General features: G+C 33.0%; 14 protein-coding genes and 1 pseudogene across 23 annotated transcripts; 7 read left to right on the top strand and 8 right to left on the bottom strand.

The window, feature by feature from the left end:
* Window positions 1-8,030: 8,030 nt before the first annotated feature.
* On the bottom strand, window positions 8,031-15,130 carry LOC133672326 (uncharacterized). 3 transcript variants are annotated; one of them, XM_062092712.1, is made up of 9 exons: window positions 14,679-15,130; window positions 12,449-12,549; window positions 11,972-12,335; window positions 10,519-11,358; window positions 10,333-10,402; window positions 10,028-10,089; window positions 9,836-9,942; window positions 9,659-9,746; window positions 8,031-8,729 (listed from the first exon to the last, which is right to left on the bottom strand). In XM_062092712.1, the coding sequence occupies exons 1-9, from the start codon at window positions 14,799-14,801 to the stop codon at window positions 8,421-8,423; spliced, it is 2,064 nt and encodes a 687-aa protein (XP_061948696.1). In that variant the 5' UTR covers window positions 14,802-15,130; the 3' UTR covers window positions 8,031-8,420. The 3 variants fall into 3 exon arrangements, with proteins under 3 accessions (XP_061948696.1, XP_061948712.1, XP_061948704.1); XM_062092728.1 differs by having other exon boundaries at window positions 10,345-10,402; XM_062092720.1 differs by having other exon boundaries at window positions 10,519-11,355.
* An 8,491-nt stretch (window positions 15,131-23,621) lies between these two features.
* Window positions 23,622-24,324, top strand: LOC133676730 (zinc finger A20 and AN1 domain-containing stress-associated protein 4-like; annotated as a pseudogene).
* Window positions 24,325-31,777: 7,453 nt separating this feature from the next.
* Window positions 31,778-32,796, top strand: LOC133681014 (zinc finger A20 and AN1 domain-containing stress-associated protein 5-like). Its single transcript, XM_062104097.1, has one exon. The coding sequence runs from the start codon at window positions 31,971-31,973 to the stop codon at window positions 32,523-32,525; it is 555 nt and encodes a 184-aa protein (XP_061960081.1). The 5' UTR covers window positions 31,778-31,970; the 3' UTR covers window positions 32,526-32,796.
* A 9,869-nt stretch (window positions 32,797-42,665) lies between these two features.
* On the bottom strand, window positions 42,666-45,139 carry LOC133668696 (sm-like protein LSM7). Of its 2 annotated transcripts, none has more exons than XM_062088654.1 (6): window positions 45,028-45,139; window positions 44,862-44,913; window positions 44,700-44,781; window positions 43,846-43,917; window positions 43,252-43,304; window positions 42,666-43,054 (listed from the first exon to the last, which is right to left on the bottom strand). In XM_062088654.1, the coding sequence occupies exons 2-6, from the start codon at window positions 44,862-44,864 to the stop codon at window positions 42,965-42,967; spliced, it is 300 nt and encodes a 99-aa protein (XP_061944638.1). In that variant the 5' UTR covers window positions 44,865-44,913; window positions 45,028-45,139; the 3' UTR covers window positions 42,666-42,964. The 2 variants fall into 2 exon arrangements, with proteins under 2 accessions (XP_061944638.1, XP_061944633.1); XM_062088649.1 differs by having other exon boundaries at window positions 44,862-44,918; window positions 45,028-45,135.
* Window positions 45,140-45,336: 197 nt separating this feature from the next.
* Window positions 45,337-46,927, top strand: LOC133668689 (large ribosomal subunit protein eL31-like). Its single transcript, XM_062088642.1, has 2 exons — window positions 45,337-45,536; window positions 46,461-46,927. The coding sequence occupies exons 1-2, from the start codon at window positions 45,451-45,453 to the stop codon at window positions 46,741-46,743; spliced, it is 369 nt and encodes a 122-aa protein (XP_061944626.1). The 5' UTR covers window positions 45,337-45,450; the 3' UTR covers window positions 46,744-46,927.
* A 4,935-nt stretch (window positions 46,928-51,862) lies between these two features.
* Window positions 51,863-54,730, top strand: LOC133694990 (protein gamma response 1-like). 3 transcript variants are annotated; one of them, XM_062116731.1, is made up of 3 exons: window positions 51,863-52,013; window positions 52,284-53,473; window positions 53,795-54,730. In XM_062116731.1, exons 2-3 carry the CDS (start codon window positions 52,288-52,290, stop codon window positions 54,496-54,498), a joined length of 1,890 nt encoding a protein of 629 aa, XP_061972715.1. In that variant the 5' UTR covers window positions 51,863-52,013; window positions 52,284-52,287; the 3' UTR covers window positions 54,499-54,730. The 3 variants fall into 3 exon arrangements, with proteins under 3 accessions (XP_061972715.1, XP_061972698.1, XP_061972706.1); XM_062116714.1 differs by having other exon boundaries at window positions 52,263-53,473; XM_062116722.1 differs by having other exon boundaries at window positions 52,245-53,473.
* A 2,354-nt stretch (window positions 54,731-57,084) lies between these two features.
* On the bottom strand, window positions 57,085-58,505 carry LOC133698511 (DNA damage-repair/toleration protein DRT100-like). Its single transcript, XM_062121460.1, has one exon. The coding sequence runs from the start codon at window positions 58,320-58,322 to the stop codon at window positions 57,225-57,227; it is 1,098 nt and encodes a 365-aa protein (XP_061977444.1). The 5' UTR covers window positions 58,323-58,505; the 3' UTR covers window positions 57,085-57,224.
* Window positions 58,506-61,655: 3,150 nt separating this feature from the next.
* LOC133703768 (SURP and G-patch domain-containing protein 1-like protein) lies at window positions 61,656-67,335 on the top strand. 5 transcript variants are annotated; one of them, XM_062128456.1, is made up of 9 exons: window positions 61,656-61,860; window positions 62,556-63,019; window positions 63,811-63,937; window positions 64,074-64,180; window positions 64,523-64,669; window positions 65,319-65,453; window positions 65,543-65,722; window positions 66,746-66,924; window positions 67,078-67,335. In XM_062128456.1, exons 2-9 carry the CDS (start codon window positions 62,599-62,601, stop codon window positions 67,102-67,104), a joined length of 1,323 nt encoding a protein of 440 aa, XP_061984440.1. In that variant the 5' UTR covers window positions 61,656-61,860; window positions 62,556-62,598; the 3' UTR covers window positions 67,105-67,335. The 5 variants fall into 5 exon arrangements, with proteins under 5 accessions (XP_061984440.1, XP_061984431.1, XP_061984421.1 ...); XM_062128447.1 differs by having other exon boundaries at window positions 62,540-63,019; XM_062128437.1 differs by having other exon boundaries at window positions 62,487-63,019.
* A 4,642-nt stretch (window positions 67,336-71,977) lies between these two features.
* LOC133683823 (transcription factor bHLH130-like) lies at window positions 71,978-75,291 on the top strand. The gene is made up of 8 exons (XM_062106799.1): window positions 71,978-72,131; window positions 72,508-72,601; window positions 72,698-73,301; window positions 73,954-74,246; window positions 74,343-74,516; window positions 74,627-74,692; window positions 74,787-74,855; window positions 74,954-75,291. The coding sequence occupies exons 3-8, from the start codon at window positions 72,716-72,718 to the stop codon at window positions 75,002-75,004; spliced, it is 1,239 nt and encodes a 412-aa protein (XP_061962783.1). The 5' UTR covers window positions 71,978-72,131; window positions 72,508-72,601; window positions 72,698-72,715; the 3' UTR covers window positions 75,005-75,291.
* Window positions 75,292-77,154: 1,863 nt separating this feature from the next.
* Window positions 77,155-80,050, top strand: LOC133690363 (ras-related protein RABA4d-like). The gene is made up of 3 exons (XM_062110641.1): window positions 77,155-77,689; window positions 79,245-79,745; window positions 79,823-80,050. The coding sequence occupies exons 1-2, from the start codon at window positions 77,460-77,462 to the stop codon at window positions 79,690-79,692; spliced, it is 678 nt and encodes a 225-aa protein (XP_061966625.1). The 5' UTR covers window positions 77,155-77,459; the 3' UTR covers window positions 79,693-79,745; window positions 79,823-80,050.
* A 2,058-nt stretch (window positions 80,051-82,108) lies between these two features.
* On the bottom strand, window positions 82,109-84,831 carry LOC133685877 (cucurbitadienol 11-hydroxylase-like). Its single transcript, XM_062106937.1, has 9 exons — window positions 84,568-84,831; window positions 84,106-84,436; window positions 83,859-84,008; window positions 83,514-83,762; window positions 83,317-83,406; window positions 82,995-83,073; window positions 82,799-82,905; window positions 82,552-82,679; window positions 82,109-82,425 (listed from the first exon to the last, which is right to left on the bottom strand). Exons 1-9 carry the CDS (start codon window positions 84,765-84,767, stop codon window positions 82,335-82,337), a joined length of 1,425 nt encoding a protein of 474 aa, XP_061962921.1. The 5' UTR covers window positions 84,768-84,831; the 3' UTR covers window positions 82,109-82,334.
* A 13,620-nt stretch (window positions 84,832-98,451) lies between these two features.
* LOC133679332 (beta-amyrin 16-alpha-hydroxylase CYP87D16-like) lies at window positions 98,452-101,097 on the bottom strand. The gene is made up of 9 exons (XM_062101890.1): window positions 100,796-101,097; window positions 100,344-100,671; window positions 100,097-100,246; window positions 99,752-100,000; window positions 99,553-99,642; window positions 99,353-99,431; window positions 99,157-99,263; window positions 98,909-99,036; window positions 98,452-98,786 (listed from the first exon to the last, which is right to left on the bottom strand). Exons 1-9 carry the CDS (start codon window positions 100,993-100,995, stop codon window positions 98,696-98,698), a joined length of 1,422 nt encoding a protein of 473 aa, XP_061957874.1. The 5' UTR covers window positions 100,996-101,097; the 3' UTR covers window positions 98,452-98,695.
* Window positions 101,098-105,106: 4,009 nt separating this feature from the next.
* Window positions 105,107-107,828, bottom strand: LOC133698000 (cucurbitadienol 11-hydroxylase-like). The gene is made up of 9 exons (XM_062120858.1): window positions 107,528-107,828; window positions 107,073-107,403; window positions 106,826-106,975; window positions 106,481-106,729; window positions 106,284-106,373; window positions 106,069-106,147; window positions 105,876-105,982; window positions 105,608-105,735; window positions 105,107-105,488 (listed from the first exon to the last, which is right to left on the bottom strand). Exons 1-9 carry the CDS (start codon window positions 107,725-107,727, stop codon window positions 105,398-105,400), a joined length of 1,425 nt encoding a protein of 474 aa, XP_061976842.1. The 5' UTR covers window positions 107,728-107,828; the 3' UTR covers window positions 105,107-105,397.
* A 5,056-nt stretch (window positions 107,829-112,884) lies between these two features.
* On the bottom strand, window positions 112,885-115,526 carry LOC133696310 (cucurbitadienol 11-hydroxylase-like). Its single transcript, XM_062118474.1, has 9 exons — window positions 115,227-115,526; window positions 114,772-115,102; window positions 114,525-114,674; window positions 114,180-114,428; window positions 113,983-114,072; window positions 113,768-113,846; window positions 113,575-113,681; window positions 113,307-113,434; window positions 112,885-113,187 (listed from the first exon to the last, which is right to left on the bottom strand). Exons 1-9 carry the CDS (start codon window positions 115,424-115,426, stop codon window positions 113,097-113,099), a joined length of 1,425 nt encoding a protein of 474 aa, XP_061974458.1. The 5' UTR covers window positions 115,427-115,526; the 3' UTR covers window positions 112,885-113,096.
* Window positions 115,527-131,771: 16,245 nt separating this feature from the next.
* LOC133691905 (cucurbitadienol 11-hydroxylase-like) lies at window positions 131,772-134,479 on the bottom strand. Its single transcript, XM_062112531.1, has 9 exons — window positions 134,196-134,479; window positions 133,733-134,063; window positions 133,486-133,635; window positions 133,141-133,389; window positions 132,942-133,031; window positions 132,727-132,805; window positions 132,534-132,640; window positions 132,271-132,398; window positions 131,772-132,151 (listed from the first exon to the last, which is right to left on the bottom strand). Exons 1-9 carry the CDS (start codon window positions 134,393-134,395, stop codon window positions 132,061-132,063), a joined length of 1,425 nt encoding a protein of 474 aa, XP_061968515.1. The 5' UTR covers window positions 134,396-134,479; the 3' UTR covers window positions 131,772-132,060.
* Between the last annotated feature and the right edge of the window lie 7,369 nt (window positions 134,480-141,848).

Here is a 141,848-nt window from a genome sequence, read left to right as displayed (position 1 = left end):
AAATAAGATGGATGCCAGCATAATAAAAAATGAAAAGTAGGAGAATGATAATAAAGGTGAAGACAATCGACTAGCACAAAAAAAAATATGAAAAGAAGAAAATAAATGGTAAAAAAGTAAAGGATGACCAAATGCTGCAAATGAATGTCTATTTGACAAAAGCTGCCAATAAAAATTGTGCATGTGATAGCTTTTAGAGTGTAACAGGTCATACAAGCAAAAATTCCAAAATGTAGAGACAAAGAATCTTAAATAATATAGACAAAAATATAAGGATGAAGAATCTTAAATAATAAAGACACGACAATAATTTGCTAGAAACCACATGAAAGTAACAAGATGTCTGATACAAAAGAACATCCATATTTAAATTTTACAGCTCATACATGTCAGAACTTGTGCAGACAATTATATTAAAAGCAAAACATGTACAAAAGATATGTAGATATGTTTATTTCAGCAATGTCGACAAACAAATTGAAATTGTTTATGCAAGGCATCATTTACTTTTTTTTCTATATAAGAAGGGATACTTCTATCATGTATTCCAATAACATAACTATCTTCAGAACAAAAATCTCAACTGCATTTGTTACAAGCAAGTGAAACGTCTTCTTAGGCGTAATAGGTTTGTGATAAAGTTATTATTTCCAAGTCTTTGATTTTTTTTATTATTGAATGATATTAAATTGGATTTATAGTATTTTATTAATAACCAATCATTTTTTTTAATTTACATGAAATTAAAAATATGAATGATCCACGGTTGAATGCCATATTAATAAAAAAAATTGATGACGATTATGATAATGTAATGAACCGCATTGTAGACCATATTAATTATCTTAGTTGTGAAGGTAGTGGTGCCTCAGTTTCTGATACTGGAGATGACAATGATGGAAACGACAACAACAACAATGACGATGATAGTAATGATGATGACGATGACAGTGATGATGATGGTGATTTTTTTTAAGGAGACAGTTTGATATGAAAAAATTAATTATATGCACGACTAGAGCTATAAACATGTATTTTATTAATTATATGCATAAAGAACCATGTATGGTTTCATACAGTACAAGGATGCGTTTGTTGAATGAAGTTTTAAGAGGTTATTGGAAACGATGTGTTAACATGTTTAGGATGAACACAACAACTTTGTTGAGTTTGTGTAATGACTTAGAAATACATAATGACTTAAAACCTTCAAGAAGAATGAGTGTTATTGAAAAGGTGGCAATGTTTCTATTTATAATAGCAATAGAGGCATCAAATAAGGAAATGCAGAAGAGATTTCAACATTCAAGTGAAACTATTAGTAGATGTATAAAAGAAGTTCTTACATCATTATGTTTGTTTGTTGTAGAAGTCATAAAACCAGTAGATCCACAATTTACCAACACCCCAAGAGAAATTGCAATGAATCCAAGATATATGTCGTATTTCAAGGTAAGACAAAAAAAATTATGTTGTTTAAATGAATATCAATTATTTTATTAATGTTTCTAATTACTTACATTATTATTTTTCCTGTAGAATTGTATCGGTGCAATTGACAGCACACATGTTCGTATCTGCATATCATCTGATAATTAAATTCTATTTATTGGAAGAAAAGGTGTACCGATACAAAATGTCATGGTTGCTTGTAGTTTCAACATGCAGTTCATGTTTGTGTATGCAAGATTGGAAGACAGTGCACACGATACTCGTATTTTTCTTGAGGCTATTGACAGTAGTAGTATAAAATTTTCAAAACCACCGGAAGGTTGTGATTTGATATTAAATCGAAAAGCTGATAATTGAAGTTAGATAATATTCTTTTTTAGTTATTGAAAAAAATTAGCATGTTGTTCTTATTTGCAGGAAAATACTATTTGGTTGATGTCGGATATCTCAATGAGTTTAAGTGTTTAGGTCCCTATAAAAACGAGAGGTATCACTTACAAGATTTTAGGCGTCGTGGACAACCAAGTGGTTGGGATTAAGTGTTTAATCGTGCATATTCATCCCTACATAACGTGATAGAGCGTTCTTTTGGGATATGGAAATAGAGGTGGAGAATTTTACAAAGCATGTCTGCTTATCCATATAAAACGCAAGTTGATATTGTAGTTGCATCAAGGGCACTACATAACTATATTAGAAAGAAATTGCAAGATGATGAGGTTTTTGTTGAATATGATCGCAATCTCAATTTTATTCTAGATAACTTTTTACCTGATATTGTAGCTCGCTCAAATAGTCAATGATCACAAAAGCCTTCACATATGGATTTTATACGCGATAGAATTGCAAATAGTGTGATGAGACAATAAAAGAAAAACATAATGTACAAGGATTATTCATTTCGTTATCTAATCAAAATTATTAATCTACAATATTTTGCAATTATATACATATATATACACACATTAATTATATATGGATGTATATTCTTTTAAGTAATTTCACAATCAAACCTTAATATAAAAGACATATTAATCAAACACATACAACTGTTTTTTGTTCAACCTCAATTTTAATCATAATTTTAACCAAACACTAAAATTTTTTAAACAAACCACAACAAAAGTGATTTTTATAAAACTGCTTTTTTGAAATCACAGTCATAGAAACAACCACATTAACGAACACATATTTTTACTGATATGTTCATTCCATTGTAGGATACAACCAAACAACCATGTACAAATGTTTATTCCTATCAACCAAATTGTCGTCTGCATTGCTAATGTCAGTAAACAAAACATTTTATGGCACCAATAATGTTGTTCCCTATCAAGTGGCATTCCCTAAAAACTTTGGAGTTCCTGCCCTTCCAAACATACCATATGCTACTCCAAAAAGAACTGACCAAGGCGTTCCTTTATTAGTGCATTCGCTGGAAACAAGATTATTTATTAGTCACGATATTAATTCTGCACCAAAAAAATTCCTCCTATCACTTGGCTTAACAAGGACTCGCCAAACATTTGTAGCTAGGGGATAGTTCTGTACAGCATGAAGAACAGATTCTAGTTCTAATGGGCAACTATGATGGTAAGGAGCTTCTGTAAGGTGCCTACTAGCCCGATTTGCATCAGTCATCAAACAGTCATGGGCAACTACTTGGAGAAAAGCTTTGATTCTCTCCGGGCCTGTCCATTGCCATATCAATTTCCATAGGGGCTCCAAGTAACAATGACTCCTCGTCGTAGATGCCTGCAGATCATAAGCAGACTGGACTGTAAACAGACCACGAGGGCAGCTATGCCAATACAATAAATCAGTATCCATCGCACTGGAAGGGGGAGGATAGTTGGCCAGAACCATAACTACCTGCTGCATAAGGAGTAAATGGGCAAATGAGTTCCATTTCCGCTGATTATCATGTACCATGTCTGCCACAATAGCATTCATTAAAGTCTCAATAATATCTTGCACTGCATGGTAGATAATTTCAGAGGTATTAGAGGCTTATATAGTCGTTAACTTCAGGATCTATAAGATTAGTCGAGGTACGTATAAGCTGGCCCGGACAACCACATTAATTTAAAAAAAATAATATCTTGCACTGCATGTTCTAATAACAACCCAAAACCTTCTAACTAGCTATCCCTCCAAAATCTAACACCCACTCTGCTCCCTATAGACCAACCAGTACTCTAAAAAATCTGAGGCCACACCTTGCATATAGCCTTCCATAACGGGGGAATCTTTTCCTTTAGCCTGCACTGAAAGAATCTAATCCTGAGACTTGACATGTTTATCCCGAAGAACCTTTGCCCAAAGACTAGTAGTATCATGAATAATACTCCATCCCAACTTCATAATAAAGCCTTGTTCATTGAGTGCATACTTCTAAGGCCTAAACCTCCTTCTAGCTTAGGTTGACATAGAGTTTTCCAATTAAAGAGATGAAGTTTACCTCTGTCATCAACACTTTCCCATATAGAACTACGACACCTTTTTTCAATCTCATAGCATAGAGGTTTTGGAAGTATTGAAGATTGCATAGGAGATAAAGGTATTGTTGCAAGCACTAATTTGCATAGCGTAATTCTCCCCGCTAATGACAGATTAGTAGATTTCCAACTGGCCAACTTTTTACTCATATTCTCATATATGTGTGCTTGGCAATTCTCTGGTGTAAGAGCGGACCTCCCAAATAATTACCCGGGTCATTGGTAATAGAAAAACCACTAGCACGACTAATAGATTTTGCTAGGGTGGGAGAAACATTCTTAGAGAAAAAAAATTCTAGTTTTGCAAACACTCATTTTCTGCCTCGAAACATCACAAAATAAGTTCAAACAGTGTAATACTCGGTTCATCTAAACTTCAATAGCTTCTATAAATAGTAACATGTCATCCCCGATGCAAAGATGGGAGATATTAGGGCCTCTCCTACTGACCTTAAAGGGTTTCCAAGAACCACATTCAACCTCTTTACTGATAAGCTGAGGTAGTCTCTCTAAACACAACACAAAAATGTATGGGGAGAGAGGATCTCCTTGTCTAATCCCTCTCGATAGAGTGAGATTCAGATATGGGTTTAATTCGTTCCATAGAACTCTTAAGAAAGCTGATTCAATACACTTCATCACAAGATCAACTAACTGAGAAAGAAAACCAGCATCCATCAAAGTATCTCTGATGAAATCTAATCTAAAACGATCATAAGCCTTTTCTAGGTCCATTTTAATTGCCATATAACCTTTTCTCCCTTTAAAATTTCTCATAGAATGGATTACTTCCTGAGCCACCACTATATTATCAAGTAATATGTCTTCCAGGCAAAAAACTACTCCAATTAATAGAGATCAGTTTTGGCATCAGGAATTTAAGGTGATTAACCAGAGGTTTCTTCAGTATTTTGAAATTGACATTGCATAGGCCTATAGGCCGAAACTGGTACAGATACTCTGGTTTCAGCACCTTTGGAATTAAAACCAGGGATGTCTGGTTAATCTTAGATACATCAGTTTTTCCTTCAATAACATTTTTGATAAACTTGCAAACAGCAGCCCACTATATTCCATTGAGTCTGATAAAAATAAGGTTGACAATTGTTTGGACCTGGAGCTTTAAAAGGTTTCATATCAAACAATGCCTCCTTTCTGTGACTGAATCTAGCAGATGATCTCTACTCACCTGGTCAATAACTGGAAAGATTCCTTGAACAGGAAAACTTTGATTTGTCCCCTCTTCTCTAGAAAAAGTTTTTGATAAAACTCTACAGCCATATTTTTTAGATTGTCTTCATCTCATACCCATTAATTGTTAGTATCCTTCAGACATCTAATTATGTTCTTCTGACCCCTAATTACTATCTTCGTATGGAAATACTACGAGTTTTTATCGCTGAAAGAAATCCATTGGCATCTAGATTTCTGATACCAAAAGATTTCCTCCAGAGTTAAAATCTGAGTGTATTCCTTTGTCAAGTCTAATTCTAACCTATGCAAGAATTGATTCCTTCCACCATTTAAGGCCTTCTGAAAACCCCTCAAGTATTGCAAGCACTTTTTTTTCCGTTAAAAAATATTGCCAAAAACCTTAGGGTTCCACTTCTTTAACTTGATTGTGAAGTCATTGAGTGAGGTCACTAAATCCAAGTTTCCCTACCCACTGTCATGCACAAAGGTAGAACAGGTTGCATGTGATGTCCAGGCTGCTACGAATAGGAAAGGACAACATGTTTAGAAATCCATGTCTTTGGTGTAGAGCTTTGCAAGGATTGGATGATGATCTGATTTAACTCTTGGCAGCACCTTAATACACATGTCTGAAAATTTCAACTTCAGTGGTTGATTCACAAGTCCTCTATCAAGCCTCTCAAAGTCTCTAATATACCATCTACTTTCTTATCCTCTCCATGTAAACTTTGGACCACCACTTTCTAAATCCATCAAACCACAATCCTGAACCCAATTGCAGAAATGAAAGCACCTTCTCATATTAACAGGAGCCCCTTCAATCTTCTCAGTAGCTGTTAAGATTTCATTAAAATCTCCTACAACCTCCTCGAAGCATTCTCGCTTAAGATGGTCTTTCAGGTTGACATAAATCACAGAACATAACCAAGGTGAACTTCCTCCTTCATCTACCAGGATGTGAATCAAATGTCTAGATGATTTTGGCACTTTTATATCAACTTTGATTTTACTCCACAGTAACCAAATACCCCCAGATTTACTTTTCGCTTTTACTCGAAAACTAACATCAAATTTTAGTTTCTCAACTATTTTCTCTGCAGCCCGACCACTAATTCTTGATTCAGCTATTGCTATAATATCAACCCTATATGTTTTCTTAAAATCATGAATAATAAAGCAGACGAACCTGTTACTTCCTACCCCTCTACAATTATAGTAAACACACTCATTAAAATAACATTTAGAGAAGAAAAAAAACCTTGTGCATCCTCTTCATGGAGAAGAAGTTAACTCGCAGAATGTCCCTCTTGTTCTTCCATGATGGTATCCTCTTGTGAGAAACCTTCCTCATTATCCTCCTCATTGATTAGAATTCTATTAACTTCTTTTACCGCCGTAGGATCAGTGTCTGGTGGTCGAGGAGCATGACAAATATTGAACTCTTGTGTCTGCCCACCTTGCATATGTCCTTCTCCATCACAACGTTAGTGTTGGCTGCAACATCTACTTTAGCCATACCTAGACCGACAGTGCTTGTGGTATTTGTTACCACTTGTTCACGGGCTTGGACCTTTTTCTTAGCCGTCTACACCAGAGAAAGAAGTTCATCTATGCTGTGGTCCGCATATTTTCCCTTCAAGGCCTCTCTTCCACTACTTTGGGCATGGGATCCAGTTATAACATCTTTTTTAATAGATTACTTATTGTCTAGATTCTTTCTCATGCCAAGTACCTTGGTGCATCTGACATACCAGCAATAGATTTCCCTTTGCTATTAATATTTATTTCCTTAGTTGACCCATCACCACAGATAACTCAGCCAAATTGCATGTTGGAAGAACGCTGTATATCCATTCTAAATTGTTCTATACAACAACGCCCAAGAAGAAGAAACTTCCTTTGCCGAGTAGTAGTTTTGCCAAGCAAGAAAACCTTGGAGAGAAGAACAGAAACTGAAAAGCTGTCATCTATGGGGAATTCTCGCTTCTGAGAAAGTGTTAGCAAACGTAGTATAGAATCTAGTCTCTTGACTTTGCAGATCTCTCCTAACTTGGTCATTGAAATCTGTGGAATATGGATCACAGACATACAACGGATCAATGATAAATCAACTGCACTATCACGTATGATCCTTGGGAGATATTTGGAGAAAGGAAATGGATGGCTATATCGGAACAAAACACCAAAAGCAAATCCTCTGATGCGACGAATTTTTCCCCTGCTCAAAGAATACCACCAGAGAGTGTTCTGCAGGGGAAAACATCATCATACCCGAACAGCCTTGCATGAAAAGTAAATACTAAGGCAAGAATTCAGCAGGGAACCTATCTAGGAACAACTGCTATTGTAGATACAATCAGTAGATGTGGATCTAGGAACTTCGAAAGTTCTTGCAAAGGATTATTATACTAGGGGTTTTGTAACTGGTAGATTTCCCCACATTGGAGTATTTGCAACATGCTTCATGCAGATGGCTTCCAAGACCAAATTTGATTTAATGGGTAAGTTCAAATTGCTGTTCAGAAAGTAAAAAAAAAATCTCTTGGAAATTGTGGGCTCCTAGTACTCGCCAAACTGTTAATGGCATCTTGTGCAAAGAGATACAACCATGCCAAAATTTAAAATTTTGGAAACATGCCAACGAGCAAACCTAAAAGATCTTCAGCTATCACACAAACGCAAAGCAATGAAAAATCCTTTTCTTATTTCTTTTCCTTTTTTTTTTCGGGGTGATGGACATTTGCTGAAGAGAGATGATGAACAGGCTATAGTAATGACATAGAACCAATGTTTACCTGTGCATATGCTGGGTAACTTCCTCAATTCTTTTTTCTCATTCTATTCTCCTTTTTCGAAATAAAAAATAAAAAACTGAACAAAATAAAATCCCACAAAATAAAGGCATCATCTATCCATCCATCCTGTTCACAAATTTCAATATGATGGTATATATAACTCGGGGTGGAACAACTTTGCGGGAGTCCCTGGTATTTTCCCATTCAGATCCAGCAAACTCCAAAAAAAAAAACCCTCCAAAACAACCCCAAAATATTTGCTAAAAGAAACCCTCCCTAGTCACTACACTTTAGATATCCGCCTATTGTAGTAAATGCCACCCAAGCACAGAAACATCATAATCTGAGGACAAGAGAATCTGTGGATCCATCTCTTTCCAAGAACCAAAAATTTTGCCGCAGTCATGATTCAGGCATTTCAATGTAATTTGTTTTGATCATAATCTGGATGTTTGGGAAAAGAAAGCATGAGTTATCAAACTTAAGTGGTACCCGAATTCCCATCTGGTTTTGGTTCTGTTCGGACGTAGGTGAGACTGCGGGCAGAGGGGGAGACAACACTGCTGCCAGAGAATGCAGCACTACTCTCAGCCGGACTGCCCTGAGCATCTCGCTTCCACTGCAAACTTCTTGCACCAGGTTTCACATAGAGTCGAGGCCTAAATATAGGAGTGCCTCTTGGAAAAGGTGTTCTAGCAAACCTACCAGCAGCATATGAGGAGCCACGGGCAATGCGAGGCCATGTCATAACAGGACTAGCTTCTTGGTTGGAAGAGCTTCTCTTCATGACCTGCAGCACAAAAAATAATGTTAAGATGCCTATCAAATCTTGGAGTGGACCCCTAAGACAGTAATAAAATGTGCATCAGTTCCAACAAATTTCACATCAAAGCTAAATCCTAACTGCCATTTTTTCAAGTTTAAATTAACACATGCTTTAAGTTCTTATTGCTCTGTATAGAAAATAAGTAGCTCCCTTGTTCTCAATAAGAATAAAAAACGGAGAATTGAAAATACCAGTTTAGATTCTTCATCTACAAAATGGCACGCATGACTCTACCTACTCAGACCATGTGATTTCTGTGAAACAACTCCACACCACACAATAACCATTTACCAGGGGAAAAAAAAACTGTTAAAATCATCTAGAAATCCCAGAATATCAGGAGAGCTCAAACTTGATAGCTCGGTATGTGCTTGCAAAAGAACTGAGGCCTTTCAAAAATTTATGTAACTGAACAAATCTCAACAGTTTCCCTCAACTTTCCATCATGGAGTCATTCCATATACTTTTGCAATACTTTTCATTTACGAATGCATGCATGCATGCACACAGGCAAGTGCAAGCACTCACGCACACAAGAAAGAGCATGCAAGAGTATAAAAGTAGCAAACCACTGTGCCTCCATGAAAACTTGCAAAACAGCTACTAAGCCACAGCCAATGAGGAGCAAATGCACATGACCATGGTTTGCTTTTTAGTTCCAAACATTTAACATGATAAAACTATCTTGCAGCTGATACAGCCATTGATTTAACTTTTGTCAAACTTTGGCAACCTTGCTATCTACCAAACCAATAAATGAAGTTGAAAAAAATAAAATGCACAAAACATCCTCCTCAACTGACAGACATGCATCCAACAAAAGAACAGAGACACCAGAACAGAAAAGGACCCCAACTAATAGCAAATTAAGATGCAGTCTCTATTTTCATTACCTTGACAATCCGTGACATGAAAGAGGTGCCATCAAGAGATAACGCATTGTCAGCTGCCTCTTTCCGCATAAATTCCACATAAGCTGACCTGCATAATCATATTGCTCAGCCCCCTCGAAAAACAATTTCCAGAATTTGCTAAGGAAACAGATCAGAAGAATGTTAAACAACTCTCACCCTGTTGGTTGCCCTGTTGCTGCATCAGTGACTATAACCACTTTAAGCACTTCACCAAACTTATTAAAATGCCGTGACAGACTGTCCTTTGTCGCAGCAAAATGAACCTGTGAAGACAGTAATGAAAATATGATCAGGATACAGCAATAAATACTCCTTCCAAGCGACAGCTTGATGCACATGAGTACTTACATTGCTAACAAAAATGGTTCGAGAATCAGCATCCTCTAAGGGACGACCTGCAGTATATGAACCTGCAGAATCATCAAAAACAACCTCATCTAAATACTTGGAAATAATGGCCATAAGAAACAAAAAATGACAGATATCAGAATGGCAACCATCTTGCAGTAGAGAAGCTTAAGATGGTGTCAATCATGAGAAACACCCAAAAGGGTAGAGCTCCAAAAGTTGCAACATCACTAACATAAACTGATTTTGTTTCCCATTTAAAAAAAAAAAAAAAAACCAGATTCAATGACACTTAGAAAACACACATGAGAACTGACCAGATGCAGATGATGGAGGCTTCTGAGGTTCTTGCTGAATATCACCAGCAGGTTTTACCTGTTCATAACCACAGGAAACATCGTCAGCAGTCAATGCAAAGAAAGAATAATAAGTAATTTCATATGAAAAACAGCAAGAAGAATAATGAACCCAGACAAACAAGACTGTCTTACATTTCCATTACTAACTGAGACAGGGTTGCTAATTTCCTTCATTAGCTGAGCACCAAAGCTCCCAGCATCTGCCTCGTTATCCTGAACTGATTTCAGATTATCCATTACAGTATCCCTCGATTCTTGATAATGAGGTGGTCTCCAGGTATTTACATTCACAGAAATGTTCACTATCTTACGAGAAGTGTTTGCAGCTGAAACGGATTGATCCTGATCCTTAGCTACATTGTAGTTTGACATGAGTGAATCCTTACCCTTACTTCCCAAATATGTGCCAGTTTGAGAAACATCCATAACCCTATGACCCACAGGGCTGGAATCATCATAACCTTCATAATCAGACATCAAACCAGTAGTCAATCTAGCTTCATGCCCTGTCATATTCGTAGTCCCTGCATGTCCGCAGTACTTGCTTCTTTGAGGATAGTTTGAGTGGGTTTGTTCCTGAATTTCATTAAAATCTTCATATTCATCATCTTCAACAGCATGATCTCTAAATTCTGCAACTTGTTCAGTGATCAATGATGCATCCATGTCACGACCAAGCCGGTCAAACACACTTCCTGAAGATTTAACTTTTACTACATCTTCAGCAGCTTCTCGCACAGCTTTTAGTACAGTAGCCATGGGATTTGGAACTCTTGCGATTGACTGAAGCCTCCTAGGACGATCAACCAATGATGTGTCTTCAGTGGATGCAGACACCACTGAGCGAAGACGCTTCCGTGAGGGCTCTTTTACCCTGCCAGATGGTCTCAAAGTTCTGACAGCATCTCTCACTGCAAACTGAAGCAGTCGTCGAGGAGCACCACTGGTTGCTTGAGAAACTGCATCCCTCTGCTGAAACATTAGTGCATGCAAAATTTGATGATCAAAAAACATGGCACTTATTTTCATTAAAAAAAAAAGATGAATTTTGAGTTCTGAAATTATATTAAAAATTTGCAGCATAATGGTATCCGGTATTCACAACCAGATGAGCAGGAATGTCTATTGGTAACCCTAACACCAGCAATCACACATCATACATCCTCATATTTTAGGTAAGAAACATAATTCACCAGGTCTAAACCATAGGAAATTAGTTGATTTACTTTGTGTGTTCACTTTAAAAATTGAAGTTATTTTATGAAGCAGAACCCTCTGCAGTATAGTGTGCAATAGAAGCAGTTCTACTATAGTTTTATAGGTTGAGTGAGGGAAGAAAATCATGGCCTCAAGATTGTAACCAAAGCAGCATCATAAATCTCCTAATTTCCTAATGTCCTACAAAACATGAATATGTGTGGAGTTTTATATGATTTTAAAGAGCTTTAGTTTATATCATAAATCTCCTAATTTCTATTCTTGACTTCCCAAACACCTTGTTAATAACCATAAAGATAAAATAGAATCACTTAACTTTTAAGCCTTACTACCCAATCAAATGTGAAAGAAAAATTTGAAACCAAACCTTCACATGTTGTTGCTCATCATGCCGACTCCTTTTCTGCTCTTGTGGGGGTTGGGGAGATGGAGATCTTCTTGCACGACTGGCTTTTCCATGAGTTTTTTCCTCTAGGTGAATGTTATCGACCACAGAGCTTCGAAGAGGAGGCGGCTGGTTCACGTCTCTCACTACACCTTTCCATTCTCTTTTATGCCTGCCTCTACTTGAATTATCAGGCTTCACATTTTCGGGTTCTGAATCCAATTGATGAGATTCGTTACCCCCAGTCTGCTCTATCAGTGTGGGATTTGTTCTGGCCACTTCATCTGTGCGAGTCTCCGGAGGTTGTACATACATATCCAGATTTGTAGTCAGGTGATCCCATAGCCTGTTCAAAATCAATAACTAGTGAAACAAATGGGAATAACTTAAAACAGAGTTGTCAACAAATATTTTTTTTACAATATCAAATGTATCAAAAACAGGAATGGATCAAATTACCAAGATACAAAAGAATCACTGTCATCCCCCAAAAAAACATTCAATTCATTTCTTGCTTCTTCCTTATCCCTGCCATTTCTCAGCAAGACAATCACATATTCCTGCGAATGCAAAACTCTTATGAAACATTGTAGTGCTGAATCATTTAGAAACTCAAAATATTTATGGTTTAGGCATGGAAGAGCATCTTGTCAAATCCTCTGCTGAACCATGGAATCTCAAAATAATAGAGGTGTTTAAACATATTATAAAAAAGCTTTAAAGACCTAGCTAATAACTAACAGGACTTTCACATGCTAAACACAGTAGATGTAACAAAAGAACATCAAACTAGAACCAAACACCTAAACTGACATTGGGCAGAACTTTCTGGACTAAACCTTTACAAACAATATAGGAAGAGAGATACAGGTATTTGCAGGCTACTCAAATTTATTGACAAAATTGCCCAAAATAATTCAGGAGCAGTCCGGTCTTAAAAATTATTTTTATTTTCTGAAATTATTATTAATTAATTTATTAAGAGTATTCACATGTGACTTTTAAAATATTTCCTTGGTGGTTAATTTTGTTGCATTGCAACCAAGACTAGTGAATCCTTTTCCTACAAAGATCTAGGGCTTTAACTGGCATAAATAGGTTGCGCGGATTATTTTCTATAGACTTTTTGTTCTGTTTATTTTTCAATCTATTCAGATTTTAGAGGTTTCTTGGTGAACCAAAAACCTTATTATCTGGATCCCAACTTCAATTTTATTATATTTTAGCCATCATCCAGCTGTAAATGTAGTTTTCTACTGTTTTCCTCTTCTCAGCCAACATCACAGAATTTATCAAAGCATGACCTGTACATACATCAATATCTCCAAAATACATAAGCATATTGGCTTCCCACTTAAAACCCCAGTCCAAGTCAAACTGTACATAATTCTGACCTAATAGCCAAGACTAAACCAAATACAGATAATTACTCCCATAATCACACAACAAAAATAAAAGCAAAAGTAGCCTTGTATTTAAAAATAAAATAAAAAATCTACTTCGAACTCCATGTCCAATTTGAATTCAAATCCCACCGTGTACCTGAGCACCAATGAGCACAACACGATACCACAAAGTCACAAACAAATTTATAACACTCCATTTTCCAGCTAAATTCCATCTCACTTGATAGAGCCCACTCAAAAAACTGAACAATCCATATGAATAAGGGCAAGAAGCTCAAACAATCTCAAGTACAAATTCAAAATCCCGCAACGTTTTGTACTCTTGCCTTGCCTTTATTCACATTCATAAACTACTGTCAGTTCTAGATTCTCTATGTAATAAAGAATTATAATAGCTCTGTAGCATGTTCAACAATAATGAGGCAAAATGCTATGAGCAAAGTCATTCATTTGAATCTTATCTTTCAGCAAAACACCAAATCCTTAGAAGTTTCCACAACCTAGACCTAACTACAAAAGATTTATTGTTTGGTGTTTAAATTCATTAACAAAAGCCCACGTGAGGAATTCAAACATGTCATAGCAAATAAAATATAAAAGCTCTCTATCCGCAGAGTTCCTTGCAGTGATCAGATATCAACCATCTACGAGACACCTAGCATCGTAATAGCTTCAGATGTTTGAACTGAAACATTCCTATAAACACCTAGAGGGTTAGATATCATTCAAAAAACTATGCCCGCATAAAATGAGGTCAATTTTTATAACTACTAGGCGCATATCCCTCGCACAATTTTGCAAATTGTCCAGTACAACAGCAAACAGCTCTCGACTACAATTGCACCATTTATCTTCTCACCAACACGCATCACCAATAATCTCACGATGTATGTCCATATAACCAGGGACATAAACAACTAAGAGAGAGCTCTACCGATTCTAAATCCTGCCATTTTCACCTCTCTTAATGTAGGTCCAGCAGCAGCATTCTCCACTTCAGGCAAAGCCGCATGGTGAAATTCCACAGATACTTCGCCAAAACATTCCATTCAATAAACAGCATAAACTCAATTCAGCTTCAACTAAGCCTCAATCCCAAACTAGTCAGGATAAAATGAACCCAGCCATTTAATAAAAGGAAATGAACAATAGCACGATATCCAGACTCCAAAATTAGCCAGTCAAATTAAACCCTAAAGAAGAGAAAAAATTCACTAAAATACGAAATTCAAAAATTCAAATACACAAAAACAACGAAGATTGTTATCCATGAATATGCGTACCACAAGAACATCGTCAGTGTAATCGCCCATGAACTCCTTAAGCTTCTCGCTAACTCTATCTCTCAACAAAGCGGCCCCATCTTCACTAAAATTTACCCTAAATTTTTTATCCACGCTTCCCATCTCTTTCAATCAATCAAAAAATCAAAAACCCTAATTAAATTCTCCGGCAATAAAATCGCCTCCAAAAAAAAACAATGATCGAAAATCTACGATTCTCAAAACACAAACCCTAAGTTCGAGGATTTAAGAGGCAATTGAAATTCTTTGAGATAAAAGAGATGATGATAAATGAGGTGAATGCGGAAGGGTTAAGATTTTCTCGGGAAAGTGAGGGAAAATTCTAGGATTTTGAGGTTTCATGGAAATAAACCCCCGAATTTTAATTTTCCGGGGTTAAGGTAGGGGTTGTGGATTTTACAGAGAAATAAATTTTGTAAATGCGATACTGCGTTTGTCTATATATACCCACCGTCTCGCCAAGGATAAATAAAATTAAAAATAAAGGTGTTATTATTATTATATATATATAATAAATAAATAACACTAAATGCGCTTAGTTTTCACAATAGCAGGTAAATTACTCTATAAACATGCTATGGTTTAATTATTATTTTTATTTTTTTACTAATTTTTTTAATATTGTAATTTACAGCATGAGTCGAATAGATTTTGAAAATCAACGAAATAATAATAATATCTATGTATATATATTAAAACATAAAAAATAATTATTATCACAAAACTTATTTTTTTATTTTTTTATTAATTTTTTTAACATTATAATTTGCAGCATGAGTCAAATAAATTTTGAAAATCAATGAAATAATAATAATACCTCTATATATATTAAAGCATAAAAAGTAATTATTATTACAAAACTTATTTTTTTACTATTTTTTTAATATTATAATTTGCATCATGAGACAAATAGATTTTGAAAATCAAATAAATAATAAAACAACCTCTATATATATTAAAGTATAAAAAGTAAACTATCTAGGTGGTGGCCTAGTGGTAAGAGCTTGGGACTAAAGGGTTTGCTCCCTCTTAGGTCTCAAGTTCAAACCCTGTGGCTGCTCATATAATGGCCACTGGAGGGTTACATGGTCGTTAACTTCAGGGCCCGTGGGATTAGTCGAGGTGCGCGCAAGCTGGCCCGGACACCCACGATAATCAAAAAAAAAAGTATAAAAAGTAATTATTATCACAAAACTCATTTTTTTTATTTGTTTACTAATTTTTTTTAATATTGTAATTTGCAGCATGAGTGGAATAGATTTTGAAAATCAACGAAATAATAATAATACATTTATATATATTAAAGTATAAAAAATAATTATTATCATAAAACTCTTTATTTTTTTATTCATGTTAACCTTTTCCAAACCCACAACTCAACAATAGTCGTTCTCTCACCACGAGTCCCCACTAAATATTTCGCAAGAAATCACATAAAAAACCAACTTTTCTTTTCTCTCACCCGGAAGCAAACACTTAAAGCTTGTTTGGCAGTATGGTTACGGGTGTTTTTTAAATAATTTTTCGTGTTAAAATATATATATCAATGATATTTTTTTATTTTTTAAAAATTATTTTTAACATCAGCACATTAAAACAATCCAAAACATATAAAACATATTAAATTTTAACAAAAAAAAATTTAATTTTCTAGATACACGGGTTGAACCGCGTTTCCAAACACTACCTTAATCAGAGCAAGGTCAATTCAAAGCTCCCATGTGCCATTGATATAGAGATTGTTGATGGTGAAATTGGATTTATTAGTGTAGATCTGCTAGGTTTTTTATGGTGGAGCTAGATTTGCTAGCGGGGGGACGGGGTCACATTGTTATGTGGGGAGACTGGTTTTGGAGAAGGATTAATGGTGGAGCTGGATTTGGTACAATCAATCGGCTTTTGAATTATCTTAAATGTTAAAGTTTAAGAATTAAATTAATTTAAATAAATTAATGATATTGGAAGAATAAATGACATATTTGGCGCTATGATCCAAGCAATTTCAAATTGTGATCATGTCATGTGGTAAGAGCAAGAAGTGATTATCAGGAAGGATATTTTAAAGACACCATTGAAAGACCTAAATTATATGGTAATGTGGGGAGACTAGTGCAAAACTTTGAAGAATGATTGGTGGTGGAGCTGGATTTGGTGCCACATATAGGAGAGAAGGCCTCCCTTTTTTCGTTTCCTTTTGCTTTCTCTTTGTCTATTTGTTTTTCAAGTCTCTTAGTGATATTTTTGTTATTTTTTAGATTCTAGAGGCTCTTCAAATTATTATTTCAAATATAATCATAGTTTTGTAAAAAAATATTTATTTTTTGTTGACTTTTTCTAGCGCTAACTTCTGAAGATATGAAGTATTACGTATCTTTAAAATTCAAGTTAAAAGGTATAACATTCAGAAATTTGATTGCGGAGTGAGAAAATTAATCAAAATATAAGATGCTCACAATAATTTACCCAATTGAAGCATATGAGAGAAAACATTATTCAAATCAATTTTTCATTATAACAAGTGAGAGAAAACATTATTCATACTAAATGTGCTTAGTGTTTTACCGTAGAGAGAATGTTATCTAAATAGTATTTTCTTTTCTTCTTCTTTTTTTGTCCATTGGATTCTTTACACTTTGGTCCTTTAATATTTGTTTTTTTATTATTTGGTCCTTTAACATTGTTTTGATTTTTAATTGGTCTTGGTTATTTACTTTTCATGCTTGAGTATTGGGATCTTGGAATGTCGAGGAAATGTTTTGTCGCTCAGTTAATGCCTAGTTTGGTAAAATTAAATTAAATTTCATTTATTTTATATAATTAGAACTTCAAAGACTAAATTTGAAGTTTAAAGAAATGTCCCTATATACGAGATCGAGATAACCTTGTATAAAAAAAAAGAAAAAAAAATTCAATCCCTAACAAACCCAACATTGAATGATAAAATTGAAAAAAAAATCAATTGTAAAAAAGAACCTAAAAAATCAAAGTCAATTCGAGTTGACCTTATAAATTTGTGACTCGAGTTCTAAGATCAGGATTACCCTATAAAAGGTAAAGCTGAAAAAATCATGAAGTCAAATTCTCATTCTCGATAAAGAAAATGTTAAGAGATGAAATTAAAAAGGAAATTTTCAATAGAAAATTATTCAAAACAAAACAAAACAATTAGAAATAAAAAAAAATAATGAACAAATTTAACATAAAAATAAAATCAAATCAAATATTGAGGGATGAAGTTGAAAAAATAAGAACATGATTCAAGATAAAATAAATAGTAATTAAAAGAATGAGAATCAAATCTGATAGGAAAAAACACTAAATGAAGGTGAAATCATAAAAAAAAACTATCTCAAATAAAATAAATAACAATAAAAAGAACGGGGACCAAATCTTAAAGGTGAAAAAAAATTAAAGAATGATGAAATTGAAAAAAAAAATCTAATTTTATAAATTATTTTAAACAAAACAAATAAAAAAAACATGAACCAAATACGAAGGAAAAACATTATGTATTCAAAAAAACTTGTCCATTTTTAATATTTGAATTATATGACCCGACCCAACTAGTTAAAGTCGAATAAAGTGGATATTATAAATGATAGTGGGTCAAAGAACCTAAAAAACAAATATCAAAGGTCAGGTGGCCGGTCAAGATTTTTAAAACTTGACCCAACCTGTATACTATACACTTCTTTTATCTTTATATTTGATAGTTTATAAATTGAGTATTTATTTTATTTTATTTTATTTAAAAATGTTTTGGCTCCAAAGCTCTTATTAGTGAGTTTCCAATTATATATAGTTAACGTAACAAAAGGAGTTTGTCTCTTTGTTGAAAGGAAGGAGGAGATGACTAGAATTTAATAGTGGTGCAAAGTATAAGAATTAAACTAAATATTAGGGGTTCCATGACACCTCCAATCCATGTTGTAGGTTCACCTTTAAATGTGGACTTATAAAAATTAATAATATAAACTCAACTCATGGATTTTTGTAATATCCACACAAATACTTAGTCTAACCCGTTATATACAACCCGCATGAGTCAATAAAAATTAAATAGGTTTCGTTGGATACAATTATAGGCTCATACTTAAGCCAACTATATCCATGAACACCCATAGAAAATACATTAAAAGGCAACTTTGAAAATTTGAAGAGTCAGATGTGAAAATCAAGGATAAAAGAGAAAAGAATGGGGAAAAAAGATCATCGACGCTTATAAGGTCCCAAAAATCAAAGTAGTCTAGGAACAGGGCTCCCAGGTTGAATAATTGGTTAATCAATTGGTCCTAGCAATCTCTTTCATTCTTCCTAACCAATATGGTTGATAGCTTATTAGGTCAATGTGGCTTTATGGCTAATACCTGCAAAATATCCTCTTTAGTGGATGTGGGGACTCTTGGGTGCTCAAGTAAATATTTTTTTAAAGAGATAAAGTACAATAATATTATAAAAAGAAATGCTTTAAAATCTAAATATGATATTTTCAAAACAGATTTTACTATCAAAACTGAAGAAAAAGATATTCTGCTTACAAAACCTTTTGAAACCATCCAACTCCTCTCTCAAAAATCCTTTCAAAAACATTTAGCCCAAAATTATAAATATATTTACGTTTGCCTAGTCCAAGTCGGGATAAAATCCCTTACAAAAGAAGGTTTAAACACCTCCATTCTAGTTGTCCTCTGAGATGCTAGATTTCATATATATATATATGACCCTCTATATTGAAGGATTCATAATATATTTATAACTCATGAGTTTTATCATTTTATAGTGAGGAAGGGATAGAATGTAACTTTACTTTTATAATATTTTGAGTTTTATTACGAGTTGTATTCCACCTATTTTATTCAATTAAAAGACAGACATAAAAGGTCATGATACACTTTAATACACCTAATGGTGTTGGTGGAGTATAAACTTGTTTAATTAAGCCTATTTGTTAAGAAATAATTAAACACAAAGGCTCTGTTTTTTGGATTTGGAGTCACCAGAGGTAACAGCTTTTGAGAAATTATCTTCATTGTGGAAAGGTAAAGAGTTCTTGAATTTTTGTCACACACTCTTAAAACTAGTAATGAAGTCTTTGGATTTCCGACATTTATAGTTGAATTTTGTGAAAAACAACTTTAATTTATGTGACTTCATTTGTTGATATTATGTAAATTCTGTTAAATTTAAGTTGTTGTGTTGGTTGATATGAGTTCTAACTTCTAACTCATCTCTCTCTCTCTCTCTCTCTCTCTCTCTCTCTCTCTCTCTGTGGTTAATGTGGTCATATCAGAGTTTAGGCATTGGTTAGCTTTCCATGGCAGTTCTTGAACTGTTTTCGACAATTGCATTCATAGGATAGATTGTCAGTGTGCTTGTCACCTATAGTTTTAGACTACTTACACCGGCCTAAAGAAATGACGGTTCTTTATAAAAGTTATTTAGGTTTGTGGATTGTGCATTGTTGGTGATGACCATAAAACTAATTTTTATAAGACTCGTCGCTGGTTGGTGTACCTTTATTTAATGCATTTACTTTCTTTTTATGTGATGAGTGGCGAGTAGAAGATATTTGAATTCGAGGTAATCTTGGTTTTCCTTAATGATATATATGTAATGGAAATAATAAAAAAAATTATTTGAGAGTTTCTAGAATTTTATCAGACAAATTTAGAGTTGTTTACTGATTTATTATATGAAAATATGATCTTTTTCAACTTTGAATAATTTTTTAAAGGCTGAGTTATTGAAAACCACAAGTCGTTCAATTATTATCCACATGAACCACCAATGAGGAGTATCATAAATCTTTATTTAAGAGAGAGGGATTGATTAATTTATATTTGAAGATCAAGTGCGTCATCTAATAACATGTCATAATCATTTAAATATTAAAAAAATCATTAGTGGTTTGACTTAACCTTTCAATGACCGGTTTCTCAGTATAATTAATATCCTTTCATCAATAATGTTCTTATTTAACATTAAAGCATAGAGTATGTCTGTTATATTAAATCATGTGTGTTCTCTACATAATAGTCATTGATTGTTTGAATAAGATTTGAAACGCTTTTCAAATCTCATTCTACCTTAGCCAAGAATTTCTCAGTCAATACTATTTGAGAACAGATGAAATATTTTTTATATTCACCTAAGGTCTTTTCAAATCTCATTCTACCTTAGCCAAGAATTTCTCAGTCAATACTATTTGAGAACAGATGAAATATTTTTTATATTCACCTAAGGTGATGAATCCTCTTTTGATCACTCAAGTACCTTCATATAGTTCATGTTATACTCAATGTCTGCTTTTTTGTTACCTCGATTAAGATAACATGTAATAGGATCAAAGCATAGCATTCTCTATATAAGTTCTCTTAGTGATATCAAGTCTAGGGATCACTTACATAACCGTCATGTGAGTCTTTCCATAGACATAGGTAATCTCTCCAAATAAAATTCTCATGCGAGTCAGTTCAGTATGCATATCTTATGCCAAGCACCTATATATTAGTTCTAGTTATCTCTTATACCTCAGCTTATAAAAACAGTTGCTTCCTTTCATAAATGAAAAAACATGATATATATTAGTCTCTACAGCTATAATGAATGTCCAATATTTAAAAAAGTATCGACCAAAAATATTTTAGAAACAATGCTTTGATGTAATAAAGATCTTATAATTATAACAACTTTATGATTTCATTTGCAAAGCATTTTTGTCTCATAAATTTTATCTTTACTCTAAATTCATAAATCAAATATTAGATTTATTAATCTAACATTACATAAATATTAAAAATAAATTAAGTTTTTATTAATAATAAATATATATTTATACGAATATAGTATTGTCACATGTAACCAACTGAGTGGTTGCAAGACATATTAAACTAATAGGTAATGCATCTAGGGGGTGAACGAACAATTGGCTCCAAAATGTGCCAGTCTGGTACAAGCTTTAGTGTTTAGTATTGTGGTAGCTTTTGTGGTTGTGATTTGAAAAAAATAAGTTTAGAAAAATCACTTTTAGTTGTGAATGATTTGATTAAAATATGTGTTTGATTAAAACTATGATTGAAATTATTATCTAGCAAAAAGCAAGTTCAATGTATTTAGTTAAAATTGTGGCAAAAATTGATGTTGATAATAAAATGACAAAAAAAAACATATAATTAATTTTTTATTTTGCAATTACATTTATGTGCATTTGATTATTAATGCATTGTAAAAATAGCCATACGAATTACAACTAAATTGATGCTGATAATAAAATGACAAGAAAAACATATAATTAATTTCTTATTTTGCAATTATATTTATATGCAGTTAATTATTAATGCATTGTAAAAATAGTCATACGAATTACATCGCTGATTTTATTGTCTCATTACATTTGCTACAATTTCTTCACGAATATAATTCATTCACAAAGGATTATGTATTTTACTATGATGTATTTTTGGCTTATTACTAAACTATAAAAAACAAGAGCAATTAAATTCATCCTTTTGTTTCATTTTACTTTATTATTAAATAAATTAATATTAATATGAAAATGATCAATTAATTTTTTTTAAAAGATACTGATTATCAGATAGCAAACACATGCCTTTCTTGTTCACGAATCATGAACCTCGGGCCAAAGAAAACAAAACCCATAAATTTTTTTCAGCTACAAAATGAGTTAGAAACTAAAAAAAAAATGGTTTCACATGATTGTAATCTAAGCTTTGTGGTCTCCATCTCATTAAGAAATTCATTCAATCTCACCAAAAAAAAATTAATTTTTTGTTGCTGGTGTGAAGCACTCTTGATGCAGATTTATGCAAACACAAACTTTTAAAGACAGTTTGTTTGTAACTCTTTTATTCTTACAGTTGTTTATTAAACTAAGAAAAATTTAGAAAGTTGTTTTTATCTATGTGTTTTTTCAACAGGTAAAAAAAGGCAGGATAAGTGGCTTAATAAAAGCAAGTAAAAATTGTTTCACCTCAAACCTCATTTATTGGCAGGTTCCATGAAGTAATAACCAAAGGTTGGACAAAAAAGCAACAGTTGCTGTGATAACAAATAGTCTCTTAGCCTTCGAGGAATCAAAGTTGGCTTTCAACTTCGGGGTGTTGCCAAATTGGGCCATATGGACCCCTGGGTCCAGTTTAGAGACGAGGTGTGTGGAGATGTGGGTCAACAAGGCTTCTAGTAGGCGAAGCTGATCATCCTGGATCTAGTGAAGTAGTGGGTCACATGCTATGCCCATGCTTGAGAAGATTCAATTTAAATTTGTTCCCTGGTGAGCTTAATGTCCCATTAGGACTCTGGGATGGTGTTTCTTTTGGGGCTTGCCTGAAAAACCTGTGACGTGGGCTCAATCAGCATCATGTATTCTACAGTAGAACCTAAAGCAAGGCATGTCTTATTTAGCGCGTGATATTAAACATGTAAACATGATTCATGATGCTTTGGTTAAGCATGAAACAACCACACTCCATGTATCGTTCTTGTTCACTCTTATGCCAAAAACCAATGATGAAGGCACTTAGCAGCTTACTCAACTAATGAAATTCTGAATTAGCTCCCTCCATGTTTCTTTCCCTCTCCTTCCCCCCTCGACTTCTTAAATTTATCCATGTTGAAGAAACTTGAGTATCTGGAAAGTATGCATATGTGCATTCTACTGTACTTCAACTGCGCCTACTGAAAAAGAAGTTCTTTAGCAATTATCGAATAGTTAAAGCCTTAGAAGTCCACATAATTAGCTGTTGTGATGTTATTTTTAGATTGAAAGCATGCTCGAAACTCTCTCTTTCCTTCTTGTTACATATGGCAATTTCCTTTTCAAACAAAAAATTGTGTTAGTTTTTTTTAGTTTTTGCCATCTGCTTTCTTTGATCATAATTTTAGGCTATCATTGGTCATCTCTCGATGAGAGTCTCTGTGTATGTTTGGGGGGAGGGAGGGTCAGAGGCTCATGTGCATATTTCGGTGGTCTCAAACGTGCTTGTGGATTTGTGATGGGGAGGATATTTGCCTTTGGATGTCTGCTCATTTTCTTTTTGTGTTATTGAAAGTAAAGGCGATTCTGATGCAGGAAAATGGAGCAGAACAAGACCTGAACCCCAAGGTCCTTCACAGGCTCCCAAGCTTTGCGCCAATAGCTGTGGGTTCTTTGGAACAACAACAATGAACTTATGTTCCAACTTCCAAGTGCCATGATGACTTCATTTTAAAGCAAGAACATGCTAAAATGGCTTTATCAATATGCTGCGTGTGTTATGAACGTTTTCTCTCTGTTGACACCACGAGCAATGCTGTCATCGCTGTTGCTGTAGATCCACCAGCTACTTCAGCAGTGCCATTGATTAGCTCAACACCGGCATTGTCTGCAGCTGCTTCCAGTACCGATCACACAAATGTGTGTGTGAGAGAGTCCTAATAGGTGCAACACTCGCAAGAAATGCATTGGTTTAACTAGATTCAGTACTTGTCATTGCGGGAATCTTTTCTGGGCGCAATTCATCACTACCCAGACAAATATAATTGCTCCAGTGACTATCGATCTGCCGGTCAAGATGCCATTGCCAAGGCAAATCCCATTGTTAAGGCTGAGAAGCTTGATAAAATCTGAGAGTCCGCCATTGAACGAAATACACTCATATGCTGATTACTATGTACAGGGCTTATATTGGGTTATCTCCTTATGTTAGATGTCCCTGTGGCTCAAAATGTTAAAAGTTGCAGATAGTCAGACATGTCCCCTGTGGGTTATCTTCTTATGATTTTAAAGCATAAAAGGTATATTTTGAAGAATATTTCAAAATCAGTGGCTAGATATCATTGTGAGGTAGTGTTTGATGATGTATAATTGTGTTAGTAGTTGTTTTTAAAAATTATTTTTATTGAAAAATATATTAAAAATATTTTTTTTATTTTTTAAAATTTATTTTTATTATTAACATATTAAAATGATTTAAAAATATTAAAAAATTAATTTAAAGAAAAAATAATAATTTTAAAAAAATCACTGTTATTACTATTTTAAAAATTAAAAAAAAAGATATTATTTTATTTATTTTCAAATAAAAATACCTTCAAAAGATAGCCAATAGTCTACTCTCAAACGCTATCTTAACGAAAAGTGTGTTTGGTATTGCGGTAGCTGTTGTAGTTGTGGTTTGAAAAAAGTTGTTTTATAAAAAGTACTTTTAATTGAGGTTGGTTTGAAAAAATAGGTGTTTGGTTAAAACTGTGGTTGAAATTGAGGTTGAATAAAAAGTAGTTTAATGTGTTTGGTTAATAATGCTTTTAAAATTAAAGTTATAAAATAATTTTAATGTATATATATATATATATATATATATATATATATATATATATATATATATTAAAATTGATGGTTTTTAATTTAAATGTTGTAGATTTAACTATTGTTATTACTTCATGAAATAAATAATACTTTATATAAAATATTTTTTATTATGCTATTAAACCATCTACAATTCCATTACATATAAAATTCATTCGACAAGAATTACAGTTTTTATTATTTTTTGAGCGTGCAATAAAATTAGATAAAATATTATCAGGAATAAAATTGATTTGATATTACAGTGCGAGTGAATTTAATTCACTCTACACTAGTTTTTCGGGAAAAAAAATATTATTTACATGACAATACGAGTAAATTTAATTCATTCTAAACTAGTTTTTTTTTTAAATACAAAAACTAAACACACTAAAAAAAGAAACAGTGCAAGTGAATTGTACTATGCACGTCAACATAGAATTTTACAAAACAGCCATGAGCTGCTTTGCAAAATTCACGTCTAAAACGTGAAATTATATAGGATCCACTAAAATTAAAGTATGTTTTTAGTGGAACCAAACATTATATTTGCTGTGGTTGCTTCAAACGCAGAAGCAACCACGCAAACAAACAGCCGCAGTCGCGGTACTAAAAATATTTCAAGCATGAGAACCTCTTTGAACAAAATAGATAGTTCAGAGACTTCTGATCTCGTCAACCCAATTGTGATCTTATCCCAACGTGTGACCGTTCGTACATCCCCCGGGTCCCACTCTGTAGTATATATGGAAAGGAAACCAGCCTAGAGCCAGGTTCATGTGTGGCCACCCATATTGCCTCACTTTCTATCCTTCCATGTGGATCCGCCACGTTTTCAGAGTGCGTGCAATCTGAACAAGGACCGTCCATAGCTCTTCTCGTTTGACTAACCAGAACAAGTCACATCAGCTGACCGTGTCATGTGGTTGACGCACGTCACGCACCACTAACCGTCCAAGCTTTTCAGGCGTTGATTAGCCGCGTAGGTATGCTTCTAGCTGTCAGACCATGTCAAGAACTCGTGGAACTTGGAGAGTTCGATCTTCAGAATGGTTTCCAGCTTGAAAATAAATTAAAGCACAGGGCTTAAGAGTAAGGTTTTGTTTGGCAGTGTGGTTGCAGTTGCTTTTCAAATAATTTTTCGTGTCAAAATACATACTAATGATGTTTTTTTATTTTTTAAAAATCATTTTTGACATCAGCACATCAAAATGATTTGAAAACACTAAAAACATATTAATTTGAAGTTAATAAAAAAATAAAAAATTTTCAAATTTTGTCAAAAGCGCTTTTAAAACACAGAAACAAACAGGCCCTAATACCGAGCAGGACCTGAGCCTCCCGTTCCTCGGTTAAAATGAAGAAGATCGAGATCTACGGTCATGGAAGGATATTGCCTTTCCTTTTCCTCTCTGGGCACGAGAAGGTGTCGTCTCCGGTACTGGAAAGTAGGATCGGAGTGCATGAAGATGGAGGGATTGTGTGTATCTACAGATCTCTGAGAGGTAAAAAACAAGGAATCACGTTAATAGTTGATGAAAGAATTACGGGATTCAATGTTATTAATGTCATTACAATACGCTGGTGCCTAATACATTGAGTTTTTTTCTTGGTTTTGTTAAAAGCTCCATTGAGCCTTGGGCACGTGGGGGGGGGGGGGGTAATCACCCACGCCCTCTCCTGGTCTTTACTGGTCTTGGATGTCAGGGGAATTGTCATTTTATTACTAATTTTAATAAATATAAATAAATAAATGTCAATGGGGTTTAATTTCATATTGGTTGCAGGAAAGTTGTGAAAACTTCACTAATTATAGTTGGCTATGGGTTGAATCTATTTTTTCTAGCGTAAGAAATAATGTTTAAGAATTGTAGGTGTGTTTTCTAATAAAAAATAACTATAAATTTAAAATATAATGTATATTAGATGATATTTTTTAAATAATATTAATATGATGATAAATTATATTGATCCGAGTTAATCTATCAAATTTATAACTCAGATCATGAGATTATGATAATCTCATATAAAATAAATCAAGATAAATTATGGAAGTCAATTCCTAATAAACTCAATATTAAATGATAAAATTAAAAAATATATGAAATTAAAAAATAACAAAAAAACTACCAAGGCAAATCTGTATTAACCTACTATACTCGCACCTCGGATCATGAGACTAGGATAACTCCATGAAAAATATAAAAAAAATCATGAATTTTGATTTCCAACCAACCCAACATTGAAAGATAAAATTAAAAAATTTAATTAAAAAATAAAAAAAAAATCTTAAGTTAACATAAGCTAACTTGTTAAACTTGCAAATTGGATGATGAGATTAAGATAAATTTATATAAAAAAAAAATTGTGAAGCTCTCTTTCAACAAATCTAATGATAAAGATTGAAATCAAGAACAAAAAAAATTCACAAGATTAAAATCTTCAATCACCCCAACATTAAATGATGAAATAAATAAAAATCAATCAGAGAAGCGGTAAAAAAACAATAGAGTCAACTTTATTCAACTTGTTTAATCAACGACCTAAATCATGTGATCAAGATAAATTATGAGAAAGAAAATAGAAAAAAACATAAAGCCTTACTTCTAACAAATCTAATATTAGATGTTGAAATTGAAATTGAAAAACAAATTTATGAAACTTATATATAACCAACACCAAAAAAAATTACAAATCACTATTCTTAAAACAACCTAGTATTAAAGATAAAATTAAAAAGAAAAACTGAAAAAAATAAAATTAGGTTAATGAAGGATTAAATTAAAATAAGATATATTTTAATGAATAATTTTTTATAGATGTGATTTGTTAATACCCCATTAATATATATTTTTTTTAAAAAATAAATATATGAAACTTAAATATAACCCAACACAAAAAAAAATTATAAATCATTATACTTAAAAGAACCTAGTATTAAAGATGAAATTAAAAAGAAAAATAATAAGATTATATTATTGAAGGGTTAAATTAAATTAAAATATTATTTTAATGAATAGTATTTAATAGATTTTATTTAACGGGTGTTTTGTTAATGTTAATACCCCCATTAATATATTTAAAAAGAAAATATGGCACCAACATTTGAAGTAATCATACACGCACTCCATCTAGAATAATGTAATGACAAACAAATCAAGTAGGACCACGAGATTTTCCAGATATTATACCATCCATGTTAATTTCACGTTTTGCACATTGGGAACTATAACACGCGCGTACAGAGAGAGTCGTAGGCGTCTGCAACAGGCACGGACGCGTGTCTCGCACACGTGTACGCCATGTCAGGTTCGACAGGGACTAGTAGAAAAAAGAAGGGTGGGGGCGGTCAGTCAGATTGGGCGGCTCAAAGCCCCCTGTCGCCGTTAACACCCAATAATATCGTCCGCGGTTCCAGATTTGCCCCCATCAAGCTGCCTGTGACGCATGAAATACTGTGTTTTTACCCCGGCTGGTGTAAAACCAGTAGCATAGAGTTAGGTTTGTTTGATAGTGTGGTTATAATTATTTTTTAAATAATTTTTTATGTTAAAATATATATTAATAATATTTTTTTATTTTTTAAAAATTATTTTTGACATCAACATATTAAAATAATTTAAAAATACTAAAAACATATTAATTTAAAGTTAATAAAAAAATAAAAAAAATTTAAATTTTATCAAAAATATTTTTAAAACACAAAAACAAACAAGTTCTCAGAATCCAAGGACCCAATGGTTGATGATGGCAGCAAAAGATCAGGCAACGAGTCCGCAACTTGCTTGTTCAAGTAATTCCAAGCTTTCTCTGTAATTGGCTTCTAAAAGTCATTATATTCGCATCTAGTTGAAATCTGATAGGAGGAAAAAGTTAAAAATAAAATATTTGAGATGATAAGGGTTTTTAGCTATTGCTTTTCAAGATATTTTTAATTTAAAAATATATTAAAATAATATATTTTTTTATTTTTCAAAAACAATTTTTAATATAAGTATATTAAAATAATAAAAAAAATCAAAAAAATTAATTTTTCATAAAAAAAATATAAATTAAACCACAACCTCGTACGAACACTTCATCTCGTCGGACAAGATTGCTTGAATGTTAAGCTATCTATGTTTTCACCTTTAAGCTGCTTCAAGTTCATCAACCAACTTGCATGGGTATGTGTGGAGTGATTGTGCTTCCCTACTGCATCTTCTTTTGATGCAGAAAAGATGGAAGGAAAACAACACATTGATGACTGGACATGCTGCCCACCGGAATCTTAAACATAAACTACATGCATGGATTGATTTTAAGGCAAGAAGAGACTCAGTCACAAATGTGAGTTGGAATTGAATCATATATGTTGTCCAAAAAGCATCCACAGGGACTCAGCAAAAACCCAATTTATCATTCTCTGCAACGCCCCCCTTTTCTTTTTCAATCTTTATATGCCTATTACTGCACTCCCTTTTTATTTTATTTTGGCACTGTCTCAAGAAAAAATAATTGAAACACGATACCTCGCACAAATTCTACAAAGAAATCGGCGAGAATACCAAGTCTCGCCGGTCGTGGTCGAGAACGGGAAGATTATCACCGGCCAGAATGATAATCCGGTACACCTGTACTCGTCATTTATTAATATTCCATATAAAAATCTACCATGTAAGAAAACCAGGACCACCAGTTATAGTTAATGAAAACTCTCCACGATCATACCGTTCACTTTGGCCATTGCTTTTGTCTTGGTGCACACGATAGAACCTCATTACAGGCGAAAATAAATAACAGCTTACAAATAATATTTAGACCCGGTTTGGTATCACGGCTATGGCACAATTCTTTAAAAAAATTATTTTAAAAAAAAGTTTTTGAAATATTTTAATCTTTGAATTTGTTCCTAGATATTATCAGTTGAGTATCACAAATATTAAAATCATTAAAAATTTACATGATTTTGTTATTAATGCCGGTTTGGTATGACAGGCATGACCTAACTTTTAAAAAACTTTATTTTTAAAAAATTGAATTATTTTAATTTTTGAATTTGTTCTCTAAATATTACCAGTTTGAATATCATAAATTTTAGAGTTATTAAAAATTTATATGGTTATTAATTTAGGCTCTTGAAGAATTAGTTAAAACACTTGTAAATTAATGTGAAATTAAAAATAAAAGTAAATAAATAATAATAATAATAATAATAATAATAATAAAAAAGCAGCATTGAAGAGATGATTGTCAAGAATACCTGTGGGCTGAAGGGACGTGGCTCGCCCCACCTCACAAAGGAAAACAAAGGGCGGAGTGATGCAGTATTACAGTTTCGCAAAATTCTGTCAGTCAATTTTTTATTGGGTACAGTTTTCACAGTATTGTGTGGTGTAAAGGTGATCGATCTCCTAGACTTTCTTTTAATCGAAGATCCTTCGGCGCAGTTTGTAAACGTGGTTTAAATAGCATTTCATAATTTTATTTATTTTTTATTAAAATTAATTTTTTAATCATTTCTACGTGTTAAATTCAAAAATCATTTTTTAAAAAATAAAAATATTATTTTAATATATTTTTAAATAAAAAATAATTAAAATATCAAAATATCAAACATCATCCTATTAAAATAATTGTGGCGCTACCTTCTAAAAATTTCATAACTGCGAATAATATTAGAGACGAGGTCGACTAAAATCATACAGATTCCTCCGTCCCATAAAACAAGTCATGCTTAATCTCTTACACGTACTAATTAAAAAAACATTAAATACTATATGGGTTGTTATTTCACATTAAATATGAAAGATGAAAAGTTGGTGAATTTAATTTTTAACGAAGAGCAAAGTAGTAAAGTGATATATATATATATATATAACAAGAGACGTATTGTGAGACAATTAAATAAGAAAATAAAAACTTTTTTTATGAGATGGAAGGATTATTTTTATTTATAAAGTAGTACTTTTTTTATATCTCCTTCGAAGATATATTATGTTAAGTTATATGTCTATGTGCGTGCGATATAAAAAGCTTACTTGAAAATTTGGTTGTAGTTTTTTTAAAAGTATTTTTTATTTAGAAATGTATTAAAATAATATTTTTATTTTTAAAATCAACACATCAAAATAATTTAAAAATATTAAAAAATTATTAATTTAAAATAAACAAATTAAAAGTATTAAATATTTTTAAAACACAACAATAAATACAGTTAAAACTAGAATCGAGCCGTGCCGTGATGAAATGGTGAAAATTGGGTGTAAAGAGAGGAGACGATATTCCTATTCAAATTTCCAGAAAATTTTATGTTTTTTTTTAATAATCAGTAATATTGTATTAATTATTTCAGTATTGTTTGGTCACCATGCATGGTTTCTCATTCATAAAGAGGAGAAGATTTTAGTAATTGCACCCACCATTTAATTATGAAAAAGAAAGGGTGCCATTGCAATTAATTATTTTACAGAAAAACTCAGCACCAAATACTGTAGCCAGGGAGCCAGGGAGCCAGCCAGGGGCATCGAGAATCAAGGAACAAACAGGGAATCCAAGTGGTTAAATTACAGGTCCCACTATTTTGCATAAAACAAGCAAGCCACATAATACACTTTCTCGATAATGACGATTAACACGTCAGAATCCAATTTAAGAATTAAGTAAATCTCTCGAGTAGTAATTCCACCAAAATCACGAGGTCATTTTTGTCACAAACGAAAACAAAGTCCAAAGAGAAATGTCTGATACGCGTCTCTATGAGGCCCATATTCCTTCTCGCCATTACCGATCTCTCAATCCCTTCAAATCCCCCACATCTCTCTTCGCTTTAGCACCAAACCCCAACCCTTCTCTCTTCTCTCTCTCAGAACCAAACAAGAAACTGCAACTATTAAGAACCAAGAATTCATCAATTCTGATTTCTTGTAGAAAAAAATAATAATCAAGAAATGGCTCAAAGAACAGAGAAAGAAGAGACCGAGTGCAAGGTACCGGAAAACTTGACCTTATGTATCAATAATTGTGGAGTTACAGGTAATCCAGCAACAAACAACATGTGTCAGAAATGTTTCAACGCTAGCACCAGCACGTCTAATCCCTCCTCCTCGTCCACCACCACCACCACCACCACCACCACCATAACGTTTGCAGCAACAACCAACGGTGTGTCTACCAACGAGATCTTAAAATTCACCAGCGAGAAATCGTTGAGATCCAGCATATCTCGCTCGCCGGCGAAGGATCATCAAAGGCAACCAAAAACTGCGTCGGATAAAGAAAGATCTGACAGTTCTTCCGTGGCGAAGAAAGAGGTGAACAGGTGCTCAGGGTGCCGACGAAGGGTAGGGTTGACCGGATTCCGATGTCGTTGTGGGGAGCTTTTTTGCTGGGAGCACCGGTACTCAGATCGACATGATTGTAGCTACGATTACAAAACTGTAGGTCGCGAAGCTATCGCGAGAGAGAATCCTGTTGTGAAAGCTGCAAAGATTGTTAGAGTTTGAAACAAGAAAAGGAACGTGTTGTTCGTGCTTGCAAAACATCTGGTTGATCGATTCTCTCGATCTAAACCCAGTAGATCTCGATCGAGTGCGTGCTAGCAAGGCATGCTGTTGAATCACCATGGATTTCAAGTTATCAAGATGTTTAAAGACCGAGATCAAGATTGAAATTATTCGTGTTGGATCAATCTATAATTTTATTTTTTTTTGCATTTCTTCAGAAATGAAAGATTATTATTAATATTATTATTATCATGGCAATTATTGTGCTTTACCGGAGCTATGTTTGATCTTTTTGTTTTTGTTTTTTTTTTAAGAATTTGGACATGGTGGCTGTTGGAAAACTTGATGATGGTAATGGCATGTGAGTGTAAATCGGACGGGAACAGCGTGGGCTCTTATGTCTATTTTGATTACATGTGGAACTGGAAATTTCATTTGTAAGCTTTAGAAAGCTCCGGACTCGTATGTTGACATGCGATGTTATGTTCGCTTAATATATCGTGAGATTTAAATAAGTTAGCAGGGGTCGTGGCTAAATATCGTGTTAAAATATCTTTTATCAACAGGATTGGCAACAAGTACAGACCCACTTAGATAGTGCCACGTATGGGAAGTATAAAGTCTCTGGCTTATAAAAAGTAAAAGGCAGCGCAGTTGAGTCGGGTCTGACGGGAACATTTGCGTAAGGCAATTGGTTGCGTCTATATGTGAGATAAAAATGGAGCTGGGCAGATCTCGAGAAGTAATGATCAGACGGCTCTGATTGATTGTCGTGCAAATGACTTCATAGTGGCGCGGGTACAGGGTGGATTTGAGCAGGTATTTGGGACCATCTTTGCTTTTGGGAGAGGTTGGTGTCCTTTCAATGCCCTGTATAGCTGTTAAAAGATGTAGCGGTGTAGCGGTGTTCGGGGAGCAATAAATGTATTAAAATAATATTTTTATAAAATAAAAATTATTTTTAATATTAATATATTAAAAATATTAAAATAAATAGTTTTTAAAAAAATTCATTTTTTTTTAAAATACACCCGTGAACCAATAACGTGTTGCCTTTGCCATTGGCTTTTTTGGAGATGAGTAATGGGTTTTATTTATTTATTTATTTTTGGGCGAATTTTAAAACGACGTAACGTGATTGTAAAGCCTTTACAATCACGTTAGTCTCGGATTGTGACGTTTTAAAAGGATAATTTAGTAACTTACTAGTGTGAACTGTGGATTTTTTTTTAAAACTCGAAAAAAATATTCAAGTCTCAAATAATTATTTAATATTAGTATTAAGCTTGAAAACATAATTATTTTGTATTGTTTTTATTGAGATCAAATTTTTTTATTAAAAATGCTTTTTTTATCTTGACGAACACAAAGTTTTTAACTCAAATTATTGAGGTTTTTTTAAAAAATCATTAAAGTAAGTTAATAAAAAATATAAAAATACTATGTCCATATTTCATGTATGAATAAAAGTTAAAAAAAATTATAAACGTGATAAAATAATCATGTTTAAATCTTATTTAAAGATTTTAAAAATAAAAAACAATTTAAATTAAGTTTTCATGAACAATTTATTATTAATATTATTATTTCCATATCAAATACATAATAGTTGAAGATAAATTATTAAAATTTGAATAAAAAATTATAATAACATTTAAGAACCATATCAAAATTAAAAACTAAGTAAATTTGATACTTTTTTCCTAAAGAGCAAAAAAATCAACAAAGATAAAACAATAAATAAATAAATAAAACAAAGAGCTAGGCCAAGTGCCTCGCCCACCAGAAGCAAGTCGGGCTGCATGTTTGACTCAATAATTTATTATTGTTTATGACATGATTTTTTTAAAAAAAATAAAAATATAAATAAATAACAAGCCATCTATATTTCTTGGAAGGAAAATATCAACCCTTGTTTAAAATCATGATCCTAGACTTGTCTTGCATGCTAACCACCCGAGTTGATACACGGATTTGATTTAAAGCAACGAAAAAAATTTAACTTGATTTATTATTTAAGTAAATTGTAAAATTAATTTTCAGTTTTTTTAGTTATTGGTATAACTAATCGGTTTTATTGAGTTAAAAGTATTTTAACATTAATAAATAAATGTACAGTGAAAGGAGCAATAATGCTTTTACTATCTAGACGACAAAGTTCTCGCGTCATGAAATCTGATATAAGGTTGGCTCGATCACTTTAAATCAAGACTTTACATTAAATCATATCGTTGTTTCAAAGATATGAAACTTATGAAGAACAATTTATAGTTTATAGGATGGTTATAAGCAAATTCCTTTCGTGCATGGTTCATCAACCAGCATGATATTTTAAGAATGCAAACTTGAGACATCGAGGCTTGTGGTCTAGCAGTTTTAGTAGGATTTTTCTATTTTTATATCCTGAGTTCAAGTCTTAGCGTGTATGTCTGTTATCTTTGAGATGTTTTATTTGTTTATTAAGCTTACAGAGTGTTTAGTGAATCTAAAAATTAGTCGTGATGCGCGTAAACTGACCTAAACATCCCGAGTTATAAAAAAAAATAAAAAAAATACGAACTTGAGCGATATAAACTATGATTATTATGCCGACAAACAAGCATGAATGGCTAGGGTTTTGTTCTAGGAATATATTCGATAACTCGATATATAACAATCCTTAATTCACCGGGGTTATCGATCCATCGAGGCTACACCTTACTTAGCTCTTTCTGATGACCGCTAGCAAAAACCAGCACTTTCATACAGGACCTCCCGCCAACTACATGCCAAGGGTTCATTGTCCCCTCGCTGTCAAACTACGAGTGCAGCCCCTACCTTACCACAGAGGAACACCATCACAGTTAAGGTAGTGTTTGAAAACGTGGATTCTTTTTAAAAAAGATTTTGTTTAAAGTAATTTATTTTATTTTTTAAAATAGTTTTGATGTGTTTACATTAAAAATAGTTTTTAAAAAATAAAAAAATTATTTTAATAAATTTTTAAATAAAAAATAATTTTAACAAAAAAAAATACTTTAAACCAATAAGGTGGCTAACCACCTCTTAACCTAATTTCTTCCAGAAAAGCACTCTAAATCCAAGATATTTTCAGAGACAAGTTCACTGTACTCAAAGTACTCAAAGACATGACTACCGTGAACGTCATAAGCCAATCAAACCTATGTGAATATAAGCGTTTTTACGTTTTAAAAATTATATATATATATATTTTATACGTTACCAAATACCCTTATATATAAAATTGACAATTCCTCTTCACCAGCCCAGGTTAAATATCAAACCAAGTTTTATCCTTCAAAGGTCAATGGTTGGCCTTCCACTTCCGGTTAAAACACAACTACCCAATCAATTAGGATTTCACTGGAATTTCTTCGGTCAAGAACCCCCATAACGAAGAACCCTAATTTTATTTTTTTATCCTTTTGATTTGACTGTGCTTTCTTCACCAGAAAAACAAAGGGGGTTTGGCGTGTACAAATAAAAGAAAATTATAATTATATTCATCTAAGCTTCACAGCTTTTTAAACTCTTGAAACCTGATGCTGTTCGTCCATTCCAGCAGTCTAATTCTGGTCTTGTTACAATGTACAGCCGTTTCATTAATCTGAAGGCTCAAAGAATTAAGTCACTTAATAACGTGTAGTTATTAATCTTGCTAGAATCATCGAATCAATCCAATTAAACTTTGACATACAATTAACTCATTCTAGAAAATTATCCATCTAAAATATAGCTTGTTTTAGGTTGGTTTTATTTTAAAAAAAAAAATTGACTTAACATCGACTCGATCAAATTTAGATAATTCAATAAATCAATCTATAACTAAAACAATATGATTAATTTTAAGATTGATTTCATGACTTATTGACCTTCAACTCTTGGACAATTCCAAGAACCATGTTCAAGAGAACACCTGTTTTTTGTTAATACGATTCTGGGATTACTCAGAGTCAGGTGGGGTTTTATATATTCTCACCACTACTTGGATTGTGTGTGTGTTTATGGTAATGGCATTTCCATTTCGTTGTTGCTAATGGCACTTCCCTAATTTTTAATTTGAAAGTTGATAAAGTTACAGCTTCTGTCGTCTGAAATGTTAGTTTTGATTTTTAAAAATAATTCAATGTTTGATGTCAATTGTTGGAGTTGAAACTTTACATTTTTTAAAAGAATAACATAAAGCACTCTGCCACTAGATCACATCATGCATTGAATTTATTTATTTAGTCAATGCAGTTTATATCATATTTTTTAAAATTTTATTTAAAAAAGAATGTTATTTTATATTTTAAAATTGTTTTGATATTCTGATATTGAAAATTTTATTTCAAAATACCTCATCCAACATCCATGGATCACAAGACATTCATTGAACTCAATGCTCTATATATATATATATATATATATATATATATATATATATATATATAAGAGATACCAGAGTGTATAACTTGCTTCATATTTAACAAAATAAGCATAACAAAATATAACAATCTTTAAACAATAATCTTGGTTTATCAATTAAGAAAATATTTAATAACATTATTAATATAGTAGCCACTTTCATTTTTTTCAATTAGGGTATGGAAATATAGCATTATTATATCATGAGTGCAAAAGAAATTATGTCAATTTTTTAATTTTTGTTGGCTGATGATACTCACGACTTAACAACTTGTCAACAGAAATATGTATGAGGTTAAAGTTCATGTTTTTATTTATGATCATACCCGGTCCTAATAATCAATGTTAAAATATAGATGTTTGTCTTTGACTTTGATGAGTTGAAACAGCTGTAATCATCCAGGGCTTTAATCTATGATGTATAAAGAAAATATAATTTTTTTAATGATGACAACTTTGATGTAAACTATCAATGATTTTTCTGCTTATAAAATATTTTCTAGTTAGAGTAGGTATGAAAAACTATCATGTTCATACTGTACGGAAAATAACAAGTCATTCACGTTAACAAAAGACGGTAAAAAATCTTTTTTTTACTACCACTAGTTGGTTTTACTAACAGATCACAAGTACAGAAAGAATAAGAACTTCTTTGTTGGCTAAGTTGAAAGAAATATTGCATTGACACTTTTTTTTGTTGAGGAATTGTATAACGTGTTAGAGTATAATGATATTATGTCAGAAGTTTTTTATTTTGGTTTGATTCATAACTGGGATAAGTAAAGTATTTTCTAAAACTTTTTTATTGGAAGATCAATCTTTTTCACTATAACCTTGATGTAATGTATATAGAAAAGAATATGTTTGAGAACATTCTCAACACCAAACTTAAGATAAATAGTTTAGTTTTATCAATGCTCAATTTATAAAGTAAGTATTTGAGAGAAATTGTTTTTTAATTGTTATTTGCACTTTTTATTGTGTGTGTATGTATATATTTCACTTTATTTTGAGACTGTATATTTGGTAGAATAAATTAATGGAACATTGAGTATAACAAATGACCTGTGGTGTAATAATTAAGTGCTCCGTGTTGCTGCTTTTAGATATTAAGGATTGGAACCCAATAATTGATGTCAAATATAAAGAGGAGCACCTTTGTCGGCTTCTAAATTTTATATATATATATATATATATATATATATAATGGAAATGCCATTAGCAATGATAAGGTGACGACTATGGGAACCAACATTAATGAGAGTGCCGACAAAGTTTAATTAATATTTTAATAGGTAATGCAAGTATATTTAATATTTAAAAAAAATTATTTTTTTTCTGACCATTAAAAAATATCAATTTTATATTTTTTCTATTAAAAATCTCTCGCTGCATTATAGCATTTTAATTTCCTTTAAATTACTTATGATATTTTTAATACATATAGAGTATATTTGAAAATATAATAATAATTATTTTTTAAAATATTTTTTACTATTAAAATAATGTATATTTTTTTATTTTTTAAAAATTATTTTTTACTATCAACACATTAAAACGATATGAAAATATAAAAAAATATTAATTTAAATAAAGAAAAAAATTAAAAAAACTTAAAAAACTTTTAAAACACAAAAATAACATAATTAATATATGTAACTAGATGGACGGGGTCAAGTTGATGGTAAGGATATGGATAACAAATTGTGAAAAATCCACCCATGTTATTTATTTAAAGTATATTAGTGATTATTTTTTAAAATATTTTAAATTTAAAATATACTAAAATAATATATTTTTTTTAAAATAATAATTTTTAAATAAACACATTAAAATAATTCAAAATACTAAAATAAATTCAAGGAACTCTTTATAAATAAATAAAAAATATCAGCTTGATTATTTTCAGCTTTCGCTGTAACTAGGTAGATATTGAATAGACTGTAAAACTCTCGGCGTCTGGGCATGAAACTACTCGTCTGATTGAGATGTTTTCAAACATTCGCATTTGCCGAAAAAACGCAAAGAGGATTCGGCAGTGATATTTATTTTGGTTAAAAGATGCCGTGCTTAAAGTTTCTCGGCAGCTCCAAAACCGGCAGGGACAGATGGGACTTGGAGATATTCCACCTGCTCCACCAAGATTAGATCCTAATAAGATAATCTTCAGGGAACTATTGTGTTGATAAAAACAACGTCCCTTTCCTTCGATCATGGACTTTGAAAGCCATTTCTTGGCCTCACCGATTTCCTTGTTTCAAGTCATAAAAACAGAAGCTAGAAGTTCATGTTTTGCATCAAACAAAGAGAGCAATTCCATCTTAGTTTGTGGTATTAAATGTTCATAGGTGGTCCTAATGGAAAGATGATGATGATGATGCTACATATTAGAGAACCTCTAGCTATAGCTATCCTTGGGTTTCAAAAAAAAATTAAAAAAAAAAGCCGATAAGAAGACAAGAAAAGAAACAAAATATTGTATGAAAGGGTTTTAAAACTCCAAAATTTCTTAGTTTTTTAGGTCTTGTTGTAGTCATAAGAGAACTTGTTTGGTGCATGATTGGATGATGACAAGAATGGGATTAATTCTATCTGTCTGTTTTCTTTATATTTTCCTGTAGCCGACTAGTTTTCTAGAAATTTCTGTTGGAAAGATTTGTTAAAATATGGGTAGTTTTCGTATTTGATGTGAAATTAGAAGTGAGATCTAATTTATCTTTTTAGGTTGAAATTTTGTTGGAATTTAATATATAATATAAGTTTTTTAATATGAAATATTAACATGGTTTAAATAAATTATGGGTAAATAAAAAATTGATCTAAAAAAACTCTTGATAAACATGTTTTAATGAAATCTAAAATTCTAAAAGTTTTTATCCCATATAAAAAAAATTATTATTCTTGTTGTTTATAAAGTGAAAAGTTAAAAAATTAAAATTGAATTTGAAAAGTATTTAAGCTTTTAGAGCCCGTGTGATAATGTGATAACATATGCTTTTATCCTGGAAATATATTAAAATAATATTTTTTTTATTTTTTAAAATCTATTATTGGTATTAGCACATCAAAATAATCTAAAAATACATAAAAAACTCAATTTAAAGAAAAAAAAAGTTTAGATTCTTTCAAAAACAATTTCCCACCGCAAAAACAAACAGGTTATTTGAGAGAGAAAAGTCTTAAACAAAGTAAGCTTTGAGTTTAAATTCACATGTGCTTATGTATGCCTGTGCTTTGAGCCTAAATTTATTATAAAATAATATTTTAGGTTGTAAAAGATTATTTTTTGTCCAATCTGGTCCACAAAGAATTATTTTTTCGGTTCATTGTTTTCTCTTATTCAACCCATGTATGTAATGGTCTCTTCCAAAAGTATGTTCTGAATATCATCAAAATTAATTCTTTTAACATTTTACCTTTTAAAATCTACAATAAAAAGGATGTGAAAAAAGAGTTTAATACAATGTTTTTTTCTTCATATTTTTATATATTTTTCCTTACCTTATTTTTAGTGTTTTCCTTCTATTTTTGAGTTTTGATTTTCCTCTTAAATCTAGAACCGAGATTTATCTTATTAAGTGATATTTGGGTTGCATAATTTTTTGTTCAAATATCTTATTTAAAGTATATATAAAGTAAGATTGTAGTTTTAGAATCTTGGAAGATTTGCTGTAAAGAGATGAACAATCAAAATCTTAAGAATAAATGATCCATCCTTAACAACAAGAAAGTTTCATTAATTTTAAAGTATCTCAACAAGTGGGTATCTTTCTTTTATTTTGTTTAATTTTTATTCTTGACTATGCATGCATGCTAGGATTGCTTTTCGATTTTTTATGCTTCTTTGAATGTATGCTTGATATAACATTTATGTATTTTAATCTTTGATAGCATGGTTGTCATTAATTTATATATATATATATATATAAAAGCTTATTGCTTCAACATGTATGAACTTTAGATTTACATCTTTATGTTTAGCATGCTTTTTTTATATATAAAAAAGCTAAACAATTGCTTAAATTTTAGACTTGCAGTTTTAGTATGCTGGATAATTTATCCTTAATAAAATTCCGAAAGAAAAGGGATGGGGTAGGATGGGTGGGAATTTGCTTTCTAACATCCTCTACGATGCAAAAAAAGATTAAAAACAAAAACGCATGTCCTCTTCACCTTGTTCTAGGGTCCAAAAGCATGTTAAAAAAAACAAGTAAGTGTTACGAGTCAGATAAGAAAGAAATAGCACAGGACAAGAACACAAGCACTCGTCTTTCTTGAAGCCTCGTTAACTCAAGCGTTCCTGCCTTTTGGCAGACTTCCCAACCAGAAAGTCAGGCATGGAGGTGGTTCGATGAAACACGCATGACATTGAAGCAGGATAGAGACATTTTGCTGCCTCCCCCGTCAACCGGTCCGTGTGGACATTTAACATTTATTCATCTGTTTCTGCAGCTGGTAATATATGCTCTGTTCACAACAATTTAAACTATGTTTATTAAGCGTCCAAGTATGATATATTTTAAGAAAACAATTTATTGATAATAATTTTGGCTCTTGCCAAGTATAGATGATCGTCCAGATCAGACATGATATACGGTCAGCATGGAATAGAAGCCCCCAATAATTTGTTTTTCGCTTTGCTTGGAAGCCCAACGGCGCTATAACTATAGAAAGAGAGAGATTTAGCTTTTCCCGTTCCTGAATTTGTACCCCTATTCTATAATTTAAACATGAAAAGTTGAGATTAATTCTAAGCAATGCCTGATTTTAAGCGTCGGAAAGTCGTTGAATAAAAATATTGGCACTGGGGCTGAGAGGGATTTTCCTTTAATTGGGCTGAGAAAACTGCCGACGACGTTACCATCAACTGATTGACTAAGAAGATTTTTTCAAATTTGGCAACTAGATGAGATCCTCTCGTAAATTTCAGCACATAAGAAGCTTGGACATTTCTGAGATAATTATTCATCATTCATGACCAAGATATATTCACGGTGTTCAGACTCAACCAACCCAAAGAAAAAACAATTAAATAAATCAGGATTTTTTGGGAGGTTTAGAATTCACAGTGAAAATCTCTAGTCATTGAGAAGCTGAACCTCGCAAGTTGTCAAGTTAACCAACTGGGACGAAGCTACATAGCAAAGAACACCTCGCCGCGGTGCACAGGAATTGTGGCCAGCTGAACAAAAATCATCAGGTTAATTACACATTGAAAGAGAAACGAAGAGAAAATCAAGCGGAAATGGCCGCAGCACATCTATGCAATAATTTTCAAATGCAGAAATATAGCTGTCAAATGACCGAAAGTGCATGGTGGTGGGCTACCCCCACCATAAGCCCACATGTGAACCTTTTACGGTTTTCATGAATAAAAGCATCATGAAATCATAAGTAACCAACTTAAAATCAACTCCCTCTTGAGTCCTTAAACGCACAAGGCACTAACTTGGTTTTATCGTGCATAGTCAGCGCAACTGTTCATTAGTAGAAAATCAATAGGGAGGCACGCCTTGATTTTTCTGCTCGGATCTTTTAGCCAATAAACCCCACAATTTTTTATTGCGTGGATGATGTCGGAATGATTTTTTTATTAACGAGTGTACCAAATAAACGCCAAAAGGAGACAAGGAATAATTGCAAGAACCAAGTAATGAAAATCAAATTACCTGGCACCATGCACAACAATTCAACAGCTTTTCTGTTTGAACTAGATTAAAATAACATCAAGGATTTCAATAACACTTAATTCATATATTTTGAAGGAGGATAACTTAGCAAGCACAACTATATTGCGTGCAATATATGGTATCTTAGACAACTCTGGCAACTAGGTAATAGGGTGAGATAACAATCTTACCATTTGAGTTCACTGAAGATAAAAATTCATGAGCACATGAGTAGACTAAATAGTAGCTCATCACCAGCTACCTCCTTAGTAACGAGGCAATTCTCAAAAAATAAAATGAGAGACAGGCCAAAAGCGCATACAGTTTCAAAGTTAGCGGCTTTGAATATAAACAAAGATATAACTAGGCTCCATCTGGCTGGACAAAAGGGTTGGCAATCTCATCTGTACCATCAGTTGGAGACACCAGCATCACAGCAGTTCCCCTGCAAACCTGTAGCAAAAATGAAACATTCTCCTCTTTATCTCCATACTTCCTATGTCATCTAGGGTCAAACGATTCATTTGCAATCCTACAACACCTCTGATCACAATAAATTTCAAAACATATTCGCCAGTCCAGGATCATATGAAATTATACCCATCCTGTGAATGTTTAAATAGAATAACCAAGATCAAAAGAAAACATACAATTAGGCCAAGGCGCCTTGTCTGATCAGTGGTCTTTAGCGGATCATCAGCATCTGCAACCCAATGAAAAGAAATAAAAATCAATGCTGTGAATAGCACATCCATAATGGTATAGATAAAGCTTCAGCATTTAGTGAGGGTGAAAGTGACTTCAGTTGCACAGATCAATAAAAATGTTGCTAAAGTTAGAGCATATTGGTGCTCAACATTTTTTATATTAGACTATTGTCCATTTCAAGATGATCTCAGTGACATAGAAGTAACTGGTGAGTTGCATGGCATGGCAGGCCACTCTACAAATCCCCAGTGCCATGGTGCAATTCTGGAGTTAACACTATTATAACATAATACAGCGCCCAAATGAAATGATAGTAGAAAGGTGTTGGCTGTTGTTAATATGAATTAAATTGAATGGAATGGCAACTTTCCATGATTCAGGTGACAGGATAACAGAGCCACCTGGAGGGATGCTTGAAAACAAGTCCAGGCAAGTGTTCTTTTAGTCCAAATCAAACTAAATACGGTTGGACACATGCATTAAATCACTGATACAAACTACCATAATACATTACCATAACAACGTAAAACTGTTACCTCTTAGAAATTCTACTGCCTCATCCAGGACAAGGTTTAGTAATTGGTCATATCCCTTCAAAGTCCCTGTCACTGAACCCAAAAGAGCAACAGTTTAGTCTTGCACACCACAGATAGAAAGTGTTAATGTTTTATTTATGAAAGATCTGGAAGCTCTCTCTAAATTTAGTGGCAGAATAAAAAAATTTCAAAGATCTGCCAAGATATTTGCTGGTGACAGAAGAATTACACAAAGTTATTCTTTCTTAGTTATACCCAAACTCAGTTATTAACTCAACAACCACGCTCTTATTCTCAAAAATCTGTCCCACACCCATCTACACCATACAATTTGAAGCATGGCTTGTGCTCCAACTTGTTATGTTCTTATGACCAACTATGAATCCGCATCCTAAATCTTCGAATTCAAAACCTAAAATCATAAAATCTACAGACAGAAAATAAAGGCTAGCAGATCTCTAATTGCAAAAAAAGAGATCATCTGTAAAGATCAAATATTACCCCCCGAAAAATGTAAAGTGATTTCCACTGTTGAATTTTGAAAAGGTCCTTCCATAGTCCATTCTAGTTATCCGCTTTCATACTAACAAAAAGAAACAAACCTGGTGTCTAAAACTCAAACAATAGGGATCTTGTCTGGCCATTTACACCCATATTGTGAAAAGTTGAAGATTACAGTATTGCACATCACACTAGGTTTAAGTAAATACACTACACGTCCTCTCATTTTTCCTTTATTTAACCTAATCACCCCCAAACAATACCAAACAATGCAAAAACAAATCATAATCCAGAAATCCATATCCATAAAATCTACATTAAAAAAGAAGAAGAAAAGTAAAAAAAGTAGTGACCTTGTCTACCACCAGTGAGCTTGACTTGAACACCCTTGTCCACGAACTTAGCCAAATCCAATACTGTTTCTTTCCTCCCTGACTGAAACCACAATTAGTTACACACATTAAACCCTAATCACAAAATCAACAATATAACACACAATCTCAATCCATACTTACCATCTTATCTGATTAACTATACAGCTCCTCTTTACACAACAATCCAATAACCCTAGACTGATACAAAAAGAAGAAGAGCATAAATGCATAGACAGCAACGAAAAATATATCCACAGAAGAAAAGTTATTAAATAAATAAACAAAAAAATCTATGCAAAAAACTTGCTTTTTCTCGGGGAAGTGAAGCGTGCCCTAGATTTTCTCTCTTTCCCTGTCCTGCTGTGCTTTTCCCGCTTTGCTTGCACACCGAAGAAAAACCACAACGCAATTCGTGCTAGTCGGGGTAGAAAAGTGAGGTTTCGACTCCCGGCTTCTTTTACGTCGGCCCAATAACGAAAGCCCATATGTACGGTTTCCTTTGGGCCCAGATAGGAGCAGACCCAGGAAACAAAAGTCTAGGGCTTTTTTCGTAACACAGAAATCCAAATGACAAAACTAGCCTCGGACATGAGGGTATATAAGCAGCAGTTTTGTGGAAAAACGAGGCTTTATTTAGTTACTCTAGGGTGGGCTGCGGCGGTAATAGGGTTTTGTTGTAGCAGCCGATAGGAGGAGGAAGACTGTTTCTGGGAATAGCGGAGCTGCGAAGATGCCGGAGAAATCAGGGAAAGGAAGAAAGGAAGAGGTTATCACCAGAGAATACACCATCAACCTTCACAAACGCTTGCATGGATGGTATCTCACTCATTCACTCTCTCATCATTTATTAAAAATGGTCTAGATCTGATTTAAGAACAGTTTAATTTCATCTTTAATTATTGTTAATTTTCATTGATTGATTGGTTCTATTTGCCATGTTTCTTTTCTTAGTTATTGATATGTTCGCTGGACCGTGTAAACCAACTAATCTTGGTTAGATTGGAAAGCTGAGGGTATTGATTTTATTAATCAGCAACGAAAGAGTACAATACTTAATGGCAATGCCCTGTGATTGCAAATCGAATACCTTAGTGAATATGTTAAGATAATTAGAAGCAACAAAAGTTGGGGGGTTGCATATAATACGAGATCTGTTTTTGCTCTCGTTTGCTATTTTCTCTTCATCTATTTTTTTCTAGATGGGGATGTTGCGTGTGACTGACTTGCAGCTTTGGTTGTTATCGTTGTTTTTTAGCTTTTTGCTTGTGATATAAATATGAAAATGTTTTCTTTATACTTGTTTGTGTTTAGATGTTGGCTGGATTGTTGTTATTCTTCACAGCTTAATATCATAAAATGATTTTATTTCCTTTCCAATTTGCTATCTCTCTTATTTAGATTTTTGTTGTATGCTTTGTTTTCCCTTCTGCGTTATTTTCTTAGCATGTGATGTGTACGCGTTTTCAGAGTACTTGCAGGCAGGGTATTTTGTTGAAACTAATGGTGTACTTTGTGCTTTTGAATGCGACACCCAGGGCTGTTCAAGCTGTAAAGTAACGAAGTTTAAACCTGCTAGATTAATAATTGATGCAATTGAATAAGTTTTCTGAAGTTGTGTTCAAAGCCTTTTTTTAAAAAACAAAGTTGAGATTTCTCATTGCTAATCTAGATTTATAGATTTACTGATGTGATATGTTTCAATAATCTTTGAACTAAATTTTGTTTGATTTCTATTTGAAGCACCTTCAAGAAGAAGGCTCCAAAGGCCATCAAGGAGATAAGGAAGTTTGCACAGAAGGCCATGAAGACAACTGATGTCAGAGTTGATGTTAAGCTAAACAAGCATGTGTGGAGCCGAGGTATTAGGAGTGTGCCACGGAGAGTTCGTGTTCGTGTTGCACGGAAGAGGAATGATGAGGAAGATGCCAAGGAAGAATTTTATTCCCTTGTCACTGTTTCAGAGCTTCCTCCAGAGGGATTTAAGGGTTTGGGCACCAAGGTCATTGATGACGAAGAAGAATGAAGTAACCTGCCTCCTTAGTGTTATATGTTAAGTTGCAGTTTTGGCTATATTGTTGATTCATCCAGTGAATTTCATTTTGTTTTGGATTCTCTTGGAGACATCTTTAGCAAAGATAGTATCCTTGACGTTTTATTTATGCATTCAGAGTTTTGGTTGATGTTTAATTGAGTATTAAGTTTCTTAATCGGCCCTTGCCTCTACAAGTGAACGCGATTTTGTGTGTATCTGCGAATGACATCCTAACTAGGTTGGCTTCATAATTCATAATTTCGTATTTAAGAAAATGAATGGCTGTTATAAGATAAATTGCTCCGTGCTGTTCATGTGCGGTTCCAATCGGCCCTTGTCTAGTTTTCACGTACTTTGGCAAGAACTCTACTATGCAATCTTTTCGTGCGAGCAGAAGTTTGTCTTGTGAAAGTTCAATTCTGAACTTTGTTTCCTTTAGTGGGTATTGCAAGAGATCTGCCACCGCTAAAGCCTACTTGTAGTCTCTCGCGTGCTATTGAAATGGAAATGGATTTTAGCACGCACAAATTATTAAGTCTCCTGTCTAGGATTAGGATTGCTGTTCAGAATGGGTGTTTTAGAAACTTAATACTCAACCTTCAACATTTTTTAAGTGCTGTTGTTTCTTTCAGTTTTCTGGAAGTTTATTTTTTATGATTTTTTTAATCTCAACTTTTAATATCCGTCTAATTAAAAATTGATTTTATAATTTTTTTTATTTATTTTTTATAAGGTTATTTTGGTTATATGATCCAGAACGTGGGGTTTAATAAATTAACTCGAGTTGTTTTTATAGGTTTTTTTAATTGATTTTTTTTTAATTTTATTCTCTGAGTTGATTGAGAACAAGGTTTCATAATTTGTTTTGATTTGCTTTCAATAAAGTTATCATAGTCTTCCAATCCGAACCACAAATTTGACATGTTAATTCGAGTTGACCTAAGTAAACCCAATATGTTGTTATTTTAATGTTAAAAAAAGATATCATCTTGAAAATATTTTTTAGTCAAACTACATTTTTACATGTTATCCGGGTTGTTTTTTAACCCGTAAAATTAATTGGGTCATATCAGATCAATTTTCATATGGTTTTTTTTTCAACAAAAAAAAATTAACAATATCTAAACGTTTTTTTATATATATTTTAAAAAAATTTAACTTGAATCATAGCGTAGCGTGATGCAGGTGAATGATCTAGTATATCATAAGAAAATAAGGAGTTATCCACAGGAAAATTATGGATTAGGCTTCTTTAGGCACCGGTTTTATATATATTTTAAAAAAATTTAACTTGAATCATAGCGTAGCGTGATGCAGGTGAATGATCTAGTATATCATAAGAAAATAAGGAGTTATCCACAGGAAAATTATGGATTAGGCTCCTTTAGGCATCCGGTGCCTTTTGTGTGAGTGTTGTTAACAGCCTCACAAATCAATCTTTATACATTAAAGAGAAAAGCTAAAACATGTGGGATAATTATTGTATATATACCTTTGTTTACTGTGGATTGTGATAGTAAAATAATGAATTTATCATTGAAAAAATATCTCATATTGTTGTCTTTTTAGGTGTAAAATGATATTTTTTTTAAGTTCATTTGTAACTTGAGAATTGTGTAGAGGTGTTTTGTCTTTTTATTATGTGTTTTGCATCGTAAAATTACTTTACTACCCTTGAAAGCAAAAAAAATCATTTTACTTTGGTCAATGGCCTTTTCAACATTTTACCTTTTTAATATACAATTAAATTACAGGTTTGATCTTGGAGTTAAAAAAAAAAAACAAGCCATTAACACAGGGGTATTGATGTCTTTTTATATTAGTTATTTTGTAATTACTAGTTTGGTCAGGATAATAACGTAATTTACTATTTTTTAAATTGAAAGGGTTGCTGACGTGTGCATGCGTTGGTGTATAGAAGGTGTCGTGTATTTTGAACGATGCGCGTGACACCTTCCGGTGGTTGAAAATATGTTTTCATCATCTCATTTATTTCTTTGTCCTGTCATTTTCCTCGATGGGTGACATATGTCATTTATAAGTGATTGGTTTATCGCGGATGACCCTCTTTTTTTTTCTTTTCTCTCTCTCTCTCTCTCTCGTTCCTAAAAAACTAAATTTGACCCTCATTGTTGTTGTTGTTATTTTTGAATCCATCATTTTGGTTTTGATTTTAGTCTTTTTTTTTGTTGAAATTTTATTTTTTTTCAATTTAATTCTTCAATTATGGTTTGTATATATAATTATTTTGATTTTGTCCTTCTGCTTTTGATTTCTTATTTTTTTCTTTGATATTTTTTGTCAAAATTAGTTTTCAATTTTATCCTTCAAGTTAGGTTTATGATTTTTTTCAATAGCAATAATAATACTAATTTCAGTTTGATCCTTTTTCTTTTGATATCTTATTTGTTTTATTTGTTTTCCTGGCAAATGACAAGTTTTTATGGTTTTTAGTTTTATCCTTCAAATCAAGTTTGTGTTTTTTGTTATTTCAATAATAGTAATGGCAATAACAACAACAATAATAATAGTGATAATAATAATAATATTAATTATGGTAATTATAGTAGTTGCAATCATAGTTATCAAACCCGACCCGGTGGTTGACTCGACCAAGGAGTTGAGTTGCGAGTTATATGGGTCAACCTGGGAAAATTAAAAAAAAAATTAGAAGTTTTAATTTTTCATATGAAAAAATTAAGGAACAATTCATATGAATATAGGCTATACATGCTGTAAAAAATAAAGTTTAAAAGAATATTTCAAAAAAACTTTTATCCCACATTGAAAAGATATTATGTTATCCCATATTAAAAAAACATAATTTTTTTCATCCCACATTAAAAAAACATAATTTTTTTCTTGTGAAGATAGAGTGTATTTGCTAAAGGGCTTTAAATTCTACATTGAAAAAATTACTTGTGAATATAGATTATATATATTAAAGGGTTTCAAATCCTTCAAATCTCACATTTGAAAATATATTATATTATCCTTTTAAGTTAAAGTATTTAAACCAAAAACGTTTTTTATCCCACATTGAAAAAGTAATTTTTTTTTTGGAATATAAAGTATATATACTAAAAAGTTTCAAATTCCACATTGAAAAAATAAAACATTCCTTTACTATTTATATAGTGAACTTTGAAAAGAGTTAATAACCAACTAAAAAATATATAAAAAAAGGGGTTTTGTCTGGGTTTGTCCGGGTTGCTTGGGTTTGATCGAATTTTTTCATTGACCGGTCTTTTACCTTACCCGGACCGGTCCAACCACCTAGTCGATCGGGTCCCGGATCGACCCACATGGCCGATTCGAGTTTAATAACTATGGTTGCAATAGTAGTAACAGTGGTAGTAGTAATGATAACAACAATATTACCAGCACTACTAGTACTACTACTAACAACAACAACAACAACAATAACAATAATACTAATGGTGGTGGTGGTGGTGATAATAAAAACAAAAATAATAATAGCATCAATAATAATAATAATAATAATAATAAAAAAAAAAAAACTGGTAACAATAATAACAATACAACTTAGTTCATTATAATAATTGTATCAATAATAATAGTTTTTTTTATGATAATAACACAACAATTATAATAATAATTGGGATAATAATACTAATAACAGTAATAATTGTGATAATAATGAAAATAATACTACTAATAGTAACATTAGTGGTAATAATAATAGTAACAAATAATAATATTAGTATGATAGTAGTAATAACAATGATAATAATAATATTAATAATACTAACAATGATAATAATAGTGATAATAGTAGTGTATTAAGATAGTAGCAATGATGATAATAATAATAATAGTAAAGATATTAATAGCAATAATAGTTTATTGTGATGATAATAGTGATGATAATAGTGATTATGATATTAATAATTGTGATGATAATAGTGATAATAATAGTAGTAGTGGTGGTGGTGGTGGTGATATCAATGCTACTAATATTAACAGTAATAGGAATAATAGCGATAGCAATAGTAATAATAATTATAATAATGATGATGATGATGATGATAATGATATTATTTATTATTAACAGTAGTGATAGTAATAGCTGCAATGATAATAATAATAGTAACAATGATAGCAATAAAAATGATAATAATATTAGCAATAATTCATCATTCAATGTTAGATTTTTTAAGGATTGAGTTTCATAGTTTTTTTATATATGATATTTTCAATTTAATAACTCGGGTTACAAGTTTGAAAAGTTGACATGTCCCAACATTATCTTTTTATTTTTTGCCTTATTGTTTTTTTTTTAAGTTTCATCGTTCAACATTAATTTTTTAAAATAAAAATCGGTTATCCGAGTTTCCTTTGAACCTAATGAACAAACCAATTCACATGGTGTTAGTTTTTATATAGTTTGACCGGAAACTCGTGCCAAGTATCAAGTCTAAGGAATTTCAAAATTTATTTTCTTACCCGTGTTTAATAGCACTACAAAAAAATTTCCATGTTCTTAGTGTTCTTTTCTATATTTTTTTTAAAAATAGTTCGACCCGCGTTAGAATACGGGTCAATGGACTAGTACATCTTATACTAGCGAGTAAATATAATAAAATATTTAAATTGTATCTAATAATTTTAAGTTATTTAATTTTAATTATAATATTTAGAGTTTCAAATTGTAACATTATTTTTATTATAATTAACATCTCAATATAATAAACAATAATAAGATAGCCATTAATAATTTAATATAAAATTATTATAACTTGAAAATTACTCTCATAGTAAAAAAAATATTATGTTTATAAAATTTAGAATGTCTTATCAACTCAACAATTCATCAACTTAGAATTTAACTTAAATAAAAATCAATGAGAAAATTCTATTTTTTTCTTCTAAAACAAAATTATTTCAAGAATTTATTTCTATATTTTTTTGGATTGACTACCTGATCAACGACTCAAGTTCCAAGTTGAATTGATCCCTTTTACTAGCATGAAAATACTATAAAAGCACTATGATCTAGAAAATGCCTCTATCTGGACAACAAAGAATAATTCCATATTAAGTTGAAATTCGGTGAACTGGTCCATTATCAATTCACTAAAGGGCCCAATCAGTCCATTGCCGCGAGGGAAAGCAAATCGTGCCCGCGAAGCTTTTGCTCTGTGGCCATTTTAATGGACAATTAAACCCGCCACCGCCTGCTCAAAATTTCACAACGTCAGATCTAACCACACCGAATCCATTCTATTCAATTACATAAGGTAATCCCTAATTTTTTCTCTCTCTCTTATCAATGCTGTACCCCTTCCATTTCCTTATCTTCATTCCCCGTTTGTTTCCCGAGCAAACGAGGTAAAAAAAATAAAAACCCTCCATTTGCGGAATTTAAAACCTTTTTTTAGGTTATGTTGCTTAGTTTCTCATAATCAATCCTTTTATTTTAACTGCATTTCACGCCATTGTGTAATCAAGTTGGTTTTTTGTGCTTTGAGGATCTTCAAAATTTGCAGGATTTCTATCCATCTTGTTAGAAAAATGAAGGGCGACCTGGAGTGTTGTCCGAAACTAGAAAATGGCGATGTCAAGTATGTCTCTGGACTCAGTACTATACTGGTAGCAACAATCCAGGAGGCGAAAGATAGGATCTCTCAGATAGAATACATATTTTGCAACCAGCTTTACCCGAATTTCCAAGCGAAATCCAAGAGTTTGCAGAAGATTTATGCGGATGCGGAAGGGGCGTGGAAAGAGAAGGAAAAAGATCTCTTGGAGCAAATTGAGAAACTTCGAGTTGAGAAGCAGGAAGTTGTTGAAGGAAACAAGGTTGAGAAGGAAAAGCCGAACGAGAAGGCAAATGCGCTGCTTGCTGCTACGCTAAGAAATCGAGAATCTAGAATTGATGAGCTGGAACAGGAGGTTGTGAAGAAGTCTAAGGAAATTGACGAGGGGATGGAATTACAGAATAAGTTACTCCAATTGGTTCAAACGAAGGCGGCTATGATAGTGGATAAAGGAAGGGAATTGAAAAGGAACGAAGGGAAGAGCAATGAGCTGCTTGCTAAAGTGAAGAGCTTAGAGAAAAATGTTGAAGAACTGCAAGATGAGGTCAGGAAGAAGTCGGAGAAAGTAGCAGAGAAAACAGAGTTGGCAAACAATTTGAGCAAGAGAGTTTTGTCTCTGTTGTCAATGATTGAGGATAATGAGAAGTTGAAGACTGAGAATGAACAACACATGCACAAAGTAGAATGTCTGGAGAAGAATCTTAGTGGACTTAAAAACAAGCTCAGGGAGAAAACGGAAGAAACTGAAGGGGGAAGAGTACTGCAAGCAGAATTGCTTCAACAAATTGATATGAACGCTGTAGAAATCTTGAAGCAAAAAGAACAGCTAGACATGTCCGAGAATGATAAAAGGGAGCTCTTGGAAAAAGTGAATGGGTTAGAGGAGAAGGTCAATGAGCTACAGGAAAATCTAAGTAGCAGTGGTAAAGAGGCTGAAGGAAAGGTTTCGTACGATAAACTTCTTCACAACATTCAATTGAAGGACTCTGAGTTATTGGCCGAGAAGAGGAAGACGAGGGATTTGCATGGTCTTTACATGAAGTTGAGGTCTCAATACAACTACCTCTGCACAAAGTCTGGTCTTACTATGAAGAATACGCTCAAAGACAAACTAGAAGACGAAAGTGGTTCCTTCAAGCATCAGCCGACAACTTCATCTGGTAAGGTTTTATTGATTTTTTACTTCATTTTTCTATAAAGCGGAGAGGAACTAGACGATTGAATTTAGTGGTGATTTGCTAGTAGTTGTAGCTTGGAAGAGAAGTATAAATTGGTGAATTTTTCTGGTAGTTGCTTCAAGATTGACATGTATGTTTATTCTGTTTTTCTCTGAATTTGTGGTGCTTGTGCTTTATAAAATCCTGCAATGAAAAAAGAAGAAGAAAAGAACACAATCTTCAGGGCATGCTTTGTTGTTTACAATAAATTGCATGTACTTCTCTTCCTGATACTAACCAATCTTCCGTTGCTTGGTATTTTAGACGGTGGAAACAAAAGTGTAGATGCATCTGCAGCATTTTGTGAGACGAAAGAAGTCAAAACTGAAAATGAATCCAGCGATCGCTTGGTGGACAATAACGTTGTGAAATCAATTCCAATCGCAAACTTCAAATCTCCTACTTCTATTTTTGTCGCACCAAAATGTCCTCCCACTGTAAAATCCGCTCAAATAATTGGCACAAAGAGACCTGCATCTAGTTGGATAGATACTAGATCTCATCAAGGAAAAGATGGTCCTGACCCTCATGATGATTTCCTTGATACCCCATTGGAGAAACTCAGGGCAGACTTGGACAAAACCATGGAGGAAGAAGTTCAGGATCTCCACATTGTACTTCAAAATGATAAAAACATGGACCCTAGCAGTTCAGATGATGAAACGCAGGATATAAATCTTGATCGTAACCTACGAGAGCAGCAGATGCCAGTAACAATAGGTGGCAAAAGAGGTTTCAAGTATGTTGAACCAGTTCGAAAGAAAGCTGAGCGGCAAAATTTGAAAGGAGTTGAATGCAAGCAGTGCAAAAAATTCTATGACGCAGTTCTCCCCAATAATGGAGGTGATGGTAATAAGCAGAATGTCCGCTGTGAGCATCATGATGGTGTTTCTAGGCATCGATACAAGTATGTTCCTCCCATGACTCCTGAGGGATTTTGGAATATTGGATTTGAATCTGAAATGTGATCTTGAGCTTGAAATGTCTTAACTGTTTATTCCATTAATTTTAGTTTTAAACCAATCTGGTAAATAACTGATAAATGGAAGCCCGTATCTTTGAGCATCTGCAAGATCAATCCTCTTCCCCTGTTACCTGATGTGTATCAAAAGTAAAACTTAACATTAGGTTCCTTTTCTTGTTTACCATTGAGAGACCATATCAATATGGAAATTTACTGTTCCTGAGCAGTTTTACAAAGATCTAGGTGATGTTCCTTAGGCTTCTTTTTATGCTGAGAATAGTCCTTTTACTGTCAGCTGGGATAGGAAATTCTTGCATGTTTTTAAACGACCTACAGTTGCTCAGGGATACAATTATGGTATTCTGCTTTATGACTTGTTTATTTTTCTGATTCCAACTTCCTTTGCAGTTTTTTATTTTTTCCTTTGGACCGCTTTATAGGTTCAAAATCCAAGCTTGATGTGTTGTTTCGAATCTTTCGATCTGCTAAGATTAGAAATGCTGTACCATGTGTAACCTATTTCATCTTCAGTCGTGGCTGTGGCTTTTAGCTTTTCGACAATACTTTAAAAGCTAATATTCCATATGTTATTTTTAGAAGCTAGAATTTGGAGCTTTTCAAAAGTCACAGTTTTCCTAAACGGATACTAATATATGAACCTGGTCTAATAAATGAGGACGGAGCTCTAAGCAAGAGGTAGAGGTACAACTTCCATTTTCTACTTGACAAGGTATAACAACTAAACTAATATAAAAAGAAGTCAAGAAGAAGGGGAAAGGAGGTGTTGTTTTTCCTATCCTTGCTCTGGGTCCAAGATGAAGAATTACTGAAATTTAATTTCTTCAGATTTCGGTGAGAGAACATAATTACTGAAACTGAGATACCACAACACAGAACTTTGATGGAAATAAGATCAATGCCTTTGGAATTATAAAAAAAATATTATATCAACATATTATAAAAAGTGTTCCAGAAAACTGTCTACCTGTTTTGGTATTGGGATTTCAAGATCAACGCAATTGGAATTATATCAACAGCATGGATGGTCACCAGAGAAGTGTTGTGTTTTGCACTTTGATGGGTATCTATGAAAGAAGGAAAGATACCAGGGGAATCTCAGCGTCACTAGTGGATGGTACGCATTTCTGGATTTGGAAGGACGTTCAAGAAGTTACTTAGAATTGGCAGGTTTCATCATGTGCTGTTGGAAGATGTTTCTTTTACCATCTTAATGAAGGGTCATCAAAGAGGATGCCATTTTCGGAGGTAAAACATGTTACCTTTTCTGTTCTGGTCTGTGAGGATGGAGGCTACTAGTCTGGTTCTCGTCAAAGCAGTAGAGACATCTGGTGCACACTAGCAAATCAAAGCCTCTATTGCTAATTGGCTCCATCGGTGAGAAGGGTAGCATTGCTAAATGGGAATCAATTAGGAAGGTAGCATTTATTACTTAGGAACATGCATTGCTGTACGAGAGTCTGATCTCTGCTTCTGTCGTTACTCCTATTCCCAACAGCCATGGCAGAAATGCTGTGTGGGAAATATAAGTGCTATCTTTAATAAATGCATGCGCAAAAGTATGGATATGTTCTATCTTTATGCAAACAATAATTGGTATGTGCTACTGCTTGGTAGGAGCTTGCTCAAATCCAATGTATTGGACTGATTTATCTGAAGTATGCATGGATTTCATTTATGAGATGAGTTGGTTCATAAGATCTTCTGTAGGCCAACTAGATCATCATGCTATTATCGTCAAACCTATTCGCAATATCAAACAATGGAAGAAATTGATTGATTTGTCCTTGCTCTTCTGTACAGCACCGAGAAAATCTGCAGGTTTCAGAAAGTGGAGCAGTAGCTAAAGAAACCCAGGAACCTTATTACTCGTGGATAATTATTTTCAAGTTCAGAAAGATACATGCTTCGATTCTGTTTCAAGTGCCCAAGGCCTTGAAGAACAACAGCAAAACTAAGAAAATAATTTATAAGCGAATCTTTACATACGAATGATGTCGAATATCTTTATGATCCTACCGTTGTTGATCACGTGGATGCTGTTTTTGCCATGCTTGTTCTTTCGGATCCAAAGACTAAAGAAAAAAAACAAAGAGAAAGTGCTTGATATGTTCTTAATTACCTTACCCCAGAGTGATCAAATGATACAAGGACTGCGTCCCGGTCCCGTTGCCATTTTAAGGTAGTATTTGAAAATGCGTTTTAAATAATATTAAATAAATATTTATTTTTTTTATTTAAAATTAATTATTTTTTTATATTTTAAAATCATTTTAATATATTGATGTTAAAAATAAAATTTTAAAAATAAAAAAATATTAATTTAATATATTTTTAAGCAAAAATTACTTTTTTAAAAAACTATTATTTACAATTATTTCAACAATGCAATGGCCATTCATTATACAAATAATTATAATGGTGCTTAGTAGTTAATTAATATTAAACGATCTTAATCTAACTTTCCCAAGAATCTCTGTCCATCTACCTCATGCTGCTTATCACGTGCATGCAAGTTTGCAACTGCCCTACGTTTTGTCCATTTCAACTTAGGATCAACAACAATAAAATCTAGAAATAACTCAAGCTTTAGTACGATGATGATACTTTTACAATAACGACACTTTGACACATCTATGAAACAACATTCACCCGGTACCCCGGGAGAAAAACGAAACCCCCAATTTGACGCTTTATCGGCCGATCAATACACTAACAAGCCCTCAATGGGTTCCCGCAAAGACAATCATTAAAACTATATGAGGATGCTTCAAGGTGATCAAATGGTGACCCAACAGGAATTGGTCCGCAGAGATAGTTATGGCTTAAATCCAAATGCCCCACATATGCCGCCGACGAAAGTGAGCTGGGTATCGGTCCCTTCAAATTGTTGTACGACAAATCAAGAGCCATAAAGTAAGTTTTTGGCCCGAAAGCATCCGGTATGTTACCTTCAATAGCATTCTTGCTCAAGTTCAACATCCCCAAACCGGTACTACTCAACAAAGACTGTGGCAATGGACCGGAAATCATGTTACTATCCAAGTTAAGCGTAGAAAGAACCGGCATGCTGGCTATCCAGTCTGGTAGCCAACCCGAAATCTGATTAACAGACAAATCCAAGTCTGCAAGCCGATACATAACCGATATAGAGCTTGGTATGGCTCCACTAAGCTGGTTTTTACTCAACAATGCACGGCTAAGCATTTTCAAGTTACCAAAATCAGAAGGTAACTGACCAGTCAGCATATTGTTGCTAAGATCCAAATGCTTCATGTTTGCCAACTTTGTAAGTGACGAAGGAATCTCTCCAGTGAGTCCGTTATCGGCAAGATTTAAAACCGTGAGTCTCTGTAGATTCCCGATATTACCAGGAATCTTGCCAGAGATCTTGTTACCTATGAGATCCAAGATTCGGAGATTACTTAAAGAAACAACACATTCAGGGATTTCACCTGAAACCCCTTTCCAGTCTGCTAGAATGAGAGTAGACAGTCTGTCAAGTTTGCATATTGAAGGGTTGATGGAACCTGTCATGTAACCTGACCTGCCAGCTTTTTCGAAGATGGGGTCTTCGGATTCACCACGCAGGTTGATGTCTGCGACTCTGCCCGTGGTGGGGTCACAGCTGATGCCGTACCAGTTGGAGCAGCAGTTGGTGCCTGCCCAGGTATTGAAGATGCCTAAGTATGGTTCATCGAGGGTAGACTTGAAGGCTTGTAACGCTGCTAGGTCTGATGTAGTGCAGCTGGAAGTGACGGAGATGAGGGTGAAGAGGAGAGTTAGTGTTGTGAGTAGTAATACACTCATCCCTGATGATTTTGAGTTTTGCTATAGTAAAATGCCGGAGGAGGTGTTTTGCTAATTGCTAGAATATGGTAGTTTTGTGTTTTTAAGAGGAGGATGGCGGTAATGAAAACAGAGTGCGTTGAGAGAGAGAGAGAGAGAGAGAGAGAGAGATGATCAGAAGGGGAGAGGAGGTTTTGGAGGTTGGGAGACGAGGTTGCTTATATATATTTGTTCTGGATCAGTATGCCCTTGATATGTTGTCTAATTTACAGTTCAAGATCATACTGTGATCATTACATTTTTTTTGATAAATAAATACTGTGATTAGTTGCTTGCACATGCACAAGCAGCTAGCACATTACATGATTTAGCTGCATTTGTTTCTTAATTCCGATTCCACGTTAGTTTTTTTTTTTTATATATAATATAACACAATCTATACTTATCTACAGCTTGATCTTAACCCGAGAGCGGTTAATTGACATCTTAGAAAGAATAATTCTTGGAATCAACCATTAACTTTTTCTGCAACAAACCTTCCAGCTCTCTCTCCTGGTGATATTATGATGATACACTACATTGCGATCAAATCCCGAAGGCAGGCACGAAATATAGGTGAGGTAGGCCCATGAGGGACCCTAGCACATGCTTCCTCAGTCACCAGACAGGAAAGGTGAATCCAAAACACAAATGCCCCTTCTCCAGCTTAGCAGTTTCTAAGCAAAAGGCTGCGTTTATAGCATTATCTACTGGAAAATGCAAAAACCCGAAGACTTTCAGTTGAGAATGGACAATGGCTATATCATCTACCACAATGGTACTAAGACCCTACCATGATTTCACTATTATAACCCCCCATCCTAATGATTAAGACGTTTTCTTGTATTCAGTTTTTACTTTTTTCAAAAGTAGATCTTGCCATGTAAAACAAGTTTACTATAGCAAAATAATCAGTGCTATTCTTTAGTACTGGACGAGAATTCTTCTACCAAATTATGGGTTCACGAATTGATTAGGGATGCTGACACAATTCATCCCTTTGTAGCTGTGGAGCTGAGGACATCTGTCTTCTTTTCCCCTTCAGAAAGAATCTCCGTATAAATTCCGGACCATTGTTCTTTCCAGGTCCATCAATGAAATACGAACTAACGACATGAGAGAACCAGCATTAATGTATATAAGCATTCCTGTTAAATGTCAGTCTTACCTAATCTTCAGGGGGCCTTTCTTTCAGTCCATGTCCCTCCATTAAATCACACCAGGCTCTCCTTTTCTGACAGGTCTTCCATTTCATAAAATCAAGGATGAAATCAGGCAGTGACTTGTATAGGACTGAGTTTGAGTTTGATATACTGTACTATAATTATGCTGTCTGGGTGCCATAGCACATGTATTATGTACACGCACACATGGGGGGTGCTCTGTAGTTTTTCCCTACTTTATAAACTTTGGATTTAGAACGAAACATTACCATTGTCAGTAGTGCCTTTAAATCGTTTCTTTTGTTGCTAAAGATCTTACGAACCACGTAAAATATAGGATAAATTTGAAATATTTTCTCCACTATATTCAGCAATGCTTCTCTGCTGTAAAATTATTACATTGACTTCATAGTCTCCAAAAAGTCTCGTTTCTTTTTGGTAAACGATTAAGAAAAAAAAGTTTCATCCTGGCTTCTGATTTTTAATGTAAACGGTCAATGAAATCCAATGATGAGCTCACCTTTTAAATTTTTTTAGAAGGAAATATGTGAGAACAGTATCAAAAAGATGAAAGAAAAAATATATAAAAAAGAGGACAATATTTGAGCGTATAAATGGCCTAAATGAAGGATACATGGGAAATGATCACCCATGAAAGAACATGGAGTTGTCTTGATTAGAAAATCATGGAAAGTTTTGAAACTTGTCATGTGAGAATGGCCAACCTCCAACATACACCTCTCCTCGTCAAAAAGGCGACAACGCCATGAGATTTTAAATTGCGAAATCACCACAGAATAATATAATCCAACTGTTTCATGTCGGTGGAGAGACAAGAGTCGCGGTAGCTATTTTGCACAATCACCTGTTTCATTTTTATTGAGTTTGCTCTGTTGTTGACCTGGCTACACCTATACTAGCTTGTTTTATTCTTGGTGGTCCTAACAAACCCGATGAAAATATATATGTTTTGGGATATTCAGATTCAAGCACTTGTTTATCCATTCATGGACAAAGCACGTGTCTTGTTATGATTTCTTACAATTTCTGTATTGCACTGCAACTTTGTAATGGTTAATTATAAAGAACGAAGCTCGAATGGAGTTTTTCTTGAACTTGAGGGCCTAGCTGCAGCCTTCATTCCAGAAGTTTGCAATTCATCTGGGAATGTTAGTCGATTTGCTTACAGTTGTGTTTCATGAAGAGCAAAGAAGCATTTAACAGAACCACAAGAGTGGGAGACCCACACTGACTGCATTATGAAGAGTTCCTTGGCAACACACACTTCACCTATCGTCTCTCCTACAAATAACTGCTAACAAAATGATTATCAAATAATTGATTGGTTTTCTCACTGGTTTGCCAAAATCAAGCAAGATATCCTCAGTGCCATGCGCGCAAGTTTCCGAGGGGAATTGAAGCTGCTCATAGCTCAACTGTCTAGAAGCTTCTTCTAACTCCCTCACCTACTTCATTCGGCAAAGAGTTCCCTCTTTCTGCCATACCCACAAATAGTAAACAAGAAACATCCCTCAAAAAATAAATAAAGCATCTTATACGTATTGAAACAGGAAGTTAAAGAGAGTATTTACATACAGAGCAAGGAGGAGAGAAGCGTTCAGGTAATGAAAGAGAGTAGTTGAGATGCTTCTTGAGTTGTGGTAAGTAGAGCAGAAGCTCTTGAGTAGAAAGAAGCTGAAAGGTAAAGGGGCTATTGCATTTAAGATTTCTATGCTCCTACTTGTCTCCATGGAAATGGAATTTCCTCCAGGTTCTCTTGCATTTTCGGCTTCTTGCTTTGATGGAGCTGTACAAATAACTCCTTCAAGAATAAGAAAGAACAGTCTCTCATCTTCTTTTAAGCATCAATTTGATCCTCGAGATTGTTGGACAGGTGGCCTTAGCTCCTTACCTGCTACTGTTTTCTCACAAATAAAGTCAGAAATAGGATTTGACGAAAACAACACGGGGTAATTCTCTTCAAATATCATATATTATAATAAAAAAAATCAATTTTATAAATGTCTATTTTATAATTCTTTTTTTTAAAAAGAAATAAAGAAAATGAGAAGGGAAATAGTGTTTAGAGTACCGTAGCACATATTTTCTCAAAACCAAGGACAATAGTGTTACTTTTACTCTGTACATAAACGAAAGCAACACCTTACCCTCCCTCTATTTCCCCAATTTAGACGGTCCCTTCGAATAAAAAAAAAATAAAAAAAGGGGCTTAGCAGCCTTAGCTCATTCTCGGATCCTCCATTCTCTATGAAGCCCCCAAAAGAAACAGAAAATCATCACGATCGATCTTAGTAAAATTCACAAATTGACATCAACGCTCGAAATAAACCATTCAGGTACTATTTATTCACTTGTTTCAGATTTCATCTCTTTTTTTGCCAGATTTGATTTCTAGGGTTTCCGATTCTTTGTTTGAATTGTTTAATTTTTTCCGTTTGAATTATTTTTCTCTCATATCTCCCGTACCTGAATTGAATTCATGTCAGTTTATTGGAGTTAGTGATTGATTATACCCGTCAAAGGATTGGGAAAATTCGTTTTTGCATCGATTATAGAATTTCTCAAGTATTTGGGTTTTTTCTATGATTGGGAGTCGGATTATTTTCTTGCAATGAGTGAAAGTTTTTAATAAAAAAAAGCTAAGAATACTTTTTTTTTTAAAGGATCATAAAGATGCTAAAACAAATATGAGAGTTGAAAAAAATGGGATTTGGGCTTGCAAGTGGTTGAAGTCGAGGGGTTTTAGAAGCGACAGAGTGGTTGGGCAGGTTCGGTCTAGTTTCTGTGGATTGTTAATTTATCGCTAGCAGCTTTGTAGGATTAGTAATTTTTAGTCCCATTGGAGTCGCAGAAGATATAGTTTTTGTGAATTAAGGATATGGGTGGATTATCAGTAACATAGTTGTTTATTTTTCCTTTTTGTTTACTATTATTGTGATATTAAGAAACGCAAGATTTACAGTCGCAAAGAGATCAGGCCTAAAGGTCGCCATGTATGTCTAAATTGCTTGAAAGCTTACTTGTCAGACAGTAACTTCCTGTAAACGACCTGAGGATATTTGGCTCTTTAGCAAATGGACAAAGGAGCACCGTCCAGTCTGTTTGTTAATGATGGTTCATTCATGGAGAAGTTTAAACAACTTCAGCAAGGGAATGGGAAGGAACAGGAAAAGGATAAGGGGGCTGCAGAAAAGGATTCTAAACCCAAAACAATTGTTTCAGGGTCTGTGACGCCTAAACCTTCTCTTGGTAAAGTAACTATGCAGTTGAAGGCTAACGATGGACGAAAGACCCCACCGACTACTTCGGGTGGCAAACTTGCTTTCAGCTTGAAACAGAAGTCAAAGCTTATGGCACCTGCGGTTAAGTTGGGTGAAGATGAGGAGGATGAAGATGAAGTTGATGCTGTAAATGCTTCAGGTGATGTATCGGCAAAGAGGCAGAAGTTGGGTCAATTGGATACCTCTGAACAATCATCGAGACGATTGGATGTTGGTAATTACTACTAATATATATAATCTCTCATCTGGTTGAGTTGAAGTGAAAGCTTATTGTGAATTCTTTGCTGTTTCGACTTCTTGATTGATAGATGACACATGAGATATTTATCATTTATGAATGTGGCTTTACATTCTGACAAGATGTCTGTTGCAGTGTCAGATATGATCTTAGTTACCACTCATGCACACACGGCTGTTAGAGTGCTTATGCTTATACCTATTTCTTTCTAAAGATTCGTATTCTATTCTCTTTTTTGCTCGTAGTTTTTTATGTGTTTGAATTTGTATTGAGGATTTGCATGTATGTCACGAGTATATGTTCCTTTGATCTTCTCATCTGCAAAACAGATGACTAGAGCAAAATTTTTTTGTAAAATGATTTCCTTTCTCACCCCTTCCCCTTGACACATTTGAAGTGTTTAGTAGCTATCAATCTTCATTAATTCCTAAGGTCTTCATGTTGTTAAAGCTTTTATTTGTATGCATCTCTTCCAACAAGGAGCCTTTAGCTGTGGAATAAAGTTTGTCCCTGTTGTTAAGTAGAGTGCGATTGAAACCATCATCTGGGTATGGCTACTCTGATCTTGACTGGCAAATGAAGAGGACAAATCGTTCTTGAATGTTTCTTGTCTCATGAATGCAGCTTATATCTTAAGTACCAACGAACATTGGTGGAAAGAGATGTTCAATGAAAGATTTGGCATTTGTGGCACGCATGCTACAAGAGTTATTTGCATTCCCTTGTTCATGCTCCTGGTATTAATCAGTTTTATAAGTGATGTGCAGCACCACCTCCCCCAAGTGATCCTACTGTGAAGAATGTTGCAGACAAACTAGCAAGTTTTGTTGCTAAACATGGAAGGCAATTTGAGAATGTTACACGCCAAAAGAATCCTGGAGATACACCATTCAAGTTAGTCATGAGTAACATTAGCTTCATTACACAATGATTTTCCTTTTAGTTCTGATAATATTCTTTTACTTTGCTTCATGTTGCATGTTGGGGTCTTCAATGCTTTATTTATAAGTGGTGTTTGTGTTATTTGCAGATTTTTATTTGATGAGAATTGTGCAGACTTCAAGTACTATGAGTATAGGCTCGCTGAAGAAGAAAAGGCTCTTTCACAGAGCAGGGATTCTCAAATCTCTTCTAGTGGTTAGTACTTTGATTACGATCCTTGTAGCAGTTGTATTCTTTTTGGCTGGGAGCGAAGGCTGTTTGAAGCTTCCATGGCTGCATTTTCGCTGCCCATAAGTCCAGGAACAAAGTTCACATGTTGATGTTGACACAAAGTCACTTCTTAAGATTTAAATTTTCTTCATTTATGACTAATAAAAAATGCTCGACATATTAAATTAGTATTGTAACGTTGCTCTAGGAGAAGGACGTTATTTGTTTGCTGTCTTGTTGAGGTTCTTCGCTTGTGTTGCTGTGTTTAATTTTCCTTGTTCAAATTTTGTCCATCATAGAATGAAATTTTCATGTCTGTCTGCATAGGTGGTACAAGTACTTCGGCATCTAAATCCACAGGTAGTTATCAGAGCTTGCAGCAGCAGCATTCAAATTACCAAATTCCTGCTTCAGCTCTATACGATGATGCTGAAGAGCCAAAGGGTTTGATGTCAACATCTTCAGGAAGAACTGGTAATAGCACATATCAGTATGCAATGGATATATTTGAAAATTTTGTTTCTATTGATAACCCAAGAGAAAAAAATCTGTTCTTTAAGTTCTTTTAACAATAGAAGCTGTTTGAGCACACTGGAGATGTTCGCACTTGGTGAAGGTCAACTGATTGGAGTCTGTAGATTGTATGAAATTAGATAATCCTAATGTTAGTTTATCCAATTCTGTACCCCTGCTCAAACCTTTCAGGCTTGGGTCCCTCCAAATCCATCAATCTCTCTCTACAATAGAATGCTTACCAAACAGACTTTGTTTCACACTTCTTTTACTGAATTGGCTTCATTATGTTTAAAGCCAATTAATGTTGGATAGTTGGTTTGTGTTCCAACGTTATGTGTCAGATGTTTAAAGAATATATGTATTGGTTGTGTATTACAACGAGTGTCTAGAAATTGCTTTGGACTCGCATGATTTTTAGCAGTTGCATTTTTTTATCATGATATTATCATGTAGAGAGGTACAGGTGGCAAGTCGGTACATCACTCCTCTCTTGTGTGCAAATGGATGAACTTCCATGTTATGTTGGGAAGCCATCAATCATGTGATGTGTTATGCATAATTGTATCCATATGTTGAATTTTGGATTTACTTCTCTTTCATGTTGCAGGTGAATCTAGTGCACCAGCAGGTACAGATCCTATAGCAATGATGGAGTTCTACATGAAGAAGGCTGCTCATGAAGAGAGGAGGAGACAACCTAAACATTCTAAGGATGAGATGCCTCCTCCTGCTTCCCTTCAAGGTTATTATATGCTTTGTGTGCAGAGAAATTGTGGTCTCCAAATGATTTCTTCATATAATGGTCTTATTTTGAAATTTGTGGCACTGCAGGTCTTTCCAAAAAAGGTCATCACATGGGCGACTACATCCCACCAGAAGAGCTTGAGAAGTTCTTGTCTACTTGTAACGATGCAGCTGCACGAAAGGCTGCTACGGAGGCTGCAGAAAGGGCAAAGATCCAGGCTGATAATGTTGGGCATAAACTCTTGTCCAAAATGGGCTGGAAAGAAGGTCCCCCCCCTCCCCTTCTTCTTTTTTTCTCTCTCTCACGCACACATGTGGGTGCACATGAAAAACTAGTTTTCTGTGAAGTCATAAATCATGAATCAAATAATCCTTTCATGATGGGATATTCACGGTGGTTTCTTTGCATGGCAGGATTGAAATTATCTTCTCTTCAACAAAATAAATAAACTATTCATAGCATGTTTCCTCTAGTTCATTTGGCCTGTGTTAGCTCTTTTTTTACCAGTTCCTGATTTGTACCATGTGTTTTAAAGTGTACTTTAACAGCTACATTTTGCATGATGGGTCTGCTGGGAATTTTGAACCAAGTGTGCTCGTGAGTCTTTATTTTGCCAGTGCCTAATTTGTACCATGTGAATTATCAATAGCATTTTGCATTATGTTTTTTGAAAATCGAGATGGAGTTTGATTATGCGCATGTTTGGCTGTTGAGGCCTTGAGGGAACAATTGTACAGGGAGTTTGGGAAACCTGAGATCTGATGTGAACAATCAGTCAAAGGAATGAAATTAGAGCCTTTATTACTATATTGATAAAGTGTACTTATTCTAATGGCTTACCTTTTTGCATGTTGGTTCAGTAAGGAAATGGGAACAAGGTGTTCTCATGAATACCACTTCTTTTTAACGTGAAAGATTGGAACTAAATTTTTTTTGATGATTATTTATTGAGGGCCACAAAGCAAGATTATAACTGATCTGCTTAAACCTCCTTGAAATGTCCACAAGTTGCTTGAATTTTGTAAAAGATGGATTATGTAGATTCAGATGCATGGTATACAGATGACTCATGTTCATTTCTCCTTCTCAATCAACATATGTGGTTTGAGTTGGAATCATTAGTGGTTTTGTTGAATTCCTCGTTCGCAGCATGACTTGGGATGTATTATTATACTTGAGTGGACTGTAATGATTTCTGAAAACTTAGTTGGACATCTCTATTTATTTAAAACTATTTGTTTTTGCTCTGTAATGTGAAGTGGAAGCCTGAAATAGTGTGTGGCATTCAGGTGAGGGTCTAGGGAGCTCCAGAAATGGTATTTCAAATCCGATCATGGCTGGTGATGTAAAGAAGGATCACTTGGGTGTTGGTGCTCACAATCCTGGGGAGGTGACTGCTGATGATGATATATACGAGCAGTACAAGAAGCGGATGATGCTTGGTTACCGTCACCGGCCGAACCCCCTGGTATTATCCCTTGTTTCTCTTGTTCTCCTTTTTCATGTATCTGATGTTTGCTATTAGTTTAATAAATCAGTCCATTATATCCTCCTTGGAATTGCAAGTTCAACTACTACAAGGCTAACCTTGTTCTGATGATCTCCCGTTTCCCATTGGCAGAACAACCCTCGAAAAGCGTACTACTGAGCAATATTTCACTCAAGCTGTTTGTTTGTAGACTGTCTTCAAGAAATAATCAGGTGTCGAATTGCTTATTATGCTATTGGATTGTACCCTGTGACAGAATGGGAGTTGTCTAGAGGTTGCTATGTTGTGTGGAATCAGTGCTCAAGGATAAATTCCGTCATATTCTTTTTCTGCTTTCATTTTATTAGTGGTGCAGTATCGGCAAGGAAACGATCTTCTGCTTTCATTTTAGTTTGCAGTCCTCCTAATATTTCGATCCATGTGCACAAATTAAATTTAATTATTGAAGAATCTAGCTGGCATCGACTATGGCCTGAGGGACAGAATGGTAGATCGATTGCCGTCAACCCATCAAGAAGTGAAATAAAGCACTGCCCTCTGGCTTGCCCAATCTTTGTTTTTATTTTTCCCTGGTAGGCAGGCAAGTTGAGCCCTCTGCTCTCCTGGGTTGGTGGGCCTCTTAACTGTGTACATGTTTGGGAGTAAGGTAATTTTTATTTTTGCATGTTTTTAAAAAATGTGTATTTAAAAAAAATTAAATTGATGTTTTTTTTCTAATGTTTTTCTAATGTCTGATATTAAATCTAAAAAAATTTTTTTATGAAATTTTTTTTTAAAAATATCATGATGCACGACATCTTTCACGTGAATAGTGTCTGGTAGCGGTGGCAACCTCCAATTGGAGGCTGGGTGGCTTGGAGCGAAGCATGCTCCTGCGGAAGGGAGGTCCCCTGCATTATAACAGTGTGCATCCATCCATAACTCGAACTAAAGATTACGGCAACCAAAAGTGAGGGCAAAGAGCAGTTTCCTCTTCTTCTTCCTTTTGTTTCGAGGCAGAGGGCACTGTTTTCTGGTGGCTTAAGCCAAACGACTTCTCTTTTGTTAAATGGCCAATTCACTCTCAATAAATAACACCAAAATAACACGTGCAATACGGATTGAAGCAGCCGCCACTTAAGGGAGATTGGGTTAACATGTCTCGATTTTGTCCCGAAGAAAAATACTCGGAAACCTTTTGTTTGGGGTAAATTAACACAATAAAGTAGGCAATCTTAGTGTGCAATCTCCTGTCATATTGAACTTCCGCCTGCGATATTTTCATCAAAAGGAGGCACTAAAAAAGCTTCTTTGAAGTACATGCGGCCCAATTTCCTGTTTCTACTTTGTAGAGTACAGCTAATAATCATAAACAAAGGCTCTCAAGATTTATCATCACTTTTATTGAAGGAGTTGCCCTTTATCACCTCATCCTTTGGTGGGCCTCAGAGATAAAAGGCTTATCTTGGTACCTAAAGGGGGGGGGGGGGGGGGGAAGACAAAAGGCTCTTCCAAAATAGAAGAATAATAAAATAATTTCTCGTTTTCTAAATTATTCTTTACTCCCATCAAGATGGTAGACTCGTCACCAGTGCATTGAGTTTGAGAACAAAGTATTTGTTTGATTCTTTTTATTTTTATTTATTTATTTATTTATTTTTATCTCGGAGAGAAATCCCAATTAACAAGATCCTACCTTTATATATATATATATATATATATATATATATATATATATATATATATATATATATATATATATCAAGAACAGCCACGCCATTTAATAAGGGGGAAGTGCATTTCTTAGGTGCCCCATTCACTTACCCACAAGATGCCACTTTTTAGGTCAGAGTTGGAGAGAACCACACAATTCGTAACGCCTAATAAGGCTCATTTATATCATTTGTGGGAGTATGATTTAAGATATTTGCTTAACAAGAAAAAAGGAGAGAATATATATACAAAATTAGCCAAGTTGGGTCACCTGTTAGCTGGGCATTCCGCCCTAAATTTCACAGAAATAAAAAAAAATAACACGAATTCTTTAATAATGGGTATTTCATGAAATTAGTTGTGTGTTCCTAGGAAGACGGTTGGATGGTCCCTTGCTAATTAAGTGGGTTTGTCTCCTATTATTATACAAGATTTTGGATTCAAAGGAAGAGAGGGGGAAAGAAGTTCCTCAAAATACATCAATTTCGTTCAAATGCACATGTACACAATCTATTTAAGATTGATTAGGAAGACATTTAGTTTTAGTGAATGAAAAATTATACTAGAATATCTTAATCATTAAAAATAAATAATTGATACCGACCCATTAACAGAAAATTAAGACATTAGTAGGCAAGTTTTTACTTGAGATAACGTTTGGGAATGCGGTGCAAACCGCGTTTCTAAAAAATTTAGATTTTTTTTATAAAAAATTAATTTTTCTTTGTATATTTTGGATTTTTTTGATACACTAATCTTAAAAATAATTTTAAAAAATAAAAAAATTATTTTAATATATTTTGATACAAAAAACCAAAACTATATTTTCAAACATGTTTGAGCAGCACTACAGTAAACTGTGTGGGAGACGGTTGCAAAATCATAATCTTGTCAAAAAAAAAAAAACATTTTAACATAACTTTGTGAAGTTTTTATCAAATAAAAGGATGAAGATGCTGTACGGATATAATGTTCATTGTCGAAGAGTATTAAAATAAATATTTAGCGCATGGCTGCTTCAATTATCAGGATGCTATTTTCAAAATGACCATATATATATTTGATTGGTATTTTCAAGTATATAAACTCTGTGGAGTAATATTTATAGACACATAAATACATAGACGGTGGTTATCTTGTTTTAATTTCCTTTTCTGCTTTTAAAAGTTATGGATTTCCAATTTCAACTCAGGAATTAATTTCTAATTTACGTAGCATGCTGAAACTCATTTTCAACAGCAGTGGCCATTTATGGCACTCGACACAATCTACACGGTCCGAAGGTCTATCCAACCCAAAAGGTTCTGACTTTCCCCGCGGAGAGAGGGTGGACATTTTGCAAGTCAACTAGCTCTATAATCTCAACTGAAAAATTTATTTATATATATATATATATATATATATATATATATTATCATTATTCATAATAAGCTAGCTAAGCAACACGAGATCAGCACGGAAAATTGATTAAAATCTCCTTAAATTCATGTAAAAATGCTTCCAAAGTTAGCAACCACCCTGGAACCACTTGTGGGCGTGAAGTACAGGACATGAACAGCATGGTTTAGGTCAACATTGTCACTCGTTGAAAGGCAACTTTATATTATAATCGGGCTCAAACAAAGAGGGTATTAATGGTTCCTTGACAAAGATGAAAGAAACCTCGTTATTGTCTTCTTCTCCTTCCTTCCTTGAATCTTTGAATGATGCGGCCTACCCTGTACTTACCGAAAGAGGGTTTTCTATTTAAAACCTGACTTGGTTTTGTTAGTTCACCGATTGGAAGGGTCAATATTCATGTGCAATATGTTCACATGGAAGGAAAATGACATCTAATGCCTTTAAAATACTTCAAAACCACCTCGTCCCACAACAAAACCATGTCTGCGGAGAAATTTGCAAAAACTACTGCTCTAATGGTTCCCGAAAACCCCCCAGAAAACCATGTGTGTAGGCGGTTTTACATAAAACCACTGGTTTAATGGTTTCATATGGAGGGATTCTACCCTCAAATCCAGGGTATCCAAATTCAAAGTCCCAGCTCGCACCCCAAATTACCTTCACCGGTCGCCATCGTTTAATTCTATTATGGCACGTGAATGTTAGACCAAGTTTACTCTTACCCCAACTTTTCACAATTACATCAACATTTGGAGTTTTTTCCCAGTGAAAAACTTATTTTCTAAATTAGCATAATTGAAGAAATAATTCTCACACATATAGTGGTTGCATGTGTAGTATTAGCACAAATCATAGATTGTGCAAAAACTTAATACTAGTTCAACTTATATGTGCAAAAACTTGGCGAGACTGCTTATATAAGCCGAACTAGTCTCGATAAAACTTGTGAACATGAAAGATGTTTAAACCTCTCTCCAATCAAAAGTTATGTATTTAGTATATACATCATCAATTGGTTGTGTTAATGCTATATGCGCCACTTATAGGTGATGTATTTATGACATCCACAATCATTATTTGTGTGCTCAGTGAATGTTATTTTCCCAACTATCCTGTTGTGCCGTGGAAAAATACTTTCAACATTAGAAAAAAAATAAATTATTTTGTCCTTTTTAATTCGGAGAAGTATATATCTATCCCCCAACAATTTCCCAATCCTCAATTAGGTTATAAGTAAAACAAATCGTCAATTGGATCCCCTGTATATTGGATGTTACTCAATTAAAAACCCTATTCCTAAGCGTACGTGATTATGAAACATCATCGGCCAACATTTATTAACCCTTTTATCTATCAAATTTTTAGCAGCTAAAGTGTTTAATGAACGAAAACAAATAAATATTTCATGGAAGAAACGAAATTATTTTAACTTTGCACGTCCTTTTTTAGATAAATTAATCAAGAGACTCTGATCTGGTAGTTTAGTTTAATCATCACCTTGCCTGGATAATTAAATTGAACTACCGTCCTCAAACAGAGAGGGGCTCATCTAACCTTGTAGCTTATCCACTTCCCTCTTCCAATCTTCTCTTGACCCAAGAGGCAAAGCGGCAAGCCACACCATCTGATACTCCATGCACGTTTCGTATCTTCACAGGCACAGCAGCCCACATACGATGACTTGTCTCTCCATGTCCTACCAGAGCCGCTTGACCCTTGAGTGAAACATCCCACAACTTCTGAAGCCCTATTGGATAAGATGTCAAAAACCCTAAAATAAACAATAAAGAAGAAGAAAAAAAACATCACATTAAAACTTGTTGGTAAACCCACAAACAGACAATAATACTTATCCATGACAGGGAATCTATAGTGGCATTCATGAAATTGTATCAAAAGATGAGTGTAATTACGTAGCAAAAAGGTTAATAAATACACCTTGTAGAGAGACGGGAACGCAAATTCAAGAGTACACGATTGCTCGACTCCTGCAACTCTCTCTCTCTGAGTCTGTCTTTTGTCTGTTCTTTATTTCTGTGTTTCTGCAGAGGTAAAAAGGTTGTGACTTTGGCTAAGACCCAGGAAAAACTGAGGTACTTTCTGGATAGTACTCAAAAGTATTGTTGATTTGAGCTAAGACTGTACTATGTATACTACCTGCCTTCCCCCCCCTCTTAGTGGGTTCTTTTGCCTTGATTCCACTTTCAATGCCTATGAACCTAAATGAAGAAAGATCCTGAGCTGAAGCCAAGCTGGTTTTCTCTTATTGTCATATTTACATGATACAACATTTAAAAAGCTGCTTCTTTTGGTTCCTTAATTGTATGCTAAGCCACAGTCGACTAGTTATAGCTGTGTAAATACAAGCTGTTGGTTATTTTTTTTATTGTGAATTTTGTTGCTTTTTTGGTGGGATTTACTTTGAAGGAAAAGCTGATCTTACTTGGTTTTATATTCTATATTTTGAAGGACAAGCAACTTTGAAGCTTAAGCCAAGTTAGAGGTCCAAGTACTGCAGCAAGCAAAGCAATTGACAATTTATAAGTGTTTAAATCTTGTTCAGGTATTTTCTTTTATCAACAATTTAATTAAGCTTAGCCAAAAAGAAATCAATTGGCGATTAAATTGATGAAGGGTTTGTGGCACTGGTGGTATTCAGGGATCCTCAGAAGAAGACATGAGTCTTTTGTATAGCCCTAGTTTCAATTATTCAGATGGAGAATTGAGAAAGAGTCAAGAATTCATGGATTTAAATCCTTATTATTACCATCAACAACAACAACAAATCCAACAAAACTCAGGTCTGAAGAGTTATCGCTCTGCTCCAAGCTCATTCCTTGAGAGCCTTGTGAATTGTACAAGTGGCCATAGTGGAGGTAATGGTGGGGCTGGAAGCGAAGATTATCGCTATCTTCGATCTTCAAGTCCTGAAATGGACACCATGTTGAAGAGGCCTATGTCATCATGTAATGGCTCTGGTGATTTCGGTTCCCAAAATTTGCAAGAATTTGAGGAGAGGCCAGCAATAAGGCAAGAACAGGAAGATTCAGAAATGGTTTATCGAAGTTTACCAGGGCATAATTTGGTTAAAGGCAATTCAGTGAGTGTTGGGAATTCTCTGGATAGCGCATACAGTGTTATGAATTCCATGAATGTAGAGAATTCTAAGCAAGCAACGAAGATGATTACTAGAAATGGATCTAATCTTGCTAGGCAAAACAGCTCTCCAGCTGGAATTTTGTCCAACCATGGCGTTGATAATGGTATGGCTACTTTCTTCTCACTCTCGGTTGAACTTCTGAACTCGTAGTTTGTATTTTATTTTATTTTTAAAAATCTCTTTATTATATATGGGAGAAGCAGTAAGAATATAATGTTTTTATGTTGATTTATTCTCATCAATTTCTGGAAAAGTTTTTTGCCTAAAAAGCATGGCAGTCTGTTAAATAGCGTTTTGTTTTCTCAAGTTGAAATAATGTAAAAGATTAAATTTTTGAAAAAGGAAAATACACTGCCTTTTTCTTCTCATTCTCAGTAATCAAACGTGATGTGGTCTTCCTGGACTGGTTGCACTTTCTTTGGCCGGAAAGCTGAATGAATCTCAAAAGTTTTACTCTATGCAAGGCTGACTTTAGAAATGTTTTCCCATACCTTTTCTTCTCATTGAATTCCTCTCGTTGTCGGAGAAAGAAATGGAAGACAGCGCAGAATTCTGGAACGAAAGTGGTCAATGCAATTGAATGTGTAATTAGCCCTAAATCTTAATTTAATGACAAAATAAGTAGGTCTGCTTTTGATTTGGATATTGACTACGTTTCTTTTTAATCTTTAGTTCAATACCTATGACTAGTTAATTTTCTTATGTTCATCTCTTCAATATTGATTCATTGCTGAGTAACTCTCAATGGTTATCAGGCTTTGCTGTAATGAGAAATGCGGGTAGCTTCAGAGCTGGCAATGGCACGAATGGAGAAGCTACTCCATCAACTAGTAGGTTAAGAAGTCACGTGAATTTCTCGTCAGGGCAGAGGACTTTGCCTCAGATTACTGAAATTGGAGAAGAATGTATTGGTGGGAGCAGTCCAGAAGGCGATTTTAGCAAGAGAAAGTACATGTATAACTTCAATAGTGATACTTGGGGTGATGCTTCGAGATTGAAGGATAATGATGGGAACATGTTTTCTGGCCTCAACACACGGGACAGTCAGGTATCAATTGCAGCCTGCAGATCAATTAATCTGTAGCTTTTCCTTAGTCTGCTTATGCTCTGTGAAGATGCTAATGGTATTACAATTCTCCATCAGGTTGGGAATTCTGGAAACCGCATGACTGGTTTGACTCATCACTTGAGCTTGCCCAAGACTGTTGCAGAAATGGCTACGGCCGAGAAGTTTTTGGATTTCCAAGGCAATTTTGTTCCGTGTAAGATTCGAGCCAAGAGAGGTTTCGCTACTCACCCACGAAGCATAGCAGAGAGGGTATGTCCCTGATCACAATTACTTGATTGTCATGAAACACTGGCCTTTCCTTGTTGTCTAGGAAACCCAGGAAGCAACTATTCATACCTTCTGTCTGGTGTTTATTTCAGGTAAGAAGAACTCGGATTAGTGAAAGAATGAGAAAATTGCAAGAACTTTTCCCAGACATGGATAAGGTAGTTCTGACTCTAGATATGTAATTCTCACACAGTAATTCAGGTTGGCAATCGAGATTAGATGCTAAACGATTTCCATTTTCTTCTTGGACAGCAAACAAGCACCGCAGATAAGCTAGATTTGTCAATTGAGCTCATCAAAGACCTCCAGAAACAAGTTAAGGTAACATACAAAAGATACTAATCATCATTCAAGCTCTCCTGACCTTCAACTAGCTACCGCTATCTTCCTTTACCAAAAATCTCTCTCTTTTTGTGCAGAGTCTCACGGATACTAAAGCTAAGTGCACGTGTTCAAGTAAACAGAAATAATATTCAAGTACCTCAGCTTGATTTTGTTTCGTACAAATAGCACTAGGAAAATGAAAAAAAGAAAGAAGCATAGCTCCTTAGTTATCTTCTGTAAAATAATAGGGTATCGGAGATTGTGAACTCGCAAGGACAAGTAGATACACTTTTCACTGCAATATTCTGTACCACTGCTGATCTCATTTCACGGTACCGGAAGCAGTGCCCTTTCATAGCTCATCTTCGGATTGTATTTTCCTGTTTGTAGCTTTTGATGTGTTAAGCAAGGTTGTTATTGCATTGCCAGTCAATTTCTTCCTTCAATGGACCTAAGATGGAATAGTACAACCTCGTTTGGGCCGGAATCTCTTAAAACAAAACGCTAGCAATTTGGGATAATTTATAGATTTTTTTTTCTTGCAATTTTTTTTTTATTTTCATGTTTAGTTCTCATTTCTTTTATTATTTTCTTTTAAATCTATTATTCAAAATTAAATTAATTGGAGATTAAGTTTTTTACTTTAGCTCAAGTTTAGGGTTTTAAGGGTTATGATTTTTAAAAATTAATTTTAGTTTTAGAAATTTTTTCAAGTTTACTTAGTTTTCCATGTTATTAAATTAGAATTGTTTTTTATATATGTTATTAGTTTAACTAAACTTATTAAATTCAATTGACTAAATGACTCGAATTGTTTTTTCTTATTTGAAAATCCTAGCATTGCCTTGGCTTTTTTCTTTTTAAGGTTGAAAAATTTATCTCATCACAAGGTATTGTGCCAACCACTGGTATATATTTACTCAAATTATTTTTTTAATTTTTTTTAATTTTTTATCTTTAATATTTGGTTTGTTGTAAGCCGGCTTTCTATTTTGTTTTATTGCGAGTTGCATGGTTTTATCACTATTTCATATTCATGTTACGGGTTTTGCGAGGTAATCATGAAATTCAAGTTTATTCAATATATCACCGTCTTAATATATATTTTTTTAAAAAATATACAGTACTATATGTCACTATTTAAGTATTTGAGAAGTATTTCTGTTAGTAAGAATTAATTTTTTAATTCGACTAATAACATAGCATGGGCTAAAAAAACTAGCAGTGAACTAAATAGACATAGGAACATTGTTTAGCTTTGATCCACTTACTAAATCCAGACCATTAAATTCAAGATTTTAAGATTAGACAGAACAGATTTAATACTGGCAGGTGCTTTGAATTTTAACCCTATGGTCACCCTTGTAACATTTTAATTTTTGGTAATTTGATCAAATAATAAGAGATATTTTCAAGACAGCTTGCTTCTCAATCGAAATTAAGTTCTTTTGATAATCTTACACTGTAATAAAGTATTTTAAAAATTATTAAGAAACGTGATTTCAATTGAGTTTTCGAACACTGTTATATGGGCTAATGTTTAATAATGGGCTGGAAATTAGTTCCTGGGCTATTTATTTGGGCCTAGGCTCCATCTTTTACCCAAAACAAAAAGAAAGACATTGGACATATCTTGGGCTAATGTTTTTAAATGGACATATCTTGGGCTAATTGCCCCCCCTTTCCTTTCTTTCGTTTCGCTAGCAAGTTGACCTTCGGCCTTGTCATGACGCTCGAATCCATTTCATTCAATTATACCATTTTAAAAAAAAAAATAAAAAAAATATCGTCTTTTATCAATCTAAGGTGGAAAAGTATTAAGAAAAAAATTTATCAATTAACTGTGTTCAGAATAAAGAAAACATAACTAGATTGTCTGGAAGACTTTTTTTTATTGTATTTCAATTTAATTAATAAATAAGTTAAATTTACATGTTTAAAATAGAAATTTAAATTATTTTGTTTTTTATGTTATCTATCTTCGTTTTATTTTTTATTTTTTTTAAAATCTAAATGGATGTTTTATGAAAATTATTTTTAAAATTAAATTTATTCTCCTTGAAATAGTAAATTAGATAAGTTAACTTCTAATTTATTTTTGTAATATTTTAAAAAAGTAAAATTCATTTGAAATTTTATTCTTAATACAGTTTCCGATCATGAAATTTTATTAAAACCCTTAGTTGAATTATTCCAAACATGCCGAACGTGAGATTGTCATCCTTCTTTTAGACATCAAATATATATATATATATATATATATATATAAACAAAGAACTTCTTACGTGCTCAAAATAAAACAAGACCGTTTTGAGTGGGGTCCGACACGCACAAAGTCGTTGGTCCCCTCTCTCTGGGTGTGCGACGACCAGGGAAAAAAAAAAACAGCGCACTTTCTTCCTCCCTTGTAAAAGAATTGTTGTTTATCAATCAAACAAACCCTAACTTTCGTTTGATCTTTCAAATCTCACATCTAAAAACAAGAACGACATTCTATGATTGTTGTTTCCGAATAGGTCGAAAACAACATAAGAGTTTCTCCTGTCGGCTACGCTCTCTCGAATATCCGATCAAAGTGAAATAGTAGGAATCAAGGACCAGATGTCGTCGAGTATGCAAGCGACTTACAACCAAAAGATAGATTACGTATTTAAAATAGTGTTAATAGGGGACTCGGCGGTTGGTAAATCGCAGCTATTGGCTCGGTTCGCTAGAAATGAATTCAGTTTGGATTCCAAAGCAACGATCGGTGTTGAGTTCCAAACCAAAACCCTTGTTATTGATCACAAAACTGTCAAAGCTCAGATTTGGGACACTGCTGGTCAAGAAAGGTACTCCTAATTCTCCTTTTTTCGTCTTATTATCACCTTTCTTTCTTCTTGGGGTTTTGATGGTTGTGATCTTCAGTTTGTCATTGATAATAACTGTGATTTGATCGGAATTTTATCTCTGCTATTCCAATTTAACTGTGATTTGTTTTTGGGTATTTATTATTTATTGACTTTTGTATAGTTTGTTTTTTGAGCTGCGAGTCTATTAATGAGGTTGGGGATTGTTATGGCTTTTCAAGGCAATTGGATATTGAGTTGTACATAATAAATAAGTGATTCAGGTAGTGAGAAAAAATGTTTGGTGTTTTCGTAATAGATGCAATCACTTGAATAAGTGTTGTATGTATGTTGTTTCTTCTGTGCTGAGCGTGTGCAAATAATCTAGTCTGGGACTAATCATCGAGTGCTGCTTGTGTTGAATTAATCAGTGTTGTCTGGACTTATGTGATAGGAAGTATGGTAACCTGTGCCAGGCAAAGTATATGGGATGAGAAAAGAAAATAAATATGCCCTTAAGCAAGGAGTTTTTTGTACTCAGATTGCATATAAATGATCGACTCAGTTCCTTAGTGCAGGTACTTCTTTAGATGAAGAGATGGTGAGCATTGAGCAATGAATTGGGCCAAAACTAAAAAATTTTCTTTTAAGTTATCTTGGAATTTAAGGAGTTTGGAATGATGCGGGACAAGAGGAGTTGTGAAATAAAAAAATCTAGAAAATAAGTTGTGACTGAGGACAGGGAAGCCCTCGGTGATTTTCTTTTCCTATTTCCCTTTTGTTTGTGTATTTTCTGTGTGGTAAGCTGCTTAGACCTTTAGTTGTTGCATGATTATATTGTCAATTTCTGGTGAAGCAACTTCATGGTCCTGGAAAACATATTACCCGAGGAAGAATTAACTTCTTCCAATGATAGGTTTAATAATCCGACCATGTAGTTGTGGATAATGGGAAGAGTTTGGAGGGCTATAGATGCCAAATAATTGAACCTTCAGAATTCTGCTACCTGAAATGACTGTTTTATGGTTATAGAAGTTTTGTAGTGATGCCTTTGCATCTTAAGGCTGTTTTAAAGCACATGAAGGAGAAAAAAGAAGAAGAAGAAGAAGGAGAATCGGATGTTTTCAGCAATAGGGTCCAATACTTGATGCCATGGTCAAATGCTGGGGCCTGCTATCAGAAGATTGCATGTTAGAGTTTTGATAGTAGCCTCTTAATGCAAAATGTCAAAGAGTATAGCTCTCTCCAAATTTTATCCAGAATGATCAAGCGTCTTTCTATTAGTAATATGATAATTAATGACACTGGGACTAGTTGTACGCAGTTTTGACTCGTCTAAACTAAATGCAGAAACATGATTTATATTGCTTGCTAAAAATTATTGGAAGAGCACAGATGTGCTAGGATACCTTACCAATTATTTGTGTGAGTTCTATATGTACATGCATTGGCACATTGTTTTTTTGTACTATTGAGCAGGTTTCTATGTCACTCCCACTTCTTTACTGTGAAAGTCCTGACTTAGGATCTTGTTTTGTGCATCTTGATGACAATTTAGGTATCGGGCTGTGACCAGTGCATATTATAGAGGTGCAGTGGGGGCAATGTTGGTGTATGACATAACCAAACGTCAATCGTTTGATCATGTGGCCAAGTGGTTGGAGGAATTGCGGGATCATGCAGATAATAATATTGTTATCATGCTTATAGGCAACAAATCAGACCTGGGAACACTTCGAGCTGTACCTACTGAGGATGCCAAAGAATTTGCTCAGAAGGAAAACCTCTTTTTTATGGAGACATCAGCTCTAGAGGCCACTAATGTGGAATCAGCTTTCCTATCAGTGCTGACCGAGATTTATCGAGTCATCAGCAAGAAGGCCCTCATAGCGAATGAACAAGAATCTGGGGGCAGCTCATCACTTCTGAAGGGAACCAACATTGTCGTTCCTGAACAAGAGCCAGTATCTGGAGGAAGGAGTTTCAGTTGTTGCGGGACATCATAGGATAATTCCCTTTTGTGTTATACCATACAGCTTTTCCCTATTTATAGTTTCAGGTAATTTTCTGTTTATAGGTTCATGTAAGGTTCGTATTTTTACTTGTTTAAAATGACTAACGTTTCTCATTTGGCAGCAAATCATTGTGCTGCGCCTTCGGAATTTTGTATATCAAGTAATTCACACACGGAGATTTCCAGTTTGTGTAGCTCAAACTTGAAAAATGCTGTGACATGCATGGAACTACATCGTTGTAACCCATTATGATTACTTGTCTTGTTACTATTAACACTTCAGCTGATACTGGCAGCTAAAACAAAAAAGGTTTTTCATTACACAAAAAAAAAACATTCCCAATCGAAAACCCAATATGTTCTTGTGCTATTTTTGTTGATAGCACGTTATCATTTCGATTCTTGAATGGTTTTTTTTTTTTTTAATATTTAGCGTTTGCGGTGGTTGGATGGTGGCGGTCTTGTGAGTTGCGTATCAAAGAAAATATTCTCCCCCTTCATTAGATTAAAATATTATCTATCGACTTCATACTATTCAGAAGTTAAATGAAAAAAATATTTTTTAGTGATTTATCTTTCAGTATTTATATTACACTTTAAAACAAGAGAATTTTTTTTTTTAAAATTTCATACAAAACAAATATACCCTTAATTACAAGGATAGTTTGCGTGGAGGGGATTTTGCGCCCGTGAGAAACACAGGCTAAATCACTTTATAAATACAAGACAAAAGCAGTTCATTTCATTCAGCTCAAAAACACAACATCAAAGCTCCATGTCACGGGTGCTCTGCAGATCACTTCTCCTTTGAAATGATGGATTATTTTTAATTGCATGGACTGTATGCATTTGTTTTTTTCTCTGCCACCAATTGAGAGACTGTTACTTGAGCAGGGAATGTACTGCATGTGCTATTATTTTATTTATTTAATAATATGGATATTTATACAACTTGTATGCACCTTAATTGATATCACAAAGTCTGAAATTAATAAATATATAAATCCTTCATAACCTTAAAAAAAAACTTAAAATTATAATTATTAAAAAATAAACTTAAAACCTCATAAGTTGAGTAATCCTCACGTGACATTCCTTTTGGACTGCTCCGGTGGTTTCCTACAAAAGGAATGATATTTCTGTATTTTTGCCATTGCCAAGTCACCATACAGTATCCCTGTACATTACATTATTAGTTCTGGAGGCGTAAAACAAACCCGATGCCAGGCCTCCAACGGCATAGATGGCCCGCAGATTGATTGAAAACCGACAGGTAGGACCTTGGGCTAAAAGATTGATTGAAGATGATTTTGCAGTGGTTGATACTATGTAATTTTGTCCGTGGGTTCAACTTTTTTTTAATGTTAAAAAATATACATTGCCAATTTTTTTTCCCAGCAGAAACATTTTTTTTTCCAAATGCATATATCAGTTTATTTTGAGAGGTCAAAAAATAACTAAATAATTAGTAAAAATATAATTTAATTCAAAATAAATATTTAAAATGAAATTGTTTTTATAAATATTGAGATAATAATATATTGGATTGATTCGGGTCAATTCGGGTTAATCTGTTAATATGCATGCCAAGTTATAAAACTATAATAACCCTATAAAAATAAAATCAAAACAAATTATAAAATCTAATTTTCAATAATCATGATAACCTTGTATATATTTGCATGTTGAGCATATAAATTTCTTTATTCGTGGACAATTCTAAAAAAATATACTTTTAAAAGCATAAAATTGTGTCTTTGACCACAATTGATATTGTAATATCTTTAATCACAATTAAAAATAGTTTTGTTGGGAATTTAGTTTTTACTTTTTTTCTTTTGCTTATTTAGGGGCTGCCTCCAATCACAAGTTAGTCGATTTAAATTAGGTTTATTTATGTTATTATTGTTTGAATTTTTTTTTTCATGTTCGCTTCTAGCGTGAGCAAAAAAATATAAAAAAAATCTAGTATCCACTATTTATAGGCATAAGAATTACCACCGTGTGATTAATGCAGGAACTGCTATATATATATATATATATAGCTAAGAGTGTGAACGTTAAAACGTTATTCATGTAAAATTAAAACGAGAACTTAAAAAAATCCAAGAACAGGAGAACTAATGCACGCAGTTAAGTGAAATTATACAGAACTTGAATAAAAATGATTGCAACTTTAAGAAATATAAATGAAATCTTAATGATTGTAACATTTAGCTTGCCATTTGTGGCGTCCATGCATGTAATGGTAGATTTATTTATTTATTGGATGAATTCAAAACCCATATCTGTCTTCTACAACAACAACAAATAAAATAAAATAAACCAATCCATTCATTTTTCTCATCAAGGAAATATCTTCAGAAGATTTTGTTTTTTTTAACGGATCGGGAGGGAAATAGATTTTTTATTGCATTGCTTGAACACTTAGCTTATACAAGAAAGCTTATATATCATACAATATTGTACAAGAGAGAAGGATTCAACGGCGTGCTCTTCACGGTGCGACGTTTGAGACTGCTTCGTTGACTAGAGAGGATCATTATTTATATAAAAAAACAGTTGCTAATAAACAAGCACGTAAAAAAAAAGTAATTAAGCACATGCACTTCCAAGGTAAGGGAAAATAATTCTTCAATTTCTGGCTGTGAACTTAATATGGATGCCATCGCCAAATGAAATGATAGGTGTCCGAGATACTTCTCCTCCCTTGACTTTGGTAAAACTGGCATTTAGAAAGAACAAAAAAACCCAGAGAGTTAACAAAAAAATCTGTCATAAATTTAACTTCCATGTTGTCACTGTTCAAGTATGAGTAGGAGTACGAGAGTAAGAGAAAAATCAACTCTACCTGTAACTAGTGACCAGGATATGCAGAAAAGCGGACAAGACCAGTTTGCTGTACTCTGCCCCAGCACATTGTCTCGTGCCGCCACCAAATGGCATGAAATTCTTGGAAATAGTAACTTGATCAAGGTCCTATTTAGCATTGCAGAAACAATAAAAAGAAAAATTCAGCAGTTATAAAAGCATGATTCTATTAACGTTATGGTAAATTGAATCTATATTAAGGTTTGACTTGGGAAATGGAGCAGTACCTTCCAGCGCCATGGGTTGAATGTAACTGGGTCCTTGTATGTATCAGGATTTAACTGAATAGCAGGGGTAACGATCATAACTGTCCACCCAGCTGGAACGGTGTATCCTGGAGATTTCTCAAAGAATCAATTGAAATGAACATTTTGGAAAAAGAAAGCGAAGAGATTTCTGAGTTAAGAACTGGCAGCTGCATACCTTTGACCTGGAAATCTTTCAATGCCTTGCGGAATAAACCAGGTGGGATGTTGGAGATTCTAAGTGTTTCATTGACAACCTGTGTATCATAATTAACATCGTGTGATTAAGAACAAAAGTCATCTACAAAAAAATAATGAAAAACACGGTTCTTATTCCAAGACAAGAGGACCATATTAATTTTTAGGAAGCAGTGAATGATTGGTCATATTTCATAAGAAGATAACATTGTCTTATTACCGCAAAAAGAAAAAAAAGGAAAAGAGATGTTAATGGAAAGTTGTTATACAAAAGGACAATTTTTTAGAATGTGGAGACTAACCATTTGTGTGAAAGTCATTGATCGGTACTCCTCCCATGTGAGGCGGGAGTTTGGGTTTTCCCTTTTCTTCACAATTGCCTCATGCTCAGCCTGATCGATTAAATTACACAATTAGCGGGGGACATGGTGTGAATAGAGTGGTGGCATCTTCAAATTGAAAGCTTAAAATTCGATGCTATGAGGGTATGTATACGTACTCTCAATTCCTCAACTACTCGAGGGTTCTCTGTAAGAAACTTGAATGTAAGAGTTAGGGTGGTTGACATGGATTCAAAGCTGGCAAACAAGATCCCGAACATGAGTTGGGGGATGAAATCCACCGTCAAGAACTTCTTAGTCTTCATATCATCAATGGCTTGATCAAGAAAATCTCCCCGACGCTTTGATGGGTCGTTGAGCCTCTCCATCAGTGTATCCTTGAGCAATTTCAACATCTTCTCTCGTTCCTGAATCAATAGAAAGGTATGTTATTGAATGGTCATTCCTGAGCAGTGATTACCAAATATGAGCAAATCTCAAGGTTCAGGGACTCCTCTGTTTACCTGCATGCACTTGTGGAACGAAGTGCCAGGAATATTCAAAGGCAAGGAGATGAAACTGTTCAAGATCTTCGTGTAATTCTGACTGAGCGTCTCTTTTGAGTTCTCGGCATCATAACCAAATATTTTGTTTGCAGTAAAATTGAAAACCATCTACAGCAAGAAAAGGCAGGTTAGGGTTAAGAAGACACGTGAGAAAATGTTCATCAATACCAGTGTATCAAGTACTGAAAATAAATAGTGCACTCACGACAGAGATAACTTGTTTGACGTCAACAGGTCCCTGAGAAGCCCACTTTGCCAAGGTGGTGTGAAGCATGTCTTCGATTTTAGGAAGCAGTGATTCTTTAAGGCTCTCAACACCAAAGTGATTCACAGTTATGCTTCTCAAGTATTTGTGAACTGCACCGATTGCGTTCACCCTCGTTTCACCCTCAAGATTGAAAAATTTGGCAAAGGAATCCAAATACCATAGCTCAACCAAGGTTCCTTCGTGTTGCAAGATGTACTTGTTCATTTCATAGTCAGTGGACACAATGATAGGCCTTCCAACCAAGCTGGTTTTAAAGATCGGTCCATACCTGAAACAGGGAGATTAATATGAATTTGTTTGTAGGGAATAAAGCAGGCAAGTATATATGATTTAATTATGAAATAAGATGCTCTGTTTTTCTTTTTTTTTCCTCGCAAACTATGGTAGCCAGCATATTACTTTTGCATCCTTTTCTTGACGAATGGATGAAGGTCCAGAGATTTTCCAGGAATGATGAACTGGAGAGTTTCTCCAATGAGGGGCCAGCCCATGGAACCTGGAGGGAGAACTCCTTCAATTTTTGGGCTTCTCCATTTGAAAATCATATGAGTATAGTATATCACCACCAATGCCACAACAACCAATCCAATTGCCCACATCTTTTTGCTTGATCTTTCGCTCCCTCTTGAGCTAATGGATGTAAGCAAGAGAATGAAAGATAAGAGAGAAAGTTAATGAAGAGGTGGATGAAGAATGGTGCGACTACAAAGCATTATATACAACTCCAGCATCTCCAAGTCAAATACTATTTAGAAAAGCCAAGTTGGAATATAGTTTTTAATAGAATAGATATAGTTTTTTTTTGTTTGTTTATGTATATTCCAATGAGAATAAGATATTTGTAAAAACTTATTATATTTTAATCTATTTAATACACAATTATTTTAATAATTTAATATGACTTTGTTGGCTTGGGGAATCTAAAAATAATCTGAATGATTTTTAATTAATCCAATATTAAAGTATGAAATTAAAAAAATCAATTAAAAAAATTGTTGTTATCTATTTTTGGGTCCCCACACAAAAATAAAAAAATACAAATAAATATAAAAAAATATTCAAAAAAAATCCAAAAAATAATAGCGGTGAGAAAATGATGCTGGAATGCCTATAAAATGACTAGAAATTGGTCGAGTAGGTTCAAAGATACAAAAATTAAAATTTAACAATATATTTTTGACTGATGAGAGCTATGTTGATAAAGAAAATTCAATTTGAGAAAGAAAAGTCTAAAATAAGATGTTTATGGACTCAATTAAATTTTATTGAAGGTTTAATTGAATTTTTGGAGGGTTTGATCGCAAGAAAAATTGTTTTTAATTCAATTTAGTTTTTATTTGAAAGCAATTAAAGTTTAGGGGTCAAATTATAATTTAGCCAAGGACTTGACTACAAAATTTCAGAACTTGAGTGACCAAACTAAAAATGGCCATTTCGCATCCCAAAACGGTGCCATTTCAAAGGACACTGTCCATCATCTTTTTCATTGCACCAGGGAACCGTTTCAGCAGGAAGAAGAAGAAACAATTAGCCCCAGCTGCCCACGATGCAATACGTTACTAAAATGTATGGCATTTGTTCGGCTATAAAGCCAGAGAAAAAAACGCTGCGCCACGCCTGCTAAACGTCTACGAAAGAGTCGTCGGCCGTTATCCTGCATTAAAGTCCATGCATGGCCGTCTCATTATCTGGAGGCGACCGCATGACATTCTCTGGCTATAAAAACCAGAGGAAGGCCATGACAAGGGAGAAAGGTGGGGGGGGTACAAAAAAGAGGAGAACAGGGGAGAAGAACTGAAAAAAACTAGGGGGGAGACTGAAAAAAAAATAGAGGGGAAGAGGAAAACCAAAAATAAACCAGTAGAGAGAGAAGCAAACAAACAGAATCAGGGACAAAAAAAAACACACAGAAGAATACTAGGAGGGAGGAGAAGACAGAGACGAAAGGGAAGGAACAATGCCGCAAGAAGAACAGAAAATAGAAACAGAGAGAACAGGAGACCAGAAACCAGAGAAGAAGCAAATAGAAAACAGAAAGAAAGAGAGGAGAATCGTTCAGCCATCGTCTTCGGCTTTGCCTCCCAGCACCAGGTAAGTTCTTTTTCATTTTGTCTTTTGTAGTTACGTAACACTGTGCGAAGGTAATTTTAATTTCCTTCGCACTGTGCATAGCATGCGTGATTATTTCATGCATGTGAGCCTTTGTCAGTCGGGTCACTGTCGCAAAAACAAGAGAAAAAAAAAAGAGATTTGTAGTTTTTTGGTGTATTTATTTTGAGGTTTTATTTTTATATTATAAAAATACAAATCTAATATTAAAATATCTAGTTTTCTATGAAATGTTGTAAATATATATATAATTGAAAAAACAAAAAACAAAAAAATGCTTTATTTTCATGCATACGATCAAAGATAAAAACATAAAATCATATTGTAGTTTCTTACAACATAGAAAATTTCAAAAACAAATGTCTTAGCATGCATTTTCAGCTGTAATAACAAGTTTATTAAAGTCACGAGAACTAAACCAATATTTCAAAAAAAAAAATTGTTTTCATTTGGTATCTAGAATTACAATCTTATACGTAAGACGTGCTCTTGATATTAAATAGAAAAGTTTGTTTTGTTTTTATTGATGTTACATCAATTAGGTTTTCTTTACTCGATAAGATAAGGATCTCTTTATCAAGGAGAATTTTTTTTCTTTTTTTAATAAGTCATTGACAAGAAAACTTTCAAAATCTTTAAATCACATCAAACCACGAAGCAGTTTACATTAGGTAGGGTGCGCTAGGGGTGCGAATACCTTTCCTAGCTACAACCAGTCCCTTACCCGTGAATCTCTGACAAAGACCAGTACACTCGGGTTTCCTAATAACCCTGAACTAAATACTAGGTAGCGACTCCCAAGAATCAACGAACAAAAATCGCCATCGACGCTGCGTGGGGCACGTGAGACAAAAATAACAGAAAAATAACTTGAGTCAACTCGGGTGAACTTGTTAAATCTATAACATAGGTCATGAGACCAAGATAGTCTCATAAAAAAAACAAGAACAACATAAATTTAAAAAAAAATTAAAGGAAAAAAAACACTACTCAAAAGAATAATATTTTAATATATATGCCCACACGTTGTGGCGGGCTTATGAAGCAAATGTGCTTGATGGTGTTAAAATTGCGAACCAACGCTAGATAAGTAATAGAAACTAAAGGTGTGATGGAGCCAATATTTCATGAGAAAACGGTTACACAAATTAATTACCTTAGCTTAAAACACAACACACAAGATAGTATAAAGCAAGCATGGGGTTGATCACATGAGGAAGGTTCAAGTTAGATTTTTATGCTAGATAATATGCAATTTAGGAGGGGGGTTTGATGTTATCTAGGCTGAAGTAAAAGAAAATAAAAAACTATCAAGCAAAATTAAATAAAATCAGAAAATTATCAAGAGAACAAACCTTGGTTGCAAGTAAACATCCACCTACAAAAATCAGAACTCATCATGGAACGAAAAATCAATTTATATTCTGAATATTTATCTCTTCTTAACATTGGTTAGTTAACGGATCCACCATATAACTAACCCTAACCATCAAACAACCATAGTGTCCGCACCAATAATTTAATTCAATGACAACCTTAAGAACTAGATAAGTTGATTAATAGAGAAGACATAATTGTCTGCATTCTATGTTTGATTTGATTGAATGTTCTCTCTAAGATTAAGAACGTAGATCTTCCATAATTATTAAACTCAGTTGCTTCACAAGTTCATATACCACAACTCCGGTTTTGATATCAAACTTAGTAATAGATTGTTTACAATAATAACTTAAAGTCCACTATAGCAATTAAAATAAAAAATCATAGGAAAAATAAGAATAGGAGAACAAACATATTCATCATATAAACTGAAAAGAAAAGGTAAAATAGATCTCACAGTTTTTGAAATTTGAAGGTTTCTGTGTCCTTGGAACCAAGAAAAAGAGTTTAGCCTTGCATGTTTGTTGAACAACTAATAAAAAAAAAAGAAGAAAACATGATTTCGAGTTTGTAGAGGAGAAGGGGCTTTTTTCTCTTTTGGTTGGCTCTTCTCCTTCTCTTCTTTCATTCTTTTTAATTTTTATATCATAGAAAACCCTAATCTCTATTTTACAAAATAGTCCTTCCTTAAGTAGACAGTTTACATTTAAGTACTTTAATAACTATTTTTCAAAAAAGAAGAAATATCCTTGCATGAAATCTTCAAGCTTTGACTTAGAGGAGCTAAATTGCTAAAATAAAAACTTGGATGTTGGTTTGGATGCTTCGAGATGTAATTTGGACTTGTTTTTTCATAAAATCTGTTTGTTGGTAGAATTTATTTTTCATCTTAGAAAAATCATATCTCAGTCATATAAGATTGTTTTTGGCCGAACTTTGGTAAGTGGATAGGTATTTGAGTCAGGAATCCAAAACAATTTAGTTTGTATCAAATGGACTTTGGTAGCTCAAGATATTCAAGTTGAAATGACCAAAGGTCAACACTGGCATATTGCAAGATTTAATTTTGAAGGCTGCGATTTCCATGTTGTTCCTTATTTTATTTTCTTGCCTTAGATATCTAGGAAGGTATGGATGATAGTTTTTTAATGCTACTATAATCAATTCATTTTGACCTCTAATGCTTACACTCTGCACAAAACATCGACTGAAGGTCAAATCTGCCAATTACCTCCAATTTATTTCTTTTTGCATCTTTCATCCAAAAGTGCATACAAAACATAAAACAAAGAATTCCAATTTACTCTTTTTTGCATCTTTCATCCGAAAGTGCATTCAAAACATAAAACAAAGGATATCAAGGCATTATATATATAAAACATAGGCAAAACACTAGCTAAATGTGGGTGAAACTATCGAATAATATATTTGCATCAAATACCCTCACACTTAGCTCTTGCTCGTCCTCAAGAAAGGATAGATAAAATTAAATTAAAAATAACTACTCTTAATGTCCAAGAATATATGCATTATAAACCATAGTTATTAAACCCGGACCGGCCCGGCAGGTCGACCCGATAGCTGGACCGGCCTGGGTTTGTCAAAAGACCGGCCAGTGTAATGACCTAGCCAAACCCTGTCGACCCATGACCTGGATGAACTCGAACAAGACCCGGTGTTTTTGTTTTTTCAAAATGTGGTTTTTCTCCTATACCCTTCTTTTTTTCATATTTTTTTGTGTTGCTTATTAACACTTTTTAAAGTTCACTATATAAATATTAGAAAAATATTTTATTTTTTCAATGTGGGGTTTGAAACCCTTTAGTATATATACTCTATGTTTCCAAGAAAAAAGTTATTTTTTCAATGTGGGATTTGAAACCCTTCCGTATATATACTATATGTTCACAAGAAAAAAAGTTATGTTTGTTCAATGTGGAATTTGAAACCTTTTAGTATATATATTCTGTGTTCCCAAGAAAAAAAGTTATTTTTTCAATGTGGGATTTGAAGCTCTTTCATATATATATTCTATGTTCACAAGAAAAAAGTTATGTTTTTTCAATGTGGGATAAAAAACTTTTTAGTTTAAATACTTCAACTTAAAAGGATAACATAATATCTTTTCAATGTGGGATTTGAAACCCTTAAGTATATATACTTTATGTTCACAAGAAAAAAGTTATGTTTTTTCAATGTGAGATTTGAAACCCATTAGTATATATACTCCTATGTTCCCAAGAAAAAAATTATTTTTTCAATGTAGGATTACAAGCTATTTTGTATATATACTCTATGTTCACAAGAAAAAAGTTATGTTTTTTCAATGTGGGATAAAAAAACTTTTTTGGTTTAAATACTTCAACTCAAAAGGATAATATAATATCTTTTCAATATGGGATTTGAAGCCCTTTAATACATATACTTTATGTTTACAAGAAAAAAATTATGTTTTTTCAATGTGGGATCAAAAACTTTTTAAAATATTCTTTTAAACTTCATTATTTACAACATATATAGCCTATATTTACATGGATTTTTTTTTAATTTTTTCATATGAAATATTAAAGCTTTAAATATATATTTTTTAAATTTTTTAGGTTGATCCGAGTTGACTCATGAAACCCGGGACCCAGCCCCTTGACCGGGTCAACCCTCGGGCCGAGTTTAATAACTATATTATAAACAAGTATACAATAAAGAAGGATAATGGGTATAGATTTTCATGAATTCATTTACATGCAAACTTCAAAACTCAATTAATCGTTGAAATTTAAATGAAATCTATGTCATGCCAAAGTAATAGTTCCTCTCATTGATATATACTCCAACACTCACATGTTTAGGGCTTATGTATTTAAATTTCTCAAATTCAATCAATGAATATGTTCTACCATAAACTTGCTCTTCAATCTCATCTCCATTGCTAACATATTATATGCAATGCAAGAATCAAAAGGTCTTATTTTCCGGTTGTAATGGGGCTAAGGTTAAGGTTAGGTAAAAGAGAGTAAAAGAAAAGGTTCAAACCAAAAAAAATAGAGCATTCTGAAAAATAATATTTCAAACAAGATATTCCATCAAAGCACATAAATTTTCCATCTTTAAGCACCAATGCTTAACTTCTTTTGATTTCAAGCTCCATCAATATAGAATCTTAAGAACACAAAGGAAGACTTTTCTTTTCTATTCCTTTATTTTTGTTTTTTTTTCTTTCAGCTTTGACATCTTTGCCTATCTTTTCATCAAGCATCATTTCTTCTTTCTTTTCACATAATTTCCAACCATAATTTCATGAGATATCACAAGTATATGCTCTACTAATCCTTAACAGGGAAAAAGAGGAAAACATATAAAAAGTTAAGGTTTATACATGAATAAAGCAAAGAAAAGATAAACAAGCTCAAAAGGGGCTCACTATGGATAATATGCTTTAGGTTGACTTTTTAGTTAAAGTGATTAAAATTCCTAATGTCTTTATCATCTTCATGTATATATGTAATGTGAATGTAATCTCAACATGATATGAAGCAAGTTATAAAGATACATATCATTGAAAAAATATACAATTAAAGAATATAATGTTGAAGGCTCAAAAGCTTGCATTTATATAACACTATAAAGTCAACATGACATAGTTTCAAAGTCAATCATAAACCAATTAAACGTTAAAACTTGCATGCACACTCATTCATTCGATTTATATCTTCATCTATCTCAATTAATTCTCATTCATAATACTCATATTCTCATTCATAATACTCATATTCTCATAAACCAATGGGAGTTCAAAAAGAGCAAATATAGATTTTTTTTTTGAAAAATAGCAAAGAAAACCAAAATTCTCTTAATACCCCTACACTTTAAACACAACATTGTCCTCAATGTTGAAATAAAAGAAAATGAATATAAGAGAATGAAAAAATAAAATAAAATACAAAAAATAAAAGATAAGGGAAAAAGAAAGCAAATCTGATTTTTTTTCTTTTTGTGCTGGGTTGCTTCCCAAAAAGTGCTTTTGTTTTATGTTATTGGCTCAATATGTGGCATGCTTATTCTTCATAGATTGGTTCAGCTAACTCCACAAAAGAGGTGAGTTCTGTCGTCCAACCTTCATAGAAAGGTTTCAAGCGATGCCTATTAACCTTGAGCACTTTGTTTGTTTCTAAACTTGTAATTTCAACTACACCATAAGGAAAAATATTAGAAACAACAAAGGGTCCAATCTAACAAGAGCGCAACTTTTCAGAAAAAAGTTTCAAATGGGAATGATAAAGAAGGACTTTGTCTCCAAGATGAAACTCTTTTCTCATAATCATTCGGTCATGAAGACTCTTAGTCTTTTCTTTGTAAATCATTGCTTTCTCATAAGCACCATTTTGTATCTTTTCTAAAGTGGTTCTAGTATTTTTGAGTATCGAAAGGATAGGCGCTGCCCATTTATTGTCTGTGATGGGATAAATGACTCTTGCATCATGGAGGACAGTTTGCAAAGCCAATGCTGATCGGCGTACATTTTGGGGAATACATATATGTCTCTCTATCTCTTCTATCTCCGTAAAATCATAGCCATAACTCAAAGCCACACTTAATCCGTTCTAACAGTCAAAATCAAAAACTTGTTGCGCACTCTTATCAACTTGATCATAACGTGTGATAGAATAAACATTGCTATAAGAATATTTCATTGCATTATGAAAATTAAATTCAATTTTTTCATCTCATACCTCCATAAACAAAATATCCTTACCACAATCAATCTTTGTATTGACAGTTTTCAAGAATGGTCTCCCAAACAATATAGGAGTGTTGTTTGAAGAATCACAAGAATTATGTTTCATATCAAGAATATAAAAGTCGCATGGAATAACCAAATTATCAATCTTGACTAGGACATCTTCTATCACACCAACTGGATAAACAAAGCTACGATCTACAAGTTATATTACAATACTAGTTCTATCCAAAGGCTCCAGACTAAGAGAATCATAAACATGTTTAGGCATAACACTAATGGATGTACCTAAATCACATAAAGCCCTTTTAAAACTAGTATTACCAATAACACGTGATAATAAATGCACATGAGTCTTTTTGCTTCAAAGGCGTATTATTTTGAATAACAACAGATATAACTTCACCCATACTTACCATTTCATGACCTTTCATCTTGAAAGCTCTCTTGGTAGTACACAACTCCTTCAAGAACTTGATAGCATCAAGCAAAGGAATATTGAGTTTCACTTTCTTGAAGACCTCTAAAATTTCTTTTTCTTTATCATCTTTCTTTGACTTAGAAGAATTCATAGGAAATGGTGGAATTATTTTTAACATGGAATTCAATGAGTAGGATTTACCTTTGGAGTGTTGGTCATTGTTTTAGTTTGGAAGGAGGAGGATGCTTCTTCTTTGTACTCAATTCTGTTTCTATCTCTTCTTCTTCATCCATCTCAATTTGTTTTGACCTTTGCTCTTCAAGTTCTTTTCCATTTCGCAACATGATCGTACTAACATTCTCTTTTGAATTCAATGCTTGGGAGGGCAATTTTCCATTCATTTGTGCTTTAAATTTCCTTACACTTAAAGCTACTTACCCCACTTGCTTCTCTAAGTTGTGAATGCTTGACCTTGTTTCCTGTTGAAAAGACATGATATTTTGTTGCAAGGTCACCGTGTTAGAAGCCAAGGTTTTCATCATCTCATGAAGATCATCACTTGATGACCCAATAACATTGAAATTTATGACTATAGGGGGCTATCTTGCTTGATAATTTTATTGGGACTGAAATTTATGGAACTATCGGCCTCGATTGCCTTGTTGAGGCGGGTTTGCATAATGTAAGTTGGGATGATCTCTCAATCCAGGATTGTATGTGTTGAAAAAGGGACGTACTTACGTCGAGAGTGTCCATTGAATGCTCCATCAATTGCATTAGCTTGTTCAATGTATCTTCTTGCATTGTTGGGCATATATCCGAAGCATGTCCTTGTAAGGAGCATATGCTACAAAATTTCACCTGCTATACATTTCCATAAGCCAAAGAACACACAAGAGAAGTGAGATCATTAACTTTATTCTCAAGGTTAGAAATACTTACCTCATTTACTCGTTTGTTTGAGAAGTCTCCACGAGTGCCAAATTGTTTTGAGTTGGCTGCCATATTTGAGATCAATTGGCGTGCAGCCTCGAGTGTCTTATCTACCAATGCCCCTTCACTTGTTGCATCAATGATACTGTGGTCAGTATGCATTAGTCCTTCATAGAAATATTGAATGAGCAACTGTATCTGATGATGAAGGCATTGAATACACAGTTGCTCAAATCTTTCCCAATACTCGGAGAGTGTCTCCCTATGAGATTGTCGAATCCCACATATTTCTTTTCTTATGTTGGAAACTCGAGATGCTGAGAAATATTTTTTAAGGAAAATCTTCTTTATAGCATTCCATGTTCCAATGGAACCTGGGAGAATAGAGAAAAACCATGCCTTTGCTGCCCCTTTTAAAGAGAAGGGGAAAGTTTTCAACTTAACCTGTTCTTCGTCAACTCCATTTGATTTCATGCCAACACAAAACATGTGGAACTGCTTGAGATGAGTATGAGGATCTTCTCTGGTAAGTCCATTGAATATTGGCAGTAAATGTATAAAACCAGACTTGAGCTCGAAGTTGACATTATTGTCAATGTTTACATTTAAGTACTTTAATAACTATTTTCCAAAAAAGGAGAAATAACCTTGCATGCAATCTTCAAGATTTGACTTGGAGGAGCTAAATTTCTAAAATAAAAACTTAGATGTTGGTTTGGATGCTTCGGGACGTAATTTGGACTTATTTCTTCACAAAACCTGTTTGCTGACATAATTCATTTGTCACCTTAGAAAAATCATATCTCACTCATATGAGATTTTTTTGCTGAACTTTGGTAAGTGGATAGGTATTTAAGTCAGGAATTCAATAAAATTTAGTTTGAATCAAATGGACTTCTGTAGCTTAAGATATTCAAGTCGGAATGACCAAAGGTCAACATTGACAGATTGCGAGATTTGACTTTGAAGACTGCGATTTTGATGCTCTTTTTTTATTTTATTTTCTTGCCTTGGATGTCCGGAAAGGTATGGATGATAGCTTTTTAATTCCACTAGAATCACTTCATTTCGACCTCTAGAGCCTACGCTCTGCACAAAACATCAACTGAAGGTCAAATCTGCCAATTACCTCTAATTTACCCATTTGTGCATCTTTCATCCAAAAGTGCCTTCAAAACATAAAACAAAGAATATCAAGACATTTTATATGTAAAACATAGGCAAAACACTAGTTAAATATGGGTGAAACTATCAAATAATATAGTTGCATCAAATATAGAGACTGAATAGAATGAGTTGTTTTGTGAGGAAAGCTACAGAGCTTTCCCCACATGATATAGTTTTTTGCTATATGATTTAGGTTTTCTGTTAATAAAAAGAAAAAAAAATAAAAAGCTAAATTCTTAATTGGCTCAATATTAAAAACAAATCAACAAATATAATATTGAAAAAAATTAAACAGAAAAAACAAAAGAAAAAAACCATATAAAAAAACACTGTAGCAATTCATAAATATCAAAAAAATAAAATTGACAAACAATTTTGAAAAAAAAACCATGTAGGGAAACACTGCAGCAATCCACAATACTTTAAAGAAAAAAAAACCTACAAAGCTAAATTCTTGAACAATTCAATATTAAAAAAATAAAATCAATAAAGACAATTTTGAAAAAAATCATAAAAAAAACAAAATCATAAAAAAATAAAAACTAAAAAAACTAAACTATATAAAGAAACATTGTAGCAATCCACAGTGTTTTATGAGGAAAGTTATAGTTGTAATTCTCAATCAGCTCAACATTAACAAAAATTGACAAAAATAATTTTTGAAAAAATCATTAAAAAAAACAAAAACCATAATGGGAAACACTATAGGAATCCACAATGTTTTAAAGAAAAAAACATCAAAGCTAAATTCTCAACTAGTTCAATATTAAAAAAATAAAATCAATAAAGATAATTTTGAAAAACATAATAAAAAAAACTAAAATCATGTGGGAAAATACTGTAGCAATCCACATAATTTTAAAGAAAAAAACTACAAAGTTAAATTCTAAACCAGCTCAATATTAAAAAAAAATAAAATTGACAAAGATAATTATGGAAAAAATCATTTAAAAAATAAAAACCATGTGGGGAAACACTGTAAAAATCCACAGTGTTTTAAAGAAAAAAAACAAAGCTAAATTCTCAACCAGTTTAATATAAAAAAATAAAATAAAAAAAAGATAATTTTAGAAAAAATCATTAAAAAAAATCATGTGGGGAAATACTGTAGCAATCCACAGTGTTTTAAAGAAAAAAACTATAAAGCTAAATTCTCAATCGACTCATTATTAAAAAAATAAAATCGACAAAGATAATTTTAGAAAAAATCATTAAAAATAACAAAAAAAACAATAAAAAAACAAGTGGGAAACACTATAGCAATCGATAATGTTTTATGAGAAAAGTTACACTGCTTTCCCCACACGTTAACAAAAAAAAAAACAAAAAAAAATCCAAAAACAAACCCAGTAGGGAAATACTGTAGCAATCCACAGTGTTTTGTGAGGAAAGCTATAGTTGTAATTCTCAACTAACACATTATTAAAAAAAAATCGACAAAGACAATTTTGAAAAAAAATCATAAAAAAAAACTATGTGGGGAAACACTATAGCAATCCAAAGTGTTTTAAAGAAAAAAATCACAAAGCTAAATTCTCAACCAGCTCAATATTAAAAAAAAAAAATCGACAAAGAGAATTTTGGAAAAAATCTTTGAAAAAAAAACAATTCGTAAAACAAAAAAAAAACCAACTAAAAAAATATCATAAAAAAATCATGTAGGTAAATACTGTAGCAATCTATAGTGTTTTGTGAGGAAAATTACAATTATAATTTTCAACCAGCTCATTATTAAAAAAGTAAAATCGACAACGATAATTTAAAAAAAAACCATAAAAAAAAAACCATGTGGGGAAATATTGTAGCAATCTAGAGTGTTTTAAAGGAAAAAACTACAAAACTAAATTCTCAACCAGCTCATTATTAGAAAAATAAAATCAACAAAGATAATTTTGGAAAAAATCATTAAAAAAGTTATATAAAAAAAACAAGTGGGAAACACTGTAACAATTTATAATGTTTTGTGAGGAAAACTATAGTGCTTTCCCCATATGTTAACAAATAAAATAAAATAAAAAAACAAACCATGTAGGAAAATACTGTAGCAATGCATAGTGTTTTATTAGGAAAGCTACAGTTGTAATTCTCAATCAACACATTATTAAAAAAAATAAATTGACAAAGATAATTTTAGAAAAAAAATCATTAAAAAAAAACCATGTGGGGAAACATTGTAGCAATCCAAAGTGTTTTTTTTAAAAAAACCACAAAGCTAAATTGTCAACCAACTCAATATTAAAAAAAAAAAATCGACAAAGATAATTTTGGAAAAAATCATTAAAAAAACAAAAAAAAATCATAAATTAAAATCGACAAATACAATTTTAAAAAAATCATTAAAAAATTCCAAGTAAAAAAACACTGTACCAATCCACATTGTTTTAAAGAAAAAAAAGCTACGAAGCTAAATTCTCAACCAGCTCAATATTAAAAAAAAAAGATAATTTTGGAAAAATTCATTAAAAAAAGCAAAGAAAAACAAAAAAAAATCATAAAATAAAAAAAAAAGGAAAGGAAAGGAAAGCAATCCACAGTGTTTTTTAAGAAAAACTGCATTTGAAATTTTGAACCAGCTCATTATTAAAAAAATAAAATCGACAAAGATAATTTTAGAAAAAATAATTAAAAAAACGATGCAAGAAAACATTGTAACGATCCACAGTGTTTTGAAAAAAAAAACTACAAAGCTAAATTCTCAACAAGCTCATTATTAAAAAAAATAAAATCGACAAAGACAATCTTAAAAAAAATCATTAAAAAAAACCCATATGGAGAAACATTATAGCAATCCAAAGTGTTATAAAGAAAAAAAACTACAAAGCTAAATTTTCAACTAACTTAATATTAAATAAATAAAATTGACAAAGATAATTTTGGAAAAAATCATTAAAAACAAAAAACAAAAATATCATAAAACAAAAAAATGAAATAAAAAATATTATTAAAAAAATATAAAAAACTATGTAGAGAAACAATATAGCAATTTACAGTGTTTTGTGAGGAAAGTTACAGTTATAATTCTGAACCACCTCAAAGAAAGTAAAATTAACAAATACAGTGTTAAATAGTTAAAACTAATGCACGCAGTTAAGTGAATTTATACAGAACTTGAATAAAAATGATCGCAACTTTAAGACATATAAATGAAATCTTAATGATTGTAACATTTAGCTTGCATTGTGTGGCGTCCATCTAATGGTGGATTTATTTATTGAATGAATTCAAAACCCATATCTGTCTTCTACAACAACAACAAATAAAATAAAATAAAATTAACCAATCCATTCATTTTTTTCATCAAAGAAATATCTTTAAAAGATTTGTTTTTGTTTTAAGAATGATATATGTAAACATCAAGGACATAACTTTAAACCCTCTCGGCTTGGAAGAACTTGAATATGGAGAAGACTTGCGGGCATAGCCATAGTCCTTTGCCAATTTTTAATTAATGGTATCAAATATCAGTGAAGTAAAAGAGACGCCAGAGAATATTGCATGCTCTGGTTAACATAGCTTGCATTTCTGAAAAAGCTGGATCGGGAGGGAAATAGATTTTTTATTGCATTGCTTGAACACTTAGCTTATACAGGAAAGCTCATATATCATACAATATTTTACAAGAGAGAAGGATTCAACGCCGTGCTCTTCACGGTGTGACTTTTGAGACTCCTTCGTTGACTGGAGAGGATCATTATTTTTATTTAAATAAAAGTTGCTAATAAACAAGCACATAAGAGAAGGTAATTAAGAGCATGCACTTCCAGGTAAGGGAAAAGAATTCTTCAATTTCTGGCAGTGAACTTAATATGGATGCCATCCCCAAATGAAATGATAGGGGTCCGAGATACTTCTCCTCCCTTGACTTTGGTAAAACTGGCATTAAGAAAAAAAAAACCCGGAGAGTTAACAAAAAGATCTGTCATAAATTTAACTTCCATGTTGTCACTGTTCAAGTATGAGTGGGAGTACGAGAGTAAGAGAAAAATCAACTCTACCTGTAATTAGTGACCAGGACATGCAGAAAAGTGGACAAGACCAGTTTGCTGTATTCTGCTCCAGCACATTGTCTCGTGCCGCCACCAAATGGCATGAAATTCTTGGAAATAGTAACTTGATCAAGGTCCTATTTAGCATTGCAGAAACAATAAAAAGAAAAAATTCAGCAGTTATAAAAGCATGATTCTATTAACGTTATGGTAAATTGAATCTATATTAAGGTTTGACTGGGGAAATGGAGCAGTACATTCCAGCGCCATGGGTTGAATGTAACTGGGTCCTTGAATGTATCAGGATTTAACTGAATAGCAGGGGTAACAAGCATAACTGTCCAACCAGCAGGGACGGTGTATCCTGGAGATTTCTCAATGAATCAATTGAAATGAAAATTTTGGAAAAAGAAAGCGAAGAGATTTCTGAGTTAAGAACTGGCAGCTGCATACCTTTGACCTGGAAATCTTTCAATGCCTTGCGGAATAAACCAGGTGGGATGTTGGAGATTCTAAGTGTTTCATTGACAACCTGTGTATCATAATTAACATCGTGTGATTAAGAATACAAGTCATCTACCAAAAAATAATGAAAAACACGGTTGCTATTAAAGACAAGAGGACCATATTAATTTAAGAATATGGAGACTAACCATTTGTGTGAAAGTCATTGATCGGTACTCATCCCATGTGAGGCCGGAGTTTGGATTTTCCCTTTTCTTCACAATTGCCTCATGCTCAGCCTGATCGATTAAATTACACAATTAGCGCGGGACATGGTGTGAATAGAGATTGGTGGCATCTTCAAATTGAAAGCTTAAAATTTGATGCTATGAGGGTATGTATACGTACTCTCAATTCCTCAACTACTCGAGGGTTCTCTGTAAGAAACTTGAATGTAAGAGTTAGGGTGGTTGACATGGATTCAAAGCTGGCAAACAAGATCCCGAACATTTGTTGGGGGATGAAATCCACTGTCAAGAACTTCTCAGTCTTCATATCATCAATAGCTTGATCAAGAAAATCTCCCCGACGCTTTGATGGGTCGTTGAGCCTCTCCATCAGTGTATCCTTGAGCAATTTCAACATCTTCTCCCGGTCCTGAATCAATAGAAAGGTATGTTATTGAATGGTCATTCCTGAGCAGTGATTACCAAATATGACCAAATCTCAAGGTTAAGGGACTCCTCTGTTTACCTGCATGCACTTGTGGAACGAAGTGCCAGGAATATTCAAAGGCAAGGAGATGAAACTGTTCAAGATCTTCGTGTAATTCTCACTGAGCTTCTCTTTTGAGTTCTCGGCATCATAACCAAATATTTTGTTTGCAGTAAAATTGAAAACCATCTACAGCAAGAAAAGGCAGGTTAAGGTTGAGAAGACACGTGAGAAAATGTTCATCAATACCAGTGTATCAAGCACTGAAAATAAATAGTGCACTCACGACAGAGATAACTTGTTTGACGTCAACAGGTCCCTGAGAAGCCCACTTTGCCAAGTTGGTGTGAAGCATGTCTTCGATTTTAGGAAGCATTGATTTAAGGCTCTCAACACCAAAGTGGTTCAAAGTTATGCTTCTCAAGTATTTGTGAACTGTACCGATAGCGTTCACCCTGGTTTCACCCTCCAGAGCGAAGAATTTGGCAAAGGAATCCAAATACCATAGCTCAACCAAGGTTCCTTCGTGTTGCAAGATGTACTTGTTCATTTCATAGTCAGTGGACACAATGATTGGCCTTCCAACCAAGCTGGTTTTAAAGATCGGTCCATACCTGAAACAGGGAGATCAACATGAATCTGTTAGTAGGGAATAAAGCAGGCAAGTATATATGATTTAATTATGAAATAAGATGCTCTGTTTTTTTCTCTCGCAAACTATGGTAGCCAGCATCTTACTTTTGCATCCTTTTCTTGACGAAAGGATGAAGGTCTAGAGATTTTCCAGGAATGATGAACTGGAGAGTTTCTCCAACGAGGGGCCAGCCCATGGAACCTGGAGGGAGAACTCCTTCAATTTTTGGGCTTCTCCATTTGAAAATCATATGAGTATAGTATATCACCACCAATGCCACAACAACCAATCCAATTGCCCACATCTTTTTGCTTGATCTTTCGCTCCCTCTTGAGCTAATGGATGTAAGCAAGAGAATGAAAGATAAGAGAGAATGTTAATGAAGCGGTGGATGAAGAATGGTGCGACTACAAAGCATTATATACAACTCCAGCATCTCCAGGTCAAATACTATTTAGAAAAGCCAATTTGGAATAAAGTTTTTAATAGAATAGATATAGTTTTTTTTTGTTTATGCATATTCCAATGAGAAAAAGACATTTATAAAAACCAATTATATTTTAATATATTTAATGCACAATTATTTTAATAATTGACTTGGTTGGCTTGACGGGTCTAAAAATAATCTGGACGATTCTTAATCAAACCAATATTAAAATAAAAAATTAAAAAAAATAAAAAAATAATTTAAGTTGATTCGGGTGAACTTGCTAAATCTATGAATAATATTTAATAATACTTTTACAAAATACACACACATAGTAGATGGCATGCCCGCGTGCTATGGCGGGCTTATAAAGCAAATATGCTTGATGATGTTAAAATTATGAATCAGTGCTTAGTAAGTAATATAAATTGAAGATGTGATGAATTCAATATTCCACGAGGAAAAAAATATTGTGTTGATGATCAAAAACTTAAACACTCAATATAATAAGTAGTAACAATCCACGGTGTTTTGTGAAAAAAGCTACAGTATTTTCCCCACGTAATTTAGCTTTATGCCATATGATTTAACTTTTCTGTTAATAAAAAGGAAAAAAATATATAAAGTTAAATTCTCAACCAACTCAATATTAAAAAAATAAAATCGACAAATATAATTTTGAAAAAAATCAAAAGGAAAAAAATCATGTAGGGAAACACTGTAGCAATCCATAGATATCAAAAAAATAAAATTGACAAATAATTTTGAGAAAATAATTAAAAAAATCCATGTGAGGAAATACTGTAGCAATCCAAAGTGTTTTAAAGGAAAAAACTACAAAGCTTTCTCAAGCAGCTCAATATTAAAAAAATAAAATTGATAAAGATAATTTTTGAAAAAATAATTAAAAAAACAAAAGAACAAAAAAAAATCATAAATAAAAAAAACCATATAGAAAAACATTGTAGCAATCCACAGTGTTTGGTGAAGAAAACTACAGTTGTAATTCTCAACCAGCTCAATATTAAAAAAATAAAATTGACAAAAATAATTGTAAAAAAGATCATTAAATAAAAACCATGTGAAGAAACACTATAGTAATTCACAGTGTTTTAAAGAAAAAAAACTACAAAGCTAAATTCTCTACAAGCTTAGTACTAAAAAATTAAAAACGACAAAAATAATTTTGATAAAAATCATTACAAAAAACAAAAAAAAAATCATAAAACAAAAAAAGAAGCAAAATAAAAACACATATCATAAAAAAAAACAAAAAAAACTATGTAGAGAAACACTATAGCAATCTACAGTGTTTTGTAAGGAAATTTACCGTTGTAATTCTCAACCAGCTCATAATTAAAGTCGATAAAGATAATTTTTGAAAAAATCATTAAAAAAAACATATGGGAAAACATTGTAGTAATTCACGGTGTTTTAAAGAAAAAAAAAACTACAAACCTAAATTCTCAACCAACTCAATATTAAAAAAATCTACAAATTGTTTTTGGAAAAAATCATTAAAAAAACAAAACAAATCATAAAAAACAAAACAAACAAAATAAAATAAAAAAAACATGTAGGGAAACACTGTAGCAATCCACTATGTTTTGTGAGGAAAGCTACAGTTGTAATTTTCAACCAACTCATTATTAAAAAATAAAATCGACAAAGACAAGTTTGAAAAAAATTATTTAAAAAAAAATAATGTGGGAAACACTGTAGCAATCCAAAGTTTTAAAGAAAAAAAACTATGAACCTAAATTCTCAACTTGCTCAATATTAAAAAAATAAAATCAATAAAGTTAATTTAAAAAAAAAAACATTAAAAAAAATCATAAAACAAAGAAAAAAAATATCATAAAAAACAAAAAAAATCATGTTGGGAAACACCGTTGCAATCCACAAAGTTTTGTGAGGAAAGCTACATTTATAATTCTCAACCAGCTCATTATTAAAATATTAAAATCAATAAAGATAATTTTGGAAAAAATCATTAAAAATAAGTCATATGAAAAAACACTGTAATAATCCACAATGTTTTTTTTTTTAAACTACAAAATTAAATTCTCAACCAACTCAATATTAAAAAAATAAAATCGACAAAATATTAAAATCAACAATTTTGGAAAAAATCATTAAAAAAACAAAAAAAAACAAAAAAAGAATCAACAAAATAAAAAACAAACAAAAACCATGTAGGAAAACACTGTAGCAATCTACATTATTTTGTGAGGAAAGCTACAATTGTAATTCTCAACTAGCTCATTATTAAAATATTAAAATCGACAAAAATAATTTTAAAAAAAATCATTAAAAAAACCCTTGTGGAAAAAAAAAGGTTGTAATCCACAATGTTTTTTTTTTAAAAAAACTACATAGTTAAATTGTCAACCAACTCAATATTAAAAAAATAAATCATAAAACAAAATAAACAAAATAAAAAACAAACAAAAACCATGTAAGGAAATACTGTAGTATAGTATTTCCCAGTGTTTTGTGAGGAAAACTACAGTTGTAATTCTCAACCAACTTATTATTAAAATATTGGAATCGAAAAAAGATAATTTTGAAAAAAATCATTAAAAAAAACCCATGGAGAAAAATACTGTAGCAATCCATGGTGTTTTAAAGAAAAAAACTACAAAGTTAAATTCTCAACCAACTCAATATTAAAAAAGTAAAATTGACAGATAATTTTGAAAAAAATAATTAAAAAGACAAAAAAAAATCATAAAAACAAAATATCATAAAAACAAAAACAAAATAAAAAACAAACAAAAACTATGTAGGGAAACACTGTAGCAATCCACAATATTTTGTGAAGAAAGCTATAGTTGTAATTCTCAATCAGTTCATTATTAAAAATAATAAAATTGACAAAGATAGTTTTGAAAAAAATTATAAAAAAACCTTGTGGAGAAACACTGTAGCAATCCACAGTGTTTTAAAAATCTACAAAGTTAAATTCTGAACCAGTTTAATATTAAAAAAAAATAAAATTGATAAAGATAATTTTGAAAAAAATCATAAAAAAAATAAAAAAATAAAAAAAATTATATCAGGAAATTCATAGCAATTTACAGTGTTTTGTGAGGAAAATTACCGTATTTTCCTCGCAAGTTTTAGAGTTGTGTGTGTGTGTGTGTGTGTGTGTGTATATATATATTATATCACCATCGTTGGAACATGTAAAATAGGTTTTAAATATTCAAAATAATATATTTTTTTTATTTTTAAATTTTTATTTAACATTAACCCCTTTCAAAACAGCCAGTGTGGACTTGGTTTAGAATAGAACAAGAAAATGTCTGGCATCGATGGATGAAATCTTCAGCTACTATATTTTAAAGCAAAGGATTGCACCCGACGTCGTATAAAAAAAGCAATAATGAAAACAAGTTGTCGATTAAAATAGGCATCAATTGTTTTTCTTCCTCTTTTTTTATATATATGTAAAAAATCATATTATTTGCCTTAAATATATTCACGAGAGGCTAATTCTTTTTAAAAAAATTTAAAATTTTTTTAATTAAGATATTATTTCAAAATAAAAATAAAAATTATTTTTAGAAAACAAAACTTATCTATATAAAATAAAATAAAAAATCTGCAAAAGTTAAATCCAAAACAACAATTTTTTTTAAAAAACTTTTAATTAAAAAAATTTACAAGTTTAAGTAATAAGATCAAGCGATGAGAAAAAAATTAAAAGTAATCATAAAATCATTTTGATTTTTAAACAATAATAATATAAAATCATAAAAAAATATAAGCAAGCTCCATAAACGCTAACCCAATCTCTTGGATTGTCTTGAAAATAAGCAAGACTGGAGAATTATTCAAGCAAAGTAATGTGGGGCCCATAACTAGCTTGCTCGATAGCTGATGGAGACGTCGATCATCTGATATTTTTTTATTTTTTTTTCTGTTTCTTTTTTTTTTCCCTGGCGAATCTGAATGTCTGATACAGCAAACTTAAATAACAGTGTAAAAAAAAAAGAAAAAGATTGTTTTGATAATTGACATGGAGAAACACATGGGAAGGTGTCCATTGATTATTAAAGGAATAAAATAAAACAAAGGACGACCTCTGTATTTTTTAAAAAAAAAATATTACAAATTGCTGTTGTAACCATTACACTTATTGTCTTGAAACCACCCTAAAACTCAATCGCTCCACTGCTGAAGAGATCTGAAACTCCAAACTTTCATAAACCAAACCAGGTAAGGTCTATATATCCTCTTTCCGGTGAGAAAGCACAAAGGAAAGCTTCTTCATTTATGCTCTGGCTGTAAACTTAATATGGATACCATCACCGAACGAAATGATAGGGGTCCGAGAGACGTCTCCTCCCCTGATCTTCGTAAAGCTGGTATTTAAAAATATATATTCAAAGAGTTAATACAACTAATTATGGCATAAAATTAAATTTCCCGTATCCAATGTTCAAGTATGGCGACTATTAAGAGAAAAAAAACAAATCTCTACCTGTAATCGGTGACCAGGATATGAAGAAAAGTCGACAAGACCAGCTTGCTGTACTCTGCCCCGGCACATTGTCTCGTGCCGCCACCAAATGGCATGAAATTCTTGGAGATGGTAACTTGGTCAAGTTCCTGTAGAGAATTAAAAAGCCAACATGTATTGTATCAATAAAAAGCAGCCGTCAAAGAATTAATGGCACGCATATATGATGATGATGACAGTGAATCGAATTTAATCCACCCTAAGGTTTTGTAACAGTAAAATCTCCCACCTGCCAGCGCCATGGATTGAATGTGACTGGATCCTTGAAGGTATCAGGGTTCAACTGAGTAGCAGGGGTAACGAGCATTACTGTCCAACCAGCTGGAACAGTGTATCCTGGAAATTTCGCAGACGATCAATTAAATTGAACAATTTCGAAGAAGTAAACCGTAGAGATTTTAAATCCAGAATTGGTAGTGTACCTTTGACTTGGAAATCTTTCAGTGCCTTTCGGAACAAACCAGGTGGGATGTTGGAAATTCTAAGCGTTTCGTTGACAACCTGTGAATGATTGGTCACATTTCATAAGAACATAAGATTATCTTATTACCGCAAAAAGAAAAAAAAGGAAAAGGGAAAGAGATGTTATTGGAAAGTTGTAATACAAAAGGACATTTTTTAGAATGTGGAGACTAACCATTTGTGTGAAAGTCATTGATCGGTACTCCTCCCATGTGAGGCGGGAGTTCGGATTTTCCCTTCTCTTCACAATTGCCTCATGCTCAGCCTGATCGATTAAATTACACAATTAGCGCGGGACATGGTGTGAATAGAGTGGTGGCATCTTCAAATGGAAAGCTTAAAATTCGATGCTATGAGGGTATGTATACGTACTCTCAATTCCTCAACTACTCGAGGGTTCTCTGTAAGAAACTTGAATGTAAGAGTTAGGGTGGTTGACATGGATTCAAAGCTGGCAAACAAGATCCCGAACATGAGTTGGGGGATGAAATCCTCCGTCAAGAACTTCTCAGTCTTCATATCATCAATGGCTTGATCAAGAAAATCTTCCCGACGCTTTGATGGGTCGTTGAGCCTCTCCATCAGTGTATCCTTGAGCATTTTCAACATCTTCTCTCGGTCCTGAATCAATAGAAAGTTATGTTATTGAATGGTCATTCCTGAGCAGTGATTACCAAATATGAGCAAATCTCAAGGTTCAGGGACTCCTCTGTTTACCTGCATGCACTTGTGGAACGAAGTTCCAGGAATATTCAAAGGCAAGGAGATGAAACTGTTCAAGATCTTCGTGTAATTCTCACTGAGCTTCTCTTTTGAGTTCTCGGCATCATAACCAAATATTTTGTTTGCAGTAAAATTGAAAACCATCTACAGCAAGAAAAGGCAGGTTAGGGTTGAGAAGACACGTGAGAAAATGTTCATCAATACCAGTGTATCAAGCACTGAAAATAAATAGTGCACTCACGACAGAGATAACTTGTTTGACGTCAACAGGTCCCTGAGAAGCCCACTTTGCCAAGTTGGTGTGAAGCATGTCTTCGATTTTAGGAAGCAGTGATTCTTTAAGGCTCTCGACACCAAAGTGGTTCAAAGTTATGCTTCTCAAGTATTTGTGAACTGTACCGATAGCGTTCACCCTGGTTTCACCCTCCAGAGCGAAGAATTTGGCAAAGGAATCCAAATACCATAGCTCAACCAAGGTTCCTTCGTGTTGCAAGATGTACTTGTTCATTTCATAGTCAGTGGACACAATGATTGGCCTTCCAACCAAGCTGGTTTTAAAGATCGGTCCATACCTGAAACAGGGAGATCAACATGAATCTGTTAGTAGGGAATAAAGCAGGCAAGTATATATGATTTAATTATGAAATAAGATGCTCTGTTTTTTTCTCTCGCAAACTATGGTAGCCAGCATCTTACTTTTGCATCCTTTTCTTGACGAAAGGATGAAGGTCTAGAGATTTTCCAGGAATGATGAACTGGAGAGTTTCTCCAATGAGGGGCCAGCCCATGGAACCTGGAGGGAGAACTCCTTCAATTTTTGGGCTTCTCCATTTGAAAATCATATGAGTATAGTATATCACCACCAATGCCACAACAACCAATCCAATTGCCCACATCTTTTTGCTTGATCTTTCTCTCCCTCTTGAGCTAATGGATGGAAGCAAGAGAATGAAAGATAAGAGAGAATGTTAATGAAGCGGTGGATGAAGAATGGTGCGACTACAAAGCATTATATACAACTCCAGCATCTCCAGGTCAAATACTATTTAGAAAAGCCAAGTTGAAATATAGTTTTTAATAGAATAGATATTTTTTTTTATGTATATTCCAATGAGAAAAAAACATTTACAAAAACATATTATATTTTAATATATTTAATACACAATTATTTTAATAATATAATATAACTTGGTTTAGAATAGAACAAGAGGGGTTTCTAACAGTAATTTAGCATGATAACTACAATATTGAATTTACTAGTATATATTTTTATTTAACACGGACGTCTTCAAAACAGCCGGTGTGGACTTGGTTTAGAATAGAACAAGAAAATGTCCAGCATCGATGGATGAAATCCTCAGCTACTATATTTTAATTAGGGCAACAGTGGATATTCATGGAAATTAAATTAATTTGACCAGCATAAAAGAAATATAACATAAATGTTCAGGTCTTGAGTGGAGACTCAAGAATGCCGTTAAGTATGAGGTTGAATGCTTGACTTTTTAGCACCAATCGTAGCAGAGCCATTTCATAGTGTCCTGTCACCGGAGTTATTCCCAATGATTTTCAGCAATCAATTAGTTTCTTGACCCATTCCAGTCAACTTAAGCTTGCACCCGACGTCGTATAAAATGAAAACAAGTGGTCGATTAAAATAGGCATCAATTGTTTTTAGTCAAATATGGATTACACACTAATCCCATTTCTTCCTCTTTATATATATATTTGACTTAAATATATTCACGAGAGGCTATAAAAAAATAAAAAATAATGGAGTATTAAGTTGAATATTAAATCAAATAAATGAATGGAGAATCAAGTTCAACATTCAATCAAAGAATATTTGATATTATTATTTTTTAAAATTAAATGTTCAACTCCAACATGAGTTTTGCACAGGATAATTTGATATTTTAGACCAGAGAAGAGGTCCTTTGTCAACTTATGAACTAAAAAACATACTGGGAGTATAGGAGTGCCAATAGCGGCATCTCAATTCCATAAATTAAAAAATATATACAGATTAAGATATTCAATTATATAAATTAAAATTTCTTCCTATTATATTCACTAAATTTATTTACCTTAATAAATAAAAGATAAATACACACTCTAAAAAACTCATGATCTAAAAAACAAACACAAATAAAATTAACTAAATAAACTCATACCCTAAAACAAATTACACAAGCCCAAGCCCAAACACATCACCAATATTATTTTAAAATGAATATTTTTTATTTTGAAAAATAAACTTCATTTGTATAAAACCATATATATATAAAAGAATTAGAATAATATCTTGAAAAATCAAACACAAACAAAAAAACAATTCTAAAAAATATTATATTAAAATATGACATGTAAAACTCGTGACCTGAATCATGAGATCAAGATAAACTCATAAAAAAGAAATTGAAGACAATCACAAAATCAATATTTTAAAAAAATAAAAATATAGAACGACAAAACCATACAAAGCTGAATTCTTAATAAATCAAATGTCAAAAGAAAAAATCATGAAAAATAAAATAAATTATAGAAAAGCATCTAAAAAAATGAGGGTGAAAAAAAATTAATTAAAGGGAAAATAAAGATTTGATTTGACCCATGCTCCGTAGTCAGTCGTAATGTTTTTTTTAAGAAAACAATTTGAGTACATAGATTATTTTAATAATTTTTTTACGTAATAAAAATTATAAATTTATATCAAAAAGTTTATGTAAATATCTAATAATCATCCCTGTAAATAAAAAAATAAATTTATTTACATTAACTAAAAGAAAAGGTAAAAAAATCAAGAGATAGACGCAAATCAAGATATTTGATCTCCCAAAAGAAAATATTTACCTATTTGTGTCCACTGAACTTATTTATTAAAATCAATAAAAGATATTATAAATAAAAGCACATATGAAATTGAGTGAATAAAATTAAAGGAAAAAGAACTATGCGTAACCGAACATATCATAAATATTATTTCTAGAAAACAAAACTTATCTATATAAAATATAAAATAAAAAATCTTCAAAAGTTAAATACAAAACAATATTTTTTTATATAAAAAAAATCCTTTATCTAAAAAAACTTGCAAAATTCCTGGTCTAAGTAATAAGACCAAGATAAACCGATCAGAAAGAAATTGAAGGTAACCACAAAACATTTTTTTTTTCAAAAAATGATAATGAAGAATGACAAAATCATAAAAGAAAATGAGGAAGGAAAGAATTTTCAACCGTATTGACACTTAAAACTTGTGACCTGTATTATTAAATTAGGAAGCATGTCAAATGGGAAAATCGTGAAGCCTAATCCCGAACACGTCAAACACCAAAAGATGTAACCAGGAAAAAAATTGACCACATAAAAAATGTAATAAAAAAAATGAGGGTGAAAATCAAAATAAAAAAAATAAATTTGAAGGCATTTGAAAAAAATTAAATTGGAGGGTTAAACTGGAAAAAAAACTTCAACAAAAGGAAAAGAAAATCAAAAGAATGAGAGCTAAATTGAAAAAAATAAGACAACATAAACTTTGATTGAAAGAAAAAATTAAAAACTAATAAAACTTTAACAAAAGAGATAAAGGTGAAAATGAGAAACCAAAAGAATAAGGATCATATTGGAAAAAACAACATATGACAGCTTCTAATTCAAGGACTGGATTGAAAATATAAAACCTTTTTTAAAAGGGCTAGGGATGAAAATAAGCAATAAAAAACATAAGAACTAAAAATGAAATAAAAAAAAAAGAAGATGATTGAAATGTACTTTCTCTAGAATAGAGAGAAAAGAAGCAAGAAAAAAAAGGAATAACGACTAACGATAAAATATTTAACCATTGTCACGCGTCACACCAAGAGAAAGAGAATGTAACGACGCTTCTAAAAACATGATGATAGTTCAAGTTTTAACAACCGATGACATTGTACGTGCCGTTCAAATGACACAAACACCATCCACACGCTAACAACTTTTCAAATTAAAAAACAAAAAAATCAATGTAAAATTACTAAAACAACCTCCATTACCCTGGAAATAACAAATAAACCAATGAGAAATGACTAAAAGATCCCTAAACGCATAACTGATCTTTTATCTTTTCTAAGTGTAAATTCATATTTTTATTGTAGCTTAGGAAGTGAAAAAATCGAAAGCCCTTGGTCAACAACTCTAGTAATTTCTGACCTTTATGATAAAGAAGTATTTTTGCTATTTAAAAGTTTTTGAAAAGTAAAAATAACCTTTGATCAACAAGTTTAAATTTTATTGACCTTTGAGGTACAATAATGTTTTTACTACACATATAAACTTAAAAAGACTAAGATACTCCACTTCAATTTTTTAATAACTATTGAGCCTATGAAAAAGACCAAGACACCCCCATATCCAAAGCTTTAATTTTTCAATCAAATGGAAAAATAGTAATTTCATTGTATATAAAAAGACAAAAATACTCCATCCCAAGCCTTCAAAGTTGCAAAAATCTACTGTGTTGTCTCTTGATCAACAATACACACATAATAGATTTCCAATGTGAATTAGTGTTTTTTGTTAATTGTTGACCTACTAAATTAATCATTTTTGTACTTTTTATGTACAACTAAGATTTTATAACAAGTTTAATAGATTCTATAATTGTTGACCTACTAAAAAAAATCTCTTGGTCAACACGTTTAAAAAACCTTCGAGGTACAATAGTATTTTTACTGTACAAATAAACTTAAAAAGACTAAGATACTCCTTTTCAATCTTTTAATGGCCATTGAGCCTATGAAAAAGACTAAAACACCTTCACATCCAAGGCTTCTATTTTTTCAATCAAATGATAAAATAGTAATTTCATTGTATATAAAAAGACAAAAATACTCCATCCCAAGCCTTTAAAGTTGCAAAAATCTACTGTGTTGTCTCTTGATCCACAATACATACATAATAGATTTCCCAGATGAATTAGAGTTTTTGTTAATTATTGACCTATTAAATTAATCAATTTTATACTTTTCATGTACAACTAAGATTTTATAACAAGTTTAATAGATTCTATAATTGTTGACCTACTAAAAAAAATCTCTTGGTCAACATGTTTAAAAAACCTTCGAGGTACAATAGTATTGTTACTGTACAAATAAACTTAAAAAAACTAAGATACTCCCTTTTAATCTTTTAATGACCATTGAGCCTGTAAAAAACACCGAAACATCTCCACATCCAAGGCTTTCATTTTTTCAATCAAATGACAAAATAGTAATTTCATTGTATATAAAAAGACAAAAATACTCCATCCTAAGCCTTCAAAGTTGCAAAAATCTACTGTGTTGTCTCTTGATCTATAATACACACACAATAGATTTTCAAGATGAATTAGAGTTTTTGTTAATTGTTAACCTATTAAATTAATCATTTTTATACTTTTCATGTACAACTAAGATTTTATAACAAGTTTAATAGATTCTATAATTATTGACCTACTAAAATTTTTTTTTGGTCAACACGTTTAAATTTTATTGATTTTTAGGATATAATAGTATTTTTACTATATAAATAAACTTAAAAAAACTAAAATACACCCCTTTAATCTTTTAATGAGTATTGAGCCTATAAAAAAGACCAAAACACCCCCATATCCAAGGCTTCTATTTTTTCAATCAAATGGCAAAATAGTAATTTCATTTTATTGTATATAAAAAAACAAAAATACTCTATCTCAAGCCTTCAAAAGTTGTAAAAATCTACTATATTGTCTATTGATTAACAATACATGCATTAAATTTTCAACGTGAATTAGAGTTTTTGTTAATTATTTACCTACTAAATTAATTATTTTTGTATTTTTTTTCATATACAACTAAGATTCTATAAAATCAAGTGTAAAAATCTCCAAAACATGAAATACAACAAATATAAATATTTTATAGCTAAAACAATTTCCATCTCGCAGTATATCTCGTTAGCAGAATTAAATATCAGTGTTAAAAAAAAAGAGATTGTTTTGATAATTGAAATGGAGAAACACATGGGAAGTTTTAGACTAATCGATTATTAAAGGATTAAAACAAAACAAAAGACGATCTCTGTATATATAAAGAAATAATATTACAAATTGCTGTTGTAACCATTACACTTATTGTCTTGAAACCACCCTACAACTCAATCGCTCCACTGTTGAAGAGATCTGAAACTCCAAACTTTCATAAACCAAACCAGGTAAGGTCTATATATCCTCTTTCCGGTGAGAAAGCACAAAGGAAAGCTTCTTCATTTATGCTCTGGCTGTAAACTTAATATGGATACCATCACCGAATGAAATGATAGGGGTCCGAGAGACGTCTCCTCCCCTGATCTTCGTAAAGCTGGTATTTAAAAATATATATTCAAAGAGTTAATACAACTAATTATGGCATAAAATTACATTTCCCGTATCCAATGTTCAAGTATGGCGACTATTAAGAGAAAAAAAACAAATCTCTACCTGTAATCGGTGACCAGGATATGAAGAAAAGTCGACAAGACCAGCTTGCTGTACTCTGCCCCGGCACATTGTCTCGTGCCGCCACCAAATGGCATGAAATTCTTGGAGATGGTAACTTGGTCAAGTTCCTGTAGAGAATTAAAATGCCAACATGTATTGTATCAATAAAAAGCAGCCGTCAAAGAATTAATGGCACGCATATATGATGATGATGACAGTGAATCGAATTTAATCCACCCTAAGGTTTTGTAACAGTAAAATCTCCCACCTGCCAGCGCCATGGATTGAATGTGACTGGATCCTTGAAGGTATCAGGGTTCAACTGAGTAGCAGGGGTAACGAGCATTACTGTCCAACCAGCTGGAACAGTGTATCCTGGAAATTTCGCAGACGATCAATTAAATTGAACAATTTCGAAGAAGTAAACCGTAGAGATTTTAAATCCAGAATTGGTAGTGTACCTTTGACTTGGAAATCTTTCAGTGCCTTTCGGAACAAACCAGGTGGGATGTTGGAAATTCTAAGCGTTTCGTTGACAACCTGTGAATGATTGGTCACATTTCATAAGAACATAAGATTATCTTATTACCGCAAAAAGAGAAAAAAGGAAAAGGGAAAGAGATGTTATTGGAAAGTTGTAATACAAAAGGACATTTTTTAGAATGTGGAGACTAACCATTTGTGTGAAAGTCATTGATCGGTACTCCTCCCATGTGAGGCGGGAGTTCGGATTTTCCCTTTTCTTCACAATTGCCTCATGCTCAGCCTGATCGATTAAATTACACAATTAGCGCGGGACATGGTGTGAATAGAGTGGTGGCATCTTCAAATTGAAAGCTTAAAATTCGATGCTATGAGGGTATGTATACGTACTCTCAATTCCTCAACTACTCGAGGGTTCTCTGTAAGAAACTTGAATGTAAGAGTTAGGGTGGTTGACATGGATTCAAAGCTGGCAAACAAGATCCCGAACATGAGTTGGGGGATGAAATCCTCCGTCAAGAACTTCTCAGTCTTCATATCATCAATGGCTTGATCAAGAAAATCTCCCCGACGCTTTGATGGGTCGTTGAGCCTCTCCATCAGTGTATCCTTGAGCATTTTCAACATCTTCTCTCGGTCCTGAATCAATAGAAAGTTATGTTATTGAATGGTCATTCCTGAGCAGTGATTACCAAATATGAGCAAATCTCAAGGTTCAGGGACTCCTCTGTTTACCTGCATGCACTTGTGGAACGAAGTGCCAGGAATATTCAAAGGCAAGGAGATGAAACTGTTCAATATCTTCGTGTAATTCTCACTGAGCTTCTCTTTTGAGTTCTCGGCATCATAACCAAATATTTTGTTTGCAGTAAAATTGAAAACCATCTACAGCAAGAAAAGGCAGGTTAGGGTTGAGAAGACACGTGAGAAAATGTTCATCAATACCAGTGTATCAAGCACTGAAAATAAATAGTGCACTCACGACAGAGATAACTTGTTTGACGTCAACAGGTCCCTGAGAAGCCCACTTTGCCAAGTTGGTGTGAAGCATGTCTTCGATTTTAGGAAGCAGTGATTCTTTAAGGCTCTCGACACCAAAGTGGTTCAAAGTTATGCTTCTCAAGTATTTGTGAACTGTACCGATAGCGTTCACCCTTGTTTCACCCTCCAGAGCGAAGAATTTGGCAAAGGAATCCAAATACCAAAGCTCAACCAAGGTTCCTTCGTGTTGCAAGATGTACTTGTTCATTTCATAGTCAGTGGACACAATGATTGGCCTTCCAACCAGGCTGGTTTTAAAGATCGGTCCATACCTGAAACAGGGAGATCAACATGAATCTGTTAGTAGGGAATAAAGCAGGCAAGTATATATGATTTAATTATGAAATAAGATGCTCTGTTTTTTTCTCTCGCAAACTATGGTAGCCAGCATCTTACTTTTGCATCCTTTTCTTGACGAAAGGATGAAGGTCTAGAGATTTTCCAGGAATGATGAACTGGAGAGTTTCTCCAATGAGGGGCCAGCCCATGGAACCTGGAGGGAGAACTCCTTCAATTTTTGGGCTTCTCCATTTGAAAATCATATGAGTATAGTATATCACCACCAATGCCACAACAACCAATCCAATTGCCCACATCTTTTTGCTTGATCTTTCTCTCCCTCTTGAGCTAATGGATGGAAGCAAGAGAATGAAAGATAAGAGAGAATGTTAATGAAGCGGTGGATGAAGAATGGTGCGACTACAAAGCATTATATACAACTCCAGCATCTCCAGGTCAAATACTATTTAGAAAAGCCAAGTTGAAATATAGTTTTTAATAGAATAGATATTTTTTTTTATGTATATTCCAATGAGAAAAAAACATTTACAAAAACATATTATATTTTAATATATTTAATACACAATTATTTTAATAATATAATATAACTTGGTTTAGAATAGAACAAGAGGGGTTTCTAACAGTAATTTAGCATGATAACTACAATATTGAATTTACTAGTATATATTTTTATTTAACACGGACGTCTTCAAAACAGCCGGTGTGGACTTGGTTTAGAATAGAACAAGAAAATGTCCAGCATCGATGGATGAAATCCTCAGCTACTATATTTTAATTAGGGCAACAGTGGATATTCATGGAAATTAAATTAATTTGACCAGCATAAAAGAAATATAACATAAATGTTCAGGTCTTGAGTGGAGACTCAAGAATGCCGTTAAGTATGAGGTTGAATGCTTGACTTTTTAGCACCAATCGTAGCAGAGCCATTTCATAGTGTCCTGTCACCGGAGTTATTCCCAATGATTTTCAGCAATCAATTAGTTTCTTGACCCATTCCAGTCAACTTAAGCTTGCACCCGACGTCGTATAAAAAAAAAGCAATAATGAAAACAAGTGGTCGATTACACGAATCCCATTTCTTCCTCTTTACTATATATATATAAAATATTATTTGCCTTAAATATATTCACGAGAGGCTAATTTTTTTAAAAAAATTTACAATTAGGATATTTTTTGAACTAACTTTCAAGTATTGAAACTAAATTTATCTCTCCAATCTTGAAATCTGACTACATCTTTTTCCTCTATCTCACTCAACCACTCGTCGATAGACTACATGCTTTCATCGGTTTATGTTTCCTTTTATTTTCCTCAGTTCTTAAGTTTACCCTTTTATTATTATTATTATTGGAATCTCCTATAAAAAGAAAAAGAAAAATGGAGTATTAAGTTGAATATTAAATCAAATAAATGAATGGAGAATCAAGCATGAAAGCACTAAACATTCAATAAAAGAATATTTGATATTATTATTTTTAAAAATTAAATGTTCAACTCCAGCATGAGTTTTGTACAGGGTAATTTGATATTTTAGATCAGAGAAGAGGTCCTTTGTCAACTTATGAACTAAAAAACAATACTGGGAGTATAGGAGTGCCAATAGCGACATCTCAATTCTATAAATTAAAAAATATATACATATTAAAATATTTAATTATACAAAATAAAAAATTCTTCCGATTGCATTCACTAAACTTGTTTACCTGAATAAATAAAAGATAAATTCACACCCTAAAAAACTCATGATCTAAAAGATAAACACAAATAAAATTGACTAAATAAACTCACGCCCTAAAAATATTTACACAAGGCCAAACACATCTAAAAGAATTGAAAGCACCCTGGTTCAACTTACCAGAGATGAATGCACTGTTATTCTTTATATAAGTGAGGTTGTTACAAGAGATAAGGGAGGTGTCTATGTGTTTGTTACAAGAGATAAGAATTACATGATATTCAAATGTAACCAACAATACTAGGACTGTGCCAAGCTGTAAGGCTCTGCATGCAAAGTGCAACAACAACGTCTTCACCATGCAGAGTGTAATAGTAGCATCTTCAACGTCAAGAACAAAGACTCTGCTGCAGTTTATTCGGAGTGGAGATTATGTGTGATGATGTTGATGCTTATCATTATCATTCCCCCGCAAACTAGCAGGAAGATCCAACATTGAGAGTTTGTCCCTAAGAAAACAGAATCAATTAGCTGTATGACCCTTTGTAAATATATCTGCAGGTTGCAAGGAAGAGGGGACGTGTTGTAAGATGATGTCTCGGTTTGTCACCTTCTCTCGAACAAAGTGGTAATCCACTTCAATATGCTTAGATCGTGCATGAAAAATGGGATTGGAAGTAAGGGCTAAAGCACTGACATTGTCACACCAGACAATGGGAGCAGATTTAAGTGAAATTTACAATTCATACAAGAGCATGCGTAGCCAATATACCTCAGCTGTGACCAAAGCCACGCATCGATATTCTGCCTCCGTACTGGATTTGGACACTATAGGTTATTTCTTGGCTGACTAAGAGATGAGGTTAGGACCCATATACACACCATAACCACACGTTGATCGTCTATCGTCAGGATCACCGGCCCAATCAGAATCACGGTAAGCATTCACAGAAAATGATCCTAGTTTGTAGAAGAGGCCATAATCAAGTGTATGCTTTAAATAGCGAAGCACTTGTTTAGCTGTTGTACAATGAGTAGAAGTGGGAGCTTGCATATGTTGACAGAGCTGGTTCACTAAGTATGCAATGCCAGGCCGGGTGAGAGTGACCTACTACAAGGCACCAACTGTTTGCCTATATTCAGATGGATCTAGGAGAAGTTCTCCATCAAATTTAGACAATTTGGAACTCGAAACACAGGGAGCGTGATATGGATGAATGCCAAGAAGTCTGACACGATTTAATAAATCAATGATATATCTTGTTTGGCGAAGATGTAGACCAGAAGAATTGCGTGTAGCTTCAATACCCAGAAAATATGTCAGTTGCCCAAGATCCTTCATAGCAAACTCAAGTTGCAAGTTAGAAATAAGAGATGTAATTAAGCGTTGATCATTGGAGGTGACAAAGATATCATCCATATATACTAATAAAAAGGCATGAACTGAATCTTAGTGATACATGAACAGAGACGGATCAACTTGTGAGCTGAGAAAACTAAGAGATAAGATAGCAGTAGATAGGCGATTATGTAATATCTCATATTAGCGGGTGAGGACTTGAGGGAGGACCTTATATAAGCATGCTCACCTTGACTAGTAAGACGCGTTTTGGGGCTATGCGTGGCTGCTAAAAACAAATCCGTGAGGCCTGTGGGCCAAAGTGGACAATATCTTGCTAGTGGGGTGAGGTGTTATAGATTAAACCAAGCCCGAGGGGCTTGCTTCAAGCTATAGAGTGACTTATAAAGCTTACAGACAAACTGGGGGTGCACAAGGTCTTCAAAACCTTTCGGCTAGGTTATATAAATCTCTTTTTCTAAAATGCCATGAAGAAAGGCGTTGGAAACATCTAGTTGCCGTATATCCCAGTTGAAAGAAACTGTAATTGCAAGAACCATACAAATAATGGATGGTTTGATAACAGGGCTGAAAGTGTCATGAAAATCAATACCACTTCTCTGTAAATAACCAACAGCCACTAATCTTGCCTTGTGACGATCAATGCTGCTATGAGGTCTATGTTTGAGCTTAAATACCCATTTGTATGGGACCATATTTTTACCAAGAGGACGAGGGCATAATGACCATGTTTCATTCTTTAGCAACGCCTGAAATTCACTGGCCATTGCTGCATGCCATTCAGGTATAACAGCTGCTTGAACATAAGTACGGGGCTCATAGATTACCACACCTGCATGCAAGGCTTGAAAAGGGTGATGAGTAGTGTAATGGAGTCAAAAGTCGAAAAGTACGGGGTTTAGAGTGTCTAGTTTGGGATCTAGTAAGCATACGAAAAGAATAATTAGGAAGAGGGAGTTCACTGTCAGAATGATCAGAAGATGCAGTTTTGTGGGAAGCATTAGAAAGAGTAGCCAAAGATGTATTTAAAGAAGGGTGGTTGGGGGAGGACTCAGGGTGGCTAATAAGGAGGACTGGTGTGTGGAGTAAAGATGCAGGGGAGGAGTTCTCAGGATGAATGATAGGAAGGGGGGAAAGGAAGGGGGAAATTGGGTTATCGGGTAAGGTGCTATCATGTAAGGTATGATAGGGTGAATCTGTGTTAGGGGAAAACACAAGGAAAAAATTAAATGGAGGAGAAGATGGAGGTAAAAATAGAGTATTTGAAGTACTTGAAGAGTCCAAGCAATTGGCAGAGTCAGTGAAAATGGACTGTTCACGTGCAGGAAAAATACATTCGTCAAAGATCAAATTTCGAGATATGTATACCTGCATGGAGGATGGATCAAAACACTGAAAACCTTTGTGATTACAGCAGTAACCAATGAAAATACAAGGACTGTTACAGTAAGATAATTTATCAAGTGAGTAAGGACGAAGACAAGGAAAACATCGACAACCAAAAATACAAAAATAGGAAAAATCAGGTGAGCGTTGAAAAAGGCGTTCATAGGGTGAAGAGTAATCAAGAACCTTGGTAGGTAAGCTATTAATGATGAAAATAGAAGTTTGAAAAGCATCGACCCAAAAAACCTTAGGTAAGCCAGATTGGGCAAGGAGAGTGAGTCCCATTTCCATAATATGATAATGTTTTCTTTCAGCAAGGCCATTTTGTTGGAATGTGTGTGGACATGAAAAACGATGAAAAAATCCATTGGTAGTTAAAAATTGCTTTAAAATGGTAGAACAACAGTCACCCCCATTATCACTTTGAAATTGTTTAATGGTGTAATTAAATTGTTTTTCCACTAAAAGCTTAAAGTTAACAAATATAGAGTAAATATCGGATTTATGAGAAATAGGAAAAAGCCAACAAAAACGAGTGTAGTCATCAATAAAAATTACATAATACTGATAACCACTTAAAGATGGAGTGAAAGTAGACTAAACATCAGAATGAATTAATTCGAGAGGAGTTGTTTATTCTCTTGAAGAATCTGAAAATGACAATTGTTTAGATTTGCCTAGTTGATAAGATACATAAATACCTTGTTTATTAATGGAATCAATAATTGGAAGAGAAAATTTAGAAATAACACGATGTAAAATGTTTGCTGAAGGATGTCTCAAACGACAATGCCAAGTGGAAGTAGAAGCGTTGACGCCAACAGTCATAGTAAGAGCATAGAATTTGGATGAAGGGAGTTGACGAAGGTTGATTGGCTACAATCCATTTTCACTTAGCCCCGTTAGTAGCGTGTCCCCCATCAGGATGCCCTTTATAGAAAAAGTAGTGCCAGTAAGTTCAAAGAGAACATTATTATCTTTGCACAATTTATTAATGGAAAGGAGCTGAGCCGAAGCTTGAGGACAACAAGTAACGTCTTTTAAAGTGAGAATAGAAGAGTGAATTTGAATAGAATTAGTGCCAGTATGTGATATATTCAAACTTGTCCCATTACCTACACCCACAGAATGATCACCGTCATAAGGTTGATTATCTTTGCACAATTTATTAATGGAAAGGAGCTGAGCCGAAGCTTGAGGACAACAAGTAACGTCTTTTAAAGTGAGAATAGAAGAGTGAATTTGAATGGAATTAGTGCCAGTTGTGATATATTCAAACTTGTCCCATTACCTACACCCACAGAATGATCACCGTCATAAGGTTGAAATGTTGCAAGATTGGCAAGATCTGAGGTTACATGAACGTTGGCACCACTATCAGCATACCATTGATGTTGATTGAGGTAAGTGGTATTAGCCTCAGCAACCATAACAGCTAACTCGGTTGGAGGATGACATCCATGAAATGAATAGTTCATCCGATTAAAACAGTCCAGTGCTTGATGTCCATCTCGTTTGCAGATCAGACAGGGAGAAAGAGAATGAGAGGTAGTGGACGTAGCAGTTGATGATGAGGATGGCAGGTGAGGTAATGGTTGCCGAAATTGAGAAAGAGCAGGACTGAAGCTTTTTGATGTCCCAGAAAACCGAATCTTGTTGCTGTTACGAGAGCCTGGTTTTGAACCAGGTTTATGCGAATAGAAAGCATAAGACCCCGTCTCCTGTTGAATAGTTTGACTATGGAATTTTTGCATAAGATCAAAATTCAGCAACTCTGCATGGAAGTCTGAGAATGAAATAGATTTCTCTTTAGCAAGAAGCATATATGTTGTCACAAAGGAATGAAAAGAAGAATTGAGACCAAGGTTGTCAAAAATGTTTTTTTAACACGACACGGAACATACAATATAAACTCGACTCATAAACTCGAATCGTAAAATCGTAAAATCGAAAGTAAAATTTTTTAACTAAAAATCGTAAAAGCGCAAGTAAAATATTTTAACTAAAATTGTAAAATCACAAGTAAAATATTTTAAACAATACAAATATCCAAACATCTTAAAATACATAATTCAAATAAAAGTAAAATAAACAATACAAATATCCAAACATCTTAAAATACATAATTCAAATAAAAATTCATACATGTCCATAGTATTTCAATAACTAAAAGTTAACACACCTAAAACAAACAATCTGTATGTGTGTCATGTAAACTAAACACACCCTCATTGCCTTTGTCTCCCTCATTATTCCTAAAACAGTCATCAAAATCATTACCATCTAAAGGAACATTAGTGCTACTACTAGTACCAGCACCGATATTAGAAACATTAGTGCTACTACTAGTACTAGGACCAACACCAATATTGTCAACAATATTTAACTCCAAGCTCCTTGAATTATCTGGATTGACATCATTCTGAATCTCTAAATCATCTTCAGTTCCATGACACTCTATCCCAACATCATTAAGATTTTCTTCATCATCACTTTCATTTTCTTTACCGTTTTTCCTTCGTGTTGCACTATCATTGACACCAAGCAAATCAAAGTTGGATGAACCATCATGTTTCTCTCCCTCGGTTATCCAATCATTATCAGATGAGAGATGATCAAAAACTTCACCAAAATCATTAGCTTGCTTTTTGACTTGGTTATCATTTAATTTCATATTGCACATTACAAATACCAAGTCATTCATTTTTTTCTGGTGCAAACGATTTCTTCGTTTTGTATGAACCTACGTAAGCAATTCAAATTAATACCATATAAGATTCTTATAAAATATAAAAACATTAAAATTAAAAAGGAAAAAACTTACCATCTCAAATGCACTCCAGTTTCATTCGCATCCAGATGAACTACAAGTCAAGTTTAGAACTCGAATTGTAAATTTTTGTAGCTCTGGACATTCATCCCCATAAGAATCCCACCATTTAGCTGGAGTCTTTTTATCCCTTGTTATCTTGGCAGCCTCAATACCAAACAACCCACTTGCATCCTTGAATGAATCAAGTTGCATGTCAATTTTACACCTTTCACTTGCATCGGGCACCATCCTTTCTAAGCATTGATATAATCCAATTTTAATGTTGGCATTAACTTTAAAATTAGAATTATAATGATAATGAGGATTCAAATAATATGCTGCTGCATGTAAAGGTCTGTGAAGTTGAAGTTCCCATCTTGCATCAATGATATTCCATATAGGCATATAACCATAAAATAAAAATAAGAATATTATCATCAACATTACATGACCTAGCTGGTAAACATTATAATCAACTAATAGTAGTAAATAAATAATTAGCAAGATATATAATCAATACCTTTTTTTCACAGAACCAAAATTCACTTGTATCTTCTCTTTTACTTGATCCATTGCTTCATATATAAAACCCATAGCTGGTTTTCTCATCTGAATCAACTAATCGAAGAACTTTTATCAGAGGATATGCTACCTTAATACATGTAGTAACATCATGCCAAAACTTGTTGTCCAAAACACAACTTCGAATTCGCTTCCCTTCTTCTGTTTTTAAAAACCTACATGACCTCCATTGGATGGAAGTAAACATTGTCATCAACTGTATCTTACAATCACTCAAACATCCAAGAGTTAAGTATGCAGTAGCAAATCTAGTGGCAGCAGGCCTAATCAAATCCTTTTCTTTTGTAAAGTGTCTAAGCATGGAAATGAGAATAGTTCTTGAATATATGTATGAGGTGATTCTCCTCCCATTAGCAATAGTTACTTGATGGACCTCTAGTTTCTTCTCAAAATCTTCCAATATCAAGTCAATGCAATGGGTAGCACATGGTGTCCAAAACAATCTTTTTCTTTTTCCCATCAACAATTGCCCTGCTGCCTTATAATTTGCAGCATTGTCAATGACTACTTGCACCACATTTTCCTCTCCAATCCTCTCCACAATAGCATCCAACATCTCAAATACTTTATCAGCAGTCTTGGATATATTAGAGGTATCTACGAATGATAAAAAAATTGTCCATTTAGGACTATTAACCAAAAAGTTGCAAATAGAACGCCTTTTCTTATCAGTCCATCCATCAGACATTATTGAGCAACCTGTTTTTTTCCATTCTAACTTGTACTCCTCAAGCAAGTTGATCGTATGATCTACTTCTTGCTTCAAATACTTCTCTCTAATATCATGGTAGGATGGAGGCTTAAAACTTGGCCCATGCTTTGCAACCAATTCAAGTGCCTTAACAAATTCAGGGTTTTTCACACAGTTAAATGGAATTGCACTGGTGTAGAAAATCTTGCAATTTGTCGACATGCTTCTTCTCTAAGATCCTTTTTTAGCAGCTAATTGATGGTGGTTTGTGTACTTCCACTCCCACTTGCTACTCTCTTTCCTTTGTCCACTGAGGTAATTTCATTCCCTTCATCATTATCTTCATCTTTTCCAATATATTGGAAAGGCTTTCTTTTCTTCTCAGATGCTTCTTGATTTTTCACCAGAACATTCAAAATTATCTTCTTTACATCTTCTGGTACTTGCTGGCATGGCTCAACATCCTTTCGAGTGCAAGCCAAATGATGCTTGAAACGGTAAATGCCTCCACTAATAATTTTCTGACAAAACTTGCACTGCACTCTTTTTGAATTCTTGTCAACATCTATATCATATTGCCATCCCACGTCAAGTCTGTTGCCATTTGTAGTTTTTTTAGATGCCATGTATCCTACAGTTCAAAACCACTCTTGCTATAATATTGGACATAATTAAGATTATACATTCACACACCACTCATATGGGGAAAATTCAAGCAATCTGAATAGTAGACAATAAAAGTTCAAGTATAAGCATGCCTAGACAAGCCTAAAGGTTATATATCACTAGGTAGATCAGGACAGTGATTAAGAAGTTTCCAAAGCCAACAACTCCATGTATCAAGATCAAGCTAAAAATGGCAGTGAAATGGGTGCACATTTGCATGATTTGGCAGAACAAAGGAATAAAAAAGCTAAATAAGACCAATTGCGTTACTTAAAATGATTGTTCATCATATTTAACTGATTGATATACTGGCAAAAAACTGATTGTTCATCACATTTACTTAAAATGCATAAAGCTTAATGAAATGCCTCAATCACTGAAAAAAAAACTAGTGTAGTAATCATCAACTCGTAGCATCTAGGTTATATCTTGGACACGATTCTGGCAAGGAAATATGAAAGAACAAGTGCAATGCCAAAGCATGCAAATGGTTACACAGTTACACTCTCTGTCACGAAAAAAGAAAAACAGAATACACTCAATACAGTGCAAACCAAATATCACGAAATCAAAGCCTTGCAGGATGATACCATTTGAGAGATGCAGTCCGTATTAAATTGCTATCCAATAATACAAAAAAAGCCTAGATAAATTAAATGCAAAAGGCATTCCAAACAGGTGCATCAATTGCCCTAAAGTTTGCAGGTTTTGGATTTACAAAATACCTGCAATCCTGGAAATTGGAATGCTTCCTTGCTTCCTTGCTTCGCTGAATCTGCAACACCAAAGCAAACAAGATCAAACAGAGCATAGGTGTGAGTGTGAGGTTTCACAGAAGATAAACAGTGAATTTCACAGCATACCCAGATCATTTTTTGTCTCTAATCACCACCATTAGACAGAAAAAAAAAAGCTTAGGATTGAGAATCAATTCTTACCTTCGTCTCGCCAAGAACGCTCCGGATCGGGGGGGAAGTGATTTATGAATTTGCTGGGGAAAGGGGAAAGGGAAAATGGGAAGGGAGTCAGGGTCCTCATGGAGACTGGGAGAGTGTGAGACAGGGAGGGGAGGGGATGATTGGACGAAGTCTGGAGTCAGGGAGTGTGAGACAGAGACGAAGTCACCGGTAAGGTGAGGGTGGTCGCCTGGTCGGGTGGGAATTGGGAAAGAAAAGAGATTGTGAGACAGGGACGAAGTCAAAAAAATTTACATTTCTAATTTTGCATTTGGTCCGGTGACATTTAGGTTAAGTCGTGAAAACATAACGTTTTTAATGTTTTTGGGAGTTGTTACGGTTTTATGCGATTTTAATGATTTTCGAGTTTTGCCTCCGTTTCTACACGTTTTATAGGTTTTAACTCGTAAAATTGTACGATTTTACGAGTTAAAACATATTTTTAACAACCATGATTGAGACCATTGAGAACATAGAGAATTAAATCTGAGTCATCAATTGGTTTCCCAACGACAGATAGTTCATTAGCAAGGGACTTGACTGCATCCAAAAACTGTTGGCACTACATGGAGCCTTGCTGTAAAGATTGTAACTTTCTCTTGATAAGAGAAATACGAGATGTAGAGGGTGTAGCAAAACGTGCACCAAGGGCTTGCCAAACAAGCCAAGAGGTCTTAAGATCATAAATGGTGGAAACCACCGTAGGAGATAGAGAAGATATAATCCAACCAAGAATTGTTTGGTCTTTATACTGCCAAACTACATAACCAGAATTAAGAATGACTTGGTTTTTATGTTCAATGCTAGTAAATTGGGGAGGGCTGGGTTCAGAACCATCACTATTCCTATGAGGCCATAGCTGCGAAATAAAGGAAGTAATTGAACACTCCATGCAAGAAAATTTGTACCATTAAGTTTAATGGAGATAACTTGAGTTGGAAGGTGAAATGCAGCGGAAGAGGAGGAAGACTCTGTAGTGAGAGACATAGGATCAATAGAAGCGTGAGCTAGAGTAAGCTCTGATGCTATAAAAGAATTGAAAGCACCCTGGTTTAACTTACCAAAGATGAATGCATTGTTATTTTTTATATAAGTGAGGTTGTTACAAGAGATAAGAATTACATGATATTCAAATGTAACCAACAATACTAGGACTGTGCCAAGCTGTAAGGCTCTGCATGCAAAGTGCGACAGCAGCGTCTTCACCATGCAGAGTGTAATAGTAGCATATTCAACGTCAAGAACAAAGACTCTGCTGCAGTTTATTTGGAGTGGAGATTATGTGTGATGATATTGATCCTTATCCTTATCATACATCAACAATCTTATTTTAAAATGAATATTTTTTATTTTGAAAAATAAACTTCATTTGTATAAAACCATATATATATATATATATATATATATATATATATATATATATAGAAAAATCAAACATAAACAAAAAAAACAATTCTAAAAAAATTAGAATAAAAAATGGCATGTAAAACTCGTAATCTGAATCATAAAACTAGGACAAACTCATAAAAAAGAAATTGAAGATAATCACAAAATCATTATTTAAAAAAAAACAAATGCAAAACGATAAGATCATACAAAGTTGAATCCCTAATGAATCAAATGTAAAACAAATCATGAAAAATAAAATAAATTATAGAAAAGCATCTAAAAAAATAAGGGTGAAAAAATATTAATTAAAGGGAAAATAAAGATTTGATTTGACCCATGCTCCGTAGTGGGTCATAATTTTTTCTTAAAGAAAAAACCTTGAGTATAAAGACTCTTTTGATATTTGTTTTACGTAATAAAAATTATAAGTATTGAGCACTCCATGCAAGAAAATTTGTACCATCAAGTTTAATGGAGATAACTTGAGCTGGAAGATGAAATGCAACGGAAGAGGAAGAAGACTATGTAGTGAGAGACATAGGATCAATAGAAGCGTGAGCTAGAGTAAGCTTTAATGCTATAAAAGAATTGAAAGCACCCTGGTTCAACTTACCAGAGATGAATGCACTGTTATTCTTTATATAAGTGAGGTTGTTACAAGAGATAAGGGAGATGTCTATGTGTTTGTTACAAGAGATAAGAATTACATGATATTCAAATGTAACCAACAATACTAGGACTGTGCCAAGCTGTAAGGCTCTGCATGCAAAGTGCAACAGCAGCATCTTCACCATGCAGAGTGTAATAGTAGCATCTTCAATGTCAAGAACAAAGACTCTGCTGCAGTTTATTCGGAGTGGAGATTATGTGTGATGATGTTGATCCTTATCCTTATCACACATCAACAATATTATTTTAAAATAAATATTTTTTATTTTGAAAAATAAACTTCATTTGTATAAAACCATATATATATATGAATTAGAATAATATATAGAAAAATCAAACACAAACAAAAAAAGAATTCTAAAAAAAATTATATTAAAAAATGGCATGTAAAACTCGTAATCTAAATCATAAAACTAGGACAAAATCATAGAAAAGAAATTGCAGATAATCACAAAATCAATATTTAAAAAAAAACAAATGCAAAACGATTAGATCATACAAAGCTGAATCCCCAATGAATCAAATGTAAAAAAAAAATCATGAAAAATAAAATAAATTATAGAAAAGCATCTAAAAAAATGAGGGTGAAAAAATATTAATTAAAGGGAAAATAAAGATTTGATTTGACCCATGCTCCATAGTGGGTCATAATTTTTCTTAAAGAAAAAACCTTGAGTACAAAGACTATTTTGATATTTGTTTTACGTAATAAAAAATATAAGTATTGATTACAAAATTTATGCAAACATATAATAATTATCTGTGTAACTAAATAAAAAAAGTCGTTGATAATAACTAAAAGAGAAAGTAAAAAAATCAAGAGATTGATGCAAATCAAGATATTTGATCTTACAAAAGAAAATATTTACATGTTTGTGTCCATTGAACTTATTTATTAAAATCAATAAAAAATAAAAATAAAAACATATATGAAATTGAGTGAATAAAATTAAAAGAAAAAATGACGTGTGACTGAACATATCATAAATATTATTTCAAAATAAAAATAAAAATTACTTTTAGAAAACAAAACTTATCTATATAAAATAAAATAAAAAAATCTGTAAAAGCTAAATACAAAACATTTTTTTTTTAAAAAAATCTTTATCTAAAAAAAACTCGCAAAACTCGTGGTCTAAGGTAATAAGACCAAGACAAACCGATTAAAAAGAAATTGAAGGTAACCGCAAAACCATTTTGTTTTTCAAAAAATAATAATGTAGAATGATAAAATCATAAAAGAAAATGAGAAAAAAAAAAAGAATTCTCAACCATATATTAACACTTAAAACTTGTGACCCATATCATTAAATCGGGAAGCATGACAAATGGAAAAATGGTAAAGCCTAATCCCGAACAAATCAAACACCAAAGGATGTAACCAGGAAAAAAATTAGCCATATAAAAAATATAATTAAAAGAATGAGGGTGAAAATTGAAATAAAAAAAATTTTGAAGGCATCTAAAAAAAATTAAATTTAAGGGTTAAACTGAAAAAAAAAACTTCAACGAAAGGAAAAGAAAATCAAAAGAATGAGATTTAAATTAGAAAAAATAAGACAACATAAAATTTGATTGAAAGATCGAATTGAAAACCAATAAAACTTTACCAAAAAAGCTAAAGGTGGAAATGAGAAACCACAAGAATAAAGACCGGATTGGAAAAAAACAATATATGACAGCTTCTAATTTAAGGACTGAATTGAAAACATACAAAACTTTTCTAAAAGGGCTAGAGATGAAAATAAGCGATAAAAAATATAAAAACTGAAATTGAAACACAAAAAAAGAGAGGACAAACATGTACTTTTTCTAGAAGAAAGAGAAAAGAAGGAAGAAAAAAAAATAACGATCGACGACAAAACATCTATTAACCGCCATCACGCATCACACTAGGAAAAAGAAAATGTAGTGGCGCTTTAAAGAACATGACAGAAGTTCAGGTTTGAACAACCAGTGGCATCATATGTGTACATTAGTATTTTTATTGTAAAATTACTAAAACACCCCCCATTACCCTGGAAATAACAAATAAACCAATGTAAAATGATCAAAATACTCCTAAATGCATAACTGATCTTTTATCTTTTCTAAATGTAAATTCATATTTTTATTGTAGCTTAAAAAGTAAAAAAACTGAAAAGCCCTTGATCAACAACTCAAGTATTTTCTAACCTTTAGGGTAAAAAAGTATTTTTACTATTTGAAAGTTTTTGGAAAGTAAAAAAAACCCTTGGTCAACAAGTTTAAATTTTGTTGCCCTTTAAGATACAATAATATTTTTACTATACAAATAACTTAAAAAGACTAACATACTCCCCTTCAATCTTTTAATGACCAATACGCCTATGATAAAGACCAAAACACCTCCACATCCAAGGCTTTCATTTTTTCAATCAAAGGGTAAAATAGTAATTTTATTGTATATAAAAAGACAAAAATACTCCATCCCCGGCCTTTAAAGTTGCAAAAATCTAATGTGTTGTCTCTTGATTAACAATACACATATAATAAATCTCCAACGTGAATTAAAGTTTTTATTAATTGTTTACCTACTAGATTAATCATTTTTTGTATTATTTATGTACAACTAAGATTTTATAACAAATTTAAATAGATTCTATAATTGTTAACCTAATAAAAAAATCCTTTGTCAACAAGTTTGAATTTTGTTGACTTTTGAGGTACATTAGTATTTTTACTGTACAAATGAACTTAAAAAGAATAACATGCTTCCCTTCAATCTTTTAATGGTCAATGAGCCTATGAAAAAACCAAAACATCTCCACATTTAAGGATTCTATTTTTTCAATTAAATAGCGAAATAATAATTTCATTGTATAAAAAAAGGCAAAAATACTTCATCCTAAGCCTTTAAAGTTGTGAAAATCTATTATGTTGTCTCTTGATCCACAATAAACACATAATAGATTTCCAACGTGAATTAAAGTTTTTGTTAATTGTTGACTTACTAAATTAATCATTTTTGTATTTTTTTTATGTATAGCTAAGATTCTATAACATGTTTAAATAGATTCTATAATTAATAACCTACTATAAAAACTCTTGGTCAACAAGTTTAAATTTTGTTAACCTTTGGGATATAATAGTATTTTTACTGTACAAATAAACTTAAAAAGATTAACATATTTCCCTTCAATCTTTGAATGATCAATGAACCTGTGAAAAAAAATCACCCCACTTCAAAAGCTTCTATTTTTTCAATTAAAGAGTAAAATAGTAATTTCATTGTATATAAAAAAACAAAAATACTTCATCCCAAGCCTTTAAAGTTGCGAAAATCTACTGTTTTGTCTTTTGATTCTTAATACACATTTTCAATGTAGATTAAAGATTTTGTTAATTGTTGAAGTACTAAATTAATCATTTTTGTATTTTTCATTTTTCATGGAAAACTAAGATTCTATAACATGTGTAAAAATCTCCTAAACATGAAATACAACAAATATAAATATTTTATTGCTATCTCAACTTCCATCTCGCATTCTATCTCGTTAGCATGTTAGTGTTAATATATATAGATAGATTAAAACAAATAACATTAAATATTTTAAAATTAACTAACTTGAATTGTTTTTTTTATATATAATAATTAACTAATATTTAATTACAAAGTTAATAATCTTAAATATCTTAAAATTAACTAATCTTAATTATTTTATATTAAGTATATTAAACCTCAATTTATACAGATCTTAATTAAATTATTTATATGTTTTTTGTGGGGTTCAAACAAGCTCTTAGGCTTTTTTTTTAAGAAAAATAATTACAATAAAGAGTATTCTTAGATTGTCTTGTAATATATCTCCATAATCTTAAAAATAAGTAATTGCCAAACGAATAATTAGATTGTCTTGTAATATTTGATTTTTCTAACTATTTATTTATTCTACAGAAATAATAAGTTGGACAAAGCTAAAATTAATCATGGTCTTTATAATTTATGCAAAGTGGTCCCATATTTTCCATTGTCTTTTTTTTTTTAAGCAAGACTTGCCTATAATTCTTATCATTAATCTACTAATTCTTATCATTATCATCTAAAATATTTGCCATGATATGTAAGAAAAACTAGAGAGTTATTCAAGCAAATAATGTGGGCCCATAACCAGCATGCTCATGTTCCGGTGAGTTTGGCATTGTATTTCGAGAGTGTTTTTTAAAAAAATTAAAATTTTTTTTGCTTTAAATAAATATTTTTTTATGATTTTATATCATATTGATGTACTATATCAAAAATAATTTTTTAAAAAATAAAATTATTTTGATGTGTTTTGAAATGAAAAGTACTTTAAAAAATAACTGTTACTACACTCTTAAACACACCAATAGACATCAATCATCTGATATTTTTTATTTTTTGTTTTGTTTTCTGTTTCTTCGTTTTTTTCCCCTGGCGAATCTGAATGTCTAATACAGCAGACTTCAATATCAGTGTAAAAAAAAAGACTCTTTTGATAATTGACATGGATAAACACATGGGAAGGTGTCCATTGATTATTAAAGGAATAAAATAAAACAAAGGACGACCTCTGTATTTAAAAAAAAATAATATTACAAATTGCTGTTGTAACCATTACACTTATTGTCTTGAAACCACCCTACAACTCAATCGCTCCACTGCTGAAGAGATCTGAAACTCCAAACTTTCATAAACCAAACCAGGTAAGGTCTATATATCCTCTTTCCGGTGAGAAAGCACAAAGGAAAGCTTCTTCATTTATGCTCTGGCTGTAAACTTAATATGGATACCATCACCGAATGAAATGATAGGGGTCCGAGAGACGTCTCCTCCCCTGATCTTCGTAAAGCTGGTATTTAAAAATATATATTCAAAGAGTTAATACAACTAATTATGGCATAAAATTACATTTCCCGTATCCAATGTTCAAGTATGGCGACTATTAAGAGAAAAAAAACAAATCTCTACCTGTAATCGGTGACCAGGATATGAAGAAAAGTCGACAAGACCAGCTTGCTGTACTCTGCCCCGGCACATTGTCTCGTGCCGCCACCAAATGGCATGAAATTCTTGGAGATGGTAACTTGGTCAAGTTCCTGTAGAGAATTAAAAAACCAACATGTATCAATAAAAAGCAGCCGTCAAAGAATTAATGGCACGCATATATGATGATGATGACAGTGAATCGAATTTAATCCACCCTAAGGTTTTGTAACAGTAAAATCTCCCACCTGCCAGCGCCATGGATTGAATGTGACTGGATCCTTGAAGGTATCAGGGTTCAACTGAGTAGCAGGGGTAACGAGCATTACTGTCCAACCAGCTGGAACAGTGTATCCTGGAAATTTCGCAGACGATCAATTAAATTGAACAATTTCGAAGAAGTAAACCGTAGAGATTTTAAATCCAGAATTGGTAGTGTACCTTTGACTTGGAAATCTTTCAGTGCCTTTCGGAACAAACCAGGTGGGATGTTGGAAATTCTAAGCGTTTCGTTGACAACCTGTGAATGATTGGTCACATTTCATAAGAACATAAGATTATCTTATTACCGCAAAAAGAGAAAAAAGGAAAAGGGAAAGAGATGTTATTGGAAAGTTGTAATACAAAAGGACATTTTTTAGAATGTGGAGACTAACCATTTGTGTGAAAGTCATTGATCGGTACTCCTCCCATGTGAGGCGGGAGTTCGGATTTTCCCTTCTCTTCACAATTGCCTCATGCTCAGCCTGATCGATTAAATTACACAATTAGCGCGGGACATATGGTGTGAATAGAGTGGTGGCATCTTCAAATTGAAAGCTTAAAATTCGATGCTATTAGGGTATGTATACGTACTCTCAATTCCTCAACTACTCGAGGGTTCTCTGTAAGAAACTTGAATGTAAGAGTTAGGGTGGTTGACATGGATTCAAAGCTGGCAAACAAGATCCCGAACATGAGCTGGGGGATGAAATCCTCCGTCAAGAACTTCTCAGTCTTCATATCATCAATGGCTTGATCAAGAAAATCTCCCCGACGCTTTGATGGGTCGTTGAGCCTCTCCATCAGTGTATTCTTGAGCATTTTCAACATCTTCTCTCGGTCCTGAATCAATAGAAAGTTATGTTACTGAATGGTCATTCCTGAGCAGTGATTACCAAATATGAGCAAATCTCAAGGTTCAGGGACTCCTCTGTTTACCTGCATGCACTTGTGGAACGAAGTTCCAGGAATATTCAAAGGCAAGGAGATGAAACTGTTCAAGATCTTCGTGTAATTCTCACTGAGCTTCTCTTTTGAGTTCTCGGCATCATAACCAAATATTTTGTTTGCAGTAAAATTGAAAACCATCTACAGCAAGAAAAGGCAGGTTAGGGTTGAGAAGACACGTGAGAAAATGTTCATCAATACCAGTGTATCAAGCACTGAAAATAAATAGTGCACTCACGACAGAGATAACTTGTTTGACGTCAACAGGTCCCTGAGAAGCCCACTTTGCCAAGTTGGTGTGAAGCATGTCTTCGATTTTAGGAAGCAATGATTCTTTAAGGCTCTCGACACCAAAGTGGTTCAAAGTTATGCTTCTCAAGTATTTGTGAACTGTACCGATAGCGTTCACCCTGGTTTCACCCTCCAGAGCGAAGAATTTGGCAAAGGAATCCAAATACCATAGCTCAACCAAGGTTCCTTCGTGTTGCAAGATGTACTTGTTCATTTCATAGTCAGTGGACACAATGATAGGCCTTCCAACCAAGCTGGTTTTAAAGATCGGTCCATACCTGAAACAGGGAGATTAATATGAATTTGTTAGTAGGGAATAAAGCAGGCAAGTATATATGATTTAATTATGAAATAAGATGCTCTGTTTTTCTTTTTTTTTTCCTCGCAAACTATGGTAGCCAGCATATTACTTTTGCATCCTTTTCTTGACGAATGGATGAAGGTCCAGAGATTTTCCAGGAATGATGAACTGGAGAGTTTCTCCAATGAGGGGCCAGCCCATGGAACCTGGAGGGAGAACTCCTTCAATTTTTGGGCTTCTCCATTTGAAAATCATATGAGTATAGTATATCACCACCAAGGCTACAACAACCAATCCAATTGCCCACATCTTGCTAAGTTTTTAGCTTGATTCTTCTCTTTCTGTAGTTAATTGATGTAGGAAACTGAAGTAAAGAGTTGAGTGGAGAGAATGAACAAGGAGGAGCCTTAAATACAACCCAAGTCATAAGCTACGACCAATTCAAAACTGTTGTACTATGACTTCTTTTTCTTTTTCTTTTTTCTTTTTTAAAAAGGAGGAAATAGAATAGAAGTAGGAGTTGTGCTTTATTTGTTTTTATTAGAAAATAATGTTATAAGCATATAACATTAGAAAAAGAAAGAGTGTGGTGACATATAGCCGCCTCTCTCTCTTTCTCATCATTTGTCATTTCAGAGACTACGTTCTTCCCCCGCCATTTGAGTTGACTCCAAATGTGTTTGATAAGTGGAGTGTTTCCCCCCTTTTCTTTTTGCTTATTCTCCGGTCATCCTTTTTTGTTTTTTATTTTTCGTACAAGCAATCAATTAAATTTAATATAATACTTATGTGCCTTATTTAATGTTACTTTAATATGAAACTTATAAATTTAATCATTAAAAAATTATTGTATAGTTATGATAAGGATGTTGTGTTAAATGTGAGCATAGAATCAATATTTTGTGAATCGGATTGAAAAGTACCATAAAATAATAGTCCTTGCCTTTTGTTTTTAGTTTTTCTCAATTGAAACTGGTTTCCTTTGTTTTGTGAAGCTTGGGACAAGCACAATGGTTTTTTTTTTTTAACAGGAATCTTAGAATAACATTATCAGAAATTTGGTGAATACAAAAAGAATTACCGATGAAATTTTTTCATTAGTATAGTGCGGTGAATTTTACTAACAGAATTTTTCATCGTTATATCCTTCAGTAAGCACTGATAGAAATATTTTGTCGGTATATACTGAAAGAATTACAGTGGAAAAGAAAAAAAATAAAAAAAGATAGAAAAATACAATGATGTGTAACATTTACCGTGGCTTAACCGACAGAATAAACCCAAGGGTAAAGTTCATCTCTAAATATACTGACGAAAATATTCCCTCGGCATATACCGATGAAATTACAAGCGATATTACAATTGGATTCAAAAAGGCAAATCATATGGTGACGTGATACTTTTTACAAATAGAATGATTGAGGGAATGCTCGACATAATAATTTAGTCAGTAATTTCATTAGTAATATTTAATTTATGACCTGATGATTGACCCTCCTCTCCCTCTACCTTATTTCTCTTTCTTTTTTATACATTTGTTTTTGCAAACAACCACCCCCTCAATCTCAACACAAATCAACCTCCCACAATAAATCTGACCACCATAATACTCGATTTGTCAGCATTCATGTTTTGATTCAAATTTTATTGAGGATTATTCACATTAAGTAAACAAATCTACCTTTTTTTTTATTTGAACATAATTTTTAAATGTTAAATTTTTTTTTGCATATTTTTTTAGTATATGTATTTTGTTTGAGTGTTTACTTGTTTTATAGTTTTTTCTCATATAATTTTGTTGTATGGATTTATGATTTGTACATGTTATGGTTTGTTTTAGATTTTGTAAAATTATATTTGCTCATAAATTAATGAAACTTATGTCAAATTTTTTACTTTGGGGTTTTATAATGAAATAAATAATATTTTATTTAACGAGTTCATTTTTATATTTTGTCAATTTTATTGTTGAGTTTTAATTTTCAATAAATGTGTAAAAAATTGAATTAATATAGATATATAATTGATAATGAATTAAGAGAACTATTAAAATAGATTGAATAAGATTGAGCTAAATAAATATTTTTACAAATTTGTTTAGTTAATGTAATTAAATGATACATGTTGTCATCATTATTTAAATATGTTTGATATAAGTAATGGATGATCATTCATTGATGTATCGAGATTCACCTCAGGGGTTGTGGAGGATGAATTATTGTAATGAGGTTTAGGGTTTTATTAATTACACACTATCTAATCCGAGAAATATTAGTGGAGGCAACATTAGATGTTCATGTAAGAAATATAAGAATAAAATATTTTATTGATCCAAATGTTGTAACGATGCAGTTTTTACAAAAAGAGTTCATGTGTTGGTATGTATACATGAAACCATATGTTTCTCACTATACCATGGTAGAGAGGATAATTGAGTCAACTTCTAGTGCTAACAATGTGTATGGAGTTGTAGATGACAACAATAATCCTTATAGGAATATGGTTATGAATGTAATGAGAATGAATCAAGGTGTCAATCAATGTCCAATCATAGATGAAGAACCTAATACAGACACGACCAGTTTTTTTATCTTTTGAAAGTTTCTGACGAACCATTATGAGATAGTTGCAAAAATCACAGTAAATTATTGATCATTGCATAGGTATTCACCATCAAGTCGGATCATGGGTTGAGTGAGGTTGATTATGATAAAATTATAGAATAGGCAAGAAACATTTTACCTAAAAGAAATAAGATGAAAGAGAATTTCTATGCTGCTAAGTCTATGATGAAACATCTCGGTCTAAAATACCAAAAAATTAACATGTGTCCAAACTTCTGCATATTATACTGCCTTGAAAATGCAGAGTCGATCGGGTGTAGAACATGTGAGCATTCTCGTTATCAACCCAGAACTGGCAGGGGAAGGACTCGTGGAGCACACAAAAAAAACTTAGATACTTTCCAATCACACCTAGACTACAGAGGTTATTCATGTCACCAAAGATTATTAAGTACATGACATGACACCAATCACATGATGCGGTGGATGGAGTGATGATGCACCCTTTTGATGGTGAAGCCTGAAAATACTTTACAGTATGCATCCCTAGTTTTTAGTGGAATCAAGAAACATGCATCTTGGATTATGTCCAGACGGATTCAATCTATTTGGGTCATTTGTTACTCTTTATTCTTGTTAGCTAGTAATATTTATGGTTTACAACTTGCTACTAGGGATGTGTATGCGGCCGGAGTTCATGTTTTTATTTACAGTTATACCTGATCCTAACGGTCCAGATCGGAATATAGATGTTTGTATTCAACCGTTGATTAATGAGTTGAAACAGTTGTGATTATATGGGGCTTTGACTTATGATGTATCGAGAAAATATAATTTTCTGATGAAGACAGCTTTGATGTGGACTATCAATGATTTTCTTACTTATGATAAGGTTTTTGGTTGGAGCATGCATGAAAAACAAGCATATTCATATTTTATAAAAAATAACAAAGCATTCACATTAACAAACAACAATAAAACATCATTTTTTACTATTACTAGCGATTCTTGCCAATGGATCACAAGTACAGAAAAAACAAAAAAGAGTTCTTTATTGGCAGGGTTGAAAGAAATGTTGCATCGTCGCTTCTTTTGGGTAAGGAATTGTTTGGCATGGTTTCGGGAGTACAATGACATTGTGTTTGGTTTTCAATCCAGTAAGAAAAGTTTTCTGATTTTGGTTTGACCCATAATTGGGTTAAACGAAGTATTTTTTTAGAGTTTTCTTATTGGAAGACCAATCTTCTCCGCTATAACTTTGATATTATGCACATAAAAAAGAACATGTTTGAGAATATTTTCAACACAGTTATAGACACGAAGGGAAAGACAAAGGACAATATCAAGACTGAAATGGATATAACTTTGTTTTGTCACCGTAAAAACATGGAGTTGGTTTATGTTGGGTCATGAGTTGCAAAACCCAAAGCCAACTTCGTCTTAGACAAGAATGCACAATTACTTATCTATCAATGACTTAAAAATCTGTGTTTTCCTGATGGACTTGCCTTAAATATATCAAGGTTGGTGAATTTAAAGGATTGCAGATTGTATGGAATAAAAAGTCATGACTACTACGTGTTTATGCAAACACTCATTTCATTAGCTTACCGGGATTTATTGCCAATGGGGATATGAGATGTACTCATGGTGATCAGTTATTTCTTTAGAGATATATACTCCAACAAGTTATAGACATAACATATGGAGAGGCTTGAAACGAATATTATCTAGACAATATGCAAACTTGAGATGATATTTTCTCCATTATTTTTCGACTTGATGGAGCATTTACCCATACATTTATCGTTTGGGGCAAAAGTTAGAGGCCCAATCCAATATAAATAAATGTATCCATTCAAGAGGTTAAGGATTACATATACATTGCAAGTAAAATTCAAAACATTCGTTTAATTCCATGCAAATACTTATTCAACCTTAAAAGAAAAGTAAAAAATAAGATGCATTTTGAAGTTTTGATATGTGAGGCCTATATTGTTGAAGAGATCTTAACATTTATCTTGTACTATTTTAAGCTTCTACTAAGAACAAAAATCAACAGTGTCTCAAGGTATGATGATGGTGGGAAAATTTCTTCAATTGAAAACTTGTCAATATTCTCCCATCTTGAATGACCCGTATTAAAAAATATTATGAGGGGAATATATTTGTCTGAAATAGAATTCAGACAAGCATACAATTATGTGTTATTTAATTGCGATAAATTGAGACCTTTTATTTAGTAAGTATACTACTTAACATGTCATTCTTTTTTAACAATTTATCACTTATAATATTATAAACTGATACATTGTTGAACTTCTCGTAAACAACATCGTCAATATTTATTGTCCCAAAACTACAACTGACTGAATTTCAAATCTTTCAATTACAAGATGAATAATTTTTCACATGGTTCAAAACACATTTAAGTACTATTTAATTATTCTTATATCTCATGATACTTAATTTCATTACATATTTCTTGTTAACCATTCATGGTTGTACTTCATATACTAGTTTTATCAATTGTGAAGGAGTGCTAATTTAATATTTATGGACGAAATTCACTTCAATGTAATGACAATGATGTTAATATATTATTGAATGACAAGGAAATATTTATTTTATTATTTTGATGTGAATAGGCGTTACTGTGTTATACATGCAATTGTGAATTTAAATATTTGCATGATGGATAGATATGAATACAAATATAATCTAGCATCAGACACTGTTTTACACCAATGGATATACTGATAGAATGTGACCATTGGTATATTCTAGAGGCGAAGGGGATTGTTTCCCTTTTCACTAGCACTATTCATGGTGTTAATTACACATGAAAATAATGACAGAATATTTCTGTCGGTATATTCTAGTGGTGAAGAGAATTGCTCTCCTTTTCTTAATATTGTTCATTATGTTAATTACACATGGATATACTGACAGAATATTTTTATCGGTAATTTTAGTGACGATGAGAACTGTTTACTTCTTAAGGCACTGTTCACTTCTCAAGGTGGTGATAATTAATACGTTTTTACTTACGAAATCACTGATGCAATGAGAATTTCAACTCACTGACTATTAATGCTTTTTCTGACTGTGGTACACGTTCCCTGATGGAATGTGAATTCTAAGGCGTTGGTAATTAATGCTCTTTCTGATTGTTGATCGTTCACTCTTTAATGATGGAATGAAAATTCATCGGTAATATTTAGAGGGATTTCTGAAATTTTTTGTGTTAATTGAAAATTTTATTTTTACTTCACAGACGAAATCACTGATAAAATTTTTAAAAATATTAATATTTAATATTCTATTGGAAATTATGTCGGTAATACCTAATATAAAAGTCCACGAGCACATCAGACAAGGCTTCTTCTTCTTCATTCTTCTTCTTTCATCCTCTCTCTATTTTTCTCTCTTCTTCTTCACTCTTATTTTTGTTCACGACCCGGGCCAAAATCAAGCATCATCTTCTCTTCTAATCATAAGGTATGCTGTCTTCCTTTATTTTTCTCCTTATTTTTCTATTTTCAGGTTTTTTTTAACAATCCCTTTTAATTTATTTTTTTCTTTTTGGTTTAATTCTCAACCGACACTAAGCAGGCCATAAAGGTAAGAACTTTTCATTCTTTTTTTTCTTTATTTGTGCTTTTTTTAATTTTTTTTGTCATTATTTTTGTTCAATTCCGTGTTCAATTTTAATTGTTATTTAAATTTTTTTCATTATTTTCAAGAATTTTAGTTTTTGTTTTAAATTTTGTTGTTCAATTTCAATTTAATGTGTAGGATTAGTTTTAATCATTATTTTGATTTTTTGTTAATTTAAGATTAAATATATTACGACTTAGAAAATGAGAATTTTATCCAAAATTGAATTATTCTAATTAGTTGGAAGAAATTGAATAAAATCAACTAGTTTATGGCATATATGTTGTGTATTTGTAAGTTTAAAAATTCCAGGTAGCCTACCATATAAGTAAGGTGCTATCGAGTTTTTTTAAAATAGAAGTCATTTAATTTTTTTAACTGTTAATTTGTGTATATGCCACGAGGAAAGTCTATTGCACGTCATGAGAACAAGATTACTGCTAGTTCTTCTAGCAATAATGCTAACGACCACAAATCATTAGGTGTCAACCAAGAATAAGCACATAAGGCATAACCATCGACTCATAACGTTGAGTCGTCGAGTGCGATATTGCAACGTCGAGAAAAGGTCCCTTCACAACAAGATCTTTTTACCTGTAAGTACGAGGTTAAATGGAAGGACGGCCTTTTTAATGTAAAAATGATTTTCCTGCTTTTACAATGACATGTTTGATAATTTTTTAAAAGATAATTTTGTTTAACGAATGCAATTTCAGGTTTACAAACATTGAGGCTGCAAGAACAATAAAATCAGCTTTTAAATCGTCGATGAAAATTTTATTATTTCAATGGAGTTAGGTTTCCAGACATCCTAAGTGAAAACCGTAGATTGATACATGATTTTCAAGGTTTAAGGTTCGTATTAATTTAAATATTTTTTTTATTATGTTAATTTGGTTAGTTAATTGTAATTACTATAATTTTCCTTTTATAATTTTTTACTGCAAGGAAAAATTTGAATGGAAGAGAACTGATAATAATATTGCGATGAGGATTTTGGATAATCACGTTACAACTAGGTAAGATCAAAATCAGGATAATTTTTTTATTCCAAATATTAAAATTTTATTTTTCATTTATTAACAGATATTTTATTTGGTTAGACTAGGAATTACCGCAAGAGTTTCATCTATGAATTGTTTCCATGCTATTTATTTAATGGTAAAGACTCTTGATTAAATCACAATCTCTTCCATTAACAAAGATTTTAATATTAATCCCAGTTAATATTATAATTCGTGGTAATCACAATTCGTGATTTTATTGTAATCCCCTCGTTAAGTTTGGGCTAATTAGGCCGTTTAAAGAGGATCTGGGGTAGGCGACGGGGAGTTATACAAACTTATATTGACTGGAAAATGATGCTTGACTTTGCATTAATGCTCAAAATTATAATTAAGAGAGCGAGATTGTTGACCAGTGGGTCTATCACGTAAACTAAATTAAAAGATATATATATTTTAAAAAAAATAGTGCAAATTAACGTATATTAAAAACATTTATAAACCATTTTATATCCATTCAAGTGATGGTTATTT

Source organism: Populus nigra, chromosome 1 (genome assembly GCF_951802175.1).
Source record: "Populus nigra chromosome 1, ddPopNigr1.1, whole genome shotgun sequence".
In the NCBI taxonomy this organism is placed as follows: Eukaryota; Viridiplantae; Streptophyta; class Magnoliopsida; order Malpighiales; family Salicaceae; genus Populus; species Populus nigra.
This window is presented reverse-complemented; position numbering and strand designations above follow the sequence as displayed.

Excerpts from the sequence above, each read along its gene's own strand:
- LOC133698000 (XM_062120858.1), bottom strand. The coding sequence starts at position 107,727 with ATGTGGGCAATTGGATTGGTTGTTGTGGCATTGGTGGTGATATACTAT. Across the intron at positions 106,374-106,480 it reads GAGTAGTTGAGGAATTGAGA|GCTGAGCATGAGGCAATTGT; the intron begins GTACGTATACAT and ends TTAATCGATCAG. Across the intron at positions 106,148-106,283 it reads CAATGACTTTCACACAAATG|GTTGTCAACGAAACGCTTAG; the intron begins GTTAGTCTCCAC and ends AATCATTCACAG.
- LOC133683823 (XM_062106799.1), top strand. The coding sequence starts at position 72,716 with ATGAGTCTTTTGTATAGCCCTAGTTTCAATTATTCAGATGGAGAATTG. Across the intron at positions 74,517-74,626 it reads CACGAAGCATAGCAGAGAGG|GTAAGAAGAACTCGGATTAG; the intron begins GTATGTCCCTGA and ends TGTTTATTTCAG. Across the intron at positions 74,693-74,786 it reads TTTTCCCAGACATGGATAAG|CAAACAAGCACCGCAGATAA; the intron begins GTAGTTCTGACT and ends CTTCTTGGACAG.
- LOC133691905 (XM_062112531.1), bottom strand. The coding sequence starts at position 134,395 with ATGTGGGCAATTGGATTGGTTGTTGTAGCCTTGGTGGTGATATACTAT. Across the intron at positions 133,032-133,140 it reads GAGTAGTTGAGGAATTGAGA|GCTGAGCATGAGGCAATTGT; the intron begins GTACGTATACAT and ends TTAATCGATCAG. Across the intron at positions 132,641-132,726 it reads GAAAGATTTCCAAGTCAAAG|GATACACTGTTCCAGCTGGT; the intron begins GTACACTACCAA and ends CGAAATTTCCAG.
- LOC133681014 (XM_062104097.1), top strand. The coding sequence starts at position 31,971 with ATGGCTCAAAGAACAGAGAAAGAAGAGACCGAGTGCAAGGTACCGGAA.
- LOC133690363 (XM_062110641.1), top strand. The coding sequence starts at position 77,460 with ATGTCGTCGAGTATGCAAGCGACTTACAACCAAAAGATAGATTACGTA. Across the intron at positions 77,690-79,244 it reads GACACTGCTGGTCAAGAAAG|GTATCGGGCTGTGACCAGTG; the intron begins GTACTCCTAATT and ends ATGACAATTTAG.
- LOC133694990 (XM_062116731.1), top strand. The coding sequence starts at position 52,288 with ATGAAGGGCGACCTGGAGTGTTGTCCGAAACTAGAAAATGGCGATGTC. Across the intron at positions 53,474-53,794 it reads TCAGCCGACAACTTCATCTG|ACGGTGGAAACAAAAGTGTA; the intron begins GTAAGGTTTTAT and ends TTGGTATTTTAG.
- LOC133679332 (XM_062101890.1), bottom strand. The coding sequence starts at position 100,995 with ATGTGGGCAATTGGATTGGTTGTTGTGGCATTGGTGGTGATATACTAT. Across the intron at positions 100,672-100,795 it reads GTCAAGAAAAGGATGCAAAA|GTATGGACCGATCTTTAAAA; the intron begins GTAAGATGCTGG and ends TCCCTGTTTCAG. Across the intron at positions 99,037-99,156 it reads TCAACCCATGGCGCTGGAAT|GACCTTGATCAAGTTACTAT; the intron begins GTACTGCTCCAT and ends AATGCTAAATAG.
- LOC133668696 (XM_062088654.1), bottom strand. Across the intron at positions 43,918-44,699 it reads GCTCACTGGTGGTAGACAAG|TGACAGGGACTTTGAAGGGA; the intron begins GTCACTACTTTT and ends TTTTGGGTTCAG. Across the intron at positions 43,305-43,845 it reads GGCAGTAGAATTTCTAAGAG|ATGCTGATGATCCGCTAAAG; the intron begins GTAACAGTTTTA and ends ATTGGGTTGCAG.
- LOC133703768 (XM_062128456.1), top strand. The coding sequence starts at position 62,599 with ATGGACAAAGGAGCACCGTCCAGTCTGTTTGTTAATGATGGTTCATTC. Across the intron at positions 63,938-64,073 it reads CCTGGAGATACACCATTCAA|ATTTTTATTTGATGAGAATT; the intron begins GTTAGTCATGAG and ends TGTTATTTGCAG. Across the intron at positions 64,181-64,522 it reads TTCTCAAATCTCTTCTAGTG|GTGGTACAAGTACTTCGGCA; the intron begins GTTAGTACTTTG and ends CTGTCTGCATAG.
- LOC133696310 (XM_062118474.1), bottom strand. The coding sequence starts at position 115,426 with ATGTGGGCAATTGGATTGGTTGTTGTGGCATTGGTGGTGATATACTAT. Across the intron at positions 115,103-115,226 it reads GTCAAGAAAAGGATGCAAAA|GTATGGACCGATCTTTAAAA; the intron begins GTAAGATGCTGG and ends TCCCTGTTTCAG. Across the intron at positions 113,847-113,982 it reads CAATGACTTTCACACAAATG|GTTGTCAACGAAACGCTTAG; the intron begins GTTAGTCTCCAC and ends AATCATTCACAG.
- LOC133668689 (XM_062088642.1), top strand. The coding sequence starts at position 45,451 with ATGCCGGAGAAATCAGGGAAAGGAAGAAAGGAAGAGGTTATCACCAGA. Across the intron at positions 45,537-46,460 it reads CACAAACGCTTGCATGGATG|CACCTTCAAGAAGAAGGCTC; the intron begins GTATCTCACTCA and ends TTCTATTTGAAG.
- LOC133698511 (XM_062121460.1), bottom strand. The coding sequence starts at position 58,322 with ATGAGTGTATTACTACTCACAACACTAACTCTCCTCTTCACCCTCATC.
- LOC133672326 (XM_062092712.1), bottom strand. The coding sequence starts at position 14,801 with ATGGGAAGCGTGGATAAAAAATTTAGGGTAAATTTTAGTGAAGATGGG. Across the intron at positions 12,550-14,678 it reads ACACTGACGATGTTCTTGTG|GAATATGTGATTGTCTTGCT; the intron begins GTACGCATATTC and ends TTGCATTCGCAG. Across the intron at positions 10,403-10,518 it reads TCTCAGTTAGTAATGGAAAT|GTAAAACCTGCTGGTGATAT; the intron begins GTAAGACAGTCT and ends GGTTATGAACAG.
- LOC133685877 (XM_062106937.1), bottom strand. The coding sequence starts at position 84,767 with ATGTGGGCAATTGGATTGGTTGTTGTGGCATTGGTGGTGATATACTAT. Across the intron at positions 84,437-84,567 it reads GTCAAGAAAAGGATGCAAAA|GTATGGACCGATCTTTAAAA; the intron begins GTAATATGCTGG and ends TCCCTGTTTCAG. Across the intron at positions 83,763-83,858 it reads CGTTCCACAAGTGCATGCAG|GAACGAGAGAAGATGTTGAA; the intron begins GTAAACAGAGGA and ends CTATTGATTCAG.